This window comes from Myotis nattereri (genome assembly GCF_964212035.1).
Source record: "Myotis nattereri genome assembly, chromosome: 10".
Classification (NCBI taxonomy): domain Eukaryota; kingdom Metazoa; phylum Chordata; class Mammalia; order Chiroptera; family Vespertilionidae; genus Myotis; species Myotis nattereri.
In genome coordinates this window covers 30,083,113-30,220,062 of record NC_138085.1, presented here as the reverse complement: position 1 = coordinate 30,220,062, position 136,950 = coordinate 30,083,113, and the positions used below count along the sequence as shown (strand labels likewise).

Below are 136,950 nucleotides of genomic sequence, written 5' to 3'. Positions count from 1 at the left end.
GGGGCGCCGCCCCGTCACACTCAAGGCAGGGCCGATGGGGAGGTTGCAGCGCCACCCCGTCATGCACAGAGCAGGGCCGATCAGGGGGTTGGGGCGCTGCCCCCTGTCACACACAGAGCAAGGCCGATCAGGGGGTTGGGGCACTCCGCCATCTCACTCAGGGCAGGGCCGATGGGGAGGATGCGGCTCCACCCTGTCACATACAGAGCAGGGCCCATGGGGGGGTTGGGGAGCTCCCCCCTATCAAGCACAGAGCAGGACTGATCAGGGGGTTGGGGAGCCTTCCCCTGTCACGAACAGAGCAGGGCAGATAGGGAGGTTGTGGCCCTGCCCCGTCACACACAGAGCCGCAGGGCGATCAGGGGGTTTGGGTGCTGCCCCTGTCATGCTGCTCCAGGGGCCAGGAGGCCTCATGGCTCTGCTGATCCCAGTGCTGGGAGGCCTCGCGGCTCCGCTTGACACCGGGGCAGTGAGACCTCGCTGCTCAGCTGATCCCGGTGCTGGGAGGCCTCCTGGCTCGCTTGACACAGGGGCAGTGAGGCCTCGCTGCTCCATTGATCCCGGTGCTGGGAGGCCTCGCGGCTCCACTTGACCCCAGGGCAGTGAGGCCTCGCAGCTCCGCTGATCCCGGTGCTGGGAGGCATATTACCCTTTTACTATATAGGATAGAGGCCTGGTGCACAGGTGGGGGCCAGATGGTTTGCCCTGAATGGTGTCCTGGATCAGGGTGGGGGTCCCGCTTGGGTGCCTGGCCAGCCTGGATGAGGGGGTGATGGCTATTTGCAGCTGGTCACACCCCCTTCAGGGTGGGGGTCCCCAATGGGATGTTTGGCCAGACTGGGTGAGGGGCTGAGGGCCGTTTTCAGGCTGGCAGGTAACTGAAGCTCCCAACCCCTCCTTTTTCACTTTTTTCTTTTTTTTATTCTGGGATTTATTTACCTTCTATGGCTGTCACTGGAACTGAGAGCCAGCTTTAGTTCTGAGGCTCAGCTCCAGCTCTGAGGCCTCGGCTGCTGAAAGCAGGTATCTGGGTTTGTTTGGGTTCTATCATCGAAACTCTGTTGCAACTCCAGCTTGGCCGGCTGGCTGAAAGCATGGGGTTTGTTTAGCGTCTATAATTGCAACATAGTTGCTTAGAGTGCAAGCTCAGAGCCCAGCAGCGGCAGGCGGGGAACCTTGGCTTCCTCCTTCACTGGAGCAAGCAAGCCTCCTGTTCGCTTCAGCTGCCTGGCTTCCGGCCACCATCTTGGTTGGCAGTTAATTTGCATATTGCCCTGATTAGCCAATGGGAAGCATGTCGGAGGTACAGTTAATTACCATGTTTGTCTATTATTAGATAGGATTCTTTCTTCTCATCTCCTTTCCTTCCTCTCCCTCTCCTTCTTAAGCACCTTCTGTGTGTCAGGCACTCAGCAACAAAGATTGAGCAAAACTGACCAACTTCTAATTGTCATGGGGTTTACACACGTAATTGGAATTGAGACATTCACTAAATAATCACCAAATCTGTAATTTCAAACAGCACTTAGTGCCACATAGGCAAACAGAATCCTGTGAGAAACCTGTGTTTGTATAGACTTCATCCAGGAAATGGCAGCTGAGTTGGGGTAGTGTGGACGAAAGGGGCCACATGCTAACTTGACCAGCTCAGGGAAGGCCTGCATGGTGGTCTTGCAAACTCAGAGACCTAAAGTAACCACTAAGGATGGTCTAAAATTAAACTTTAACTAAGAGCAGTTATGGTGAGTAGTTACGTCCTAGGCCGGTATCCTCACTGACAAGGTCAACCTTTACCTTAACTGAGCCTCTCTGTCTTTTTGTATCTATGAAAACATATCCTTGAAATGTCTGGGTAACTTGTAACTTCCCTTTTTCCAGACCTCTTAGGGCACAACCCAATGTGCCTAGGCGCCAGGACAGATACCAGAAATTCCTTCATTGTTATTGTTATACTAATGGTTGGCTGTTAACTATCCTGCACCCACTTAAGTATGTGTCTATTTTACTTTTTAATCCAATCCCAGGGTCCTCCCCCACACCCCGCCCTGTTTTGTCTCCCCCCCTCACCTCTTTGCCCCCCCCCTCCCCCGCCGCCCCTGCCTCTCTAATCTATCAGCAATGGATTTCATGTAACCCACCTACATCCCCTCCTTTGACTGCAATGTATAAAAATAGATGAAAAACCGCCATTCTCTGGAGCATTATCCCAATCTGTTGAGATACTGCTTCCCAGCAATTGTGGACAGGTTGGCTCAAGTAAACTCACAAAAATTCTTTATAGGTTTGAATTTTTTTACGTTAATAGTAGGAAGGATGAGGAGGAGTTAGCTAGGCATGTTCTCCCTTTTAGAGCTCCAAGTGGGCAGAGACCAGGACTGTCATAGCACTCTTAGGGGCAAAAATAGAATATTGGGACTAGCTATGGTTATGGGAAATATTAATCATGCTCTGTTAACCATGATTGCCTTGTGTTGGTTAAAGAAAGGACATTCTGACCTGGCTGAGAGTCGTATGCCCCTGGGACCTGGGAGTCAACTTTGGACCTGGGAGTCAACCTTGTAATGTGGTCCATTCTCAAGGAAAGATTAACAACCTTCTGCCCAAACAATGGAGTCCCACCCTAGCCTCCTACTTCCCCATGCCTGTAATCCATATTTCCCCCATGTAATCTTTGTCTTACCCTATATAAGCAGCTGGCTTATGGGAGGGGCTGTAGAGCAGATTTTTGTGGGTGACCTGCTGCTCTCCCATAGTGCCGACAGTATTGGAATAAACGCTCATATAAGATTCAACCCTGTCTCTGCTTAATTGGCTCAAGTAGTGACAGGCAGTCCAGACCCATTGATTACCCAGTTACAGCACCAGTCCCTGGGTCTGCCTGACAGGAGATACTCATAAATATTTGTGAAAAGGAACAATGTGAAAAATATAAAATCTGTTTTGATACTAATCAATTAATGCATTTGACTGGTACTAATTAAAAGAAATCCAAAGACAGAGAAACAGTGATCAGACTGTCAAACCTCAGAGGGAAAGTAGGGGAGGGTGGGGGTACAGGGAAGAGATCAACCAAAGGACTTGTATGCATGCATATAAGGCAAACCAATGGACATGGACAACAGGGGGATGAGAACATGAGTGTGTGTGTGTGGGGGGGGAGGTTGGGAGTTAATGGGGGGATGAGGACACATTTGTAATACCTTAACTAGTAAAGAAATTAAAAAAAAAAAAAAGAAATCCAAAGTACAAGACAGGACACAATGGCACAAGATGAGGATGAAGAAATAGCAGCTAACGCATATTCAGGCCTTTCCGGGTATTGCAGAGATTTTAGTCTTTATCCTAACAGCAATTGGAAGCAACTGAAGGGTTATTTAGCACAACTAACATTTAAAAAATACCTATTATGTGTTAGATACTATACTAAAGATTATACTTGCATGATTTTATCTACTTGAAGCAATCATGTTATTATCCCAACTTTACAGACTGAGGACACTGAGGTATAGAAATAAGTGGCAGGGGCTGAACTCCAAAACCCCTACTCTTAACCAGGATATATTACACGTTATGAGCAAGAAAGAGTAGGTAGGCAAGTATGAACAGCTGATTCTAATCTCCTTGGCAGGAACAGCCCCACTGTGGAGTTGGTAGCATAGAGGTATCAGGGTTTAATGAGCTAATCATTGAATGTAACTAATCCCTTTTGTTCTGACTCCATATTAATCAAATAATCTTGTAATTATATTCTGGCTTCCCATATAGATTTTTCTTCTGGGAGGTAATGCACTGACCAGCCTACACATGCGATGTGCTCCAGTTGGCAATTTTATTCCTCATTGTAAGTTAATAAATGGGCATTCTGCTTTTTAAAAAAAATGGTGAAATACACTAAACAAAAAAAAAGAAATGTCTTAAAAATTATTTTTCCGTGAAGCTAGTTTGAAACATAAAAACCAACAGATGAAATAACATACACAGTCTCTCTTTTCTATTGCCTGCTTGGCGTGAGCACGGATGCGGCCGTGAGCTCCAGGGATGCGCCCTCGCTTGGCCTTTGTCAAAGCTCAGAGGCGCAGCCCAGATGTTCCCATTGTTTCCCAATCGGCAAACTCTTCCCCCCGCGCGCGGCGGGGAGGGCTGCTCCGCACAATCGACCGGATTCTCCGAGGAGCGGCGGCTGGAGGCTGCTCCCGCGGGTCTCCTTCGCGTCCCCGGGGTAATGCCCCCCCCCTTCCCCCGTCCTCGGGGCCGGCGGGCGCCCGGGGACACCAGGAAACCCGAGGTGAATGCACTCGCCTCGGGGCCACCACGACGGCAGCCCCGGCCGCGGCCCCAGGCGACGGGGCGCCCGCCCTCCTTCCCCCTTTGCGGGCTCCTTCCTAACGGGGACTCGGCTCCCGACGCCTCGTGGGCTCAAGCTCTGCTCTTTTTTCTTCTCTCCCTAAAATTCCTTTAATGAGCAAAACTGGGACAATCGCAGGCGGGCGTTTTTAAAGTGAAAGCTTCCCGGAACGGACCCCTCTCACCTCGTCAAGGGGGCTGCTTAGTCAATCACACACAAAGGCTTTCCCCCAAGAAAAATGCCAGCAGTCCCGGGAACAGAATACCGACAGGGCCCTCTCGGCAGCGACCCCACCTCCCCTCCAGGAAAAAAACAAAAAGACGTAGGAAAAGGCAGCCGGTGCGAGGTCAGCCGCGCGAGGGGCCTCGTTTCTCGGAGGGAGAAGAAGCCGGAACTGAGGGGTCCCCAAAGGGAAGGAAGGGCCTCTCTCAGGAACCTGCGCGCGGGGCGCGGGAGGAGGGCTGCCGTCGTTAACACATTACGAGGACAGAACTTTCACTATTCTCCTTTTCCGCCATTTTCACCTCGGAGGCTTTCACCAAGAAAGCACAGACAGGAATACATCGTTCTCGCAAGAAAACAAACAAAAAAACTAGCAAACCGGGCGTCCCCCTCAGGCTGGCCGGCCGGCCGGCCGCGGCACGCCAGGCGGGGTGAGGAAGGCGGTGCGGAGACGCCGCGGGCCGCCAAGATGGCCACCGTCGCGGGGCCGGGGGCCGCACACGCGGCCTGCCACCCGGGCATCCGGACGCGGGGCGGCCGGGGACCCACGGGCCAGGGCCAGGGGACAAAACCTCCACGATTCCCACCGCCACCGCTGGGGGACGCGACTCCGCGGACCGAAAGCCCGGCCAACGGTCGGCAGGGAGGTGCCATGTCGGCGCGCAGGGGAGCGGCCCCACACATTCCGGGTCCCCTTTCCTCCCACATCGCACAGGAAGGGCACGACGACCCCGCACACTCGGGCTCCCGCTTACGCCTCGTCACGAGTGCTTCCTGCGGCTAGTGCTCGCCGGGGGGGAGCCTCACAGGGCGGTTCAGCCCGAGCGGCCCGCGCGCGCCGCCCCCCGCGCGAGTGGTGCAAAGGCGCGCGACGCCGAGGGGCGGGGCCGAGCCGGGCGCGCGCGCGGGGGCTCGGGTATATAAGCTTTGGGCCGCGCCGCCCGCCACCCAGTTCGCTCCGCACCGCCGGTCCGCGCCCAGTGGAACTCTGCCTTCTGCTTGCGCACTTCGCGGTCGTCGCCGCACCGCTCCTCTCTCGCCTTCCTCAGCGTCGCGGTCACTCACCACCACCACCACCATGAACGGGCAGCTCAACGGCTTCCACGATGCGTTCATCGAGGAGGGCACCTTCCTCTTCACCTCCGAGTCTGTGGGCGAAGGACACTCCGGTGAGGCGACCGGGCCTGGCGCGGAGGGAGGGCGGGTCGTGGGGCCGGGCCGGGCCGGACCCGCAGACAGCGGCTCCGCTCCCACACTGGTTGCCCTCGCTCGCCGGGCGGTGAAAAGAGCGGCGGCTGCGCGCCTTCCTCGTGGCGCCGCCGGTGCCCAGCGCGTGTACGCCGCTTCCCCCCCCCCCCCCCCCGCCCCACTGCTCCCTTCCTCCCTCCCTCCCACCCGGGCGCGCGCTCCGGCTTGGAGAAGACTCCAGAAAACGAGAGGGCGGGGGGGCCGTGGCCGTGGCCGCTCGTGCTCTACCCGGCGAGGGCACTATTTCCTCCTATTCGCCATCCCGATAGCGCACAGTGGGCGTCCCGCCCGGAGCGCGCGCGCGCCCGCCCGGCCCTCGGGAGCGCGCGCCCCGCATTGCAGCCGCGACCACGTGTCCGCCGCGTGTGGCATCTGGGACGGGGGAGCGGCCGGGCGGCCTGGGCGCCTGCCCCTAGGGACGCTTTCTCTCCGGTGAATTCCTGGCCTGGGGTCGCTGCTCACGGAGAAGGCGGACTTGCCCTTAGGCAGCATGTGGTCTCCCCTTCGAGGCAACCGTCTCCAAGTAAAGACGGCGCGCGCTGAAGGTTCGCCTTATTTGGGCCCGTCTGAGAAGGAGGGGAAGCACAAATGAAGCGCAAGCTGCCATTGCGTTGTCAAGTACCTGGGGTGCCGACCGTTAGCAGGGCTTTCCTTAAGGCTTCCTTCCCTGGGCTTTGTCCGCTGGTCCGCCATTACGGGGATCAGTCTACAGGTGAGCCAGGGAGGCTGTTTCCAGGTTCTTGCCATCAGTACCCAGAAACATCACCTGGAAACCATTATTGTTTTGCTGGACGACTTCTGCCCTTAGGTCGACCACCATGGCTAGTTCTCTAGTGTGATGGTTTCAGGGTCCATTTCTGTCCTGCCTTTAAGTTCCACAAGCACCACCTGGTAGAGAGAGGACAGAACCCAAGGTCCTGAAGAGTGAAGGTCAGGTGGCTTAATCATTTCAGTCACAAGCTTTTCCAAGTTTGCAGATGAAGCCGTGAGCTTTTGGCTTGACTGGCGTGTACATTTTGCATTGTTACAGAAAATTCAGGGAAGTGGCATGGGGGTATTCTGTACCCCCCTCTCCCGGTTTTTAGTATAGAGGAGAAAATCAACAAGGACTCAGAATACACATTTGGGCATTTCCCAGTCTGTTCAGCTCTTGTTCCTGGACCACTCATAATAATATGAAATACTTTGCCATTGTATTCCCTTTGTTCCTTGCTTTCATTGTTTAACTCTTTAGTTGACATTATTTCTCATTGCCCTAACTGGTGTTCCTCAGGATCAGAGAAAAATTGATAAACAGTTCACCTTTTCTGGTTGGTTGGATTTACAATGCAAACTTTACATTTTGGGAATAAAATGATAAGTATTGTTTGAAAAATGAAAATCAGCATTCCAAAGCTCTTTCCTACATTTGCCTGTGGATTTGAAGATAAATGACTTTATTAATGCTTTCACTTGATTAATCTCAATAATGTGGCTATTCTATTTAACAGTGGAATTTATTTTGCTTGGGAACTTAATTTCTCAAAATGTCTGAGTGTACTGGAGAGACAGGACTGACATCGGGTATAAAGTACATATGCAGTAATGAGTTTAAACGTATTAAAACAGGCTGGATATTCTGCTGGCTTATCTGAATTGGTGAGCTTGTGGTACAGCTATATTAAGACCATGGTGTCAGGTTTTCAAGTAACATGTAACATTACATCCAGCATTTATTCTTCAGGCCAATGGCTTCTGGTAAAACAGTGCTGTAATTATACAGCAGTTAAGATCTCCATATTTGGAATGCTACTGAATTGGATACTTGAAAATGTTTAAATTGATAAGTCTTATGTAGGTTCCTACCACAATTATAAGGAAGCTCTAGCAGAGGTCTTTACAGCTGTGGGTGGGTTATAAGGAAGGGGGCATGACATATATTAACAGTAAAAGAAATTGAGCTAGGATCTTTTTTTTCCAGATAAGATTTGTGACCAGATCAGTGATGCTGTCCTTGATGCTCACCTCCTGCAGGATCCTGATGCCAAAGTGGCTTGTGGTAGGTTCACCGTATTGCTTCCTACCAACTGATGAGAGGTAGCAATATGACAATGACTTTATAAAAGTGATGTTTGAGTGTAAACCTCTCTTTTATTAGAAACTGTTGCTAAAACTGGAATGATCCTTCTTGCTGGGGAAATCACATCCAGAGCTGCTATTGACTACCAGAAGGTGGTTCGTGAAACCATTAAACACATTGGATATGATGATTCTTCCAAAGGTATGTTTTAATGAGTTGGCTTTTCTAAGCTCATTTTTCCAAATATTCCTACAGCCAAGTGGCAGATGTATATTATTCAGGGGTCAACTGTGTTGCTATGGGCTTTTTTTTTTTTTTTTTTTTTAAATAAGGTCTGCTTTTGTTACAGGGTTTGACTACAAGACTTGTAATGTGCTAGTGGCCTTGGAGCAACAGTCACCAGATATTGCTCAAGGTGTTCACCTTGACCGGAATGAGGAAGACATTGGTGCAGGAGATCAGGTATTGAGATAGACATTATTTGCATCTCTTCTAGCATTAAATTCTGAGGCTTGGATTGATGACATTGGTGACTTTACTTTTTTAGGGTTTGATGTTTGGCTATGCCACTGATGAAACTGAGGAATGCATGCCTTTAACCATAGTCTTAGCGCACAAGCTCAATGCCAAACTGGCTGAACTGCGCCGTAATGGCACTTTACCTTGGTTACGCCCAGATTCTAAGACTCAAGTAAGTGATGACACATGCATATTACACTGGCCCAGAATATTAGTGATGTTTGATTAAAGCTGACTAATTTAAAAAAGAATAGCATTTGTCTTTTGTAACTTAGGGTAGAGAACCAAAAACAAAACTATTGTTTAGTAGACTGATAATCTGATGACCTGTGTTGCCTTCAAGGTGACTGTGCAGTATATGCAGGATCGAGGTGCTGTGATTCCCATCAGAGTCCATACAATCGTTATATCTGTTCAACATGATGAAGAAGTTTGTCTTGATGAGATGAGGGATGCCCTGAAGGAGAAAGTCATCAAAGCCGTTGTACCTGCAAAATACCTTGATGAGGATACAATCTATCATCTGCAGCCAAGTGGCAGATTTGTTATTGGTGGGCCTCAGGTAAGGCATTAATGTCAATCCAGTTTATTTCTTTGTGATGGTTACTTGTAAAAATTTGGCTACTACCACCTTATTTCTAGGTTTTTTGAGTCCTATATGTGAGTCTTCTGAGGATATTTGTTGAGTGATACAGAATATGCATTTAACAAAGTTCATCTAGGACCACTTACTGGAAAGGGGAAGGTATAAAGTGACTTAAATCTTTTGTAATTTCAGGGTGATGCTGGTTTGACTGGTCGGAAAATCATTGTGGATACTTATGGTGGTTGGGGAGCTCATGGAGGAGGTGCCTTTTCAGGAAAGGATTATACCAAGGTGGACCGTTCTGCGGCTTATGCTGCTCGTTGGGTGGCAAAATCCCTTGTTAAAGAAGGTCTATGCAGAAGGGTTCTTGTGCAGGTATATACTCTTTTTTTATACAATGAGTGATTAAAAGGCATGCTAGCGGGAGGGCGTCCTCAGTAGTTATCTACTTCTTTTATACAAGTGTGTGAGTCTTCTGATGACTGTTATATTTGAATCCTTTTAGGTCTCTTATGCTATTGGAGTTTCTCACCCATTGTCTATCTCCATTTTCCATTATGGCACTTCTCAGAAGAGTGAGAGAGAGCTATTAGAGATTGTGAAGAAGAATTTTGACCTCCGCCCTGGGGTCATTGTCAGGTAAAGATGGTAAAGCCTATTGCTAGTGAAAAATATTAAGGGTGTGGGTGTGTGTATATTAGAGATATATTTTAATCTGAGATGGTGAAGAAAGACTACTCAGGCAGGGGAATATTTTAATTCCTAGAATATGTTGGTGTTATCTTTTAAGTTGCCTTCAGGAAAGGCTTATATTAAAAAAATCCAAAAGTATAGTGCTCCATGGTTTAACCACCCTAGAGAATCCTCCATACTTGGTACTGGGCTTTGTGCTCATCTTAACCTAAGAATGTTTACTTCAAAGAAATGAGTACAGATGAATGGGATACTCAAGGTTATTGATATAATAACCATGGTAGGGGGTGGGCATGGGACTTTGGTAAGTATTCCATGATCTCAGGTGAGCTTTTTTGATAACTTGGAATTTCTCAGAATAACGACAAGTTTTCATATTTGTTGAGCCAGGGACCGAAAAACAAGAACTTTAGTTACTAATAAGGACTGTGCAAGGAGTTTGGACACCAGGGAAGTAACAAACACTTTTGCCACAAACTTTTTTCCTAGCATACACCAGAGAACTGAACTCATTTGCCAGGAGTCTTGAAAATGAGTCTTGCTGATTATTTTGCTTACTTTTAATTAATTGCTACATATTAAGTTACGGACTTGTATATTCCAGGGATCTGGATCTGAAGAAGCCAATTTATCAGAGGACTGCAGCCTATGGCCACTTTGGTAGGGACAGCTTCCCATGGGAAGTGCCCAGAAAGCTTAAATATTAAAAGTGTTAGCCTTTTTTCCCCAGACTTGTTGGCGTAGGCTACAGAGAAGCCTTCAAGCTCTGAGGGAAAGGGCCCTTCTTCCTAAAATTTCCTGTCCTCTTTCAGCTCCTGATCAGTTGCAGTCACTCTAGTCAATGACATGAATTTTAGCTTGTGTGGGGGACTGTAAGTTCGCTTGCTATTCTGTCCCTAGGTTTTTTTTGTTCACCATTATAATGAATTTAGTGAGCATAGGTGATCCATGTAACTGCCTAGAAACAAACCAACAACACTGTAGTAAATAATGCTTTGAAATTGAACCTTTGTGCCCTATCATCCAACCCCCTAAAATTCTAATTGCATTGACTTTCTCACCAAATGCTGAAAATGTCCTTGTAATGTGCACGTAAAGTACTAGTAGTTCCATTATAGCTTCTGTCTGGCAATGCCACAGCCCTGTCAGCATGAATTTGTAATGTCTCCAGCTCTATTATGGATGTGAAGCTTTTCCTTATCCTCCCTATAACATGATCCATTTCTAATTATGTAGCTTTTTGTCAGGGAGTGTTCCCTATTCAATCATTCTTGCATGTAACGCAAGTTCCAGATGGAGCTCTAGCCTGACGGAAAAAAAAAAAAAAAGGCAGTTACCATTAAACCATCTCCCTGGTGCTTATGCTCTTAATTGCCATCTCTTAAACAGCACCAAATCAAATCTCTCCACTTACTCAGCTGTCTTGGAGGACGTACGTAATAAGGTTTTATTTAGTAAACCAATCTTATGCATGGTTTCAGCACTAGCCAAACCACCAACTCCTAGCTCTAGAAAAACAGGCACTTGGCACCCTTGTGATATCATACAGAGAAGTCATAGGGCAGTACCTGAGGGTCTGTAGGTTGCACACTTTGGTACCAGATAACTTTTTTTTTTTTCTTTATAAGAAAGACTAAGTACTCCACACTGCACAATAATTCCTCCCAAGGTTTTAACTTTGTTTTGTTTTCAAAACCAGGTCCAATGAGCTTTCTGAACAGCTGGTGTAGCTACAGAGAAACCAGCTTCCTTCAGAGAGCAGTGCTTTTGGCGGGGAGGAGGAAAATCCCTTCATACTTGAACATTTTCTAATTGCTTATTTATTGTATTCTGGGGTATGGCGTAAGTACAGAGAAGCCATCACCTCAGATGGCAGCTTTTAAAAGATTTTTTTTTTTCCTCAACACCATGATTCCTTTAATATGTTTCCAGCATTCCCAGGTAGGCCAAGGTGTCCTACAGAAAAACCTTGGGTTAGACCTACAGGGGTTCTGGCTGGTGTTAACAAGGGAGGGCAGAGCTGGTGCGGCTGGCCATGGAGAAAGCTGACTTGGCTGGTGTGGTACAGAGAAGCCAGCTTGTTTACATGCTTATTCCATGACTGCTTGCCCTAAGCAGAAAGTGCCTTTCAGGATCTATTTTTGGAGGTTTATTACGTATGTCTGGTTCTCAATTCCAACAGTTTAATGAAGATCTAAATAAAATGCTAGGTTCTACCTTAACTGTGTCCATCATTTTTTTAAGTGTTTGGTATGAATGTGATCTGAGAACATACTCTGACCTTGATTAACTAATTCTATCCATTGTTCAGGGCAATCATCTCAACCCTGACTGCAGGCATTTAATGTTTATAAACCCTACCTATCCCTAGCACTAAGGAAATTCAAGGTTAGGTTTTTAAAACACTGCCTTTAGCCAATGACATGTGTCTCATTACAGCAGCCATTGCTACACTGCCAGTGTTTTGCATTATCTAAGATTGAGGGCATAAAACTTAATATAAAACAGTCTCCATAATAGTTTTTTTTTTTTCATAAATGCAAAAAGTCTCATCAGATCCCTATCAGCACAAACAGGTGTGCTAACGGGTCTTTAAAAGTGAAGTGGCCTATTGTAGACTTGGAAAGTGAGGGGATACCTGTATTAAGGGGGTAATGTTCAGTCTTGAAAATCTAAATCCATTTTCCAATAGGTGTTGGAGGCTGCAAGTTGAAGTTTCTAAACAGGAAACTGAAAAGCTCCATATTTTGGAACACTTAGATCAGTGGTCGGCAAACCACGGCTCGCGAGCCACATGTGGCTCTTTGGCCCCTTGAGTGTGGCTTTTCCACAAAATACCACGTGCGACACGCACGTACAGTGCACTTGAAACTTTGTGGCCCATGGGCAGAAGTCAGTTTTCAGAAAGGAGATAGATGAAACAAGTGTACAAGACAAGTGTGGATGGGAGAGTTGGAAGGGGTCGACCTCAGCGAACGTACCTCAATCAGATTGAGGACGTTTTTAGCAAAGGCCAGCTTAGGAGTACCCTAATTAAGTTAATAACAATATACCTACCTATATAGTTTAAGTTTAAAAAATTTGGCGCTCAAGAAATTTCAATTGTACTGTTGATATTTGGCTCTGTTGACTAATGAGTTTGCCAACCACTGGCTTAGCTAATGCACTGCTGCCTGAAGACCAGTAACTATGTGGGCCAAATAAGGATCTGAGGATGAGTGGACCCCTGCAGGCTGGAGGGACAGCACCAGAGAAGTAACTGCCTTAGATTGTTTGCTAGGAAGATGCCAAAGGAAAGGTGCTTCTCCTGCTTTGGGGGAAAAGAATTTTAAAGATAGGAAGGCAGAGCAGCATGAGCCCAGGGAGAAGAGTAGGAGCAAAGGCATGCAACAGGGTGGGTGAGAAAGTATGAAATGAAGAGAATGTCAAACAGTTCATTTGCCTTTCTATAAAGTTTCAAAAGGGGTGACATGGATCAGACAGGAGATCCAAATGCTGGTCATAGAATACTAAAATGCCTCTGGCTAAAAGGACATTGACAACCCATTCCCAAAACAGCCACAGTTGCATAGGTCCTGATTCCTAAAATCTGAATAACCCAAATTTATTCCATTGAACAATGTTTACCAGTGTTAAGATGACCACCCTTGCCCTGACTGGTTTGGCTCAGTGGATAGAGTGTTAGCCTGTGGGCTGAAGGGTCCCAGGTTCAATTCCGGTCAAGGGCAAGTACCTTGGTTGCGGGCACATCCCCAGGAGTGGGTGTGCAGGAGGCAGCTGATCAATGTTTCGCTCATGGATGTTTCTAACTCTGTTCCTCTCCCTTCCTGTCTAAAAAATTTTTAAAAAAAGATGACCACCCTTTCCCTCTGTCCCATCCTCCCAGCACTTTCACTGGGAAAACAGTCACAGAGGTGGTACACTAAGTTTGGGAATAGCAGCACCCTTGTGAGTGTCCCCTCGCAAAGTGAAGGAGAAAGAGCTGCTATTCTTAGCAAAGGGGAGAAGGTGAACAGAAGACAGAACCTACTGGCAAAGGACACAGTGCTGAGGTACATTGTGTCACTTGTGCAGTTCCCCCACACCATTCTTGCTCCATACCTGTGGTGCCCTGGCTGGTGTTGCTCAATGGCTAGTGCGTTGGCCCACGCACACCAAAGGGTCAAGACTGATTCCCAGGAACGTACCTGGCTGGGTTGCAGGTTTGATAGGGAGGCAACCAATTATTTGTTTCTCCCCTCCCTCCCACTCTTTAGACCCACGGTCACCAACTGGTGGTCCGTGAGGTCCAAAAGGTTGGTGACCGCTGCTCTAGACATCAATTCTAAGGAGGCAACCAATCATTTCTCTTGTTTCCCCTCTCACTCCCACTCTAAATTTGGGTGAGGATTTAAAAACAAAACAAAAAAAAAACCTGTGGCACAGCCATTGCATATAATGCCTTGTATGAATCAAAGGGACTTACTGCCAGGCCCCACTTGGCCCAACCTGTACGTCTTCATGGTAGCCCTGCTCTGATCTCCCTATAGCAAAGGAGATGAAATTAATAGGTTTAAGAAATAAGAGGTAGAACTGATAGCACTTGAAATTATAAGAAATGTGAGGAAAAGACAAGACTGATGACTCAAAGGTGAAAAAAATATAGTTGCCAAAGGCTAAATGACCGTTCGATCATCTGACTGGCCAGTAGGTATGATGTGCACAGACCACCAGGGAGCAGATGCTCAATGCAGGAGCTGCCAAGCTTCGGTGACTTGGCAGCAGCGGTTCTCGAGTGATGCACCCCAGAACCAGAGAGGAGGGAGCCCAGTTTCTCCTAGGGCCACACGATTCCACCTTTGGCAGTGGGTTATGTTGTTGCTGGGCACTGTCAGCCCCAAATCTGGTTTACTGCCAAGCTGCGGTGACTGCAGACACCCTTCAAGCCGTGGTGCTGCCCCAGGTGCGGCAGGCCGGGGAAAGACAGAGAGGTTGGCTCCAGGGCGTGTCCGGCCCATCTCACCAGTCCTTCCCGCCAGCCACCTTCTAATCAATTTCCTTTCAATGTGCACAAATCTGCCACTAGCTCACTAATAAAGGAAAAGCAGGTCTTGAGTTGGAAATGAAGCTAAGTTCTGTTCAGGACCGGGTTTGAAAGCTCTGGGATATCCAGGTGGAGACAGGTATATATAGGTCTAGGGCACAGGAAAGAAATCTACGCATAACATCACCAGAAACCATAGAATAGACATAATCATCCTAAGTGTGTACAGTGAAAAAAATGCCTGGGAAAGAACCCTGAGCCCACTGTCCAGGGGGGTTAGGAGGGGTGGGGCATGGGAAGAGAACCATAAAAACAGATGCAATCTTTTATCAAAGCACTGGGACTGCCAGTCTGTTACCAGACCATGAGCTCTTTTCTTTTTTTAAAACTGCATTCTCACTTCCTAGCCCAGTGCCAGTCCCTTGAATATTCATGGGCCTGAGGAGTTTCCTTGATCCCCTTGTATACCCAAACCTACAGTCCCTTATCCCTCGCCCAGTTTGGTTAATACTTACTTTACATTACCTTCTCACTAAGTGCTAGAATAATGCTAACTATTAAGCTTGTTTTTAGAAAAATACTAATGGAACCATCTCAACTTCCTTATTAGTTTAACTTGCTGCTATCCTAACTACTCTCATAACTGCTAGTGAGAAACTTACAGGCTACATAGATACAAGAAACTAAGAAGGAACCAGAATTGTAGTGAAGAGAAAATTTGTGCATTCAGAACCTGATCACCATCCTAATCATACTTATAATTAAGAAGACAAGTTTTAAGTTACATTATTTCAGAATTATTGTGATTCTCAAAATTACAAGAGACAGGGTAAAGGACCTTAAGTCAGACATGAGGTTCAAACCATCAATCCATCCCTTACTTATTAGGTTTACATCTTTGAGCAAATTATAGTACCTCTCAGTGTCATTTTCTCCAACTGTAAAATAAGACTACTGACCATTAAGGACTAAATGGCATGTAGGCACTGTGTGAAGCATTGTGCATGTGGCAAGCACTTGAGAATACTTAGCTACTATTTTCATCATGGTACATAAAATCTCTTTCCCCAAGGAGCCAGTCACGTTAAACCTAACTTTCCCCTTTATTGTAGGACCTTTTCACATTGCTTTTAACCCCCTCCTGGCCTTTAAACCTTAGACGGATAAATCTCATCCTTGCTTTACTTTCTTGGCTCCTTCCTCTAAGATACCATCTCTGAATTTAAAGGAGCTATAGACAAGGAAGAAAAATGTAAATGTCTGTAAACGTTTTTTTCAAATCTCCACTGCATAGGTAATGGTCCTGTGCCTGGCTGCTCCCACGTCTGTATTCAATATCTGGCCCCCTTCAGAACTCTGAGTGGATATGCTCAGAATTTGGTTCAGGAGGATTAGAATTCGAAGAATCTGTGTTTGAAGGATTCAACTCTCCAAGTGGCTCAAAGGGTCGCAAGTTTGCATAAGTCACCTCTTGGGCCAGTTGCTCCAGGGAAGGGCGACCTAATGCCAGATTTCGAAGTGAGATACAAGTCATCAGGAAGCTGAAAAAGAGGAAAAAGGCCACCCAGTCCAAACTCCTGTTTCAACATAGGAATTCCTACCAAAGCCCTTATGGGACACCTGGCCCTACCTTCTCTCACACAGGCACAAATGAGAATTGCCTTGCAGGGGCCCCCATATCCCAGCTGGAGGCACCCCACTCTTTATACAGTCTGGTAGAATTCTAGGGTGGGGCAGGAATAACCCATGGGGAGGCTGGAGGTAAACTGAGGCAGAGCAAGACAGTAAGCTGTCAGACACACATTTACTCTTCCATTAAATCAGGGAGATGAGAAGGGAGGTAAAAAGCTATTTAGCCCTAGATGTCCTTTCTCTCATCAGAGAAGTTACCCAACTTGCAAATATCTGATGGCAACGACAAGTATTGTGGGTAAAACTTACCTGCGGCGAAAAACATAGAGCTTTCGCAGCAAGAAGCGGAAGAATCGTTCATGGAAAGGGGAGTTTCGCCGGCGTTCAATCTCCTGGAGCCTTTGCTGGCGTTTAAGAAAGGTCTGAACCAGAGGTGTTGGCTCAGGACCTCCTTTTACTTCCCCTTCTAGCAGAGGTTGCAGCTCGGGGGGTAGAGGCCCTGTTTCTGCTCAAAGTCAGCAAAAAGAGGAATCACTGAGAGAGCATTCTCTCTCTCCTACAACTTCCCTTTCACCAGCTAGAGGCTTCAAGTTCAATTTTTAATGGCTAGATCCTCATTCACAACCCTAACTTCTTGTACTCGGGGGTTACCTCAGCCCAAATCTTTATTTACTCACCACTTCCATTCTCCACCTTCTCTTTCAATTCTTGCAGATATGCCAGGTCTTGCTCCAGTGCAACTTCCGTAGTGTTGACATAGATGTACATGTAGCAGGAAGGACTGGGTGACACTGTGTACACCTTATGGTACTCGCCAGCAGGCAACTGAGCAGGGGATAGAAATGAATATATTTCACTCTTTGAACTTTCCCTAGTCAGCCTACAGGCTCCTAACACCACCTGCTCCCCACCCAACGGGCATCTTTCTTCTTACTGTGTTTTGGAGTCCAAAGGAACTGACCTCTAGAACCTGGATGAGGCTATTCACAGCCCCAGGAATCTGTACTTTTTGAGCCCCCACAACACTATTGTTTTGGTAAAACATTTTGAGTCTATAATGAATTAACTCCATCTATCTAAACTTTTCTGCTATTGTTAATTCCAGCAAGATACCTGCATTTTTTCTCCCTCCTGAAGAGTCTGGTTCTTCTGTTCTGCCACCAGCTCCACAATCACTTCCCCCTGCAGCAGCTGGATGCTAGTGTTGCCCAGGTCTTCATTCACAAAATTCTCTAGGTGCAGCCCTGACAGGGACAACCAAGTTCTCCAATGCCCACCATGAGTGAACTCACTTCCAGCAAGAACAGACACCACACTTCACCACTACCATCCCTCAGATTTCAAAAACATTCCTCCCACTAGGAGTACCCCTCCCCTCTCCACCACATGCAAGGTCCCTGACCAAAGAAGCAAGGAGGAAAGACAGCAGAGCCTCTCCTAGCTTTCCTCCATACCAGGGAAATCTGCAATGAAGACCACCATCGTGTAGTTGTCCAAGCTGCTCTTGATTTCCTGTAGCTTGGCCCTCCAGGGAGACAGGTCCATCAACAGTGGCTGCAGCCAAGGTGTCGGCTGGAAGGGGGACCAGGCAGCCTGCACGATGTCCACATGAGGGTCAAAAAGCCTTAGGAAAGAAAACCATGTTTTAAGAAGGCCACAGCCGCCTACCCATCAGAATTTCCAGCTCTGTTCCTCTCATCACCATTCCCAGAGAGAGGGAACAGGGTTTCCAGATAGAAAACCGCCTATGTCAGCATGTCATGACCGGTCTGAGGCAGAGAGAGAGGGGAAAGAGATTCTGGAGCACTGGGAAGAATGATTGTTAGTGGCCATCTGAGAATGGTGTTAACGTTCTAGCAGGACAAGTCACATTACCTCTTCTTCTGGGTGATGGGGCCCCCTGCTGGAAGCAATCAGCTATGCCCACAACCAGGTCTACAGGGACATGCACCAGAGGACAGACAGCCTTTCAAGCAAGACAACACGGGAGCATGGGCTATTCATTTTGGCCACAGGAGCTGGACTTCCTTTTTCCCCCTTCCCTGCTCCCCTTGCCCACCTCTGCTGGAAGCGGTCATTGATGGACACCCAAATATCAAAGTAGATCTGGGGCTCAGTAACATTGTACTTGGGAAGCAGGCGGCTCAGGCAAGTGGCATATTGCTTCAGCATGTCTGCATGATCCTTCCATCGCCGGCTCTGTGTGAATACCTGTCCCAAACCCCCATATTAGTCCCACCTCATCGTACTACCTCCTGGATGAGTCATGCACTGCCAACGGGACAAAGAGATCTGGTTGTTTTGACCAGGAAAAAAAACCTGACCTTGTTTTTGGGGAAAAGTTTTTCATTGCTGAGCTAGTGGTTTTACTTACCTTTCTTACATCTAACCTCAGTGTAAGGAGGTGAATGACACTGCCCTATTTCAACCCACATAAAAGAAGGTTGAACCTGGCTCCTGAGAAAGGGGAGTGACCCAAATTTGTTTTATTTCACAATTGTGTTTAGGACCAAACCAGACCCCAAAGCCCAAGGACGCTCTGAAGAACAGTACATTGCCAGCATCAGAAATCTCACCCCAGGGTTAAGGTAGCCCAGCTCGCCAGTGCGGCCATCACGGTAGGTGATCTTCACGTGCTGGTGGGAGCGGGAGTGCACCATCATGTCCCAGGAATAGCCATAGAGCCCATTTGTCCAATTGTTATAGCCCTGAGAAGGCAGGGCAGAGGCAATCAGCTTAACGGTTCTTAGGCTAATCCCATCCTCTATCAAGAAAGGGCTACACAACCAGCCCATTCTTTCCCTATGGCTGTCACTCTGCCACTTTCCACGCTAACCCCAGCCTACACATACCTGGGTGAGGAAATGGGAATAGGGCAGGAAGAGCTGCTCCAGGAGGTAGATCAGGGTGAAGGCAGCGCCTAGCTGATGGCGCAGCCCTGGCTTCTGGCTGCCTTTGGCCCGGTTCCTCTTATACATGCAGGAAGCACTGGGCTGAGGGGCAGCCTTGAGGGGTAGCAGTTCTTGCAGCCTTTTGGGGCAGTGAGATACCAGCTTCCGAGGCCACTCAGGGGAGCAGAAGAGAGGGCTGCTGGCCAGCATGACATAGGGGAACATACCTAGAAAAGCAAGGAGAAAATAAGCATTTCAGGAGTTTGGTTTGGGGAAATGTGGGTAATCCCCTTGACCCCTTTCCCTTAAGAAACCTCTCCCAAGTATCCTACCTATGATGAAAGAAGTTCTTAACTAAAGGATACGTACTTCCCAGAGATTCCTTACTATACAGCATATTAGCTGAGCCGAGAGGTCCCAATTCTCTCTTCCCAATTTATTTCCATGCCACAGTGACTGCATCAGGCTCACTGTGGCTGCTATTCCCATCATCATCTCTTAGTCCCGAACAGCACCTCTGGCAAGTCCCTCCCTGTGATTCCCGATGTCCCATCAGACGACGGGTACTAACCAATGCTGAAAAGCTGGGAATTCATGCAGTGGAAGTAGGACACAAAGAGGAGGCCCACGGATCTTGAGGCATCGAAGAAGAGCAGGAAACCAGCTGAGAGGTCAAGCAGCAGTCCGCCCCAGTGCACCACCAGAAGGCTAGTCATCTCTTCAGACAACACGAGTCTGTGGACACCAGGGACAGGGTCAGGCACCCGCCCACTGGGGAGCCTGTGCCACTGGCTGGCACAGCACACTCACAGCAAATGCACCTCTGCTACCCTGTCCTTGCCAAAGGAGCCACCCCAGCGGGTGGGTAGAACTCTGCACAAAGATATCCCAGAAGTTTTCTAACCCTTATACATTTCCACACACATTAGGTGTCCAGCTGTTTTCCACATACCCTCTGTCAGAAGCAAGGGCAAATCTGATTGAGAAGTGTGGCTCCTGGTGCAGGGAGACTCCTCATAGAGGTTACAAATTCCAAGAAATTTTAAAAGGTGAATGCTAGTCCTAGCCAGTTTTCTCAGTGGTTAGAACGTTGGCCTTCGAACTGAAAGGTCCCGGGTTCGATTCCAGTCCAGGGCACATGCCTGGGTTGTGGGCTTGATCCCCAGTGGGGGGCTTGCAGGAGGCAGCCGATCCATGATTCTCTCTCATCATGGATGTTTCTATCTCTCTCTCCCTCTTCCTTCCCCTCTGAAATCAATAAAAAAATATATATTTTTTAAAAAGGTGAATGTTTGACCTATATGAATCTGAAGTCAAACTACAGCAGTGGTTCGCAACCTTCCTAATGCCGCGACCCTTTAATACAGTTCCTCATGTTGTGGTGACCCCCAACCATAAAATTATTTTCGTTGCTACTTCATCACTGTAATTTTGCTACTGTTATGAATCGTAATGTAAATATCTGATATGCAGTATATATTTTCATTGTTACAAATTGAACATAATTAAAGCATAATGATTAATCACAAAAACAATATGTAATTATATGTTTTCCAACGGTCTTAGGCGACCCCTGTGAAAGGGTCGTTTGACCCCCGAAGGGTCGCGACCCACAGGTTGAGAACCGCTGAACTACAGGAACGGAGAAATACCAGGGAAGAGGAAAAAGGGCAAAGTAAAAAAAGAGAGAAGAACTGGGAGGGAGAGAGAAGTCAGAGAGGCGAACTTCTGCTTTGAGAAGAGCTGGTAGCACTGGTTCTGTCAGGCAGGGACACTGTCCATCTTCTCAGTACACTGGCTGAGGAGTCCTGGAGAGGCTGGGGTGGCAACCAACGCATTCACCAAGTCACCTAGTTCTAGCTCTTTCCTCTCCTTCCTTCCTTTTTTTTTTTTTTAAATGTTTGTATTTATCTCAGAAAGAGAGGAAGGGAGAGGAAGAGAGAGACAGAAACATCGATGGGATTGAATCATCAATAGGCTGCCTCCTGCACAATCCTTACTGGGGATCAAGCCTGCAACCTGGGCATGGGCTCTGACCAGGAATTGAACCAGAGATCTCTTGGTGTATAGGTTGATGCTTAACCACTGAGCCACACCGGCCAGGCTTTCCCCTTCTTTTTAAATTTATTTCCCTCCATTGCCACCCACAGTGTAAGTTTCACAGGGGGAGCCTTCTGCTGAATAGGGAGATGAGTGGACAGAGGAAAGTATGTTGCAAACTCAGGCAAAGTAGGAACAGCAGCCATGACTGCAGACAGGACAGCGGTGAGTCACCCGCTCTGTCCCTGTGCCTCAGTGAGGCCTCTGCCCCGACTGCCACTCACTTGAAGGGACTGAAGAGCCAGTGCCGGGACAGGTTCTCCATGGAATAGCCTTCCACCCAGTCTGCATCCAGCTTTTTCACACCCGCGATGAAGTACACAATGAAAATCTGCAAACACAAAATGCAAAACAAATGTTTAAAGAAAAAAAAAGAGTACTGGAGACCATTATGCTAAGTGAAATAAGCCAGTCAGAGAAAGATAAATATCACATGATCTCACTCATTTGTGGAATATAATGAACAGCATAAACTGATGAACAAAAATAGAACCAGAGACACAGAAGCATCAAATGGACTGTCCAACCTATGAGGGAAGGCGGGGGGTAAAGGGGTAAGAGATCAACCAAAGGACTTGCACGCATGCATATGAGCATAGCCAATGGACCCAGACAGTAGCGGGGTGAGGGCATGTGCTGGGGGGTGGGAGTGGCCAGGGAGAGGTCAATGGGGGAAAAAGGAGACTCATATAATACTTTAAACAACAAAGAATTTAAATTTAAAAAAAGAAAGAAAAGAGTAAGTTTTCATCTCAGTTCAGGGACCAAGGAAGATTAGTTCCATTCTTCTATTCACTCATTTCAGATATTCACTCATCCAACAAGTATCTATTGACATCCTACCAACATCAGGCACAGTATAAGGCACCAAGGAGAGTCATAAAGCATAGATATTATTCTCTCTCATGAGGATTCTGGCAGGGACAAAGCCCTATTCTTTCATGACAAGGTGAGATAGCCGGGAGATTAGGGTTTTGAAAACAGCAGAAAAGCCAGCCTAGCCTTCCAGTAAAAGGGAAGAAAGAGAAGATCTAGGGAGGCAGAGTGGAGTGCAGTCTGCCATGGGATGGCCATGCTGACAATGACTGTCAGAGAACACCTTTCCTAAGACCTTGTACCTGGCCACGCAGCACGGCATAGTTCCAAAGCGGCACGTGGGCATTCCGCTTCCGGGAACTCAGCAGGCCATCCACAGACCTACACCGGGTAAGGTAAGGATTGAGGAGAGCGTCTTAGTCCAGCCACATTTCCACCTTCCTTTTTAAATGTGATAATCTATCTCAGGACAGTTCCCATACTCTCTCTGGTCCTCTGGACTATTTGGAGGCCCTTTAGAATTACATGAGGAAACGGGAACAGTGATTATTTTAACTCATAACGGACATTTTACTAGTGAGTTATAACAATAAAAAGTTCAGTGTTTACCATTTGTTACTTAGCAAATTAGTTAGTCCTAATGGAAAAAGTCAGGAAAAAGACTACAATGCTAGAATATGACTGAATGTAGTAAAGAATGAGTTTAAGGGATTGTTTAAAAAGCTTGAGGTTTATATAAATATACATAAAAAATTTTTTTCAATATCCAAAACAAGGCCCTGGCCGGCCTGGCTCAGTGGATGGAGCGTCAGCCTGCGGACTGAAGGCTCTCAGGTTCGATTCCGGCCAAGGGCACAAGCCTGGGTTGCGGACTCAGTCCCCAGTGGGGGGTATGCAGGAGGCAGCCGATGGGTGATTCTCTCTCACCATTGATGTTTCTCTCTCTCCTCCCTTCCTCTCTGAAATCAATAAAGAAATATATTTTTAAAAAAATATCCAAAACAAACTGACGCTTGTAGACCTGGATACCAGGATCTCGTGCCAGAGAGTCCCTGCTAACAGCCTACCTTGGGAGAGCACTGATAAACGCGGGCTCTAGGACTAATGTGCGCTGGGGAGGCAGGAGCAAAGCAGATTTTCAAGAAGACAATGAACGAGCCGAGAAGCTGGGGAAGGGCAGCTGGCACCGTGGTCAAGAGCACTGGAGTCTACAGCTAAGGAGACCTCCCTTCTCACTTGTGCCTCCTGCCGCTCTGCGCCCTCAGCCAAACCCTTCCTTCCTACGCTTTCGTGTCTTCATCTGTGAAGTGGGGAAAGCACTATAGACCTCATGGGGTGACACTAAGGAAAAAGTAACGTGTTTAGCATGGTATCTGGAAATCCATCAGTAAGTAAGCAGTATGTATTTTTAAAAAAAAAAAATTTTTTTTCAGGAGTATTCTGCCAAAACTGTCTCCTAATTCTATATGATCACAGCTGGCCATTCTGAATGAATCTGATGGTTTACAAAAGGAGTATTTGTGCCGAAACCGGTTTGGCTCAGTGGATAGAGCGTCGGCCTGTGGACTGAAAGGTCCCAGGTTCGATTCTGGTCAAGGGCATGTACCTGGGTTGCGGGCACATCCCCAGTGGGGAGTGTGCAGGAGGCAGCTGATCGATGTTTCTCTCATCGATGTTTCTAACTCTCTATCTCTCTCCCTTCCTCTCTGTAAAAAATCAATAAAATATATTTTTAAAAAAAAGAGTATTTGTGTGTGTGTATTAACCAATGGAACTTAATGACTGATAAATCACTAATTCAGTGCTTGAGATTTTTTACTTATACCCATCTTACTGAGATCTCATATTTGCTTTTCACTTAATAATGGGAAAAATCCTTAAAGGTCGTCTGCCCTGCCATCTGGTTTCCAGATCCCTTCTCCACCTCCCCTGAAAGATGGTCACCTAAGCCAGAGACGGGGGAGGTTACCTCCTCCCAGGACCGCGCTGCTGAGCAGCCCTGGTGGGCCCTCTCCTTCTGACATGACTGCCTCACAGCAACTTCTACTCTGTGCTCTAACCCTGCACCTCTGGGCTCACACAGAGAAAGTCCGCTCCCTCTTCCACATGACCACCCTTGAAGTATCTGAAAACAGCTATGTCTGGCTTTAGTCTTCGCTTCTTCTCTCTAAGAAGATTACAGGAAGTGCACAGATCAAGGCACCTGGGGAGATACGGAAAGAGTGAAGGGGTGGGAATGGAGCCATTTTGCTTTTTGTCATCCCAAGTGCCACAACCTCGCTGACTCTTCCCCCTCCCAAATCCATCCCAATTAAAGTGTGACCTTTGCAAAGCATTGCTGAAATTATTCTTGCTGGGGCAAATTCTAGGACCTCAAGGGGCCCCTATCTCTGGTAAACATCCTGACCCAGTTGACCCCTCCCCTCTTTTTCCCTCGATTCATACCAGTAGCGGTTTGCATCCACGAATGTCAGCTGAAAAGCTAACAAACCATACAGATAGGAGTGGTTGTTCCATGACGTCTTGTCCAGGAGAAACACATACCAGTACGGCAGCAGGAATAACACACAGCTTATCCGGTAGCACAGGCCCAGCATCATGCCCAGTGCCCCTGGGATTTGTGGGGGAGAGAATTAAGAGGTCAAAGATCACCACAGGCCCAGCTCCCCTGGGACAGGCTGTGGGTGGGATTAAGAAAAGTCATCAGACATTTTATAATCAGGTACACCTAAATCAAAATTAAATGTTATTTTAATATTTTCAAAAAGAGCTCTGGTGTCACAGCTCAGATGACACACAGGTCAGGAAGATGAAATTATGAGTCATGACAGAAGTGAAATAAGGAACCCAAGACCTTTCTCATGCTTTGTATGTCTCTGTTTTAGATAGGCCAATCAATATTCCCAGCTTCCCTCACCCAGAAACATGACGGTATAGACAAGATACATCCAGTCAAGTGGCAGTGGCTGCAGGACATCCAGCAAGGGGAAGCGGCACACCTCCAGCCCATCCAGGTATCTTCGGTCCAGGGAGCTGAGCCCCCGCTCCTGGGGAATGTCCAGCACCATCAACAGCCCTGAGAAGGCAGTGGGAGAGGGGGCCATTAGACCTCAGCAAAGGAAGCAGCAGAATACATTTGAATACAGTTGGTTGAATCTAGCTCCAAGGTGAGAATTCTCTCCTAACCAGGCTTTACCATTCATTCATTCACCCAACAAACATTACCGAGTGCATCCTACGTGGTAGGCACTATGCCAGTTGTGTGATCAGCTACTGTACCTCACTAAGCCAATTCCCCATTTGTAAAAGGGGGCTCATAATATTTTACAGGGTTACAGAGAGGATTCAATGAGAGAAACATACAAAATGCTACAAAAAGCTGTTCAGGTGTTGATAGTTAATATTTACAAAGGTCTGTCACATTAGGCCCGTGGTCGGCAAACTGCGGCTCGCAAGCTACATGCGGCTCTTTGGCCCCTTGAGTGTGGCTCTTCCACAAAATACCACGTGTGGGCGTGCACGTACAGTGCCATTGAAGCTTCGTGGCCCATGCGCAGAAGTCGGTATTTTGTGGAAGAGCCGGTATTTTGTGGAAGAGCCACATTCAAGGGGCCAAAGAGCCGCATGTGGCTCACGAGCCACGGTTTGCCAAGGTGCAGTTTGCCAACCACTGCATTAGGCTACAGAAAGTGCTCAAGGATGGTGCTTGCCCCTCAACTTTTCCACTTCCTGGTATACCCAGAAAACAGCAGTGTTTGGCTAACACACTGGGGTAAACAGAAGGGGCTACTCAGATCAGGAAGCAGCTCCCAGGAAGGCAGTGTTTCGCAACCTCAGGACCATTGACATTTGGGGCTGGTTAATTATTTGCTGGGAGGGACTATCCTGTGCATCATAGGTCCAATTAGCAGCATCTCTGGCTCCTATGTAGATGCTAGGAGCCACCTATCCCTCCCCGCCCCCACATATGGCAAATAAAAATGTTCCCGGACATTGCCAAGTGTCCCCTCTCCCCCAACAAAAATGCCCTCAGTTGAGAACCACTGGGCTAACGGGATTAATATCTCAGCATATCATAACCCATTCCAAGCGGAAGCTCTGGATTAGGGAGTTACAGCCAACATGTCTGCTATTTCTCTAAAGCAGCAGTTCTCAACCTGTGGGTCGCGACCCCTTTGGGGGTCGAACGACCCTTTCACAGGGGTCGCCTAAGACCATCGGAAAACACATATATAATTACATATTGTTTTTGTGATTAATCATTATGCTTTAATTATGTTCAATTTGTAACAATGAAAATACATCCTGCATATCAGATATTTACATTACGATTCATAACAGTAGCAAAATTACAGTTATGAAGTAGCAACGAAAATAATTTTATGGTTGGGGTTCACCACAACATGAGGAACTGTATTAAAGGGTCGCGGCATTAGGAAGGTTGAGAACCACTGCTCTAAAGTCTAGTCCTTAGTGTAATTACTGAACAACTTCATGACATAAGGAAAATTAATCCCTGTTCCTCTGCCTCCATATTTCCTATAGCCTCAGATCAAAGCATTTCTGGCCTCTAACGCTAATCAGAGGAGACAAAGCTGGGTTTGATCCTAAACTCCACAAATAACCTCTTCCAGGACACTGATATCTTCCACTGTGAGAAAAAGGGAGGAAAGTCCACTAAGTGAGTAACCAAGAAATAGACAGGGTTGGGAGGCAGTGATACTTCCGAAGTTTATAAGCCTCTGATGCAGGCATTCAGGTATCCAGGAGGCATCTCTATGGAGCAAGAGAAAAGCAAAGGCTAATGATGGGAGCAGACTATAACCCCAGTTTCCAAGTTCCTAAAGCAGGCACTTGACGTTTTCTAGATGTCCATCTCGCATCACCTTCACATTGTCACTCTCCCGCCCCAACCACACGGGCCCCTCCCAGCAACTGGACTTACCGAAGAGAAAACGGAAGACAGCCAGGCTTGCAGGATCCATTGGCCGATTCAGCAGGGTCACCAGCCTCCCCCAGCTGGAGACATCTGCCCACTCAAAACCCAAGAGTTTCCCCATGCGGCTGGCCCGGCCGGGGCCCGTGGTCTGTGCAGCCTTGTCTTTCTGTACTTTATCTGTAACCAATAAATGGAGGAAGGAGTGTGCACGTGCGGGGTGGAGGTGCTTTAAAATCGGCTCCTTCCCAAATCACAGCCCCCACAACCCGAGGGCTTCTGCCTCCTTGGGTTCTCCCGCTGATCTCTACCTGGAACACCCTGCAGGGCAGCCCCTCCTCCAGGACGCGCCAAAGCCCCAGACCTCTCAGGCTCCAGCCCCCTAAGGGCTAATCGCATGTCACCGTTACCCCAAACTCCAGGCTGCAACCTCTCTCTATAAGCCCCTTCCCCAGGACCCACAGGGCAGTCCTCCGGTCCCCGCCACTGCGAGACCAGCGCCCCTCTCTCCCTCCGCCGCAGGGTGGGGCTCTGAGCCTACCTGCGCCGGGCGGGGCCCGCGAGGACAGGGCAGACATCGCCATAGTTCTACGGTCGGTCACGCACAGCAGCCAGCCGCGAGCGAGGGGCCGCTCCCCTAAGCCCCGCCTCCCCGACACGTCAGCAGGGAGCAGCCGGCCGTAAAGCGCCGGCACTGTCGTGAAGGGCCGTAGCGGCGGATCCTGGCTCCCTGCTTGGCGGCAGAAGGCAAAGCGAGGGACCTTTGGGGCGGAGCGAGGAGGGGCGGGCCCGAAAGGGTGTGGGCGGGCCTCGTCTCCCCTGGTGACGGAGGATGCTCCCGGACACCCCTGGGACATCCCGGGCCCTTCCGGGGCCCTTCTGTACTTGCAATCCTAGGAAGACTCCGTGTTCCCTCACCTTCCCTGGGTCCTCCCCCGCTCTCCTTGGGCCTCTCCAGGCGTCAGTGTCCCCGCAGTGCTCCCTGATGTGAACATGTCGGACTCTTCCCTAGAAAGGTTGGCTGCTGCGTTGAGGACGCACCTGGAAGGGGCTGCCCAGCCCCGAGAGAGTATGCGAGTTCCTTTATTCTACCAGAGGCTTGAATGCTGCAGGGGAAACCGGGACAACATAGCTGAACAACATAGCTGACGAGAGGATGCAGAATAGGGGTAGTGAGTAGACCGTGGTCCATCAGGGAAGTTTTTTTTTTCCTTTTTAATCCTCATCCGAGGATGTCCCCCCCCCCCCCCATTGATTTTTAGAGAGAGGGAAAGACAGAGAAATACAGATGTGAGAGACATCAATTGGCTGCCTCCTGCAAGTGCCCCGACCAGGGCTCGGGCCAGGGAGGAGTCCTTGACGGGAATCAAACCCGGAACCCTTTGGTCCGCAGGCCGGTGCTCTATGCACTGAGCCAAACCGGCGAGGGCGGCAGGGAAGGTTTTTAGAGAGACCAGTCAACACTGTAGTGTCTTAACTCTCTGCCCTGGGCTTGGGCAGCAGTTCTCACATTTTTTGGTCTCAGGACCCACCCCTTTGCACTGCTACCTATCATGAGAATCTTAAAGAACTGTTATTTTTAAAAAATATATTTTATTGATTTTTTACAGAGAGGAAGGGAGAGGGATAGAGAGTTAGAAACATCGACCAGCTGCCTCCTGCACACCCCCTACTGGGGATGTGCCCACAACCAAGGTACATGCCCCTGACCGAATCGAACCTGGGACCCTTCAGTCCTCAGGCTGACGCTCTATCCACTGAGCCAAACCAGTTAGGGCAAGAACTGTTATTTATGTGGGTTATATTTTTCCATATTGAGGAATGTTTGTATTAATTCATTAAAAATAGAATAAACTCACTAAGTATTTTATAACTAGCATTTTTGTTAATAACGGTACATTATCACAAAAATTGCATGAAGAGTACTTCAGAATTCAGACTGGTGCAGCCATTATGGAAAACAGTATGGAATTTCCTCCAAAAATTAAAATGGAACTCTCATTTGACGCAATGATACCACTTCTAGGAACATATCCTAAGAAACCTGAAACACCAATCAGAAAGAATATATACACCCCTATGTTCATCGCAGCACAACTTACAATAGCTAAGATTTGGAAACAGCCTAAGTGCCCATCAGCAGATGGGTGGATTAGAAAACAGTGCTACATCTACACAATGGAATACTACACAGCTGTAAAAAAGAAAACTCACCCAGCTGGTTTGGCTCAGTGGAGAGAGTGTCAGCCTGCAGACAGAAGGGTCCCAGGTTCAAATCCGGTGAATGGCACATGCCTGGGTTTCAGGTTTGATCCCCAGTAGGGGGTGTGCAGAAGGCAGCTGATCAATTATTCTCTCTCATCATTGACGTTTCTATCTCTTGCTCCCTCTCCCTTCCTCTCTGAAATTAATTTTTAAAAAAAATTTTTTTAAAGAACTCTTTAAAAAAAAGAGTTATTTTTTGCAACAGCATGTATGGACCCAGAGAGAATTATGCTAAGCGAAATAAGCCAGTTAGAGAAAGATATGTATCACATGATCTCACTGATGTGTGGAACAAAATAAATCAATAAACAAAAATAGATCCAGAGACATAGAAGCATGGAACAGGCTATCGAACCTCGGAGGGAAGGCAGGGGAGGGTGGGTGGGAAGAGGCCAACCAAAGAACTTGTATGCATAACCAGCAGACACAGACAATAGGGTGGTGAAGGCCTGGGGTGGGGAGCAGGAGTGGGCTGGAAGAGGTCAATGGAGCTAAAGGGGGGACTTATGTTATACTTTCAACAATAAATATTTTTTTTAAAGAGTACTTCATATTGTCTTACTGTAAGGTCTTAATTGAAGACAGCTGGATTCTCATATCTGCTTCTGCAGTACATCTGTTGTGAAATGGTATTGGTAGATATAAGTATAGAAGGGAAATCTGGCTTCACAGATAGCTGGACTAGGGAGAAGCATATTTTTAATATTTTTTAATGGATTTCAGGGAGGAAAAGTGAGAGAGATAGAAACATCAATGATGAGAGTGAATCATTGATCGGCTGCCTCCATGCCTGCAAACCTGAGCATGTACCCTGACCAGGAATTGAACCATGACCTCCTGGTTCATGGGACGATGTTCAACCACTGAGCCATGCTGGCCAGGCAAAGAGAAAAGCATTTTAATGGCCTTTTAGATAAATGTGGATATCCTTCTTTGACACATCTTGCTTGTGGTAGTTTTTAAAGATTACTCAGATGTGAAAAATGAAACCATATCAATGAACATTATGCTCTTAACAGTGGTCGGCAAACCGCGGCTCACAAGCCACATGCAGCTCTTTGGCCCCTTGAGTGTGGCTCTTCCACAAAATACCACATGCTGACGCGCACGTACAGTGCGACTGAAACTTCGTGGCCCATGTGCAGAAGTCGGTTTTCGGCCTGGGCGAGTCTATTTTGAAGAAGTGGCGTTAGAAGAAGTGGGGGGTCTCGGTGGGTCGGTCGGGGGACGGGAGACGCAGCACAGGCTGGCCGTGGATACGCAGCGATTCATGCACGAGTTGAGTGTGGATGGGAGAGTTGGGACCTCAGCGAACGTACCTCAATTAGATTGAGGACCTTTTGAGCAAAGGCCAGCTTTGGAGTACCCTAATTAAGTTAATAGCAATGTACCTACCTATATAGTTTAAGTTTAAAAAATTTGGCTCTCAAAAGAAATTTGAAACGTTGTACTGTTGATATTTGGCTCTGTTGACTAATGAGTTTGCCGACCACTGCCCTATAACATTAAAATCATTGGTATATCTTGCACTTTAAATATATATATTGAGTAAGGGAGAGAGAGAAATAGAAGCATTAATGATGAGAATCATTGATCAGCTGCCTCCTGCACGCCCCACACTGGGGATCAAGCCTGCAACCTGGGCATGTGCCCCAACCAAAATTGAACCATGACCTCCTGGTTCATATGTCGATGCTGAACCACTGAGCCACATCAGCCGGGCCTAACTTGCACTTTAAATAGACATTTCACTCAAGGATGATATTGTAAAATCATGCCTGAGTAAAACATTGGAAAACAAAGTCATTCGGCAAGCACTGTTTCCTTGAGTTATGCAGCTTTTCCAAAAGCAGCGTCTCTTAAATGTTGGGAAGCTGCCCAGCTCACAGTGGCAGATACAAGTTCTAATTTTCAAGATAAGAATTTTAATTTTCACTTGAAAGTTTTCATTTTATCAAAGGCAACAAATACTGTCGAGTGTTTTCCTTGAAAGAACAGGCTCAATCCTTTCATTTTGGGGAAAATATCAGCCAAATGTGCCAGTTTGAATAACCATAGTTTGTTTGATGTCCTTTCAAATAAAATGGGATTCAACATATTGTTAACAACAAGGGGGTAGGTGCTAGGATGGTTGACATCCAAAACACGGACAACAAGAAATGCTGCGCGAGGATGTGAAGCAACAGGAACTCTCCTTCACTTCTGGTGGGAATGCGAAATGATACAGCCATTTTGGAAGACAATTTGGCAGTTTCTGACAAAGCTAAGCACACTCTTTGCATATGATCCAGCAATTGTGCTTCTTGATATTTACCCAAATGAGTTGAAAATGTCTGCTACACAAAACTTGCACACACATGTATAGCAGCATTATTCGTAATTGCCTAAACTTATAAGCAACCAAGACATCCTTCAATAGATGAGCAGATATACAAACTGTGACACGTTCCTACAATGGAATATGGAGCAATAAAATGAAATGAATTTGTTAGGAACATAGGTGACCCCGTCTTAAAACTAATCCGCCATCTTGACAACTGGGTGAACCCGAACCCATGACTCTCTCCCCTTCCCCTGAGTGAGTTCTGAAATACAGAACTCTGGACTGATCACAGTACTCCCATTCATTCTCTCTCAGGGTGAGGTGCCCCGGATGTTTCTGTTACCTCACCCTGGCACCCAAGCCTCCTAGCTCCTGATCCCTTTGATCATCACACATTCTCACAGCTTTTAAAATCTGGGGGTGGAAGGTTCGGGGATCCATTCCTCTTATTGATGCTGTTTTCTGTATGTAAGTTCCCTAACAAACTCTCTATACCAGTGGTTCTCAACCTTCTGGCCCTTTAAATACAGTCATGTTGTGACCCAACCATAAAATTATTTTCGTTGCTACTTCATAACTGTAATGTTGCTATGGTTATGAATCATAATGTAAATATCTGATATGCAGGATGGTCTTAGGCGACCCCTGTGAAAGGGTCGTTCGACTGCCAAAGGGGTCACGACCCACAGGTTGAGAACTGCTGCAAACCAACAAGCTGGACTTGTCTGCCTCTTTTTTTTTTTTTTTTTGGCTTATCGGCTCCTTCGTTTTTGGGGGGCTGCTTTGCATACACAGCCCTTTCACAAAACAGAGCTGTCAAGCTATGAAAAGACATGGAGGAAACTTAATTGCTAAGTGAAGGAAATCAATATGAAAAGACTACATACTGTATGATCCAAAGTCTGTGCAATCCTGGAAAAGGCGTAAGTATGGACATAGTAAAAAGATCAGTGGTTGCCAAGGATTGAGGAGAGGGAGGGAGGCTGAATAGGTAGAGCACAGGGGATTTTTAGAAAAGTGAAACTATTCTGTATGATAATGTAATGTGTCATGGTACTTATATGCATTATACATTTGTCAAAACTCGTAGAATGGCCCTAGCTGCTTTGGCTCAATGGATAAAGCATCAGCCTGTGGACTGAAGGGTCCCAGGTTTGATTCCGGCCAAGGGCACATGCCTGGGTTTTGGGCTCAATCCCCAGTAGGGAGCGTGCAGGAGGCAGCCGATCAATGGTTCTCTCTCATCATTGATGTTTCTATCTCTCTCTCCTCCCTTCCTCTCTGAAACCAATAAAGAAATTTATTTTTAAAAAACCTCATAGAATGTACAACACAAAGAGTCAACCTGAATATAAACTATGGACTTTGTTAATATATCAGTATTAGCTCATCAATTGTAAAAAAAGTAAGATGTTAATAGGAACTGGGAGAGTGTGGCTCTAGCAGGTTTGGCTCAGTGGATACAGCATCGGCCTGCAAACTGAAGGGTCCTGGGTTTGATTCTGGCCAAGGGCACATGCCTGGATTGTGGGCTCGATCCCCAGCGGGGGGCATGCAGGAGGCAGCGGATCAATGATTCTCTCTCATCTTTAATGTTTCTATCTCTCTCTCTCTCTCTCCCTCTCCCTGCCTCTCTGAAACCAAAAAATATATATTTAGAAAAAAAAAGAAGAAAGAATAAATCCTTGAGATATTACAGGGCCCATTGGAATGACTCCATAAATTGAAATTTTTTATTAGCCAAATTAAAAGGGAATGGAAACAGGTGAGATAAATTTTATCAATATTTTTTATTTAACTTAATATATCCAAAACATTAATCGACATGTCATCAATATACAAAATTACTAATGGGATACTTATGTTCTTTTTTCATAATAAGTCTTTGAAAACCAGCATGCATTTTACTTTTACATCACATCTACATTCATACTAGCCACACTTCAAGTGCTCCACAGCCACATGTGGCCAGTGGCTACTGGATTAGACAGTGCAAGTGAAGATCAAGATTCTGACCCACCTCCACTTGGCCACCTTGTAGCCTTTCTATGAATGGGGCAAGGAGTCGGGCAGCCAAATTCTCTGTGAAAGCAGGCTGGCATTGCTCATCAAAATGCAGATCTACAAAATATAACAATCATGTTTTTTTTGTGTTTTTTTAAAAATATATTTTATTGATTTTTCACAGAGAGGAAGGGAGAGATATAGAGAAAGCTAGAAACATCGATGAGAGAGAAACACCGATCAGCTGCCTCTTGCACATCCCCCACCGGGGATGTGCCCACAACCCAGGTACATGCCCTTGACCGGAATCGAACCCGGGACCTCTCAGTCCGCAGGCCGACGCTCTATCCACTGAGCCAAACCGGCTTCGGCAACAATCATTTTTTAAAAAATATATTTTATTGATTTTTTACAGAGAGGAAGGGAGAGGGCTAGAGAGTTAGAAACATAGATGAGCAAGAAACATCAATCATCTGCCTCCTGCACACCCCCTACTGAGGATGTGCCCGCAACCAAGGTACATTCCCTTGATCAGAATCGAACCTGGGACCCTTCAGTCGGCAGGCTGACGCTCTATCCACTGAGCCAAACTGGTTAGGGCAAAATATAATAATCTTATCTATCTGGGGATAAGATTTTAGTATAAATTAGAATAAAGAGTTTCAAGATGCTACAGGGGCCCAAAATTTATTCGACCCTTTAAAAATTATTTGCTAGGGCAGCTGACATTTCCCCCTTGAAACTGTTACTTCTTCTGGGATGCGACAGGAATGCTTCTCTCCTGCATGTCCCTGTTATTCTTCTCCCTTCTTGATAAACACCACCCAGGAAAAGTGGATTTTCTTTGGCCTGGAGCCAGGTTGATGGAGAAATTCTTTGCCCCAGGCCCCCTCTATGGTCCATACGGCAGTTCTCTCCCCTTCACTGATTGGGCTCACCAACCCCGTGGTGGTGCCCCTGAGGGGAAAGGCAAGATTATGGAACTCTGAAAGGAAAGGAGGGTTGGTGTGCCATCATTTCCTGATTCATACGGACAGTTTTTGCTCCAGGCGCTGTGCTGGGCACAATGAAGGTGCTCTCGTACTCCTCACCAGCTCGGCTTTGAAGCGGTTCACTCAGGGTCACCGAGTAACCCAGAGCTTCCGGATACCTGAGCCAGGATCTCGGATCTCGGCATTCCAGACTTTGGGGGATTAGTGCTCCTGCCCATCTACAGACAGGAGCGCAAGGGTTGTCCAGCAAGAAATGGTCATCTCTAAAGATAAAAAAATAAACAAAAAACATTTTTAAAAGAAAAATAAAAAATAAAAAAATGTTCATATCTGCTTTCTGCTTTCATGTGAACCAGGCCTGGCAGGGGGCTTACTGTCCCATCCCAGTTTTATTTCAATCTCTACAAACTGGAGTCAGATATTTGGACATAGATAGAAGCCGGCTGCCCTCTCTGTATCAGCCGTACAGCTTTAGGAAACCTGGGCGGGCTGCTTCCTCTTTCTTTTCTGATTCCTGACAAGTTAGAAGACTCTGGGTGCCGGGGAGTCTTGTTGCTTTAAGCCTGAGCCTGGGTTTGGGAGGAGACTGGGAGGGCAGAGGAGGGTGCCCGCCTACCTGGAGGAACCTGCGTGAGGTGTGGCTGGAGCTGCTCGGGCTGTCAGGTGGGGAGGGGGGGGAGGCGGGCTGAAACTTGGAGCAGGAAGTGAACTCAGGGCCGCCCTCGGAGGAGACAGACTAGGCGAGTTCTGCTGCTGACTGGCCTGAGCTGCTGAGACATGGTGAGTGAGCTGGGAACTAGGAAGGGGGTGATTTAAAGACAAGCCAGAGGGGCCTGGGCATCAGGAAAGCTGAGAAGGTGGCAAGTTAGAGGGCTGGGCCAGCGCTGACAACTAACTGCAAATAGCTCTGAGCTGCCGAAGTCGGTGTTCCTGCCCCTTTACTCCCCTCCTCCCCCCGACCTCAGTGCCCGGCTGGGCCTAGAGCAGGGCCTCGGTGGGAGTGAGGAATGCGAATTCCAGGCAAGGAGTTGCCTGAAGGGCCCTTCATCTCCTCCCCCAGTTCCCGCCACCCTCCCACCCCGCCCCAGCAGGTGATGTGACATTCCTGGGCAGCGCTGCTGTTTCCCAGTGTACATTCCAGCTCAGCTCCCCCCTCTGCCTTTCACTTTATCCTATTGAGAAACCCAAAGAATTTGTCTCTCTGAGTCCAAGGAGTTGGCCCCCTCTTTATAAACATAAGGAAGAACTAAGAGTTCGTAAAAGAACCAGAAGTTGGTTCTCTGAGATAATCTACTGTGGATCCACACCCTGCCCTGTTTTTGGAGATCCAGTGGGTCTGGGGAGGGAGGAGCTTAATAACGTTTTCTCTTCCTTGTTCAAAAACCTTATCGTGAAGCCTGGGGGTGAGGCATTAAGCAGGGAGGACTTGCCCTCCATTTCCCCCAGTGCCCAGGCTGCTGTTTTTACTTAATATCAACTTAACTGGTGATTGTTTGGTTCCTGTACAAGCATGTCAAACTCAAAGGCTAACAGGGGCCAAATAAACGAGGCATGTGGCCCGCCGGCCACGAGTTTGACATGCTTGCACATGGCGTTAAATGGGGGATCGGGGAGAAGCAGAAGTTGTGGCCCAACGGCTTGCTGTCATGGGCCTTGTGAGGAACTTGGAGCCTGGCTGCTGGCGTTCTGGGTCACAGCAGTTGGGCTGCCCAGGAGGCGGGTGCCAGATCAGCTCTCCAGCTGCCCCCGTGGAGAGAGGGAGGGTTGTGCCAGGTGAGGGTGTTCTACTGGCCAGCGCAGACATTTTTTATTGTTGTTGTTAATCCTCACCAGACGATATGTTTTTTTCCATTGATTTTTAGAGAGAATGGAAGGGAGGGGCAGAGACACAGAGAGAAACATCCATGTGAGAGATACGTCGATTGGTTGCCTCCCACACGCTCCCTGATGGGGCCAGGGGATTGAGCCTGCAACTAAGGTGCATGCCCTTTACTAGAATTGAACCTGGGACCCTTCAGTCCTTGGGCCGATGCTCTAGCCCAGCCGTGGGCAAACTACGGCCTGCGCATTTGAAATGAATAAAACTAAAAAAAAAAAAAGACCGTACCCTTTTATGTAATGATGTTTACTTTGAATTCATATTAGTTCACACAAACACTCCATCCATGCTTTTGTTCTGGCCCTCCGGTCCAGTTTAAGAACCCATTGTGGCCCTCGAGTCAGAAAGTGTGCCCACCCCTGCTCTAACCACTGAACACTAGTTAGGGCCAGCACAGACGTTTTTAATGAGGACACTGTAGGACCTGGGAATTGGTAAATGGTGGGGTTTTGCATTTTGCAATGCCAGCTCAGCTGTCTTCTCTGACCTTCTTTGAGGAGCAAGGGAGTAGTAGAGAGGGATTCAGTGGTGTGCTTCTTTTCATTGGCAGAGGCCCTGAGAACCTGAAAACATTCTGTTTGTAAACAATTCAAGCATGGCCAAAAGCTAAAGTCCACCTTAGACATTCCCCTCCTCTGGCCTCCATGCTGCAGCTCAGTTCCTCTGCCACTTGGCGTAATTAACCCCTGCGTTGCTGCCTAGGAGGAGGCCAGTGGAGGTGAAGGAAATGACCGAGTGCGGAACCTGCAGAGTGAGGTGGAGGGAGTCAAGAATATTATGACCCAGAATGTGGAGCGGATCCTGGCCCGAGGAGAAAACCTGGACCATCTTCGCAACAAGACAGAGGATCTGGAAGCCACAGTGAGATGGGGAGCCCACTGGGGACAAGAGGAAGAGAGGGAGGGAGGATCTTTGGGAATTTGGGGGTTGGTGGTGTTGGGAGCAAAATGAACAGGAGGGAAGTCTGCCTCTTCACCTGTTTTGGGAATTGATGTTAGCCGAGTCCTCGCTTCTGATCCCGTTCTACTCCACCGATTGGTACGGGCCCAGGGAATAGGTCCAATGACCGGGGTTGGCGGGTGGGGGCTGACCCACGGAGGCGTTTTCTAAGAACCTAGGCACTCTTGGGCTTCTCTTCTGCGAAGTTGATTTTCCTTTTGAAAGCTGCCCTTGGCAGTCATTTGAACCTGACCTCCCCAGGGCAAAATATTGGCTTTGGAAAATCCTCTTAAGGTCCTTTGGCCTTCTCCGGGAGTTATTAGGCAGGGGGTGGAAACTGCTAGAGTCTTGCTGAGTCAGCTTTAAAAAGAAGCTGGGAAGAGCGGTGACGTTCTTTGATGGGGTCCTGCGTGAGCTGAAGGCTAGAATAACATCTCCCACACATCTGCTTGACCTCATTCTCCGTCTCCAGCCAGGTGCTCAGGAAGGGAGTTCCTCTACAGTTCAGCAAAGGCTGGAGCCTAAGTTCCTTGTCCAAGGGGACACACTGGCTGGGGCTTTCTGCGTCCTCTGTGTAATCTTGGGCACAGCTCTGTTGTCTCCTTGGGACTTAGTGCTTCTTTCCACAGCCTCACCTGGGGAGCATGAAACTTAGTTACTGCAACCCCAGTGTGGAGAGAAAGCACGTTCCCTCACTTCCAACCACCATATCCCCCTGGCCCCTCGCCTCCAACTTCAGCAGTCCCCAGGAGGCAAGGAATCATGGAACCTGACTCTGTTCTTCTTGGCCCCAGTATCTACCCTCCTAAGGGGTAGATTGCCCTGCCAGGGTCACACCCCTGGGTGTGAGCATGTGTGAAAGTCCCCACAATGTGCATGACAGTGCAGGGGTAAGAAGAGAAGGGGGTAGGCAGGTGGCCAGGGGGAGTCCAAGATTTCTAAATTCAAACTTGGCCCACCAGAGGGTTATGAAGGTATGTTTGTCAAGGTAGGAGGACAGGGCATTTTCTATTTAGCCGTCTGTTACTTCAGCTTATCACTTACATATGTAGGTGTATGGCGTGGGGGCCTGCATTTGTACTGTTGTTCCAGTGGGAGGAGGAACTGACTCACTCTACCTTACCCCCTACAGTCTGAGCACTTCAAGACGACATCGCAGAAGGTGGCTCGGAAGTTCTGGTGGAAGAACGTGAAGATGATTGTCCTCATCTGTGTGATTGTTTTTATCATCATCCTCTTCATTGTGCTCTTTGCCTCTGGTGTCATTCCCTCTTAGGATGACACCGCCCTGCCCTCCTCTTCGAGACATCCCTCCATGGTGGGCGTCAAGAAGGGCCCCCTCTCCCGTCCTTCTCCACGGGGAATGCTGCTCAGCCCTCTGCCCCTCACTCTGAGGCCCTCTGCTACACTGTCTGCCCCAGGAAGTACCTTGATCCCCTGGAAGGAGAGAGCTGGACTGTGGCCACATTCCCCAGGTCCTCAGGGGAGAGCCCAGCATGAGGCTGGGACACTGATGGTGGCTGGTAGGCAATAAAGACCCTTCAGGATCCCTACGTTTGTGAGGTGCTTTCTCCTCTTGCATTCGGCCTTTGGCCCTTTTCTCCCTGAGCACGCCCTGGATTCTCCCGTTTTTGGCCTGAGTTGTTGGAGGGGTGGAGAGTGCATGTTTGGAGAAGAGAGTTGAAGCCTCCCTGTTTTTCTTTATTCCCCCTTCTTCCGTTCATTGTCACAGGTCTCAAGAACAAAACTTTCCTGGGAGCCTTGGCACACATGGAAATTTCAAAACCTTCACAGCGGTGTAGGGTGGTGGGCCAGACTGCTAAGTGTCCCTCTTGGGCCTTGCCACGTCGCTGGATTACTGTTCTGCTGGAAGCATTAACCGCGACATGAGGCCTCCCTGGGCCGAGCACCCAGGAACCTGGTTAAGGGCCATCTGCCTCTCCCATCATTGCCATTTCTGTTCTGTGGCCCTGTTGTAGTCTAGAGCAGGGTTGAGAGGAACTGGACTGCTTTTCCTTCTCTTGTGGTTTTGCAGATTCTATTTGTCTTTTGTCTGCTCTTGTCCTTCTGGGACTGAGCAGGGACTCCGGGTCTCAGCTGACCTAAGGGGGTGAGCATCTCTCCCCCAGGTCCCGTGGCTGAGCACAGTCAGTGTCACAGGACGGGGCCTATGGCCCTCCTTCCCCTCCATGTACAATGGGACTCTGTCTTTGAGCCTCCCTCCTCCCCACCAGGTTCCATCGTCATTGTCACTCTTTCCTCTTCCCAGTGCCCAGTCTGCCTTGGTTTGGGGGAAGAGTTCTTGCTCTCTGTCCCTATTGCCCTCATAGGCTTTCCAAAATGGAAGCTAACCTGTTTTGGGGAGGGAGGAGGAAAGCACAGAACAGACTCATTGGTAATCTTTGCCACAACCATGTCCATCCTCTGTCTCCTCAGGCCCTTCCTAAGTCTCCAGGGACAAGGAACTTGGCTGAAACCTCTTCCTTGGGACCCAGACTGTCCAGGATGAGGGTCAGGTCTGTGCTCACAGGGGCTCAACCCCAGGGAGGGAGCCCTCAACCCCTTCCTCAAGAGGGGCCACATTTAATATGTTGAGGGTGGCATGGGCTGGGTGAAAAGGTGGCTGTTGACTTCTTTGCAGCCATGAGGAGAGCGCACAGATGGGGCGATTCACCTTCAGGAGGGCGCTGGAGGGGCGGTAAGCCACTAGCCTCGCACAGCCTCTGGGGAGCAGGATCACATCAGGGCAGGGCTGCACTTGCCCTCCCGGGGAAATACAGAAAAGCTAGAGCTGCACCTTCTCCACGATCGTCTGTTTTCTTTTTCAATTGAGGTGAAATTCTCATAACGTACAACTGAGCATTTTAAAATGTACAGTAGTGCATGCACAATGCTTCCTGTGAATAAACTTTCTTTAGTTTTGAAACTTTGGGCGCTGGCCAGGTAGCTCAGTTGTCCTCATATGCCAGGGTTGCGGGGGTTCGATCCCAGTCAGAGCAAATGAATGCATAACCAACTAATGAATGCATAAACAAGTGGAACAACAAATCGATGTCTCTCTCTGTCTTTCAAATCAACCAGTCAGTAAACATATTTTAAAAACTACAAAACTTTTTTTTTGGGGGGGGTCCTGTTTATGGTTATGGGTGAGATGCACGCACCACGGTGGTGAAGACCCTCCAGACACCTAGCATAGTGCCTGACAATGGTGCTCCCACAGTCCCCCCTAGAATGACTGCATCATGCCACCCCAGGTAAGCCCCGTCTACCTGGTCTTGGAGGCAGTCCCAGAGATGCCTCCCAGAGCCGGCTCCAGGGCCGAGGTGTGGCCAGCGTGCAGACCTGGTGCCCGGCTGCTCGAACGTAGCCCCAGTGCAGGAGGCTGGGGAGTCCTCCGAAGCTGGGTCCGCTGGCCCAGGAGGAGGCGCCCTCTGGACCGGGTCGCCGCAGCCTTCTGCTTTCGGTTTAATTTGAACTTGGTCTCGGTTGTGGGGGAAGGCGCCCCCCCTCCGCCCCGCCCTGCCCCGCCCCTCTGCTTCCTCCCGAGCTCTGGCACGGGGGCCGCTGTGGGCAGAGGAGCAAGAGCGAGCCCAGCAGCGGCAGCAGCGATGGTGAGGGGCCACGCGGGTAGGGTGGGCCGGGCGAGGGGCAGAGGACGCGCACAGCGGGTGTGACAGTTGTCCGAGGGTGGGGCGTCCTCCGTGACTGCAGTCCCCCGCGCGAGGCTACCGCTGCTGGGGCCGGGCTGGGTCAGCCCCTGCGCTGACCTTGAGCCAGGGAGTTTCGGAAAGGGTGGCCCGAGCCCCATCCCGGCTGCCCCGCGCGGAGTGAGCGGGACTTGCCTCCACTTTCCGAGCCAAGTGATTACACCAGCATCGGCTTCAGGGTCAGGCTGAGAGCCTGGTGGTGGCCACTTCCCGGCTCTGTGACCCGGGGCAAGTCACTTAACCGCCCTGAGCCTCCTTTTCCGCCCCGGAGAAGCGGGTCAGCGATACCTGCCCTGCTGGGTCGGTCCATGGGTCGGTCCGTGGGAGGTTAAAGGAGATAGAATGGCAGAGACCTACCTGCCTGGCACTCCTCCTGAGAAGTGGTAGGTAATGTGATCACCGCCTCAGCCCCCCCTGGGGCCGTGAGGAGGCAAGCCCCGCAGGGGAAGTAGGCACCTGAGCAGATGGGGTGGCAGGTTTTTGGGGGTGAAAGAGGAAGGAAGTTGTTTAAAAGTTCCACTGAAGTTATCAGAGTGTGGCAGAGGCCTAACTCCCTCCTCACCCCTATCTGGGGACACATTCCTGAGTTGAGTCATCGCCACTCCGCCACCCTGGCTCCAGATTCTGGGCTCTGCCCTCACTTGCCATCTCCAAGGCAAAGGTGTCAGGAACAGGTGGTGGCAGTTGCTGTCCTCCCCTCCCCGTGGGAAGATGGGCCCAGCGGGAAGCAGGCTTGGTGCTTTAAGGTGCTGCTGTAGAGAGGCTGGCGGAGGTGGGATGGAAGGGCCGCTAGCGGTTGCCATGCCAGCATGGCCTCATCTCCGGGGAACTGGAGGCAGGAAGAGGAAGCTGGGCAGGAAGGTAGTGCTGAGCTGTAAGGCCGTGCCAGGAAACTGAGGGAGGCTCTTGAGAATGGGACAGAGTCCAGAGCCCACTTCCCAGTGTGCAGGGCAAGGGATCACGCGGGGAGAGGGGTTAGCCTTTGGGGAGAAGAACGAACTCCTGAAATGAAAGCTGAGGGCAGGGTAATTTATTGGGGGAAACTGGGAAACTCTGGGACTCTCACAGGTTCATTTGAGGCAAATGGTAGATCAGAGCTTGGGAAGAATAAATTGATCTCCCCCCTCCCCCCTTTCTCCTATCCCCATTCCTCTGTTCTTTCGCTCTTGCCCCTTTCTCTGCCCACAGCTCGATCCCTTCCTTTTTCCCAGCCCCCTTCCCTACCTGGTCCTTCTTCCTTTCCCTTCCCTTCTCTAATCCATTCAATCAAATATTTCTTGTGTTTCCTTTGTGCTGGATGGACATGATGATGGATATCAGGGGTGGAGCAGGAACAGTGATAGGAAAGATGGAAATTGAATGGATGATGACTTGAATTCATTCATCTTTTAGATGGTCCTCTCTCATGTACTGTCCAAAGCATGTGGGTTTGGCCTTCTTCATATGCATACAAGTTGAGTTGGCAGCATCCAAAGGCCTGGTGAGGCGTTAGCCAGTCAGCTGAAGCCTTTGGCCTCCCCTTGCCTGCATTCGGGTTAGCACAAGCATTCAGAATGTGGTCCTTGGAGTCTATGTTGGTTCAACTCTCAGGTCGTTTCCTCACTGGCTCTGTGACCTTGCCCAGGTGCTTTAACCCCTCGGAGCCTCAGTTTCTTATAAAACTGGGATAATAGTACTGTCCTCAATGGATTATTGTGAGGATTAAATGAGATAAAGTGAACTGACAGCTAGCATGGTGCTTGGCTTAGAGTGGTGTCCATTGAATGGTGGCTGTTATTACTGTCAAGAGGTAAAACTTCAATAGCCTGTAGTGCCTGATGGGAATAAACTAGATGCAGGTTCTCAAAGGCCCATGTAAAGTTCTTAATTGTTAGAAACAATTAAGGGCACACGTTTACCATAAAGAAGAGCTGGCTTGGATGGCAAAGATTTTATTGAGCCCCAGTATTGTGTAGTGCTTGGGATCTGACTATTAAAAAAAACAAAAACAAAAAAAGCTAGGGAGCCCTAACAGGTTTGGCTCAGTGGATAGAGCGTCGGTCTGTGGACTGAGGGGTCCCAGGTTCGATTCCAGTCAAGGGCATGCACCTTGGTTGCGGGCACATCCCCAGGAGGGGGTGTGCAGGAGGCAGCTGATCGATGTTTCTCTCTCATCGATATTTCAAACTCTCTATCCCTCTCCCTTCCTCTCTGTAAAAAAAATCAATAAAATATATTAAAAAATAAAAAGCTAGGGAAAGTTGAGCTAAATCAGTAAGAATAGCTATTACTTATCGAGCATCTAGGGTGTGTCAGGTATTGTGCTAAGGACGCTATTTATAATATGTCACATGTCTTAGCTAACATCATGGTAGATATTATTATTGTCATCACTTTGTAGATGAGGAAGTGGAAGGTCAGAAAGGTCATGTCCTTGGTCATGAGGAGAGATACGAGGGTGAGAGAGATTTTGAGAGCTTTGTTTTCAGAAGAACCAAAGGCAGTTGGCCTGGAAAAATCTGATGGGACACCTGAGTGTCAAAGGAGGGCTATTCTGTACAGAGGATAACTGTCTGTCAATCACATTTCCTGGAGAACTCCCACCCTCTGTCTGCCAACTATACTGCTGCTCCCTCTCCCCCTGCTCACAACCTCAAGCTCTTCAGGCCCCTGAAAGGACTTGGAAGTGCCTTCCCCCCTACCCCCCCTCTCCCGCCCCGTACCCCCATCCTCTACATTCTCTGCCTCCCTCCCCACCCCCTCGCCCCCAGTGGACATCTCACACACTTACTGATGGCACTTCTCTTCTCACCCTGTCTGGCTGGCCTCTCTGTTTTAAGTTCTCTCACTTCCAAACATGCCAGCCTACCACCAACAGATAGATTATCCTGAAGCGCCTCTGCGGTGTCGCCCTTGGCTCAGAGACCTGTACCATCCCTCCCGCCAAGTGAGCTTCCTCTTCTTTCCTAAAATTTATTTTATTATTATTATTTTTATTGACTTGAGAGAGCGATTGATTTGTTGTTCCACTTACTTATGCATTCATTTGGTTGATTCCTGTATGTGCCCAAACCTGCAACTTGGGCCTATCGGGACAACGCTCTAACCAACCGAGCTGCCCAGCCAGGGCCTGCGCGTCCTCTTCTTGACTTTTCTCTGGCCCACCCTGCCCCTCCACCCTTACCCTTTGCCTAGCCCTCAAGAATGCCCCAGCTCCACCCCAGTCTTCCAGGGCTCACCCCACCCACTCTATGAAGGTTCTCAGGAATCACTGCTCTGTGGGCAGCTCTAATACTCCCTATTTCCATCTCCCAGTGTAACTCTACTCTTTTCTAATTGTGTCCTATATGGCTCTTTCCTCAGCCTTTAGGGATCTTCTTAAGAACAGGCACAATTCATTCAGAAAATATTTCCCAAATGGCTTCTGCGTGCCTGGCACTAGGCTGCATTCAATGTGGCAGCAGGCAGCTTGGCCTTGATCTCTGGTCGCTACCTCCTTCCACATCCTGTAGTTCTTTAGTTGAGTGGGGCCAGGGAGGGCCAGAGACTTGAGTCTGAGGCTGCTGTGTTCCTTGGAGCGAATGTGTTCCTTTAGGCCTGGAACCATCTGGGGTCCAGACAGGCCTGGTGCCTCGTGGGGGAAGGAGGCTGCAGATTGCAGTGGGAGGTACAGCCGGCTCTCTTAGAGAATGTGACCCAATGTCACCCCATGGAGGAGAAAAACAACAGCTGTAGTCTTCGGAGTAGAAAAAATAAATATCCAACGTCCCACCAACCTCTAGCAGTGATTCTCATTTTCAAATCTTTGTCCATTCCCAAGTTTTTGCCTCAGACGATTTGAATGTGAGGATGCCTTGTACTGTTTGAACGCGAGAGACTCCACGTAATGGAACCTTGTTGAATAATCTAGTCATCATAATAGTGGTCATGATGTGGTAGAGAGGGGTATGGTTTCCCTGTTCTCTTTGTGATTCCTCCTTGCTCCTCAGCACTGCTCCCCTGGCCGGTGAGCATACCCGTCTACCATGGTTTGCCTCTTGAAGCAAATATTTCTTTTCTAGCTCATGAGCAAATATTGACCTACTTTGGTTTACCCCTCGAAACTCCTGCTGGGCTAGATAAACACACGGGGGTAACAGCTCTTGAAAATAAGAGTTGCTTTTGGACAGGCTATAATGCAAATGACTCACTCACCGAGTCCTCGCAATGGCCAGCACTGTGCTGGTCTCCCGGGGCCCTGATTCCAGGCAGACAAAAGAAGGGCACCGGGCCCTGCCCTCCCTCTGGGAGCTTGTGGCCCAGTTGGGGAGGTAGACTCATGAGCTGGGGCTGCCTGGAGGTTGTGTGCAAGGATCCTGAATGAAGATTCTTGCCTGAGTAGGAGGTGGCCCTCTGTAACCACCAGATACCTTCCCTTTCTGTGGTTTTAAGTGGAATTCAGTCAAGTGCCAAAGTGTCTACTGTAGACAATGGACAATATGGTATGGCAGGAAAGGGAGCTTGGCCCATGTTCTGTGGAGAGGAGAGAAGAGGGATGGGCTGTGGGGAACTAGAATGGGAGGAGGGAATTGCTGTGGTTTGTTAATCCTCTCATATTCATCTCCCTGATCTGTGTCTCAACCTGCTCCTGGACCTCCAGCTGTCCAACCAGGACCTCCTGCCCTGGGTCTCTCTCAGTTGCATGTGTCCAAAGCCTAGTTCTTTTCTTGTGTGTGACCCATGCTTTTTTCCCTCTCACCCGTCCTCCCAACCTCCCCCAAATTGGACCCTGCACCTCCCTTCCCAGTCCTCTAAAATGAGCTGGGTACTTTTGTTGGGTAAGATCCGAGCCTGGTCAGAACTGGCCTGACCACTCAGAGGCCCAAGGAGGGAGAGCGGATCTCAGTGTGTGTCTTTGTGTGTGCCTGTGGCTTAGGCAGAAGCTATGACGTGTGATGGTCCAGAAGTACTTTTTTAGCTCTGGGGGTGGATCTTTCTAGCTGGACTCTAGCCAAGTAGCTTGGTTTCCTCTTCTTTGCTGGGGGAAGCCAGCGGGCCAGTGTGCCATCCTAGAACCATCGGCTAGAGGCCACCCTAGAGCAGGTGAGAAAAGTATCTGCTTTGTGGAAGGGTGGGGTTCTGGGAAGGTCCCATCCTGGGGCACCTTAGAGGAAGCTGGCTATCCTAGGACCTGCTTTGATGGGCAAGAGGAGGGGCCTGTGAGACCAAGGTGAGCCATACACACCCAGGAGGTTGGCCCTTTACTCCACACATATATCCTCACATGAAAGATGCTGTTTCCCCTGCCATACATCACACACACACACACACACACACACACACACACACACCACACACTGACCGAGGAGACCTCTAGATTTCAGTACCAGGTGAGGGCCGGCTGGGGGCTTCATTCAGCCCTGACCTTGGGCTTTGTGTCCAGGCAGGGAAAGATTTGGAGCAGTGCCAGCGCCAGGCGGACGAGGTGACGGAAATCATGCTCAACAACTTTGACAAGGTCCTGGAGCGTGATGGGAAACTCTCGGAGCTGGAGCAGCGTTCCGACCAACTCCTGAACATGGTGTGAGGCCTGGGGAAACAGGGAGGCGGGAGGGAGAGGCTGGCAGGAGCCCTGATAGGGAGCGCATAGGCTGTGCTCAGTGCCTCCAGGCCCTTGGTGGGACCTGAGGGCCAGTGTGGGGCCTGTGGGTTTCTTGACGCCCCCTAGCCTAGATATGCAATGGGTAGTAGGCCTTGGTTTGAAGCTGTGGAGCTTCCTAAAGGTTGAAAATTGGCATGGTTAACTGGAGGTTAGCCCAAAGGGCTGCAAGTTAAGGCTACACCAGTGTCTGAGTCTAGGAGTCAGGCTGGGAGGGTTCCAGGGCAGGCTGTGGGGGAGAGGGAACATGCAGATGGGAAGGATGCAGGAGGAGACGACACCTTGCTGGGGCGGGATTGGGAGGAGCTGGCTTCAGGGCTCTAGGGAACCACTAACTCCTATCCTATGTCTGGGGACATCTACAGAGCTCAGCTTTCAGCAAGACAACCAAGACCCTGGCCCAGAAGAAGCGCTGGGAGAACATCCGTTGGCGTATCTACTTGGGGCTGGTGGTGGGCGGTGGCCTGCTCATCATCCTGATTGTGTTGCTGGTCATCTTTCTCCCACAGAGAAGTGAGGGCAGCAGTGGCCCACAGGCCCAGGACTCAGGTGCTGCCTCGGGGCCTGGGGACTGACCCAGTTGGGCCTGGAGGAGAGGCCGAATGGCCACACTGGCTGATTCTGGTCTCCAAAGAACTTTGGCATTTGCTCCTATCTGAGCCACCCCAGTGAGCGCCTGAGGGCAGCCCCAAAGTGTGCACCTCTGCATCTCCTGTCACGCCACTGGCTGGCCCTTGAGGGCAGCCTGCTGCACTGGCCATGCCAGGCCAGCCCCCCTTGGAGCTCAGTAAACACTGCTGCTTGGTTAAAAAGTGCTGTTTGGTTAACAGCTGGGGTGTGTGTGTGTGTGTGTGTGTGTGTGTGTGTCTTTGAAGGTCTCCAGGTTGTTCATTCTGCTCTGCTTCCACCCCTTGGGCTGCTTAGAAAGGCTACCACCCCAATGACTCCCTCCTTGGGAAGTGGCCCCTTCCTCTCACTTCCCTACTTGGTCCAGCCCTACACAGACATATCCTTCTGGAGTGCAGGTGTAAAGGCATAACAGCCCCGAAACCAGACCCTTCAACTGGTGTCCTCTGAGCCTCTTTCCCTGAGAACGAAATCTGTTATGATTCTGATGTCTTGGGGATGCTGAGAGGACCAATGGGACTCCAGATGGGATGCCAAAGAGGGAAACACTTCAGAGATTTAATATCACAAAGTGAGAGGCTAGACTTGTTGCCCTCTGAACACTTCCCCCTTCCTAATTTCTCCGCCCATGGTTTCCCTCAAGCTTTGCATCAGGTCACAGATGAGGCAGGTGGCAGTGAAAACGGGAAGGGTGTCTGTGGTGTTGTGATGCAGTCACAAAGGATGACCTGAAGTTTGCCCTGTAGGAGAGAATTTGGGCTTTTTAAAGCTCCAGGGCTACACGGGGCCAAGTAGGCAGTGCCTTCAGGGCCACAGGAAAGATCATTGGGTAAAGGCCATGGAAGAAGGAAGGAAGGCCCTGCCAAGACCAGAGTAACCCAAGCTGGGGCGGCCTTAACTGCATTTCAAACTCAAGTGTGGGAAGGAAGGGGAATTCAGGGTCAAGTGAGTAACAGAAGCAGTTCCTAGTTAAGTAGAGAGAGGGCTACTGGAAGAGAAATAAGAACAAACCTGAGAGTTGTGTGGACCCCTCACCAGAACTCATTACTTCTGAGGTAGGACAGCAAGCTGGGAAAATTCCTTGGCAAGTGGAATGGGGAAATTGAGACAGAGCTGAACCAGCTGGCCAAGCATTTCCCGGCAAGTTACAGAAGGTCACTAGAGCAGAAAGTCCCGGGTGCCTAGCAATGAGCAAAATTGCTGCCAGACCTCAAAACCAGGGTGGCTTTTCCTCCTCTGGCATATCAATGGCCGATATCTGTGCAGTTTAGACCTCCCTGACTTTTCCTCCTAGAGCAGTGGTTCTCAACCTTGGCTGCACATTAGAATCACCTGGGAATCTTTTTAAAATCCTGATTTCTGGGCCTCATCCTCAGGAAATTCTGTTTCTTTGTTACTAATGTTGTGGCCCCACCCCATAACAAAGAAACAGAATTTCCGGAGGATGAGGCCCAGAAATCAGGATTTTAAAGATTCCCAGGTGATTCTAATGTGCAGCCAAGGTTGAGAACCACTGTCCTAGAGGTAACACCTAGGCCTCAGTTGTATTTCAGTTCCAGGCTTAGGAAAAACAGCAAAACCAGATGGGTGACACCAGGACCAGCTTCCATTACTAATGATCCTCTGCCCTGGCACCGATCAATCAGTGGACACCACAACCCTGAAAGGATACACCTGGAAAAGCTGAGGAATATTCTATTGAGATCCTTCCCTAAGACTTCCCCCACACTCCCAGCCTTTAAAACCCTCAAAACTTAGGACCCCAGTGCACACTCTCCCTTCCAGGAATATGTCTGGGCCTTTCCTTCCCCCTCTTCTTTCCCCTGAGGCATGATCTCCTAAACTCTAAGGAATCCCGTGAGAATTGTAACCAGGGGAGCATTGAGCAGGGGCAGCTCGTCCAAGGCTAACGCCCTGCCCTGAACCTCTCCCCAAGGCCCCCTTTTCTCTGACTCCAGTGAGCTGACAGCAGCCTCACGTTGGCTCACTTCTTTCTAGAGAGCAGAAGCAGCCGGCTGAGGCTCTCTCCTATGGCTTCTTCCATCCTAAACCCTTCCTTGTTTCACTTCCCCCAGCTTTAATAAACATATCCTCAAAAGCACCTGGACTTGTGTTGTGAAATCTTGCCTACACGGAGTCAAGAACCTACACACTACAGCCCGTCCAGCAGACCAGCTCGGGCCAGGTACCTGTCTGGTAACACTCCCCGTGAGCTCATTACCATCTTGCTTGCCCTGGGAAAGATGGAGGATAGCACTTGGCCTTCACTTAGAGGCCACGTGAACTTGGGCAAGTCACTTCCTTGGCTTGGGTTTTATGTGTGTAAAAGGGATAATGATATTTATCTCCCATATCCATCAATGTAAGGGTTCCAGGTGGCAAATAAATGGTAACTTGTCCATCAAATCATTTAGTGCTGTGGTGCTCAACCCTGCCTCACGTTAGAATCACTTGTGGAACTTATAAAAATACCACACCCAGGCCTAGATCAGTTAAATCAGAATCTTTGAGGGTTAAGTCTAAAAAAAAAAATTTTTTCCCCCCCTGAAGCTGCAACCCCTCTCCAGGAGACTAATGGGTATTCAGGGATACAATCTATTAAATTTGATCAAATAATCAAATCCTTATCACCTCCCTTGGGAAACTGACCTTTAGATCATTTCCCAACCGACATTCCCTTTTGCTTAGACCACATCCCGTTTGCTGAGATCAGCAACTTTCTCCTCTGGACTTGCCCAGGATTCGCAATTCCCTGCTGAAAAAGCCCGCCTAGAGTCTGACTTCTCCTCTCTGGGTGCTGGCACCATTTGGGCGCTCAGCCCATCTGGTTTTCTGATGACCTGATACATTTATAATTCTTCACCACTTTCGGCCTCCTGAGTACCTCCTTCGGCGACCTTAATACAAACTACTTATTTTATTCAAGCCACTAACTCTACAGGAGCAAGGGGAGAAGTTGAGCAATGGGCTGAAGGTCACGCTGATAACCAGGAGCAGGTAAGGCCACAGGTTCCCCATCAGGGATACTCCCTTTCTTGGTTGGAAATGAGCACAAAGGTGTTTTTTGTTGTTGTTGTTGTTTGTTTTGTTTGAGGGGGGTAGATAGGGGAGGATTCAAGAGCCAACTCCTGAACCAACTAGAGCTCAGGGGGTGCATTAGTGCCCGGTGGGCCCGGGGCAGGGCAGCGGGAAGCGCCGACTCCTTCTCCCCCTGGACTGTGAAGACTGCGCCCCGGGACCTTCAGCATCTGCATCGCCGAGACCCTCTGATCCGCGGCGCCGACCGAGGACACCCTGCCTCCCAGGCACCCACCCGGCTTCTCACGGGCGCCCAACCGTCACTCCCCGTACCTGTCTAACCTGGGCTCGGATCCCAAAATGTTTTCTGATCCGCCCCGGTCCCTGCCATTGGCTTTAGCCTTTGGTCACCTGACTCACTCGAGCCAATGAGAGGCGAGAGAGCGAATACTTCCGCTTTCCGTGCAGGTGAGGACCGGCGGTGTCCGCCTTTCGCGTGCTGTGATTGGCCACTTTCTCTCGCCTCGCTAGCTTATTGGCCGGAGCCGCGAAGCCGCAGTCCGTGGGGTCGGAGGGCTGCTGTGTCAGAGATGGCGTCCTACTTCGATGAACACGACTGCGAGCCATCGGCCTCCGAGCGGGAGGCCCGAACCAACATCCTGCTGGCGATCGCGAGGTGGGTGCGCGGGGCGGGCGGCGGGGCCGGGCGCGGGTGTCCGGGCCGGGGCTGGCTGGAGAAGGCGGGCGACCTGGGGCGGCAGAGCCGGGGGAGGGCGGAGGAGTGAGTCCGGAGGCTCGACTCGAGGGGAAGTCGGTGCTTGGGGTGGGCCCTGGGCCTCCCGGTAGGGGGTTTCGGGAAGACGAGCTGGTGGACTCGGGGGAGTCGGGCGGGAGGGAGCGGGGCGGGGAGGTGGAGAGGGCGCCGCGGGGGCGTGGCAGGGCGACCAGCTCGCCGCGCTGCCGCTGGAGTCCGGCTTCCCAAGTCATTCCTGCGGGGCCCGAGCAGCCTCTCGGCGCCCGTGGCCTCCTGCGTGCCGTGGGAGTAAGCAGCCTGCGTGGTTGGGGCCGTGACAGCAGCTGTCAATCACTTCTCGCTCTGCCCTTAACGGGGTGGGCAAACTTTTTGACTGGAGGGCCACAATGGGTTCTTAAACTGGACCGGAGGGCCGGAACAAAAGCATGGATGGAGTGTCTGTGTGAACTAATATAAATTCAAAGTAAACACCATTACATAAAAGGGTACGGTCTTTTTTTTTCAATAGTTTTATTCATTTCAAACGGGCGGGATCCGGCCCGCGGGCCGTAGTTTGCCCACGGCTGCACGGTAACCTGTTGGGCACTGCGCACGGGGGTGGCTGTTCCCGGCTGGAGAGGGTCTTGCTTGACCGGTGGACGCCGGGGCGAGGTGCGGAGGCGAAGAGAAAGGGTGGTTTTCTGACCTCGCGTCCTTCGGCTCAGGTCGCTTTTCATCAGTGTGGACTTTGAAGACTTGGGGCTGGGAGTAGATTGGGACCACCACCTGCCTCCACCTGCTGCCAAGACTGCGGTTGAGAGCCTCCCCAGGACTGTCATGAGGGGCTGTCGGTCTGGTGAGAACACTGATTCTTTCTGCTCTTTGAGGCCGGTCTGCCCGACCTCACCCCCCATTGCCCCCCCACCCCCCAAGCCAGACTGTGGATTGGCCCCTCGGTTTTTCAGGCCAGGTTGGGGCAGGTGACCTGTAGGAGTGGGAGCCGGGAGGTGGGGCTGGGGCAGCTCTCCTGATGAGCACTCCCTCCCGAAGAGCTCAAGTGCCCCGTGTGCCTTTTGGAATTCGAGGAGGAGGAGACTGCCATTGAGATGCCTTGCCATCACTTCTTCCATTCCGACTGCATTCTGCCCTGGCTAAGCAAGGTACTGCTCACCCTGCCCAGTTCTCCAGCCCCTTTATTTTTATGAACTGTTGGGGGAATCAGAGAAGGAAGAGGGGTCAGGGTGAGAATTGGGAGCAGGGGATGGAGATTAGCTTATAACAGCGGATCTCAACCTGTGGGTCGCAACCCCTTTGGCAGTTGAACGACCCTTTCACAGGGGCCGCCTAAGACATCCTGCATAGCAGATATTTACATTACGATTCATAACAGCAACATTACAGTCATGAAGTAGCAACGAAAATAATTTTATGGTTGGGTCACAACATGAGGAACTGTATTTAAAGGGCCAGAAGGTTGAGGACCACTGGCTTATAAAGACCAGACCTGGGCTAGAACACTGCTGTTTTTTCCCCAGACAAATTCCTGCCCCCTCTGCCGACATGAACTGCCCACCGATGATGATACTTATGAAGAACACAAACGGGATAAGGTAGGAGCTGGTGGTAAGTGGAGGGGGTGGCTCCCTCTGGCTGTCCTCCATGCTCTCATCTCCTAACTCGGCAAAGCTGGGTAGGCCGTGGCTGCGTTCCCAGTAACGTTGGTGCGGAGCCCCAGATGCCCGGGGCCTGCACAGTGTGAGCCAGTCCCAGGAGAGCTGGCCCATCCGTTCGCCCACCGGCCTTCAGATGCGGCCCCTGCCTCTCCTTCAGGCTCGCAAGGAGCAGGAGAAACACCGACTGGAGAACCTGCATGGAGCCATGTACACATGAGGCAGCTGGGGCCACGCACTGGCCCTGCACAACGTCTTCCTCTTCGACCTCAAATCCTCATTAAAGATTTCTTTACCCACCTTGTGGCTGCATTGCTTAGGGCCCGACTGCTGCTGGGGAAGGGGGCCTGGGCTGCAGAAGGCACCAGGCTGCATACCTTTCCCTTGCTAAAAGCCTGCTGGCCTGAGGGCAGTGAAGCCCCGGCCAAGAACCTGGCCACTGGGTCTATGTGTTTGTAGCTGGAAAGCAGAATATGTCACCATCTGGCACCCAGTAGATATTTAAAGATGCGCTCCTTTCCCCCTGTAATTTTCAGTCAACCTTGAAATTCCAGGCGCTTTCTTTTGGTTCCTAACATTTTAAAGCCGTTCTTTACATGCTCCCCATCCCCATCCCCTAAGGAATTAAATTTCAAACCAGACTCTGAGTGGGGGAAGGAAGTAGGAAATGATCAGGTCGGTCAGTTCTTTAGCCCAAAAAGGGCTTCAAGCCCTCAAGGGATGTTGGGCTAGTACCCGGCATCCTTTGTTGGAGTCAGCCCTGCTCTCAGAGCACTGGGCACTCAGGACTCTCTGCAGGGGCATTCTTTGCCGAGGGAAAGCTGTCCTGAACCAGGCCCTCTGACTCTCCAGAACAGACTACAAACATGCAAATTAGAATTCTTTTAATAGATATATAAAAAAAAGTACTAAAATACCCACATGGTTCTCCTGTGTACTTGCCCTAAAGAATATAAGGGGCAGAGTGAAGAATCCCAGTGCAGTCCAGTGGGCCCAAAAGTGGGCCTTCCCACAGACTAAGGTGTGCTCACCCTCCCCTGCCCCCCCCCACCCCCCATCACTATCCCTCTTGCTGTTCCCAGCCCCCAGTTCCTGCAGCAGGAAACCCCAGTGGTCTGGCCTCGGCACTGGGTATAAAGGCACCTGAAGGGGTGGCTGGGTGACTGAGGATGTGTGACCTTTAACCATAAAGACAATACTAGAGTGGGGAGCGGGTCATGAGCAGCTCAGGCAGCTGCCAGGGCCCACTCCTGTATGGCACAGGTGGATGTGGGATGGCCACTCCAGGAGTGAGGAAGCCTATATCCCAACAGAATACTTTCTCAAAATTGTTTTTGGTATAAAATGAATGCAGAGAAGACATGGGGTGGGGAGTAGTGGAGGCTGGGCCAGCCACCCTCCCCAGCCCTCAGATCATGGCGATGCTCTCAGGGGCACAGTTGAGGTGAGTGGAGGTGCTACTGCTCCCGGAGGACTTGCAGGCCCGGCCAGCAGGCTGCAGCGCAGCCACCAGTGTCTCTGAGGAGACTGCCCCAAACTCATAGCAGAAGGTGCCGTAGAAAATGAGGATGTCGATGACAAACACCCACTCGCACAGGGCTGCTCCGTGCTGCAGCTGAGAGCTCTCGTGGATGAAGAAGACGCCGCCTGGAATGGGGCTAAGGAAATGTTCAGTAGGACCCGTGGGGACTGGAGACATACCTGCCTTCCTGGATATATAACTAGGTGGGGGCAAAGGGCGGGGCCTGAACTCCCAGGAGAGGGAGCAGAGACCACCCTGGATGGTGGTATCTGGAAGGTGTGCCGGTCTCCCTCACCTTGGGTGAGAGAAGGGCTGGGCTAGAGGACTTCCTGGCTGCCCTGTCCTGGAAGGATACTGAGGACCAGGACGACAAAGGCGATGGCGGCCAGCACGATCCGCAGGTAGGCCATAGCCAGGTCCTGGGGGGCGGTGGCTCCATGGTAGGAGAGGACACAGTGCAGGCAGACAAACAGCAGCCCGGCAGGGAAGGCCACACCAGCTCCGATGTAATGTAGAGACTTGGCATGATCCACCTGGGCCCAGAGCGAGGTGCTGGTCAGTGAAGCAGCCCTGCTCCCCCACCCCTTCACCTCTTCTCTGTCCCTCTTCTTCCCTCTTTCCCTCCCAGGCCCTCCTCCCCCACCCCCAACCTGGAGGGGCTGCCCCTGCAGCTGGGGTCAGCCCTCAGGAGACGGGACCCCCCCAGACAGCCATGCCCTTTTAGGGGACGTTCAAGAGGTGTGTGTGGGGGTATACCTGAAAGTTTCCAACCACCACGAGGCCTGCAGCATTGGTGCAGCCTGTGATGAGTGTTGTGGTGTTAATCCAGGAATGCCGACTCTGCTCCAGGAGCTGCCCGTAGAGCAGGAGGCAGAGCAGGGCCACTGGGGAAGAGGATGGGTGGAGCCAGCATTAGCGCCTTCCTCTGGCCCAGCCCGTCCAGGAGCCCGCTAGCTCTCACCCCTCCAGACACTGAGGGCCAGAAGGGAATAGATGGGCAGGTGGTGAACTGGGTTTCCTCAGGCTCCAGCCAGCAGGGTGGCTGTGTGGGAGTCAGCCTGTAGTCTTTAAGGAGCAGGGAGAGAAGAGGTCCCTTTTGCTTTAGCCCTTGGTTGGGTGGGCTGCGTTGAGAGCAAGGGGTTTCTGGGGGGAAGGGTATGTGGGGTGGGCTGGACTGGGCTGGCTGGGGGCTAAGGGCACAACTCACCCATGAAAGCACCCACGTTGCCAATGAGGCTGAAGAGGCAACTCTCTGGGGGATATGTGCCGCACTTGCTGAGGGGAGGGGGCAAGGACAAAGTGAGAGGGGCAGGAGCACCAGAGGGCCCCCATTCTGGCCCACTTGCCTTCTCTTGCTTCATCTGTGCCCAATTTAAGCCACCGAGAAGGACCAGTGTCTTTCACAAACAAATGGTCCTTATTGGTACCCCCTCCCCTACAAAAAAAAGCAGAGCTCATGTGTGTGACAAGTTAGGGAGTACCCAGAATTGCTTAGCAAACCCCAAGACTCCTTGGACTCCCTGAGACTGTCAAAGCCTGTAGCTGGTTTGGCTTTCTTTGAGCCAGAGCGTGGGCCAGGCACTCAGAGGGCATGAGCTTAAACCCAGGTATCTCGCCTGGCTGGTGTGGTTCAGTGGTTGAGTGTCGACCTATGAGCCAGGAGGTCGAGGTTCAATTCCAGTTGGAGCATATGCCCAGTTGTGGGCTCAATCCCCAGTGTGGGGTGTGCAGGAGGCAGCCAATGATTCTCATCATTGATGTTTCTATCCTTTCCTCTCTGAATTCAATAAAAATACATAAAAAATTTTAAAATATCCAGGCAGCTCCACTAACTAGCTGTGTGACCTGAATGGACGACATACTCAGTTTCATTTCCCATAAAATAGAACAATAGCTGCCCCAATGCTGGGAGGATCAGACGTCATGCATGTAACATGTTCCGCACAGTGCCTGACACACAGTCATTGGAAAGCAGTACTGTTACTAAGGGCTCTTAATATAATTATTATTCCTGTGAACCCCTTTGGGACCGGCCTTTGCTTGAAGGGCTTGGGTCTCGCTGATCTGCCCAGTGTCCAGGCCTTACCTGATGAGGGGGACATCGTCCAGGGTGCAGCAGCTTTTGGGACCCCCTTGCTCAGTAGGGTCAGGAGAGCAGGACTCGTTGTAGGACCTGGAGGCAGGACAGAGTAGATTGGGGGAACCCTTTGTCAGGCCGCTCAGAGACCACCCTCCCGGACCGCCCTTATCAGGGGCAGGAGAGCCCACTTCCCAGGGCCTGCCTGAGACAGAAGCCAAGGGGCAAAGGGATGGTGGAAAGCAGTGGGCACGAAGCCATGCCTGGGGGGCAGGCGCGCCAATGTCAGAGAAGAGCAGTGACCCAGGGTCTCCGTCTGGCTCGCAGCAGCCCCGGCCCAAGAGGGAAGAGAGATGAAGGGAGCTTTAGAGTGAAGCTGTCTGCAGAGTACGCCATACCAGTTCTCCACAGGGCACACGTGGCGGTTCATCACGGCCATGGCATACCTGTGGGAACAGAACCGTCACCCCATGACCCCAGCCCAGCCTTCCCCCACCGACTATTCTCTTCTCCCTGGATTCTGGCCCCGTTCATAGTCATTGCCCCTGCTAGGGACTCAAGTTGGGATGGCCCTGATGCCACACCAGAACCCACAGCAACGGCCACAAACTGGAGGACCTCTGGAAGTTGCCCTGGCTAAAAGTATGTCTGTCAGGGCCACCTTGCTGGACAGCAGTGGTGCCAGCCTGTCCCAAGGGACTTGTCCAGGCATCAGGCCAGGGTTTGGAGACAGCCACAGTGACCGTGGGTATCGCCCTGGGGCCTGCAACAGGACAAGGGGCTTTGTGTGTGCTATCAAGCTCCTGTTGGGTCCTGGCTGGGCCCTGTCCCTCTTCAGCCTGGGCCCATTTTGTCCCCGTTCCCCGTCCCCCCCCCCCCCCCCCCTTCTACTCACACAGTCCATAGGCCAGTGATGGAGAATGCTGATAAGCTGACGGGAAGGAGGATCCAGGCGGTCATGAGGGAGGGGAGCCAGGGTGGTAGTGGTGTGGGAGGGATGACAAGAGGTAGGTGGGGAAGAGGGGGCAGGCCCAGCTACCTTAAGATACTTCGCCAAAACCATCAACTGCCCCGGCCTGGTGGAGAGAGATGGGTCAAAGTCCAGGGTCCAGTGAGTGGTGAAAGCCGTGGGGGTAAGGGGGGGGGGTGTGGGTGGGAAAAGGAAGGTAGTCATCACCTGATTCGGAGCTCCCGCCAGGACTCGGAGTGCCCACCCTGAGCTCAGCCCACGCCAGAACGTGGCCACCCTCTGACAGCCACCGGGGGCCCCCGCGTCCCACCCCAAAGTCACCGGTACTCGGGGGCTGAGGTGGCGCCGTAACATCTGGACAGGGAGTCACCCGCCCTCGCCTGAAGGAGCGGGGCTGGCAGCCAAGCAGCAGTGAGGACGGTCAAGGGGCCAAGCCCCAGGCAAGCCCGGTGTGGGTCCAGGCCCCGTAGAAGGGCGGCCACATGCCGGCAACCCGCGACCACTGCGCCCCGCAGAAGCGCGCGCTCGTGCGGGAAGCCCAGCCCGGCCCCCGCCCGCGTGGGCGCCCGGAACCCGCGGCAGGCAAGTCCCCGGACCCGGGGCACGAGCCTTCTCTGGTGATCCCTGGAGGGTCCTGGGAAGTAGGGGCCAGTACGCACCTCCCCGGAGAGCCCTGCGGCCGCGGCGCACCGTCCAGCCCGCGTGGCGCCGTCCCCGGCTGCGGCCCTCGGAGCGTCCCCGTAGGTTTAAAGGGCCGGCGGCCACGCCCTCGCCCTCGGCCGCGCCCTCGCCCTAGGCCACGCCGCGGCGCCCGCCGGGACCTGGAGTCCGCGTCGCTAGTGTCCTGGGGCCCGCGCTCCGCCCAGGACTACAACTCCCGAGGCCCCGCGCCCAGTCCCGGTGGAAAGGGGGTGGCGCCCCAGCTTCGGGGAACCTGGGCGTGAGGATCGTGGCGTGGGACTCAGCGGCCCCTCTGTCTCCGAGATGCGGGAAGGCTAGTCCTGTTGCCCGGGTTCCTGCGGTGGAAGCTTAGGGAGGCGGGACGCTGGGGGCTGCACCACCTTCCGGCTGCACTTGTGATCGTCCCGGTGCACGTGGCTGAGGAAGCCTGCTCCGCCGCAGGGCACATTCCGCTGCTGGTGAGAGTTCGGGTTATCTCTGCAGCTGGCGCCGGGCGCCTGCTCTGGCCAGGCGAGGCGGTCTGCAGAGAAGCCTTAGCCTGCCTTACAGTCAAGCGCCCTGGATTTGGCTTCTGCTTTTCTCGACTCCGCAAACTCTGGAGGATGCTATTCGCACCCGATGCGTTTTCAAGGGAACAAGCACACAGAATATTACTGTCCAGAAGTCAGTATCTAAAACATGTTACCTAACTGCTCAACACTTAACCAGTGGATTATCCAGTCTAAGTAGACGCACATGGCCAGGTGTTGGCAGGTAACAGGAAGGTGGGCGACCCAGAGCAAGTTGGGAAAAGGAAGAAGAATTCTGTGGGAATAAATTACCCTTCAGCTTCATCAAAACGTCGAGGCCAAGAGTGCCCTCTTGGCTCCTTTCCTAATTAAACAGGCAGAATACTTCCTTGCACATGCCAGAAGGGTGCCTGGCGCTCTAAAAGGAAGCCCAGCATCTGCTGAGGGCCCTTGTGAGACAACACCGGGGCCAACAGATCATTTACCGGAAGGGAGCATGGGCCCAGGCTGCCAGGAGGCCGTTTTAGGGAAAGGTTAAATGGCTGGTACTGTTAGGGAAATGGAGCAGATAAGCCAGACATGGCACTGACAAAGGAGGAACCCCTTTGGACTCAGTGACAGTTAAAAATGGAGAGGGAGGGGGAAAAATTAGTGAAAAAGGAAACCTGCTGGAGAGCCCTTTGCCGAGTTCCATCAGGAAAAGCAGTTAAAGCAGCCATGGGCAAACTAGGCCCGCGGGCCGGATCCGGCCTGTTTGAAATGAATAAAACTAAAAAAAAAAAAAAAAAAAAAAACCGTACCGTTTTATGTAATGATGTTTACTTTGAATTTATATTAGTTCACACAAACACTCCATCCATGCTTTTGTTCCAGCCCTCCGGTCCAGTTTAAGAACCCATTGTGGCCCTCGAGTCAAAAAGTTTGCCCACCCCTGAGTTAAAGGATGGCGGTACAGAGCCATTACTGTACAAGAACACCAGGCTGAATGGACCAGTGGGGTGTAAGATTTAGGGCACCTTCTGCTGGCCATGCTCTGTGCCCCAGGAAGAAGGGGGGCCTCTTTCTAATTCACAGAGACACCATCTTCTGACTCAGGTGTGTTTCCATTGGCGCAGGCCCCTTTTTCTCATCTGCCCAATGGTGTCGTGAGCCCTCAGCATTTCCTACCATTAGTAGCTTTGCCAATCATAACCAACACTGTTATCTTATTGATCTGGGTTTGTGTTCCTGTCCAACCTTTATCCCAGAAGACCTGAGAGAGCTGGCTATTCAAGTTCTGAACTGGCTGTTTTAACATAAATCGGGTAGACAAGTGCTCCAGAGCTGTGAGGAGGAAGATTTGGCTTAACATGACAGTATGAGTAAGGAGTTACCCCGATAGAGCTCCCTGTGACAGAATGGGTAGTTGGTAGGGGAGAGTTAGATAAGAAGTAGGACCCGAAGTCTTTAAAAGTCCCTCCAGCTTTAAAGCTACGGGAGTTACACTTCTACCAGGACAGTTCTTAAAATAGGCTAAGCAAGAGATGAGATTTCAAGTGCTGATTCTGTGGTGCTGAATGCTAGGAGCAGGCATTCATCTTCACCTCCCTACATACACAGGTGATTTCACAACTCTTGGCAAAAACAGTGCTTGTAAAAATAATGTTTATTGGTTAAAAAAATTACAGTCTTTGAAAAGTACCTTCCCTCCAGGATTTTTCAAATAATTTGCATACTTTTTATTCATCTACATAGCAGAAACACTGAAATGAGAAAACAGAAGACTATATGGCTTTTTATACATTTAACATCATAGCGAAATCAGTTCAACCAGTCTGTCATTCTGGTGGCTCTGAAAAGGCAAGAGGAGCCATTCACTCAGGTTTTCACTTCTAGCTTCACTCCAATCACTGGGGAAATTCGGGCTGGGTGCCTGCGGCTCCTTGGCCATCAAATTCCTCAGGGACAGGAATACAAAGAGGGAGCTTAAAATGTTTTGAATAACTTTCAACATTCTATGGTGATTCTCCCAAAGGCTCAGAGGTAGGAAAATAATGTCTTTATTCCTCTTTCTATAGTAAAGGCTTCATTTATATTTGTGAATCAGCTGGGAATCCACTACCCCAAAGGATTTCTTCCAGCTCTCCCAGCTAACATCTAGTTGGGCGTGCCCCGTAGGGTAGACCATGGAGATGGAATCTCTCTTTCAGAGGCTCTTCCATAGAGAGCATTTGTTATTGCCCATGCTGCTCGGTCCTCCTAATGTCTGGCCTGGCTCCAGACTCCCACTCTCTCACTCAATACAAAAAGCTTTACATTCTTTTCTTGCGTTATGTTCACCAAAGGCTTCCATGTTTGCCAACTGGCTGGAACTCAAGCTTTAGTGTTGTTGGGTTTTTTTTTTTTTTTTTTTTTTGCACAGCCCAAGCCCCATGCAAACCCCAGCTTCCTTCTATTTGTAACATTACCCACTTTGGCCCAGGAAACACAAAACCTTAAAATCCAAGGCTTAACTCTCAGTAAGTGAAGGAACACTTAGTTTTGGAGGGACATGAGATATGCTATCAGGCTACCAGACTTTTTTCAGACAGCCAAGGAGGTATCTAGTCAAGTGAGTGTTGAATCTGAAGCGGCCAGCTGGGAAGCTCCAGCTCGTCCAACACTGTTGCCACTGCGTTAACAGCACGGGACAGTCCCCTTCGGGACTTATCTAGAGCCTGTGGGAAATGCTCTCAACACTGTCCTTGAAGGCAAAGCACCGATTTTTGAAAACAGCTGCCAGAGGTCTGGAGGTAAGTCTGGTGAATAAACTGGTTAATACCATCTTAGATTCCAGATGACGGGTGGCAAAATAAGCAACGAGCCTGTGCTAGAAAGCTGCTGAGGGCCATCACCAGAGAAGCATTTCAGGCACACCTAGAGCAATGCAGCCTCAGCCCCAGCAGTTCTGTTCTGCAGGACAACCTCTCATTTAAGCACCAGGCTTAGTGCTTTATATAGTCAGACTGCATAAATTAAGAATTCGATCTTTCTTGAGTGGAAAATATTTTATATGCACTTGATATGCAAAGTGCAAGAAAAATTCTACACGCAAAGAGCTCTCATTAATTTCTTACCTGAGTGTGTGAGATTACATGACAAACATAGAAAGACAACAGGTACACACTTCCCTTCTCACAAAACAGGAAGGGAGGCTAAAATCTCCGCTTCTGGTCTTGTTTCTAAATTTTGTAATAAATCCAGGAAGCAGGCCACCCAGCGGAGAGAAGATGGCCCCCAAAGTATTTCCAGACTGGGCAGTCTAAGAGTTCCAGTGAAATCCTGTGTCCAAGTCGGATCAGTTGACGAGTTGGAAAACTAAAATGACTGGTCCTCTGAGCGGCAGGGAAGCTGGGATGATGGCACAGCCCCCTTGACCCAGGCTCTGGAGGGTAGTTAACATTATGTTAAAAGGCACTTTGACTCCAGCTGAATATATAGAGGGCAAACTTTCCCCTTTAAGAGTAGAACTGAGCCCAGGACCGGCACGTTTAAGGCCTTTAACCTTGGGCGAGCTCTGTGGGTCAGGAGCACTCTGGTCCCTTCACAGCCAGGCCCTTCTAACGAATCCACCTCATGGACATTCCTGGCACAGTCAGCTCTGGCCACCTGCATCTTCGTAAGTACTTTAAGAGTGCCCTCAGGTGTCCTTTAAGAGGAACGTTGCTGAGATGGACCAGCCAGACTGACCTGGAGACCCTGATGTGGAGAAACCCCTGGGGCAGGTGGACTTTGGTTTCAAGAAGTCTCAGTGCTCATGGGTTCACATCAACCCTAAATTTCAAATTACTAAAAAGGCTCCAATGTACTGGAAAACTGCAGCGTGGGTTTCTCAGATCTTTCGCCTAACCCTGCATTAGGAAAAATGTTCACTTAAGTGAAAGCACTGATACTCCTGGGATTTTTATTATAAGGATCTGTTGGGAGATTATATACTCTTAGGGAGGCAGGAAAGGAGAAAGGATGGGGCAGGGGAAGAGCAGATGAGAGGTTCATTTCCTCTGAGACATTGTTTGGACCTCCCCCTGCCCCCCGACCCCCACCCCTTTTGCAACTAGGGTTCTAAATAGGCAATTATTGCTGTTGAATTGCTCTTTGTATCTATGTTCCATACTGTTAAATCACATTTGGAGAGGCAGTTTTAAGCATGTTTTGATAATTCCCCTTTAAGGGATGAGGTTGAAAGCTAGAACTCTAGCTTAGTCCTAACCAAGGCAGGTTTTGCTGCAAGAAATCCTTGCAATTTAGTTTTGGCATCACCTTCTTAGGTCTCCTTATCTAGATAGTGTAAAGCAGTGGGGCATGACAGAAACTTGAAAAAGCCATGGCAGGGGAGGGAGACATGCTTGGGAGTTGGCCTCAAAAATGAACATCTCTCACTGTGTTGGTGTAGGGATTACTGGGCGAGTGTGTCAGAAAGGTAGCGGCCCCCTCACCCCGCCACGACCCCAAACCTCCAAAGTCCTGAGCAGCCGGAGGTGCAGTCACATTGGGAGGTGGGGAGTGGGGCGGAACTGATGGACTGGGAGACAAAAAGATGAAGGAAAGGAAAGAACAAAGAAACAGCTGGAAAAAAAAAAAGACCTAAGAAAACATGAACACGAGCAGAAGCACGGTGGGAAGGAACCCTAAAATAACGTGGCTCACGGAGCTGGGTGGAGCAGCAGTGGCCAGCTATCCCAGGGCATATGAACTCGGTGAGAAAGCAGCATGTTGGCATAAGGCTCATAAACCTTGGCTCTCCCCGGCGCCTCTGCTTCTAGAACACCAAGCTAGCCAAACAAAATTCTCAAAAATTCCCAATCAGGCCGGTCAATGGGCCAACATACAAGGAAGGTGGTCAGGCAATGTCCCTGCAGCACCCTTTTCTAGCAGCTCTGGGGTGTGTTTGTGTGTCAAGATCAGCCCAGACTGGTCCTGGCACCCCCAAACTAGGGAGCTCCCTGGGCAGCGACCCCAGCCTGGAGGGAATGCTTTCGGCCCCGTCAGTCTTGGCTCTGGCGCTTTGCAATCTCCTCCTTGATGCGCAACTTGAGGGCCTCTTGCATGGGTGGATCCAGAGGCGTGTGTGCCGACACCTCCTCGCTCACCCTTCCTGGGTCATCGTCCTACGTGGAGGAAGAGTCAGGAAGCTCAGGGTCTGGCCTCTTCCGGAAAGGCCACCTGCCCTGTCCCTAGACTGTGCTCTCAAAGAACTCCGTTTGACTCACACGTGCCAGTGCCTGCCATTTCCCAGGTATCCCCTGTGACAGTGACTCTCCACGGAGGGCCATGAGCCCGCCCTGTGGCCCGCTGAGGATCACTGTGTGTGTGGCAGGAGCTGTGCTCAGAAGCCTTGCCCGGCGGCTTGTGCCCCCATGCGGCGCAGACACTCCCTTCTGACCCTGATGGAAACAGTGGCTCGGGGGCTGGCAGTGGTTTCTACCAGTTCCTGGGCACCGTCAGGCTGCAGCTGTCTCCGCCAGGCGTACCTGATACACGATAACAGATGTGACCTCGCCGCCGTCCGCCTCATATTCTAGGCAGAAGAGCTGACGGCCAGAAGGCTCTGGCTCGGAGCCGCCGCTACTGCTGCTTTCCCGGGACTCCTCACAGTCTGGGTTGCTTGGGTGGGCAGAGCCATCTGGAAGGATGAACCAGAGTGAGAGGGGAGAGGGGAAGGCCGCGGGGGCCCCGACCACAGAGAAAAGCCCCCGTCTTTCTGCAAGCGTGCTCGTATGTGAAATGCATGCGTGCATTGGCATGCGTGCATGTGACACGCGTGCCCGGCCGTTTCATGGACCCCCGCATTCCTGGCCTGGGGCCAGCACCGTCCTGCACACCGTATGCGTTTGTGTCTGAGTAGGGTTGGGAGGTATAGGAGGCACGGACAGAGCTCGGCCTGGGCTGCCATTTACGAGCTTTCAGCTTCTGGGCCTCTCTGGGCCTGCTTTTCTGACTGTGAAACGGAAATAGGAGCTCCTACCTTGTGGGGGTCCTAGGATAACTGTGTGACAATGCACGGAAGACCTCACAACGCCTTAATGCCCAGCAAATCTGGCGCCGTGTGTGGGCTATTGCGATGCCGCCTAGATCTCAGGGAACCTGGGGAAGCGCCTTTGGCTGGGTTTGGGCTTCAGGCCACCATTCTGTCCCGGTCGCCCGCGGCGGGCTGAGCCTGTCCCCGGTGAGGCAGTGGGGAGGCGGGCAGACAGTGCGGTGGGCACACTGGCGACAGCTTCCCGCTGGCTCCCCGCTAGGCCCCGCAACGCTGAGGCGTAACGGGGGCCGTGCACCCTCCCTGTTCTCCAGGAAGCAGCACTGCGCGGAGTCTGGGGAGCGCCGAGGCGGAGGTTCCGGGAGGGGCCGCGATGAGCCGAGCCTTGGGAAAGGGGTGGTGTGTGTTTTTCCGGAGAGAAGGGGGCGCGTCGAGGCAGAGGGCCCGGAGCCGAGGAGCGCGCGGGCGCGGCGGGCGGCCTCACCTCGGCGTCGCGGCAGGTACACCTGCAGGTCGGGCTTGCGGGGCCGCGCGGGCGCGGGCGTGTGCCGCCTCCTCGCCTTCTCCTTGGCCGCCTGCTTCACCTTCTTGTCGTAGTCATCCCTGAGGGGAGCCGAGCGGGAGTCAGGGGCGGCCGGGCCGGGCGGGGCTGGGGGAAGGGCGGCGGGGGGGACGGTACCGGGCGAGCTGATTCCGGCGGATGTGGTGCACGAAGCCGTGGCTCATGTCCAGCCGCCCGCCGGGCTTGCAGCAGAGACGCGGCCCGGGGTCCGGCGCCGCTTCCATCGGGAGCCCTGGGCGCGGGGCCGCCGCCGCCGCCGCCGCACCGGCCGCCTTCCGCCCCGAGAGCTCAGCACCGCCCCGCGCTCGCCTTCCGGCCTCGCACGCAGCGCTTCCGCTCCGAAAGGGCCGCCGGGCCCCGCGCCCCGCGCCCCGCGCGCGGAGTTCCTAGCGCGGATGGGCGGCGGGTCGAGCGGAGCTTTTCTTTGTGACACCACGTGGAGGGACAGGGTTTGGGGCTGCCGGCCGCTACGTCGGACAATTCGGCTCCTGTGACGCCGCTCGGGTTCGGCGTGGAACTGTGCACCTCGCCACCTGCTGCGTGACCTCGGCGGACTACTGAACCCCGCCGTGCCTCAGTTTCCCCATTTGTACTTGGGGACCGGAGAGCACCCACCTCCAGAAAGCCTGTGCGGGGGCGAGTGCTCCGGCAGGACTCGCAGCGGCGCCCCGGCCGCAGTCCCAGCTCTGCCGTCGGCCAGCCTGGCGCCCACCGGCTGGATGTCTTAGCTGCCCCGCGGGAGGACCCAGGGGTATTCGGGGGTCTGAGGGTGTGCCATTTGGAAGTTCTTAAAACACACACACACCTAGGGATTCGTGATTAGGGAGGGGGCACACCGTGCTGCACCCACACAGCGGTACGTCTCTGAGCAACCCAATGGGGCGCACGGTTGACACCGCGAGGATGAACTTAAAAATAAACCCGGCGGAGGGAAACGGGCAGCGGCCAAAAGGACCTGCCCTGGGCGTCCCTGTCTCCGGAACAAGACGCCAACTAACCTGTAAAACAAAGGGGACACTTTTGGGGCTGGTGGGTAGGTGCATTATCTTGGTCGTGGGGATGGTTTTGATAGGAAACTCAAGACGTTAAAACTTTTTAGTGTTAGGCCGATAGTTAATGGGCTCGGACATGAATGCACGTAGAAAGCTATGGTTGCAGGGACTGGAATGTGTGACCTGCGCGGCCTTCAGGAGACCCGCAGCCATTCGTTGTGCCCGGGAGGCCTGCGAGCGACCTAGACGGTATCGGAGCCCTGGTGCTCCAGGGAGAGGGCGCCTGCCGCCCGCATGCAGATGAAGGGGTGCCCGGCAGATGAAGGGATGATCGGCAGATGAAGGGATGATGGACAGATGAAGGGACATCAACCGGCAGATGAAGGGATGCCTGGAAAATCACAGGCTGCAGCTTTTATCTGATTAACCTTTTCCCCTGAATTCCAAACCCCTTACTTACTTTCTCCTGAATTCCAAACCCTTTACCTACACTTTCCTGCTCCTTGTAAAAAGCGTGGCTTGAAAGGAGATGTTAGATGGTCCCGATTGCTGGCCGCCAGAACAAAGGTCCATGGAGATCGAAGCCTTGTCTCTGCTTGTTGGTGCTGGTGGGGGCGGGCGGCGCACACGCCAACCTCCCGCTTTCAGGGTCCGAGTGGGTCCACCCACCCGGCAGTCTTGAGACAAGCGCACACTTTAAACGGGCGGTTTACTGTATGTCAAAGCCCCTCAGTAAATCTGCACAAAGAAAGTAGCCGCAGCTTTATTGGTGCCACGGTACGTCCCCTCTGTCCCACGCGTGCACTTCCGTGCGCTGCAAGAATAACCCTCTACATGGGGAATTAGTTAGGGACTCGGGGCTGCTGCCGGTAGGGCATGTTTTGGGGATGTCATCTGGTTCTCCAGTGCAGGGGCGCCGAGACTGCGGAGCTGACCCCCTAATTTTGGTTTTGGTGCACAGTGCATCTTTTTTTTTGTTTTTTAATCTTCATCCAAGGACCATTGAATTTTTTTTTTTTTTTTTTTTTTTTTTTTTTTTTTAGGGAGAGTGAAAGAGAGAGATAAAGACAGAGAAAAACATCGAAGTGAGAAAGACATCCATTGGCTTCCTCCTGCAAGACCAACCAGGGCCCAGACCGGGGAGGAGCCTGCAACCGAGGTACATGTCCCTGATCGGACTCGAACCTGGGACCCTGGGTCCGCGGCCGACGCTCTATCCACTGAACCAAACTGGTAGGGCCAATGTATCTCGAAGAAATCTGGGACCCAGTGATGGCTTTTTAAAATATATATATATATATTTTATTGATTTTTTACAGAGAGGAAGGGACAGGGATAGAGAGAAACATGGATGAGTGAGAAACATAGATCAGCTGCCTCCTGCACATTCCTACTGGGAATGTGCCCTTGATCAGAATCGAACCTGGGACCCTTCAGTCCGCAGGCCGACACTCTGGGGTGTGCAAACTTTTTGACTGGAGGGCCACAGTGGGTTCTTAAACTGGACCGGAGGGCCGGAACAAAAGCATGGATGGAGTGTTTGTGTGAACTAATATAAATTCAAAGTAAACATCATTACATAAAAGGGTACGGTCTTTTTTTTTTTTTTTTAGTTTTATTCATTTCAAACGGGCCGTAGTTTGCCCACGGCTGCTTCGCTTAGCCAAACCGGTTAGGGCACGGCTTTTTTTTTTTTTTTTACCCAGAAATTCTACAGCCAGTAAAATGTTGCAGTCCCTTTAAGCTGGGAATTTCGGGCAAGGTGACAGGAGGCCTGCCGCTCGTTCTCAGCTGCGCGCGCAGCCGCAGAGAGGCCGCAGAGAGGCCGCTGGAGGCGCGGTGCTTCCTGGTTTCTGTGGTATGATTTGTCCCCATCGGCGACTCGTAGACCCCTGGACACAGCGCGGCTCCTGATTGGCTGCCTCCCGCGCGCTCCGGAGTCCGCGGCCCCCGCGCAGGGCGACTTTGCCGGTAGTGGCGATGTCCGGCCGGTCCAAGCGGGAGTCTCGTGGTTCCACCCGCGGGAAGCGGGAGTCCGAGTCTCGGGCCAGCTCGGGTCGCGTCAAGCGGGAGCGAGATCGGGAGCGGGAGCCCGAGGCGCCGATCGCCCGCGGCAGCCCGGTGCGCGTGAAGCGGGAGGTCGAGTCGGCGAGCGCGCGCGAGGCCCCGGCCCCCGTGGTGCCCGCCGTGCGGGTGAAGCGGGAGCGCGAGGCGGACGAAGACTCCGAGCCTGAGCGGGAGGTGCGAGGTGCGCGGGGCCGGGCCGGGCTCGGGCTCCACTCCCGCGTTCTCCTCTTCCCTTTCCAGCCTTCGTCCCCGGGGCTGGGGTGGGGGGAGTCCCCCTTCACCGGTGTCCGCGGCACGGCTCTCGCCTGTCTTAGGAGGGATAGTCGCCTGAATGGGAACCACAGCCATACGGTTTCTGAGCAACAGCAGTAACAGTGGCAGCTTTACTTAGCGAGTGCCCAGCACGGGCTAGGCGTTGTTACTTATTTTACAGGAGCCGCCGTCAGTGTTTACAAACATCTGAGAATCCAGTCTTGCTGTAATTGCTGGAATCAGACTATTCAGAGTTGAAAGCCTGGAGCTGGGCACTTGCGCCTGTCATCCCGGCCGGGAGACCTGGATTCTCATCCTGACTCTGAGTCACTGTGGTTTGGGAAAGTGGGGTTCGCGTTTTTGAGAGAGAGAGAGAGAGAGAGAGAGAGAGGGAGAAAGAAACAGAGAGAAACAGAAACAGTGATGTGAGGGAGAAACAGTGATCGATCAGTCAAACCTGCACCCTAGGTTATGTGCCCTGATGGGAATCGAGCCCGCAACCTTTAGGTGTCCCAGAGGACACCCCAACCAGCCCAGCCACCCTCCAGGGCTGATGTATGCTCTTTTTTATTAAAAATTTTTTTTTTATTTTACTGATTTTTTACAGAGAGGAAGGGAGAGGGATAGAGAGTTTGAAACATCGATGAGCTGCCTCCTGCACACCTCCTACTGGGGATGTGCCCGCAACCAAGGTACATGCCCCTGACCGGAATCGAACCCGGGACCCTTCAGTCCGCAGGCCGACGCTCTATCCACCGAGCCAAACCGGTTACGGCTCTGTCTCATTGTTGATGTTTCTAGCTCCCCCTCTCTCTGGAGTCAGTAAACAGAATATTTAAAAAATTATGAAGAGTGTGAGATCTTACACTGTTTGCAAGCTACCAAGTCCGCCTGTGGCCGTTTCATGGCTGCTGAAGGAAGACGCGGGACAGTTGGGCCTCAGACGATGTATTATTCCGTTGGTCACAGTAGGCAGAGTGTGGCCTTGGTGTCATTTCCCCGTCACTTCTCACAGCGCGACGCGAAGGGAACCCCGTGGGCCCCGCAGCAGAGGAGCTCCGAGTCCAGGGAGCCTGCGTCTTCATGAGGGGCTGTGAGACTGCCTTCCCCTCCTCTGCCTCCAAGGCTATTCGCTATGCAAACATCTCTGACCAGATAGTCTGGAGCTGTTGGTGCCTCTGGTCACAGTATGTGCAGAAATACGAGGCGACCCTAACACTGTTCAGCTTAAGAAGTGGGACACAACCAGCATCGTTGGCGGTCCCCCAGGCTCCTGCTCAGTTGTCTGCCTTCTTTGCTTCAGTATTCACTTGTGAATATTTTCTGGTCCCTTCTGCCTTACTAGTTATACTTTTACCTCATATATGTACCCCCAAGTAATACTGTGTCTTATTTGTATTTGATATAAATGGAGTCACACTCTATGTAGTCTTCTGATTTGCCCTTTTTTTTTTTTTATTAGCTATCTAGATAGATATTCATGGCTACAGAGTGTTCTATTAATGACGTACCAAAATATATTTCTCCATTTTATTTGTGGTGGATATTTCGGTTGTTTCCAGTTTGGGCACTTTCAAATATTGCTGCTATAAATATCTTTTAGTAAAGTACTGGTACATGTGTGCAGAAATTCTCTATGGCACATAAATAGGAGGGAGATTGCTGGGTCAAAGGGTCTGCATATTTTCAGCTTTGATCTTGCTGAACTATTTTCTAATAGGTTGTAACAGGTCTCACTCCCAGCAACACGTGAGCATGCTCATTGCTTCACATAGTCGCCAACATTTGGAATTTTCTGGTTTTATTTATTTATTTATATTTTTAAAATATATTTTATTGATTTTTTACAGAGAGGAAGGGAGAGAGATAGAGAGTTAGAAATATCGATGACAGAGAAACATCGATCAGCTGCCTCCTGCACATCTCCTACTGGGGATATGCCCGCAACCCAGGTACATGCTCTTGACCGGAATCGAACCTGGGACCTTTCAGTCCGCAGGCTGACGCTCTATCCACTGAGCCAAACTGGTTTCGGCTGGTTTTATTTTTTCCTCTGGTAGGTGTGAAGTGGGGTATCATGTACAAGGATATTTGCATTTTCTTGATTATTGATGAGGTGGTATATCTTTTCATATGTTTGTGGGCTGTATTTCTTATTTTCTATTGGGTCATCTGTTTTTTTTTGTTTTTTTAAAATATATTTTATTGATTTTTTTTTACAGAGGAAGGGAGAGGGATAGAGAGTTAGAAATATCGATGAGAGAGAAACATCAATCAGCTGCCTCCTGCACATCCCCAGTAGGGGATGTGCCCGCAACCAAGGTACATGCCCTTGACCGGAATCGAACCTGGGACCCTTGAGTCCGCAGGCTGAGGCTCTATCCACTGAGCCAAACCAGTTAGGGCAGTCATCTGTTTTTTTATTGCTTCACAAGATTTAAAAAAATATGTTTTGTTTTTATTTCAGAGAGAGGGAGAAGGAGAGAGAGAGAGAGAGAGAGAGAGAGAAAGAATCATTGATCGGCTGCCTCCTGCACACCCCCTACTGGGGATGGAGCCTGCAACCGGGCATGTGCCCTGGCTGGGAATCGAACCCTGACCCCTTGGTTCATCGGTCAACACTCAATCGCTGAGCCACACTGGCCGGTCCAGATTTCTTTATGTAATCTGCAAACAAATCATTTGTTGGTTATGTCTGTTTCAAATATATTCTCTCAGTTTGTGGCTTATTCCATTAGTGGGCTTTTTTGTGTGTTGCCAGGCCACATGTATAGGAACTCACCCCATCAGCTTTTCCCATTTGTTTGTTTGTTTTCCTGGCATTTGACAGGTTTCCAATTCTCACACCCTATGATGATTTTCCTTTCAGCAAAGAATGGCCGAGTGGATTCTGAGGACCGGAGGAGCCGCCACTGCCCATATCTGGATACCATTAACAGGTTAGCAGGACAGCAATGCCATGAACAGCAAGAGAAAAATGCAGTTTATGCAGGAAGTTCTTTGGAATGCACGTTGACCAACACATTCAAACATTTTATCCCTTTTAAAGCTTTCTGCCCAGAAAATTGTGCTGCTTGCCATGTTTACTAATGTTTGCTCTTCAATTTAAAGTATCAGAGGGCATTTTGTTTTAGGGTGGGCAGCTCATTTTGAATTTGTGTGATGAAATAATGGGATCCGCAGTGTCAGTGACAGGAGCAAACAAATATTTTTGAGCGCCACTGTGTGCTGGGCACTACTCTGGGTGCCCGTGGCTTACATGTGGCTGTTGGACCGTCCCCTGCAGGGTGCTGGGTGACGTTGTGGGACACGGAGCCAGTGCTGCTTCACTTGGGTGCTGTCCTAGACCTCCACCCTGTTCATTGCTTGTGTTTGTTTTGGTTCTCTTAGGAGCGTGCTGGACTTCGACTTTGAGAAACTGTGTTCCATCTCCCTCTCGCATATCAATGCCTATGCCTGTCTGGTGTGTGGCAAGTACTTTCAGGGTAAGTAAATGTTTGTATTATAAACTTGCTCAGTTTGCAGCTCTCGCTGCAGGTCTGCTCCAGAGAGATGTTTTTTAAAAGAAACTAAGCTGCGGTTAGGTTTCATAATCCTTCTCTTTGTTCCCAGGAAATTGGAATACTCAGATAATCAATAGAAGGTTCTCTGATTGGTTAGAACCCAAATCCATGTGAAAGAGGGAAAGAGCTAGTCATGTGAAAGCCTGTGTAGGAGATTTCAGAGTCTCTGGAGTTTTGAATCTCTGTTGTTTGCTATACTTACGTCTTTTTCTGAGAATCCTTTGGCTCTAAGGACTTTTTCATTCTGTTCTTTCCTGGAAATTCGTTATTTCAGTTCATTCAGAACAAACAAATGCTATGTACATAGTATAGTGGATGATGCAAAAGAAATATAAATAACATTCTTTGCTCTTATAAGGATCTTACAGTCAAGGTTAACACACAAAACAATTAGCAAACTCTATAAGACTGTAAAGATTACTGCTAAACTGTGGCACTGAATATAAATAAGGACAACAGGCGTTGAAGTATACAGAGATCATTATTAGCTGGAGTATTTGTGTTGAGTTCATGAAGGAGGTGGAGGTGGGACTTGAACTGGTAGGACCTAAAGGTTTGAATGAGGTAAGGGAGAGATATTCTAGAAAGGAGTGCCAACAACGAAGAAAGGTATTTTAGGTGCAGGATTGTCCTGACTATGGGCAAAGGGACAGTCAGCCTTGAGTGATGATGGACTGTCACAGGATATGTATATGTGCATATCTATGTATGTACATGCATATATTATATGTCAATATATACATACATATTCCCAACTTAAAAATAATTTATTTCCTAATTTTTAAAAATACAAAATTAACTCATATGTATGTATATACACATGCACACACATGTATATTTCTTTTTTTTTAAAAAAAATATTGATTTCAGAGAGGAAGGGAGAGAGACAGAAACATAAATGATGAGAATCATTGATTGGCTGCCTACTTCATGCCCCCTACTGGGGATTGAGCCTTCAACCTGGGCATGTGCCCTTGACTGGAATTGAACTGGGACCCTTCAGTCCGCAGTCCAACGCTCTATCCACTGAGCCAAACCGGCTAGGGCCACACATGCATATTTCATATTCATACATATGAAATTAATTTCCCCAACCAATGTCTTATGCCGTCTAGGAAATAAAGTAACTGTTGTGCTTTTCTTGCTAACTTTTGTGATGAGAGAAGTTCATGTGGGAGTTTCGTTTCATAGATGGCATAGTACTTTGCTTTGCTAATATTAACATGTTCCAGTACAAAACAATGAAAGGAAAATCAAACTTGATCTGTGCTATGCCCTTTTCTCTACAGCCTTTTGTCTTTCCTTACAGGCCGGGGTTTGAAGTCTCATGCCTACATCCACAGTGTCCAGTTCAGCCACCATGTCTTCCTCAACCTCCATACCCTCAAGTTTTACTGCCTTCCAGACAACTATGAGATCATCGATTCCTCCCTGGAGGATATCACGGTGTGTGTCCCAGAGGGCTGGTTTGGAACCAGTTCTCCTGAGAGCCATCCCGGGGATCCTGGGATCTGCCCCGCCCCCCCCCGGAAGAGTCTCAGCCCCTTGGCCTTGAAGAGGTTTCTTTCCCCCCAGAGGTTTCTTTCCCTTTGGGGGGAACCAGGGAAACCAAGTAAGGAGGTCAGGATCCGTAATTATGGCCTATGGGCTGCAACCTCGCCATCATTCTGCTTTCACTGTTGAGGGTTGGGACTGAAAAAATATGGCTACTTACTAATTGGGGTGAAAGCGTTTTTATGAAATGTTATCTTTTCACACTTTGAGTAAGGCTGTGAATTGGGCCTGGCATAGGACAGTGCATACCAAGCTGCATTCCCGTCCTAGCTACTTTGACGTGATGTGGCCAGGGTGGCCACCCTGCCCCATCTCTGGGCTCGTGTTTGTGGCCTGTGCCAAGAGTCACTGTAGCTAAGCAGAAAGTGTGGGAAGTCCTCTTGGGCTTTGTTTAATGTTGGACTGTTGATGATTATTTTTTTAAGGAAAGCTGGGTGTTCTGAGTGTTTGAAATGCTGCTGATGCTACCTTTATGCCCATATTTGAAGTTACAGTGGTATGGACAGTATTTCCAGAGGGAGAAACAAGTAAAGTCAAGGTTTCAGAGGGAGTTAGTGGTGACCGCTGTCCATCCTGGGACATGGCACGTGCAGCTCTGGGACTGGGGAGGGTCTGCTCCTGCCCCTGCAGCCCCAGGGGTCAGAGGTCTCGGTCTCACAGGCTGGGGTGGAGGTGCTCCTGCTCTGCTCAGGGCCCATGTGCTGGCGCTGCTGCCTGCAGAGACTCGAGGGTCCTGCAGCTTCTGGTAGTGATTGGTCATGGGGTTGGCTGGACCTGTGTTGGAGGAAAAACCTGAGATTCAGTAGTTTTGGGTTAAACATAGAGAGCCCCTTCTAGATTAGCAATGGGGAGAGGCCTACCCCATGTTACCGTGGTCTTTATGCCTATTGTTGGGAGCTCTTTGGGTGTGTGATGAGACGTTCATGACCAAAGGGCTTCTTGTTTTTGGCAGCGATTGCTGTTCGAATTATATCTTGTGAACTCTGTAGGCAGCTCTAAAACAACTTACAAGTTTCTTTTGCTTTGCAGTATGTGTTGAAGCCCACTTTCACAAAGCAGCAGATTGCAAACTTGGACAAGCAAGCCAAATTGTCCCGGGCTTATGATGGTACCACTTACCTGCCAGGTATTGTGGGCCTGAATAATATAAAGGCTAACGACTATGCCAACGCTGTCCTTCAGGTAGGATCAAGAAGGGTATAGTGAGGGAGAGGCGTGGCGAGGGAACACTGTGGAGGTCAGCCAAGAAATGACTGCCTCTGACAAAATGCAGTCACCTGGTCCCCAGACCCCAAGTCTTACTGAGGACTCTATTTGAATATTTGCTCTCAGATGATGAGGCCTTTTCTGGCCTCTGCAGCGGCCAGGGAATCAGAGAGAGAATTTGTGTGTGGCCTGGCAATACAGGTCAGGGGCAATGCCCAGTAGGAAACACACATGCTAGGTGATGCATTTTTTAAAATACATTTTTATTAATTTTTAGAAAGAGAGGAAGGCGGGGAGAGAGAGACAGACAAACATCTATATGAGAGCGAAACATCGATTGGCTGCCTCCTTGCCTCCTGCATCCCTTCTGTCTGGGATTGAACCCATAACCTGGGGATACGCTCTGTCAGGGAATTAAACTGCAACCTTTTGTTGCATGGGATAATGCCCAACCAATGGAGCTACACTGCGCCTGGCTGTGATACTTTTTTCGTTTTTTTAAAAAAATATATTTTATTGATTTTTTTACAGAGGTAGGGAGAAGGATAGAGAGTTAGAAATATCGATGACAGAGAAACATCGATCAGCTGCCTCCTGCACACCCCCTACTGAGGATGTGCCCGCAACCAAGGTACATGCCCTTGACCAGAATCGAACCTGGGACCTTTCAGTCCACAGGCTGACGCTCTATCCACTGAGCCAAACCGGTTACGGCTTTTTTCGTTTTTTTAAGAGAAAGTTGGGAAGGTGGGGAGTGGGGGAGAGAGATCGGCTGCTTCCTGTACATGCCCTGACCAGGGATCAAACTCCCAACCCATATACGTGCCCTTGACCAGGAATCAAACCTGATCAAACCTGTGACCCTTCAGTGCATGGGCCAATGCTCTAGCCACAGAGCCACACTGGCCAGGGCTTGAATACCTTTTTAAAAAAACTCATGTATCATATTCATGTCAACAGAGTGTCTGCAGAATTGGGCTTTACGTGAAACTCAGTATGAAAGCTGTTGCTGTAACATGAACTCTCAATGTGAGCATTTACTTCTGACTCTTTAAGGCTGTCGCAGGCACAGCTCTATTAGAAGAACTTGAGTTGGAAGAGCTTGGCTCCCAGGGGCCTTGCAAAGGGGCTTTGGATTAATCAGGATGTTTGACTTCCAGGCTCTGTCTAATGTTCCTCCTCTTCGGAACTACTTCCTGGAAGAAGACAATTATAAGAACATCAAGCGTCCTCCAGGGGATATCATGTTCTTGCTGGTCCAGCGTTTTGGAGAGCTGATGAGAAAGCTCTGGAACCCTCGAAATTTCAAGGCACACGTCTCTCCCCACGAGATGCTTCAGGCTGTTGTCCTTTGCAGCAAGAAGACGTTCCAGATCACCAAGCAAGGTAAGGAGCAACGCATTTCTATTTTTTGATTTTAGGACAACAAATCTTGTTTGATGAACAAACTTCCACTTTGCATTGAACCTTATAGTAGCTAGAGTGAGTGCCCAGTGGATAGCGTGGTTAGGTTCTGCACTCCTTTTTCATCAGCCTGCTCTGATCAGATAGATGCCCAAGAGATCTCAGGTGGCTAGAAAACCCGTCTAACTTGATAAATTAACATGTATGGCTCAGGTGAAGCCAGGAAGCTGGGAAAAGACACCAACCCTTATTAAGCACCTGCCACCTTTGCTGCTCATTTTGTCATGTTGCGGAATAGAATGTTCTGATGAGCTATTTTACTGTTTTCATCCTCCAGTTAGTATTGCCACGTGAGTAAAGTGGACACTTTGTAGCTCCTCGTACCTGGTCTCATGTAGTGTCCTCTAGCATCCATGTCAGCTTATACACCTTTCATTCATGGTGCTAGTAGGTTTTAGAGCTGCAGGGATAAGAAATAATTTTTCTCTTCCAGGAACTCCCATTATAGGGGGAAGATAGTTATGTAAAAAGGTGATTATAGGGTGTTAAGTGCTCCGATAGAGGAAGTAAAGTATGCTCTGTGGGAGGGAGCGTGGGACAAGGATCCCATTGGAACATGTGGGAGGTGGGTTGGGCATCAGAGTGAGGAAGAGACAGCTGAGTTTTAGGTAGAGGAGGAGACAGGTCAGGGACATTCCAGGAAGAGAGGACACTGCGAACAGATGCATGGAGATGCCTGGCCCAGACAGAAGACTGCAATTAGCTGGACTCTTGTATTTCAAGGGAGAATGATGAGAGCTGAGTGGAGGTTGAGAGGGAGGGACTAGATTGTGATTGTTCAGTTTATATGTCTCTATAAGAAGCTTGGATTATATCCTGACAATAACAGGGAGTCAGTGAAGGCTTTTAAGCAACGATATGACATCAGATACACGTTAAAAAGATTATTCTGGCTGAGGAGTGACTGAGAGGCGACGTTCAATAATAGCTTTTAATGAGATACAGGTTTGGAGTAGAGGTGATAATTGCAGGTCCTGGTTGGATCAGAGAGCCACGGGAGAGTCAAGATCAGAAGACTAAGAATTTGCCCTTGAGCATTTAATGGCCAGACAGAGGAGGGTGCCCAGGGCATGGGATGGCGTAGCCCAAGAGGAAGGAGGAAACCAGGAATGGGGTCAGGCCAACCAGTGGGTGGGTTAGGTTATCACACTGCCTCCCAGCTTCAATGTGTCCCTCCCTCTTTTCCAGGGGATGGAGTAGACTTTTTGTCCTGGTTTCTGAATGCTCTGCACTCAGCTCTGGGGGGCACAAAGAAGAAAAAGAAAAGTAAGTCATGTCACTTGTGAAAGGGAGCTCTGTTTTGTTTGCTTCCTTTTAAGAACTTTGCAACTTCCCATCCGTTTCTAATGAACCCTTTAATCTTTCTGTGCTGGCGGGTATCTGTGAACACATGAATTTTGTTCTTGAATAGGCTCCTCTCTATATTTTTCTTTATTAGAATATGGTTATAGCCACTAGAATTTTTAATATGTGGAAATGGATGTAATTATGCTCTAGAAATCCCAGCCCTGAGGGGCTGGGCAGTGTTGTAGGCTACTAAAGTTAACGTGAGGAGGACTCCGTGGGTGGACTGCCTGGCTTGTAAGTTGACTGGTAATGCACACTGGAAGCTATTCCTTGCCCTGAGCCTGTACTTGGAGAAAGGAGGCCGGCCTCCATACAGACTCTCAGACCTGTGCTCCTTCGCATCCATGTTGGCTTTGCAATGTTAGACACTTTTTATGAATGCCAGTTAGCTCAGAGAGTGCTGAGCTAATTAGCTCAGAGTGCTGAGTAATTTTGGAGTCCTCATGCAGTTTCTTCCTGTCTTCTTCCTGTGCTCTGGTGGTGCTGGTGTTTCTTGTTGTGGGGTTGTGGCCTGGTGTTCCTTCTACTAGATGGCCCTGCGCTGCCACCAAGTGTCCTTAGCCTGTGCACACCATCTGAGTTGTCTGACTTGTGTCCTTGAGGATTGTAGAACCATGTTGTGCTTTTTTTGGGGTTCTGTTTTCAATTTTTTTATTAATCCTCACTTGTTCTCCATCGACTTTTTAGAGAGAGTGGAAGGGAGGGGGAGAAACAAAGAGAGATACACATCAGTTGGTTGCCTCCTGCACATGCCCCAATTTGGGGCCGGGGACGAACCTGCAACTGAGGTACATGCCCTTGACTGGACTCATACCTGAGACCCTTCAGTCCACAGGCTGACACTCTAACCACAGAGCAAAACAGTCTGCTCCATTCTTTAGTTTGTCATTTTCCTTTGATGTCTGATGCATGGTAATCACTGCCTCCCTTTGCAGGCAGCATGTGGTCATGGGAAGTTCCTTGGATGTGCAGTTGACCCTTGAGCAACATGGGGGTTAGGGGTACCAACCCCCAGTGCAGTAGAAAATCTGTATATAACATTGACTCCCAAAACACTTAATTAGTAATTGCCTGCTGTTGACTGGAAACATTACCAATGACATAAAAAGTCAGAACATGTTTTGTATGTTATAAGTATTATATTCTGTTTTCTTACAATAAAGTAAGCTAGAGAAAAGAAAGTGTTATTTAGAAAATCAAAAGGAAGAGAAAACACATTTGTAGTGTTGTACGTATTTAATGAAAAACATTTGCCCATTTATTGTAAAACAAGGGTCAGCTGTATCTTGTTTTGCTTGTGAAATTTTTTGTGACTCGTAAATCTCCACGCTCTGTAAATTACTCATTCATTTCAAATGCACTTAATTTTTCTCTTATGGGCCAGGCCCGGTGCTAGAGGGTCAAAGGCATTTTTGTGGAGAAGACAGATATAAAATTATTTACACAAATAATACCATTGTTGGCTTACATTGCAAAGATACGTCTATGTTTAGTGACAGCTTTGGATCTTATGCTTGGAAGGTGTTCTAAATCAGAAATTCAGAAGTTAGGACTATATTTTGGAAATGTTTGCCAACCTGACAGAGTTTGCGTTTTGATTTCTGTTTGTGCAGCTATTGTGACTGATGTGTTCCAGGGGTCCATGAGGATCTTCACTAAAAAACTTCCTCATCCTGATCTGGTGAGTGGGTTGAACCTGAGTCTCAGACTGATTGTGTTGCCTGAGGGGATATAGGGTTGACAGAGATGCTCAGAGAACAGTGTGGCCTCTTGCCCCAGGAGGAGGTTCTACAGTACACCTGCCAAGTGGTGGTCTGCCCATGAGCGAGCTGAGGTTTGGGAGTTAGTGGCTGGATAGGGCCTGTTGGTTTAAGTGGTCTGGCCATTGGGTGGTGCTGGCGTGTTTTTTTCAGAAGTTCAGGTAAGCTTTTTAGATCATTTAAAAGCTTTAAAAATAGCCTAGTATTAAAGTGAACTCTCTGAAGATGGAAGCCCGTCCGTTCTTGCATTCATCCATTCAGGTGGTGAAACTGCCCAGTCTGATGACTTCATCCTATATAGTAAAAGGGTAATGTGCAAATTGACCGGACAGCAGAACGACCAGTTGCTATGATGCGCACTGACCACCAGGGGGCAGACGCTCAATGCAGGAGCTGCCCCCTTGTGCCCCCCGGGCTTATGGCTGGCGAATGCAGCGGTCCACCACCAGGGTAGTACTAAGGATGTCCAACTGACAGCTTAGGCCCGCTCCCCAAGGGCTCCTGGACTGTGAAAGGGCACAGGCGGGGCTGAGGGCACCACCCCCCACTCAGTGCCCCCAGTGCATGAATGTCGTGCACTGGGCCTCTAGTTTCAATATACAGTGGGGCCTTGACTTACGAGTTTAATTCATTCCGAGACCGAGCTTGTTAAGGAGCTTGTTAACTCAAATTACTCTATCAACTCAATGCAAAAAATCGGCCGAGAGACAGCTGGTATCTCAAAAAACTCGTTAGTAGGGACACTCTTAAGTCAAGACCCCACTGTTAAAGAAGCACAATGTAAATGTAACAAAACCTTGTTTCTTCTATCTGTAGTGGTCTCAAGCTGCTCACACTCCTTCCCTCTCCCCCTTCCCCCCATTCATTTTCAGCCAGCAGAAGAAAAAGAACAGCTGCTTCATAATGATGAGTACCAGGAGACGATGGTGGAGTCCACCTTTATGTACCTCACTCTGGACCTTCCCACCGCACCCCTCTACAAGGACGAGAAGGAGCAGCTTATCATCCCCCAGGTGCCGCTCTTCAACATCCTGGCCAAGTTCAATGGCATCACTGAGAAGGTATTCCATTTGCACACCAGCCCTGCTAATACCCCTTCCTCTCTCTTGACTTTCTAAAAAAATGTTTTTTGATTTTTAGATGGAGAGAGGGAGAGAAGGGAGAAACATTGATTAGTTGCTTCCTGCACACCCCCCACTGGGGACCGAGCCCGAAACTGGGGCACGTGCCCTAGCCAGGAATCAAACTGGGGACCTCTTGGTCCATAGGATGATGCTCAACCACTGAGCCACACCGACTGGGCTCTCTTGACTTTTTATTTATTTATTTATTTATTATTTTTATTTTTTTAATATATTTTATTGATTTTTTACAGAGAGGAAGGGAGAGATAGAGAGTTAGAAACATTGATGAGAGAGAGAAACATTGATCAGCTGCCTCCTGCACATCTCCTACTGGGGATGGGCCTGCAACCAAGGCACATGCCCTTGACCGGAATCGAACCTGGGACCTTTCAGTCTGCAGGCTGACGCTCTATCCACTGAGCCAAACCGGTTTCGGCTCTCTTGACTTTTTAATTTTCTTTTTATACTTGGAAATTACCACACATATGTAATGTAATTATTATAAAGTGTGTTGTCCTAGGTGAGCCTCCCAGACCCCAGACCCCGTGCTGCTTCTAGCTAATCACCCCCTAACTCTTGAGTTTAGTACCCTCTCTTGTATTTCTCAAATGTCCCTTAAACCTTCTGCCTCTGGTTAGTATGGAGGAAGGAGGGGTATGTAGGACAGTAGAATCTCATAAAGGTAGGAAAAATTTCCATCTATTAAAAAATATAACAGTATTAAAGTGGGAAAAAACAACTAAAATATAAATAAACAATTTTTACTGTATCAAGTTAAAAGTTTCTTTTTATCTGCTGAGTTGTTGCTTGGTATGATTTCAGTCTTCTTGAATTTATTAAGCTTGTTTTGTGGCCTAATGTGATCTGTCCTGGAAAATGTTCCATGTGCACTTGGAAAAAAAGTCTTTGGGTGAAATATTCTATAAACGTATATTAAGTTGAACGGGTCTAATGTTACTTACATTTAAGGCCATTATTCCCATATTAATTTTCTATCTGGATGATCTATTCATTGATGTGAGTTGGCTATTAAAATCCCCTATTATTGCATTACTGTGGATTTCTCCCTTTATGTTCATTAATAATTGCTTTATATATAAATTACATATATATATATATATACACACACACACACACACGCTATATATATACATATATATATGCTGCTATGTTGGGTGTGTAGATATTTACAATTGTTATATCCTCTTCTTGGATTGACCCCTTTATACTTATGTAATGTCCTTTTTTTGTCTTTTTTACATTTTTTGTTTTAAAGTTCATTTTGTCTGATATGAGTATTGCTATCCCAGCTTTCTTTTCATTTCTATTTGCATGGAATATCTTTTTCTACCCCTTTACTTTCAGTCTCTATGTTTCTTTCTGTTTGAAGTGACTTTCTTGTAAGCAGCATATAGATGGTCATGTTTTTTTTTTGTTTGTTTGTTTTTAAAAAAAATATATATATATATTTAAATACATTTTATTGATTTTTTACAGAGAGGAAGGGAGAGAGATAGAGAGTTAGAAACATCGATGAGAGAGAAACATCGATCAGCTGCCTCCTGCACATCTCCCACTGGGGATGTGCCCACAACCCAGGTACATGCCCTTGACCGGAATCGAACCCGGGACCTTTCAGTCCGCAGGCCGACGCTCTATCCACTGAGCCAAATCGGTTTCGGCAAAATATATTTTATTTATTTTTTGACACAGAGGAAGGGAGAGGGATAGAGAGCTAGAAACATCAATGAGAAAGAAATACCGATCAGCTGCCCTCTGCACGCCCCCTACTGGGGACGTGCCCGCAACCAAGGCACATGCCCTTGACCAGGATCGAACCCGGGACCCTTCAGTCCACAGGTTGACATTCTATCCACTGGGCCAAACAGGTCAGGGCGATGGTCGTGTTTTTTAATCTATTTGGCCACCACCTATCTTTTCATTGGAACATTTAGCTCATTTACATTTAAAGTAATTATTGATAATTATATACTTACTGTCATTTTGTTTATTGTTTTGGTTGTTCTTATAGTTCCCCTCTTCTATGAATCTCTCCTATTAATCTCTTCTCTTATGGCTTGCTGGTTTTCTTTAGTGTTTTGTTTGGGTTCCTTTCTCTTTATTCTTTGTATATCTTTTGTACGTTTTAGATTTGTGGTTACCATGAGGTTTGTGTATATAATTTTATATCTTAGCAGTCTATTTTAAGCTGATAGGCATTTAAGTTTGAATATATTCTTTAGGTACTACATTTTTATACACACACACCCATGCTTTGTTATTAATGTCATGTTTTAGATCTTTTTTTTTTTTTTTTTTTTTTTAAATATATTTTATTGATTTTTCACAGAGAGGAAGGGAGAGAGATAGAGAGTTAGAAACATCGACGAGAGAGAAACATCGATCAGCTGCCTCCTGCACATCTCCCACTGGGGATGTGCCCGGAACCCAGGTACATGCCCTTGACCGGAATCGAACCTGGGACCCTTCAGTCCGCAGGCCAATGCTCTATCCACTGAGCCAAACCGGTTTCAGCGATCTTTTTGTATTATATCTTCTAACTACTTCTTATAGTTTGAATTTGGTATTTTTTTCTTTTGACCTTTGTAGTAGCTTTCACTGTATTTATTAAATGTTTGGCTTTACCTGTGAGTTTTTTTCCTTTCTCATGTTATTTCTTGTTATGGTCTTTCTTTAGCTTTTCTTGTAAAACTGGTTTAATGGTGATAAATTCTTTTAGTTTTTGCTTGTCTGGGAAACTCTCTCTCCTTAATTTTAAATGATAACGTTGTTGGGTAAATTATCTAGGTTGTAGGTTCCTTTCCTTTTAGGACTTCAAGGAAGTCTGCCACTTATTTCTTTCCTATCAAGTTGCTGCTGAGAAATTAGCTGATGGCCTTATGGGGTTTCCTTGCATGTAATTCTTTGTTTTTCCCTTGCTTTCTTCAAGATTGTCTTTTCATCTTTAACTTTTGCCATTTTATTTATTTATTTTATTTTTATTTATTTTTTTAATATATTTTATTGATTCTTTACAGAGAGAAGGGAGAGAGATAGAGAGTTAGAAACATCGATGAGAGAGAAACATCGATCAGCTGCCTCCTGCACATCCCCCACTGGGGAAGTGCCCGCAACCCAGGTACATGCCCTTGACCGGAATCGAACCCGGGACCCCTCAGTCCGCAGGCCAACGCTCTATCCACTGAGCCAAACCGGTTTTGGCAACTTTTGCCATTTTAAATACAATGTCTTGGTGCGAGTCTCTTTGGATTCATCTTATTTGGAGCTTTCTGTGCTTCCTGGACCTGGATGTCTGTTTCCATTTCCAGGTTAGGAAAGTTTTCAGCCATTATTTCTAAAGTTTCATTTCTTTCATTCTTCTCTTTCTGGGATCCCTATAATGCTAATGTTTGAGTACTTGATGTCAGCCCAGAGGTCTTAAATTAGCCTCATTTTTAAAAATTCTTTTTTTATTTTTTGATGTTCTGTTTGGTTGATTTCCATTAGTCTGACTTCCAGGTTGCTGCTCTTCATATTAGCTAATTTGCTGTTGATTCCTTCTGATACGCTTTTTATTTTCATTGCACTTGTATTCTTTAGGTCTGCTTGGTTCTTTTTTGTTGTTGTTAATCCTCACCTGAGGATATTTTTCCATTGATTTTTAGGGAGAGCGGAAGTGAGAGGGAAAGACAGAAACATCGATGCGAGAGAAACACCGATGTGAGAGAAATACATTGATTGGTTGCCTCCTACATGAACCCTGACCGGGGCCTGGGCCAGGGAGGAGCCTGCAACCAAACTACGTGCCCTTGACCGGAATTGAACCTGGAACCCTTTGGTTCGCAGGCTTTATCCACTGAGCAACACTGGCTAGGGCTGGTTGGTTCTTTTTTTTTTTTTTTTTTTTTAATATATTTTATTGATTTTTTACAGAGAGGAAGGGAGAGAGATAGAGAGCTAGAAACATCGAAGAGAGAGAAACATCGATCAGTGCCTTCTGCACATCTCCTACTGGGGATGTGCCCGCAACCGAGGTACATGCCCTTGACCGGAATCGAACCTGGGACCCTTCAGTCCGCAGGCCGACGCTCTATCCACTGAGCCAAACCGGTTTTGGCTGGTTCTTTATTATACTTTATAACTCTTTGTTGAAATTCTCCCTAAATTCGTCTATTCCACTCTCAACTTCGGTGAGCATCCTTATGACCATTTCTTCGAATTATTTTTCAGGCAAATTACTTATTTCTGTTTTCTTAGGGTTTTTTTTCTGGAGATTTTTATTCCTTCATTTAAGAGATATTCTTATTTTTATTTTGTTTGACTTTGTATGTTTGTTTATTTGAATTAGACAAAATAGCTATCTTTTCCAGTCTTGAAAAGGTGGCCTTGTGTAGCAGTGGCCTCTGTGTAGGCCAAGCGTGCGGTGTTTTTGGCAGGCTGTTTAGGAGCCAGGCAGGTGCCTACGGTGTCTGGGGCACTGGCCTGCTGACTGGAAAGCTCTGGTGGGAAGGCCAGGTGTGTGTGGTGATGCCTGTCGATCCTCTTTGCTCCCTTTGTTCAGGGTCGAAATGAGCTTAGGATGCATCCAGGAATGCGCTGTGGTGACCCAGCAGGGAGGCCAGAGTGCCTGGGTAGAGCTCTGCCCGCCCCGTCGAGGTGGAGGGGCTGTAAACTGTTCACCAGCTCCTCCCGCCCTGGAGAATTCACAGTCCCCAGAGCTCCCAGCCTTCTGTACGCAGTCTCTTACTGGTTGTACAGAAAACAGTCCTGTGGAGAAGCGGGGCAGGGCAGGTGCTTACAGCGCCGGGGGCACAGCCTGCTGGGCTGGAGCAGCTCCTGGAAGGGTGACCAGGGGGAGTGGTGACACCCTGATGTTCCTGCTTGCTCCCTGTGGAGGCAGAAGGCTGGGCGATGTCCTTGGGAACACTCTGCAGGTCCTTGCAGGTAGGCGGAAGCACCTGAACAGAGCTCTCTCCCAACCGACGGAAGTGTGCTCACCAGCTCCTCCAGCGGGAGCCTTTCCGCGGCCCTGAGGGCTCCTGTGGTTGCCCGGCCTCCTCTATTAGGTCTCTTCTTTCTCCTTTTTGTTGCTCAGAAGCTGTTCATTCAGCGCTCAGTTGTCTCACAGGAGTAGTTGCTCTCAGTACACATTTGAGTTTGTTCATGGGAAGGGGTTTGTTCAGCATGTTCCTGCTCAGCTGCCATCTTGGAGCTCCCACCGCTGCATGTGTTTTGGGCACACATCGGAACTTCCTTCAGCAGCAGTAGCTGGAGGCAGAATGAGAAATGCTGACTTCCTGTCTCTCCTGGGAAGACAGTCCTCTGGGAGCCCAGGGGAGGGAGCCCTGTGTTGCCGGCTGTACCAGTCTGGAGGGGATTTTCCATCTCACTGAGTTTGGAGGGAGAGGAAGGGACAGGTCTTGGCTCAAATACCACCAACTCTCATTTTTCTTACTGGACTAGATTATCTTTTAGTAAGATTTAAAAAAATTTTTTTTTGATCGTAACTGAAGGATATTTTTTCCACTGATTTTAGAGAGAGTGGAAGAGAGGCGGGAGGAGGAGAGAGAGACAGAAACATCGATGTGAGAGAGCCACATCAATTGGTTGCCTCCCACATATGTCCCAACCTGCAACCCAGGTACATGCCCTTGACCGGAATTGAACCTGAGACCCTTGTTGTTGTTGTTAGTCCTCACCCCAGGATATTTTTTCCATTAATTTTTAGAGAGTGGAAGGGACGGAGGGTAGGGTAAACGAGAGAGAAACATCAATGTAAGAGACACACATTGATTGGTTGCCTCCCACAAAAGCCCCGACTGGCACCAGGGATTGAACTTGCAACTCAGGTATGTGCCCTTAACTGGGAATTGAACCCATGACCCTTCAGTGTGTGGGCTGATGCTCTAACCATTGAGAACACTGGCCAGGGCCAGACTTTGGATTTAACCGACAAAATTTCCGGTCCATATGTCATATGTGAAAATTAATACTCTTTTAATTTTAAAATGCTTTTTTTTTTTTTTTTTTAAAATTTTTTCCAAAGTGTTCTGGGGAAACACTTTTTTTTTTTTTTTTTAATATATTTTTATTGATTTTTTACAGAGAGGAAGGGAGAGGGATAGAGAGTCAGAAACATCGATGAGAGAGAAACATCGACCAGCTGCCTCCTGCACACCTCCCACTGGGGATGTGCCCGCAACCAAGGTACATGCCCCTGACCGGAATCGAACCTGGGACCCTTCAGTCCGCAGGCTGACGCTCTGTCCACCGAGCCAAACCGGTTTTGGCTTAAAATGCTTTTAACCAAGATTTGTTTATAGTTAAATTAACAGCTTATTTTTTGTTATTTATTCACTGTTATTTTTAACAAATTTTAGCAAATAGGCCATATGTTGGAAAATGCACTAGAATTCCATCAACATAAATCTATATTACATATCTATCTACAGCTATAGTCTACATATTTAAATCCAGTCCACTTCATAAACTATGTTCGGCATGTGATCACATCAGATCATGAGTCACAGTTGGTTCTGTTGTCGCCTGGGTGACTTTCTGCAGCAGTTTTAACACATGTTGGCTGATGTTCCCATGTGCACTAAGCCACGCCCCAGCCGAATGCATTTGTTTACTCGCGGTGACTGGTGAATGCATGCATTTACTAGACCTATTCAGAATAAATTTAAAATTACAATAATAAAAAATAAATAAAATTACAGTAATATATAGAAAACTTCTGTGAAATTAAACTTTTCATATATACTTAATTTTAATTACACAAATATGTCTACATAAGTAAAAACAGGTAAATTAACTAATTTTTCAATTTTTTAACATGCATTGGAAAAACCTACTTTATTACATAACGTACTTTCAGCTTTAACAGACACCTTTTTGGAATTAGTCTGTTATATTGAGCTTTTACTGCATGTGTATCTTAAAATTTTTTGAAAGCCAAACTGGCCAGGGCAATCCTAATTTTAAATTAAAATATTTTTCTGGGAAACTTGGGGTCCCTGAAGGGATCTGTTGTTACTCCCAGAAATCACCCACTCCAGAGAGCGATTTCTCATTGGTGTTTCCTCTTTGGTTACGATTAGTTCTTCACTCCTATCTCTTAGTTTTTACTGTGCTAAGTTGTGTTGTGTTGAGGAGAAATACATTTATGTGCACTAGCTTTTAAGCATCTTGGGCTGAGTAGGTTGTCCTGGGTCCTCCACCATTCAGTCTCCTGAACATGCTGAGTGAGTCCTCAGTAAATGTTACCTGACAGATTGCACTCGACCCACGAGTCTTTGAGGAGGAAGGAACATGGCAGTGTGTTGGCACCTCTGCTGGAACACCCTCAGTGATGAGGGTTTCTCACTGCTTCATAGTGCCTGTTCATTGGGTGCATGCATCCGAAGGCCAGGAAGTTCTTCCTTATTTTGAACTAAGTAGACTTTTATGGTTTTAATTCTGCAGCTTTTAACATAGCCTCTTTTTCACTTGACATTTTTGTTTTCCTTGTAGAAACGGACGCCCACAGTTGAGGGAATTTAGTCTGCTTTAGCCAAAGTCTTCTTCCTAAGCCTTATACATGATTTCTGGGATCAGGTGTCTTGTGAATTCTAAGTATAAGGCAATTATATGAAAAACTCAAACCAAAGCAAACCTCGTGCCCCTGCTCCGGTACTCGAGCACTAATTCGATAGTTTTCTTTCTGTCTCTAGGAATATAAGACTTACAAGGAGAACTTTCTGAAGCGCTTCCAGCTCACCAAGCTGCCTCCGTATCTAATCTTTTGCATTAAGAGATTCACTAAGAACAATTTCTTTGTGGAGAAGAACCCAACTATTGTCAACTTCCCTATTACGTGAGTATTACCCTGCTTCAGTTCCTCTTAGGGGGAGTGAGCCTGAATTTCTTTTCATATTTTTGTACCATTATTAATTTTGAAATGTTTAGTTGGAAATTGCAAGGAACAGAGCCTACCTATACTATGTAAGTTAAGAGTTTTTATTTGAAGACTATACTGGTAAATACTTCAAGGGCCTCAAGAATAGATGTTTATCTGGAAGCAATCCCCCTTTTACCTTCTTTCCTGTTGTTTGCTGGGAATTTCATTGTGAAAAATAGTTGATAAAAGTAGAGTAGGACAGCCCTAGCCAGTTTGGCTCAGTGGATAGAGCATTGGCCTTTGGACTGAAGGGTCCTGGGTTCGATTCTGGTCAAGGGCACATGCCTGGGTTGTAAGCTCGATCCCCAGTGGGGGACGTGCGGAGGCAGCTGATCAATGATTCTCTCTCATCATTGATGTTTCAATCTCTGTCTCCCTCTCCCTTCCTCTCTCTGAAATCAATAAAACTATATTTAAAAAAAAGTAGAGTAGGACAGGTAGGATCCTGCCTGGCTTTGCAGATGCTCCGGAGCAGTTAGATGCATCTGTTTGCTGGTCATCACTTCTTGCCACTGCAGTTGGGCGTGGACAGTGGGATGACTCCAGGTTGGTACTCACAGTCTAAAGTTCAAAGTTCAAAGTTCTGTCTAGAAGTGACCACTAGATGTAACACTGTTAGCAGGTCTTGCGAATCCTTTCAGGTTCACATTATTGCGTTTCGTGTTGTGAATGCTAGCACATCAGACAGTTCTGCAAAGATTGGAAATATGATATAACTAGAGGCCTGGTGCACGAAACCCGTGCACTGGCGAGGATGTCCCTCAGCCCCTGCACCCTCTCCAGTCTGGGACCCCTTGGGGGATGTCCAACTGCTGATTTAGGCCCGATCCCTGTGGGGACTGCTGGCTCCCAACAGCTCACCTGCCTGCCTGCCTGATTGCCCCTAACCGCTTCTGCCTGCCAGCCTGATCTCCCCCTAACCACTCCCCTGCCAGACTGATCGACACCTAACTGGCCCCTGCCAGCCTGGTCGCCCCCAACTGCCCTCCCCTGCTGGCTTGGTTGCCCCCAACTGCCCTCCCCTGCCAGCCTGGTCACCCCCAACTGCCCTCCCCTCCTTGTCCAGTCCCCCCCAACTACCCTCCTCTGCCAGCCCAGTCATCCCTAACTACCTTCCCCTGCCAACCTGGTTGCCCCTAACTGCCCTCCCCTGCTGGCCATCTTGTGGCTGTGGGCACCTACATCTTTGAGGGCAGGGCAGTCAATTAGCATACTCCCTCCTTATTGGCTGTGGGCGCCAGCCATCTTTGAGGGCGGGGCAGTCAATTAACATATTCCCTCTTATTGGCTGCAAGCACCACCATCTTTGAGGGTTGGGCAGTCAGCATATTCCCTCTTTATTGGCTGTGGGTGCCACCATCTTTGTGATGGAGTGAGGGTCAATTAGCATATTATCTCTTTATTAGGTAGGGTTTCTGTTATTCTACCTTGTATTATTTAAATTTATATAAATATTTGTAGGCTAAAAAGGATATATTTTTTCTAAAATTATATAGTTAACATATTCTCTTAAAATTCACATTAACTGTCAATCTATTTTCCTAATTAACTATTTGAAAGTTCTTAATAACTGTGTCAATACAGTTTCACTGCAAAAGGAGGGATAAGAATAAAGCTGACTTCAAAAGCAGGAAAGAGGGCAAGTAGCTCTCGCAGGTCCTGCTTCTTCTCTTGTGTCTGGTTCCAGGAGACAGCAGGGTGGCAAGCCCTCCGAGGGCTCCTACCAGATCTAGCTCAGGTCTGATTGGCTCCAGGCCTAGTTTGAAAACCTTGAATAAATTTTCTCTTTTGCACTTAAGCTACCTCAGGTTGCTTTCTGTTATTTGTAACTATTTCTCTTGCTTGGCCCGTGGTCGGCAAGCTCTGGCTTGCGAGCCACATGCAGCTCTTTGGCCCCTTGAGTGTGGCTCTTCCACAGAATACCACGTGCGGGCGCACACGTACAGTGCAATTGAAGCTTCGTGGCCCATGCGCAGAAGTCGGTATTTTGTGGAAGAACCACACTCAAGGGGCCAAAGAGCCACATGTGGCTCGCGAGCTGCAGTTTGCCAAGCCGCAGTTTGCGGACCACTACTCTTGGCTAAAAGAAAGAAAATCAAATAAAGAAGCAAGGTCTGGCCTGGCCTGTGTGGCTCAGTGGTTGAGCATCGCGCTGTGAACCAGGAGGTCATGGTTTGATTCGTGGTCAGGCCACATGCCTGGGTTGCAGGCTCGATCCCCAAAAGCGGGTGTACAGGACGCGGCCAATCAGTGATTCTCTCTCATCATTGATGTTTCTATCTGTTTCTCCCTCTCCCTGCCTCTCTGAACTCAATAAAAAAAAAAAGAAAAACATTTAAAAAAAGCAAGGTTCCAGAAAATCAAAGAAAAAAATAAGTCAATGCGTGGTTTGCCTTATTGAAGTTGTTAACCATGATTGTGCGCAGCCGCCACCCACACAATCCCGTGGTTGGATCTCCCACAGCCTGAGCCAAGCCGAGTGCTGTGTGAACACCGCAGCTGCAGCTGATGGCCAGGCCAGACAGAGGCTGAGGCGGCCGGGTCTGTCATCTCAGTCCTCACCGTCTCAGAGATGGTGACGCATTCTCATCGTAGAAGAGCCTTACGTTATGTAACCTGCTTAGGCTCACACATAGTTCAAAAGTGGCAGAGCCCCGATTCTAGTTCAGGTCTGATGGACTCCAGGCCCACACTGTACTGTTGACTGCTAGAGAGGCTTGTAAAATCTGCTTTTCCCATAGAGCCAGTCTTTCTAGTTCGACTCATTTTAATGGCAGATTATGTGAATTTCCACAAACCTGGACTTCTTTGGGTCTGCAAGCCTCCCTAGAACCGAGGTCCTAAGATAGGCTACAGTAGCTTTGTGGGTCATTTGTGTAGGACAGTTTCTCTAACCTGGTAGCCTGTGTCTGATGTTCTGGCTTTATTTTCACCGTTACCAGGAATGTGGATCTGAGAGAGTACCTGTCTGAGGAGGTGCAGGCCGTGCACAAGAACACCACCTATGACCTGATCGCCAACATCGTGCACGACGGCAAGCCCTCCGAGGGCTCCTACCGGATCCACGTGCTTCATCACGTGAGTGGCGCTGACTTCTCGTGCACAGAGGGGCACACAGCTGGTGTTCCTTTGGCGTCTCAGAGGGCAGCTCCCTTCCGTTTGCCCTTTCTTCACCCTGACCTTGGGATTCTGCAAGTAACAAAGATGTCCGTGATGAGTTTGAGGCAGTGGTTCTCAATTTTGGCTGCACATTGGACTCATCTGGGGAGATTTTAAAATCCTGATATGTGGGTACCACCTCAGGCCAATTACATGAGAACCATGTAACGTAGGCCTGTTGGTTTTCAACTGTGGTAGAAGCCAGGGATGCTGCTCAGTATCCTACAGGCAACCCCCACAGCAAGGAATTATCTGCCTAAAATGCCAGTCAGGGTTAAGAGGCTGCATTGGAGTATCGGGAGGTGGGAAGCAGGCATCACGATGTTTTAAAATTCCCCAGGAGATCCCACGGGCAGCCAGCTCTGAGAATCCCTGTCCGAGGCTGCTGCCTCACCACTGAACGTGGAGTCCTTGGACCAGCAACATTCACGTCGTGAGAGTGTCGTTAGAAATGCAGAACCTCAGGCCCTACCCGAACCCTCTGAGTCAGAAGCTGCATTTCAACAAGGACATCTGATTGATACAGAGTTAAATTTTATGAGCTACTTGTCTAGAAGTTTCCCTTTCAGCCAAAAAATTTTGTGAATTTGGCTCAAGCTGAAAATGGATGAAACATGTACTTAAGATGTATTTGGCCTCGCACAGATTATTCGCTCAGGTTGTTCTCACTTGGCTAGTTTTCTGGGACTGTTCTGTTTACCAGGAGCCTGGGAAGTTCACCAAGTGCTCAGTGCATGTTCCTCTGGTTTATGTCTTTAAAGCGCATCTCCAAGACAGGTGTTAACACCACTGCTTTACAGCGAGGAGACCTGCCGTCAGAGTTGCAGTAATTCATGTACTGAAGTCAGTAGAATTAGGATTTAAACCCAGATATTCTCAACCAGGCCTCAAACCGGGAACAGGGACTTGATTATGGGATCCTCAGCTTTTGTTTAGGTTTCCTGTATTCTGAACTATTGGACTCTCTGGAATATCTATACTCTATAGTGTCTCTTCGGCATTTCTTAGAAGTTTGGATGGATGAGGCAGGTGACCTTCCAGAAGGGCCTCCTTCCCCTTGCTTATGGAAGCATGAAGTGAGGTAGGTTATCTGTATTTGCAGCACTAGTTTTATTGAGCAAAAGGAGTGAGTTAGGATGAATAGTGTCCACCAAGGACACTTTTTCTTGACTGTCAGTGTGTTCTATGGGGTCGGACGGGACTGTCCATTGTTAGGTTTTTCCAATAGTTAACACTGTATGTACCTCCTAAGTGACTGTATCCAGTCTGTCATTTTTGGGCAGCAAAGAGATGTCTTAGGTGAGGAGTAGAGGACTTTTCCCCCTTCTCTTTATTATTCACCTAAATTCTTCTTAAAAGGTATAAGGTGTTTGGACTGTATTATACTTAAAAGAATCTTCCTGAATTTGGCAGGAATTGCATTTGCCAAAATCAGTACCCAAAAAGCTCTTTAAATCGAATGATGCCTAGTAGAGGTCATGCACCCTTTTACTTAGGATAACTCCTGCTGGGTGATGGTCTCCTGGCTATTCTGATTCCTCTGACTGTGGTCCCTTTCTTACCTAGCATGTCAAACTCACGGCCAGCGGGCTGCGTGTTTGACATGGTTGGCTGTACACCCTTTTGGTTTCAGTGAGCAGACTAACCCAGCCCTTCATACTCTTTGCAGGGGACGGGAAAATGGTATGAATTACAAGACCTCCAGGTAACTGACATTCTCCCCCAGATGATCACACTGTCGGAGGCATACATTCAGGTGCGTTGGCCGCAGACTTGACCAGTGCCAGATAGATGGGGTGTGGGGTCAGTGAGGAACGATGGGCATGAATTCAGGCAGGAAGTAGGATTGGGTTGGAGCCTCGGTTAGGCTGGGCGCCTGTTGGGATGCACTGAGGAGTGAGATTATGTGGCCGTGACAGTCTAGGAGTCTAGGAGATCTCCAGGGAAGAACAGCAGGCAGGGAAGTACGGAACACTTAGGAGTGAGCAAGGAGGTTACGTTTATGGCCAGGTTAGTCTTGCACAGGTGTGGGATCTGATTTCCAGGAGGAAGGGCCTGGAATCGTCAGGGCACCAGGTAGGAGTCGGCTCTGAAGCGTCCCCAGTTCTCTAGGCAAAGTTAACCCTCTTCTCGACCCCACAGCACTCTCCCTTCTTTATTGGAGCACCAACCGTGTTAGTCCACCTGCTCTGTTGGGTTGAGAGCTGGCGGAGCCGACTGTCTCTGCCTTCTCCTTGTAACTGCCCTAGTACCTGATGAAGAAGGAAGACTGAGACAAAGGGAAGGCTACAGCTTTATCAAAAAGGGCAGACCCTTCTCATTCTAGAATGAGCTCCTAGAAACTTTGTCTAAGGTTATAGGCTTGACTATGAGTTCTTTTTCAGAAGGGGGTTTGGAATGGGAAGTAAGAAGGAGAGGGGGATGAAGGGAATTTTCTGGAAATTAGTTTCAGGGGACTTAAATGTGTAAGTTGAGCCCCAGGCTACCTATTGCGTAGGTTAGAGTAGGTATTTTGTGACTATTTGTAGATTGAATACCAGCTCCTCAATATCTATTGAATTCATTTCTTACAGATTTGGAAGAGGCGTGATGATGAGACCAACCAGCAGGGGGCTTAAAGGAGAAGCCAGCCAGGGCTTTGCTTCCAGGGGCTTTGCTGAATATGTAAATACGTAAACGACTACAGTGTGACTGAACATCCCTGGGCCAGCCTAGTTTTTATGGGTGTTGGTTCACACCAGAGCATCAAAGGGCCCACCTGCCTGGGTTGACTTTGATCAATTTATTGTAGATGATGTTCTTTCTCCTTCCTGTCTAGCTCCCCTCTAGCTTCAGCAGACCAGGACTCCTTCACAGATTATGTAATTTATTTCTGAGTAGCTACGAGTATCTGGAGGACAAGATCATTTTTTCTAAGCCTCAAAGCTTCAGAATTCTAGGAATAAGAGCATGAAGCCAGTAGCATCCTTTTTTCTTCTTGAATTTTTTTAGAATGAATTAAATATTTTCCTGTTTGTAAACCAGCCTCTTGTTTTATATCCTTCCCTTAGGCCGTTGTGTTGTTGTTTTTTTTAACCCTCACAAACTGTCTATCCTATAGTCTATCATCTGGTGGACACCACGCTTGTGTCTTCCTGTCACCTTGTGGGTGGTGTGTCAGTGAGGATTGCGTTTGTCTCTGAGTAACAAAATATCTGACCAAAAGCGATCGATTATCATTGTACTTAACGAGAAGTCCGGAGGTGAGCGGTTTCAGCCTGTGGTGCAGGGCTGTGAGGGAAGAGGGACGGGAGGACGGTCGGAAGAGCAGCTGGCTGCAGTGCAATTCTGAGTCTCAGCCAGGCCAGTGGGAGCCAGAGAAAGCTCGCCTGTCAAAAGAATCACGCAGAAACGGCTTTCATCCAGCCCAGACATTGATGAGCAGTCTGGAGAAGTGCGAGCTTGGCTGAGCACTGCAGGTCTGAGGGGGTGGGAGCTGAAGCTACAGTGCTGATGGCAGTCAGTCCACTACAGCAAGGTCTCTGCCCCCTTTACTTCCGGGACACAGTACTGTCCTTGCTTCCCTCTGCCTCCGACAGCTTCAACATTTCCTTTGCAGGCCCATCGTCCTCCATCCAGCTATTAAAAGTTGGGATTCCAAGCCCTGGCCCACATGGCTCAGCTGGTTGGGCGTCATCTGTTCACTGAAAGGTGGCCAGTTCAGTTCCTGGTCAGGGCACATGCCCGGGTTGCGGGCTCGATCCCCGGTAGGCATGTAGGAGGCAGCCAATTGAACCTTTCTTCCTCTCTCAAAAAAAAAAAATTTTTAATGGATTCCTCAAGTTAGGTAGGCCCTCCTTCTCACTGTTTACTTTTTCTGTGGGCCACTTCAACTGTGCCTATGGCTTCATTTGTCACGTTAAGGGCTGTGGCTCCCGTCTTAATCCCAGACTTGTCGAAATTCTTGAATTTAGAGCCTATTGCCTACTTGACATATTTTGGGTGTCTTAAAGTCAACTCAAACTCAGTGTTCAGATCTGAGCTTGTGAGTTTTCGCCTCATACTTGGCCCTTTTCCAGTGGTTTCCATGTAGGTGAAGGGTTCCATTCATCCAGTTATGTAAGCTAAAATGATCCACCCTCAGTTCCCTTGGCTAATCCATTACCAAGTCCTATCGATTTTACTTTGTGTTTCTTGAGTTCCATTTCCATTCTCTGCCAATGTCTAGTCTAAGCTAGTGCTGGCATAGTCCAGGGCTAATCAGGAGAGAAAAACTATATAATAATTTGATCAGGGGGAATAGAAGTTCAAGGATTGTCAGCTATAATGGGATTGCAATACATGCACATGCTGCTTTCAGGTGCGCACACCGAAGCCCTTTCCTCCTCGAGTGTCTCCAGTCTCCTCCCTGACAAAACTTCAGTGTCAGCTGAAGGGAAAATCTAAAGGGCCCAAATCCACCTTCACAAAGCAGCCAAAAAGGGTGGATTTGGCGCTGAGAGGCAGTAAATCGATACTTGGCACAGTCCACCTCTGATGCCCTCTTACACACATTGAATGCCATACAAAGACAACAACAAACCCCCAGTATTTCTGCCTAACAAGCAGCTACCCTTCTTACAAGTGAGCAAGTTTCAGACTTCTCCAAAATGCGATGCACAGTCCCAGGAGTCATGTATTTGTTGATGGCTATATTGGTTATTCCTCAGATCCAGTCCGTCCCACTGAATATTCTATTACCTAGAGACTGAGTTGTAAAGTTAACTTCCAACAGATTTTATAAAAAATGGGAAGAAGAGAATCAATGGTTAGCATATACAAATTACCACGTATGTATAACAAGCACAGAGAAAATAAGCAAAGTGATGTAGAGTCCTCATTTTTGGTCACAATGCTGGTAATGCTGTCACCGACCTGTCCTTTCACTACTCCTCCCATGTTTACTCTGCTCTAAGCCTGAGCCTCACCTCCGGGCTTTTTACTTGCAGAGCGATCCAAATCTTAAGTCCCTACGGGCCTGACTCCTTAATCATCCTGCCTTTGCCCTGTAGTTTTTCCATTGACCCAGTGGTTCTCAACCTTCCTAATGCTGCGACCCTTTAGTACAGTTCCTCATGTTGTGGTGACCCCCAATTTCATTGTTACAAATTGAACACAATTGAAGCATAGTGATTAATCACAAAAATATGTAACTATATATGTGTTTTCTGATGGTCTTAGGTGACCCCTGTGAAGGGGTCGCGACCCACAGGTTGAGAACTGTTAACCTTTTCTGTTGGACATAGACCATGTTGCCTATATTGTGTGGGAGGAAACCCATTTCCCCTTGGAAATCAGGAGCAGTCATTCTGAGGATAGATTACACCCCCTCGTGCCCCCAGCGTTGTTTCAGTAGCATAAGGAGCCCAAACGTCCAGTTGGTAGTCTCATCTAATGGAACCATTGTTGTGTCCTCTGATGGAAACATTCTTCCCTTGGGAACTAAGACCTCTAAACTGGCAGAGCTTAAAATTGCTGGAACAGGAAACAAAAATTTGCAAGTTGCCTTGGCTGATGTGGCTCAGTTGGTTGGGCGTCGTCCCATGCACCAAAAGGCTGCCAGTTCTATTTCCTGTCAGGGCACATGCTCAGGTCACAGGCTAGATCCCCAGTAGGGTGCATGCAGGATCAATGTTTCACTCTCATATTCATGTCTCTCTCCCTCTCCCTCTCTTTCTAAAATAAAAAAAAAAAAAAAAAAGAAATAATGATAGCCCAGCCTGCATGGCTCAGTGGTTGAGCATCGTCCTAGGAGCCAGGAGGTTATGGTTTGATTCCTGGCCAGGACACATGCCTGGGTTCCTGGCTCAATCCCTAGTAGGGGGCGTGCAGGAAGCATCAATCTATGATTCTCATCATTGATATTTCTATCTCTCTTCCTTCCTCTCTGAAATCAATAAAAATACATTTTAAAAATATAAAAAAATATATAAGTACATTTGCAAGGTTATTAGGTACTAGAGGCCCAGTACATGAAATTTGTGCACGGGGGCGGGGGGGAACGGACCCTCAGCCTGGCCTGCACCCTCTTCAATCCAGGACCCCTTGGGGGACATCCCTCTCGCAATCCGGGACTGCTGGCTTCTAACTGCTCACCTGCCTGCCTGTCTGATTGCCCCTAACCACTCTGCCTGCCTGCCTGATTGCCCCAAACTGCTCTCCCCTGCCAGCCTGATTGTCCCTAACCACCCCTAACCGCCTCTGCCTCAGCCCCCACCACCATAGCTTTGTCTGGAAGGACATCCGGAAGATTCCAGTCTAATTAGCATATTACCCTTTATTAGTATAGATAATTGAGTAGCCACTTCAACATCCACCCATTTTCTTGACCCATGTATTTTGGCTGTGGGTGAGAGAGCACTAGAGAATGGTCTCCGAGTCAAAGCAGAAGCTGTGTCTTGTAAAACGAGCACCAAATGGTATGGTAGCTGAGTTTTCAGAAAGTCATTCCACCATGCAGTTAGGCTAGCTGCTTCCAGGTGGTGGTGTATGTATATATTCTATGAAATATCTGTGTTCCATCTGAATGTCCACCCACAGGCACCCGCTGCAGAGAAGACTCTTCATAATTAGGTGTATACTCCAGAGACATGCTCTGTGGGTGTCAGCCAGCAGCCTCTTTCTTCAGCCACCCCCGGGGCTTGCTCAGTGAGCTCATGAGCCATGGTGGCCGGGCCAGAGGCTCTGCATGGGCTTCCCTTTCCCCTGACCTGAGCAGTATACACTCATTCAAGGAGTCCATCTAGACTGCAGCGGTTCTCAACCTGTGGGTCGCGACCCCTGAAAATACATCCTGCATATCAGATATTTACATTACGATTCATAACAGTAGCAAGATTACAGTTATGAAGTAGCAACGAAAATAATTTTATGGTTGGGGGTCACCACAACATGAACTGTATTAAAGGGTTGCGGCATTAGGAAGGTTGAGAACCACTGATTCTAGAGACTCTTTTTTCTAGTCCTACGATAGATCCTGTTCCTTCTGAATCCCTGACCATCAGCCAAACCATTGGCAAGTGCCCATGAATTAGCCTAGGTCTGTACTTCAGGCCATCTTATACTCCAAATATAGTGAACAACCAATATACTGCCTGAGTTATGCCCAGTAGATGGCTTTCCTTCACCACTGTCCTTCAGTGTCTCCCTGAGTGGGGATGAAGGGCTGCAGCTGTCCCCTTGCAGGTTGCACTCCGTATTGTACAGATCCATCCATAAAGCTGGCCTAAGGTTTGTCTTCCTTGGTCAACTAATGTTAAAGGGCCCCCCAGGAGGCAAGGCAACAGGAGCTGGTATCAAAGAATGTGAGCCACCTGCTCAAGTATCTTGCTTGTGCCTTTGGACCTTCCTGAGCTTGGTCTTCTGTGCTGGTCCTACTTGATAGATTGCAGCTGCACATGCCCAACATGATGACTAGAGTCAGACAATGGCCAGTTCATGAGGGGAGGCTCAGGCTGCATGGTCCCCTGATGTCCCGCGGTTAGGTGTGCAGCCTGTAACATGGCCCAGTAGCTAGCCAGAAACTTTCTCCGAAGGAGAATGAGTATCTGTAGAAGGGGGCCTAGGCTTGCTGCAAGATCCCGGAGTTCTGCACTGGGATTCTCCTTTTGGTCCTATCGCCAGAGGCGCCATACAGCATTCCTGTGTGCCATGGACACGTCACAGTATCACAGGATCTCCTGGAGTATAAGGCCTAAGCCACCCACTGTGCAGCCGAACTTGCTGTGGAACATTCGCTTGTCCTGGTCTCCCCTTGAAACTAGCAGCCTTGCAGCTATGAGTCTGTAGTTGGGTCAGAGTAGCACGCTCAAACGTGGTGTATGTTGTCTCCAAAAGCCAAAAAAGCCTAGTAAACATTGTGCCTTTTTATATTTTTGGACCTGCCTGAGCAGGCGGGGCAGGTGGAAGGTGGTGGTGGGGGATGGTGGGTCCTGTAACTTGTCTTGCACTGTGGAGGGATGTTATGATACATTCTAGACCAGCGGTTCTCAACCTGTGAGACCCCTTTTGGGGGGTCGAACAACCCTTTCACAGGGGTCGCCTAAGACCATTGGAAAACACATATATAATTACATATTGTTTTTGTGATTAATCACTATGCTTTAATTATGTTCAATTTGTAAAATGAAAATACATCCTGCATATCAGATATTTACCTTACGATTCATAACAGTAGCAAAATTACAGTTGTGAAGTAGCAACGAAAATAATTGTATGGTTGGGGGTCACCACAACATGAGGAACTGTATTAAAGGGTTGCGGCATTAGGAAGGCTGAGAACCACTGCTCTAGACCATTGATCCCCAGGAACTTCTCTGAATTGTTTTGGGATTAAATCCTACCCTCTTTTTTTTTTTTTTTTTAAATATATATATTTTATTGATTTTTTACAGAGAGGAAGGGAGAGGGATAGAGAGTTAGAAACATCGATGAGCGAGAAACATCGACCAGCTGCCTCCTGCATGCCCCCCACTGGGGATGTGCCCGAAGCCAAGGTACATGCCCTTGATGGGAATCAGACCTGGGACCCTTGAGTCCGCAGGCCGACGCTCTATCCACTGAGCCAAACTGGTTAGGGCAAATCCTACCCTCTTGTTTGCTTATGTCTTACTAAGGTATCTAAAGTACCTGGTACTCCCTGCTCATCAGATCCAATCATCATAATGTCACCAGTGTAGTAGACTAGTGTGACATTTTGTGGGTCATCAAGACGATCAAGAGGTCCGTGGCCTGTGTTATGGTAGAGAACGGGAGAATTGACATTGTCCTGCCGCAACACTATGAAGGAATACTGCTGGCCCTGCCAGGTAGAGACAAACTACCCCTGGTGATGTTTATAAATTGTCAGGGAAAGAAGGCTTTCGCTGCATGCCACGTGCCAGGCCTCTGAGGTAAAGGCCCCGCAGCTCGGGCAACGGCATCTGATTGAGTTATGGTTGTCTGAAGTCCTTCTCCAAAATCCACGTGACTTCTGCACAGGCCCTCTGCCGCTGTCATTCTAGTCTAAGCGGCTGCCAGTTTCCATTTGCAGTGGTTTCCTAACAGGTATCCCCACACTCCCTGTCCCCTCCCTCCAGTTCATTCACACTTTAGCCAGAGTAATCTTTTAAAACACAAATCTAACCAAGACACTCTCCACTCCGCGATCTCCCGCTGAAGACACTACTTTGGCTCATAGGATAAAGACTGGAACCCTTAGACTCTCCAGCCTCACCTCCCGGGAGTTTCTCCGCGTCCTCCACCCCAGGCTCACTGATCTAGTTGCTCAGATGTTCGCAGGACGCAGGCCTTTATGCTTCTGCTGCCTCTGCTAGGGATGCTCTCTCCCTTTTAACTCCTGCTCTTTCACCTCTCTGACCTCGCATGTCTGCTCAGTACCATGTGTATTTCTAATTGATGGTACTTACCACACTGAAGTATTCTGTTTTTCTTTTTATGTGATTCTATGATTAATGACTGTCTCCCTAATTAGACTCTCAGTTCCAAAAGGACAGACTGGAACTTTCTTTTATGCCCAGCCCTAGGGAAATGCGTGGCACCTGGGGTCAATTCCGAACGCTCGTTAAGCAAATGGTGTCATGCTAAGCCTGTGTTCTCTGTCTCCTTCTTTTGCACAAACGATTTTGTCTCTTTACACTCTCCCTGGGTGTTGCAGAGCTCAGAGCTGACGATCACATCTTGTATGCAGTAGCTTGAGGTCCTCTGTGGATGACATGTGGCTTGCTTCCACCACTGCTGTGGGAGCCAGAGGCCTGGCTCGCATGTCCTCACAGCTGTGATCCCAGCATCTGCTTTCTCTTGGAGACCTCAGGCTCTGGCCAGTCTGAACCACAGATGAGAAGGAAGTGAGAGCCCTGCTTTCTTAGTCGGAAGTCACAAAGCAAAAGGTACATATGTGGAAAACATATCCTAAATTTAAAAGACACATGAGAGGGGAAATTTGCAACCTATAGGACATTAAATGAGTGGATACACTCAGTAAAGTTTTACTGGTAAAACAATGAAAACACTCCAATGGAAAATCGGGCAAGACACCCACATATGCATTTCATAAAAGACGAAACATAAATGGCCAAAAAATGTAAAAAATGCTTACTTAGTAAACAAAGAAATGAAAATTAGAACAACCAGAGGGTTCATGTTTATAGTTTAGACTAGCAAAGATTTGAAAGGCTGCTAAAACTCAGGTTGGTGAGAATAGAAAAGAGACCCTTCTTACTGCTGGTGCACACAGAGGGGCAGTTTGGTAATATAGCCCATATGGAAAGTAAAGATGTGCATAGTTTTTGTCCCCAGATTTCACGTGTTGGAATTGATCAGATATTGGTAATTGATAAGAGTTGTTTAAAAATGAAAGTTTGTATCAAGAAAAAAAAAGTTTGTATCATGAACCAATTAGCAATGATTATGGATATCTATATTGACCTGGAAAAGTTATTTTTATTATTATTTTTAAATAAAATAAGCTTTTTTTAAAATCCTCACCCGAGGATATGTTTATTGATTTTAGAGACAGAGAAAGTTGGGGGGGGGGGGGAGAGAGAGAGAGAGAAAGGTGAAAGAGAAACATTGATTGGTTGCCTCCCCTACATGCCTCAACTGGGGATTGAATCTGTAACCTAGGTATGTGCTCTGACCAGGAATAGAACTCACAACCTTTTGGTGTATGGGATGACATTCCAACCAACTGAGCCACCAAGCCAGGGCTGGACAGGTTATTTTTATTTATTACTATTATTATTATTATGTGTTAATCCTCACCTGAGGATATTTTTTTCATTGCTTTTCAGAGACAGTAGAAAGTGGGGGGAGGGGGGAGGAGAGAGAGAGAGAGAGAGAGAGAGAGAGAGAGAGAGAGAGAGAAACACATTGATGTGAGAGAGACACATTGATTGGATGCCTCTTGCATGCGTACCAACTGGGGGCAGGGAGCAAATCGCAACCCTGGTATGACCCATTGACTAGGAGTCGAACCTGTGACTTTTCCATGCGCAGGCTGACGTTCTAACCACTGAAGAACACTGGCCAGGGCTGGACAGGTTATTTTTAAATGAACAGAGCCATTTATAAAGCAGCATACATAGGATGTTCCCATTTAAAAAAAAATCCGTTTATCTATTTTTGTGTATGTGCAGAGAAAAGTTTGGAATGATCTACAATGTTACCATGATTGTGTTGTGGATTTTAAACCCCAGTCATTAACCAGGGGACATAAACACCACTGTCTTTATTTCTCTGCAACTGAACTAGTTAATTTTGGCTCCTAAGTGCCCAAGCTTCCTATTTCCATTTGAAAATAACTCAGTCGCTTATTGTTTAACTAGAGGTCCAATGCACGAAATTCATGGATGAGTAGGGTCTCTAGGCCTGGCCGGTGATCAGGGCCAATCTGCGGGGAGACCGGTGGGGTGATCAGGGGCTCCCGCTGGCACCTACCTTGGCTGGCCTGGGGCCTGCGGGCTTGGGGCAGCTCCTGTGTTGAGCATCTGCCCCCTGGTGGTCAGTGCACGTCATAGCAACCAGTTGTTCCACCTGTCATTCTGCCATTTGGTCGATTTGCGTATTAGGCTTTTATCACATAGGATGTTCAGCCCCTACTGAACCTCCTTCCCTGTCCTGTGAATGATGTACAGATTGCCCTGCCGTGAGGAGAGGTGCCGTGACACGCCTGGTCTGTGGGTCTCCATCCAGTTATCACTCATCTGGCCCTATCTCCACCTTCTTGTGCCCACATTGGCTTCACATGTCTGACTTCTGCTGCTCTCAAGGTCTGTGAATTGTCAGTGCCTTGGTCCCAGTCACGGGTCCTTGTGGGCCCACCACTTTGTTCAGAGCCGATTCTGACGTCTCTTGGGCCTGGGTGTGGCTGCGTTCTTCGGTCACTCAGGGGTACCCTCGGAGGCAGTCCTCAGGTTTGTCTCCAGGCCCCTCCTAAGGCCGTCTCTTCACTCTTTCTCCTGTGTTGGAGCCAGGCTTCTCCAAGGAACTGCGTTCTCTCGCACCGCACCCCGAAAGTGAAAGGGCCCCTCTGCTCCTGGCCCTACCTCCTCCCGGGCCTTCTGCCCGGCCTTGCTGGCTGGGTGCTCATCTATGAACGCCCCCCTCCTTCAGGGTTGGGTTCATCTTCCCAACCAAGCTTTTAAAACCGTCTCCAGCTCTCTTCCGTAAGGGACCTTGGTCTTGCCATTGACAGAGTGGCTTTCAAGACAACAGTGTGCTATCGATTTACAAAAGTCTACTTAAAAGGTTAAGTGCAGAGGCGGAGCATGTCTGTGTCCAGAAGGCCCCCCTCGGTGATTGCCTAGTGGAGGGGTGTGGGGATGTGTTGACAAGCACACATCCTGCTCTAGTGCACTCCTGGGACGGGGGATTGTGGGTGAGTCCTGCTCGTGTTTAGTCTGCGGTTTCTGAATTTTCTATGACTAACATGTATTTCTTTTATAATAGGAAATGCAATGACAAAAATTCTTTTGCAAATAAAAGGACATTTCCAGGCATTTGGGTCTTCAGTGCTAAAGGTCTACTTATTTGTTTTACTTTTTTAAAAAAAAATATTTTTATTTATTTCAGAGAGGAAGGGAGAGGGAGAGATAGAAACATTAACTATGAGAGAGAGTCATTGATTGGCTGCCTCCAGCAACCCCGTACTGGGGATCAAGCCCGCAACCCGGGCATGTGCCCTTGACTGGAATTGAACCCAAGACCCTGCAGTCTGCAGGCCAATGCTCTATCCACTGAGCCAAACCAGCCAGGGCTACTTATTTGTTTTTCTGTATATTTCGAATTTTTGGTGCCCTAAGACCTCACCTCACCACAGTGAGTGGACTCTGGGAGCGGGGAGGTCAGAGGGGGGCCGGGCTGGAAGTAGTGATAAGGGGGGCTCTGAGAGTGATATGGCGTCTGCTTCATCAAGGAGGGGAGTGAGGCGGGCCCCCATTCAGCTACCTTCACGGTGAGGCTGTGGCTTCCGCGGCATCTTAGAGGACAGTGTCTTTTTCTTTTTAGCACAAGGAGAAAGGGCGCTATTAGCATTGTTACAGGCGTTGCATTACACAGGAACCGATCCTTAGCAAGCACAACACCATCTGAGCTTGGATGGGCTAAATCATAGCAGAAATCAAATCAACGTGGAATTTCAAATACCAGTTGCCAGTCCACCTTACAAAAAGATAAAAAAGAAAGCCCCTTTTACATCTTAAGCAGCAGCACAGCTCAGATGTGAAGGCTTGCCCAGTCACCTCCCTACCATGCTTGAGTCCTGGACCATGCCCGAGAGGACCCGATTTAAAAAAAAAAGCTTGAAGACTTCATGTCTATCTGTTATGGCACTTTATGTTTCCATTTTTATTCTTCTGAATTTTGTGAAAGGGTTAGCAAAATAATTGTAAAGCTAGTGTCGTGCATACGTAGAGATGGAGGGAGGCGGGGCCCAGCTGCTATCCCACTGTCCTCTGGAGCTGGGGAAGGGCCGTGCAGCTGGGGCTGGCGCAGTCACCTGGGCCCAGCCCTGCGGGATCCATGGGACCTGGGCTGGCTCGGTGGCGTGGGAGGGCTGGTCTGGACTGGACTGGAGCCCCTCATCCTCCGAAGACGCGCCGTGGCCGTGCCTCCCACCCAGAGAGGATGGGCCAGACCGACACAGGACTGAGGGTACAAGCTGCAGGCTTGTGGGCCACCAGCTTAAAGTCCTTTTGAGGAAAGGAGGTGGGCGTGGGAGTGAAGGCTTCTCTTGGGGGGGGGGCAGGGGGGAGCCTGAGGAGGAGCCGTGTCACGTGGGGGGGGTCCTGGGGTCCTGGAGACACCTGATGGCCCCCCTTGCGGAGGAGAATGAGGGTCAGCGAGGGGCAGCGTCTCCTTGCTGGGGGCCTGCGGCCGGCTGATGGTAGAGTTGGGAGCAGAGCTGAGGCCTCCTGTCCCAACCCACGGCTCTTCCTGTTTCAAAGGGGTGGTTGGCCCAGCTCTTCCTGGTGCGGGGAGACCTGGGAGCTGGGAAAGGCGTGGCCCTCGTTGGTCCGGGTCCGTTGCTGTCACTCACCTCGTCCCTGTGGGGCAGGTCTGGTCGGGGCAGACATCTCCTCCCCGTGTTCTCCCACCGCCTCCCACAGGGGCTTTGGTTCGAGAAGGTGTCAGGAGTGGGGCTTCCCCCTCAGATGGAAGAGGTGGACCCGGGGAGTGAGCTCCAGGAGGGCCAGGGGCTCCCTGCTTTGCATACAAGTCTGCCCCCCGAAAGGGGCCTGGCTCCAGGACACAGGGCATTTTCAGAAAGTGAGTGAAGGTATGAATAAGTGACCACTGTCAGGGGCTGGCCCTGAGCAGAATTGTAAAGACCAAGTTTGCTCTCAGGGGACTTCAAGTCACTGTTGTGTCCGTCCCTCTGAGGGTCGCTTTCCTGCCCGGGGCCCCTGTTCACAGAGGGGCATGTGACCACCCGTCCATCCTAAGCGGGTGCCACCTCTGACTTAGAGGATGACAGTCAGAGAGGGCGAAAGGAGCCTCGGGAGGGAGGGCCCGTGACGGTCGGCTTCCTGCCAACATGTGTGGGCAGCCAAGTCTGACTTCCCCTCAGTGTCAGGAGAGGTCGGCCTTGGTCTGAATGCACCAAACACCGAGGACCAGGGAGCCCAGGCTGAGCTGTGGGGGGCTCCCCGGGAGCCTTGCAAGAGCTGTGGCCTGTGAGGAGGGGGGCTGGGGAGCAGAGCCCCACCTGGTGGGTGCAGGACCCATCCCCCTCCCTCCCCGAGTTGAGGCCTGGACTCACCCGCACAGCTTTGCGTTCTCGTCAGAAGAGGGGATCCTGGATACACTGGAGCGGACTGAGCGTGGCCGCACACACCCCCAGGGCCTGCGCAGGGACAGCTCTGGGTCTCAGGCCTTGCACCCCATCCCCTATCCCCAGCTCTGAGGGGGCCCGAGGCTCCTTCCGCAGCGGTGGCTCTCACTCCACCTGCCCCCGGGGGTGCTCTTCGTGTGATCTCTCAGGCCACTTCTGAGCCACGGGGGGGGGGGGGGGGCGGGGGCTTGAGGGTTTAGAGCCAGAGGAAGTGGGATGATGCTTGTCCCGGGACACTTCCACCCCCACCAAGCATGCACGGCTCCATGAACAAACACCCCATCCCCTAATGCACGTCAAATCACACTCCTACTCCTTTAAGCTGCCCCTCCCTTCTCAGACTCCTCCTTTTTTCATTCTTTCGTGGCTCTTCCTTGAACCCTCTGAGCCTGCCTTTTCTATATTAAAAGGGGAAGGGGGTGGCTGCTCTGGACCCAGGGTGTGGGGTCTCTGAGGATCGTGGGCCAGAGCCGGTGGGGGCTCTGGGGGCGGAGGAAAGCCCTAGGGCCACCTGGGAGGGGAGGGCCCACCTGGCAGGTGGTGCGGGCATCCCAGCCCCTGGACATCAGGCTCTGCAGCTGTACCGAGTGCTGCTCCACAAACTGCTCACACTGAGGAAGGAGAAAGACACGGTGTGGGTGGGTGGGCCCAGGCCCCGCGGGTGCTCCCGCCTTGCCGGCCTGGCCTCTCCATTTCGCTGGGTCACTCCAGGCTCCCTCTGACCCCGCCCGCGTAGGTCCAGGCATCAGACCCTCACGCAGCTGGCAGGGGCTGGAATGTAGGTTTCCATGGGGGAAACCCAGGCAGAGGGTCAGAATCCTAGCCACCACAATCCCCTCCCCTAAAATTTTAGTTCTCGAGGAACTCTTCCAGCTCATCTGGTCCTAGAGATGCCATGTGGCACGCAGTGGGGGCCCTGAAAGTTACCGACCAGGAGAGCACGGGCAGAGCTGCCTCCTGGGACCGAGCTTACTTAGGAAGGGAGTTTACTGTCCTTTCTTCTTTTTTAAATTTTTTATCCTCACCTAAGGGTATTTTTCCCATTGATTTTTAGAGAGAGTGGAAGGGAGGGAGGAAGGAAGGGGGAGAGAGAGAGAATCATTGATGTGAGAGAGACACATTGATTGGGTGCCTCCCGCACAAGCCTTGACCAGGGCCTGGGATGGAACCTGCAACCCAGGTACCTGCCCTTGACCAAGAATTGAACCTGTGACCCTTCAGTCCGAGGGCCAATGCTCTACCCACTGAGAAAACCGACCAGGGTGGGATGTCTCCTTTTGTAGGTGGATTTGTCCCCAGGGAGTCACACCGGGAGGGGGCTGGGGCTGGGACAGGCGGGTGGTGGCGAGAAGGCCAGGCCCCCTCCTGCTCCAGCTGGCCCTGGCGTTACTCATCTCCTGAAGGAAAACCGGCCTCACACTTGGTCCACGGGAGGCCTGCTGGTCCTCCGGGCCACGCCCTTTGTCGGAGGCCATTCCCGACCACAGCAGGCTTTGCCCATTACAGCCCCATCATTGTTCAGCCCACATCCCGTCCTGCCTGAGCTCCTCGCCCGCAGGGGTCTGGCCTGCTCTGTGCATCTCTTGCTGGGAAGCCTTTGCTGGCTGAACCCTCTCCCTGGGGCAGGCCCTGGGCCCTGTCCCCATTGCCTGCCCCGCAAGGGCCCCTGTCCCCATTGCCTGCCCCGCACCTTCTGCCGGTCCAGCCAGAAGCGGAGGCAGGCCTGGTGCATTGCCTGAGGCACGGCCTGCTCACTGCTATTCCCTGCCCGGGAGGTCACGAACTCGCAGAAGCGGCACTTGGGGTCTTGTTGTAGCCATTCTCCCGGCAGGAACCCCAGGGGCGTGAGACCTGGACAGGAAACAGTCAAAGGCGCCCCGCAGAAGTGTTCAGTTCCTGTCCTCTCTGGGGCAGTGCAGGGGGGCCAGAGAGGGAGAGGGAGGGGTCATGCAGGGCTGGAGGAGGGGGGATGAGAGTGGGCAGTGGCAGGGCTGGGGGAGGGGAATGAGAGTGGGCAGTGGCAGGGCTGGGGGAGGGGGATGAGAGTGGGCAGTGGCAGGGCTGGGGGAGGGGGATGAGAGTGGGCAGTGGCAGGGCTGGGGGAGGGGGATGAGAGTGGGCAGTGGCAGGGCTGGGGGAGGGGGATGAGAGTGGGCAGTGGCAGGGCTGGGGGAGGGGGATGAGAGTGGGCAGTGGCAGGGCTGGGGGAGGGGGATGAGAGTGGGCAGTGGCAGGGCTGGGGGAGGGGGATGAGAGTGGGCAGTGGCAGGGCTGGGGCAGCAGGCTCACCTGGGCCAGCGCCATCCTCGTTGGAGCACCGGAGGGCAAGGCCGCAGACCACCTGGGGCAGCACGCGGCCCAGCAACACGTCCAACAGGATGACAGTGTAGCGCTCGGCCAGGCACTGGCAGATGCCGCCCGCCACCAGGGGTACCACGTGGCACACCTGGGCCACAGCTGGTGCCAGTACACCCTGGGGTGGGGCCGAGAGAGGGTGGGATGGAACCTTCTCTTGCAAGATCTACTCCATGAGGGGACCAGCTGGGCACCTTGTTGACATTCCCTTGTTCCCTTTGGAGAACTATTATGCTGTTTACAGATTAGGACGCTGGGCATCGCAGCGTCCAGGGGACTTGCCCAGAGGCAGTGGGTGAACACAGGGACAGGGCTGTGGACCCAGCTCTGACTAACGACTGAAATTGCTGAAAGGGTCACAGCCAGCCCCGAGGTCACACGGCAGCTGGAGGGGAGGTGGACCACACCTGTGCCTTCCCCCTCCGGACCCACAGGATGGAGTAGTCTGTGGCTCCTGGAGCCAGGATGTCCCAGGTTGCAGGAGCCCCGAGGAAAGCCAGGAGTTCCCCACCGATCCCAATTTCAAACACAAGGTCTGAGCCAAAGGGCCGTGTGGAGGCGGCAAGAACGCTGGCTTGTGCCTCACCCCTTCATTCCCTCAACCAGGGCATGTCAACTTTACAAGGATCCGCACGCCACAAGTTGGTCTTGGCCCTGCTCCTGCTGCAGCCCCTGCTGGGAGTGGGCACAGGGAAGTGTATGGGTGTCATACCTTCCAAATGCGTACATGCCACCAAATGCACCCACCTGCTCGCATGGGATCCCACACTTGGCCTCCCGATGATCCCGTTCTGTCAAAGGCCGGCCCATCCACTTGTGCACTAGGCTGCACCCTCCCCCCTTCGCAAGGGCCTTGCCCTGCACCCTGCTCTCTCCTTCCTCGTGGCTTCTCCTCGCCCTGCACCCTGCTCTCTCCTTCCTCGTGGCTTCTCCTCGCCCTGCACCCTGCTCTCTCCTTCCTCATGGCTTCTCCTCGCCCTGCACCCTGCTCTCTCCTTCCTCGTGGCTTCTCCTCGCCCTGCACCCTGCTCTCTCCTTCCTCGTGGCTTCTCCTCGCCCTGCACCCTGCTCTCTCCTTCCTCGTGGCTTCTCCTCGCCCTGCACCCTGCTCTCTCCTTCCTCGTGGCTTCTCCTCGCCCTGCACCCTGCTCTCTCCTTCCTCATGGCTTCTCCCACCTGCCCACTGATGGGTCTCCTTGGCATGTGAGCATGCCAGCATAGCCTGCGGCGTTAGAAAGCCTCACCCGTCTCTGCTCTCCTTCCCAGAGGGACGCCTTGAAGAGTTGTCCCTACTGGCTGCTCCACGTCTTTCCCTCCATCTCCCGGAGCCCTCTCCACTGGGCTTCTATCCCCACCGCTCCTCCAAAACAGCTCTCAAGGGCACAGCAACTGCTGTTGCCAATGCCCTGGCCATGTCTTGTCTTGCTCTCCCAGCAGCTTTCAGCCCAGGTGACCACTCCCTCCTTCTCCAGATGCCTTCTTCTTTTGGCTTCCATGACATCATGTCATGGTCCCCCTCCCCCCCTTCACTGACAGTCCCTCCTCAGGCTCTTTTGCTGGCATTTGCCTTGGCTTGACTGAGACTCCTCCTCCACTCTGTCCCTGGAAGATCCCCCTCATTCCCTTGGATGTGACTCTTGTCCATAGTCAGCGGCCCTCAGCTTGATGTCTCTGACCCGACCCTTTGCCTAGGGCAGTGATGGCAAACCTTTTGAGCTCGGAGTGTCAGCATTTTGAAAAACCCTAACTTAACTCTGGTGCCGTGTCACATATAGAAATCTTTTGATCTTTGCAACCATAGTAAAACAAAGACTTATATTTTTGATATTTATTTTATATATTTAAATGCCATTTAACAAAGAAAAATCAACCAAAAAAATGAGTTCGTGTGTCACCTCTGACACACGTGTCATAGGTTCGCCATCACTGGCCTAGGGCTTGGGTACTCGGCTGCTTGCTTGAAATACCCTCTTGCTGCCACACAGGCATCTCGAACTTAACAGGGGCAGAAAAGAACTTACTTTTCTGCCCAAGTTTTTTCTCAAGTTTAGGCCATCTCAGCTGGTGGCCTAAGACCTGGTCGCTCAAGCCGAAGTCCACAGAGTCATCCCTCATTGATTCCTCTTCTGTCCTCACTCCCCAAGTCTCATTCATCACCAAGTCCCGCTGAGCCGACCTCCCAAACATATCCTCGGTCTACCCTCTTAGTTCCATCTTCTCTCATTTCCGTTTCTGCAGTAATCTAATTACAGTGGGGCCTTGACTTACGAGTGTCCCGACTAACGAGTTTTTTGAGATACCAGCTGTCTCTCGGCCGATTTTTTGCATTGAGTTGACAGAGTAATTGGAGTTAACGAGCTCTGTCTCGGAACGAATTAAACTCGTAAGTCAAGGCCCCACTGTATTTTCTTTGCTTTAGTCCTTGCCTCTCATCTGCCCAACGCCTTCTTCAAGGAGCAGGAGAGTGGTCTTTCTAGAGTATAAATCAGGTCATAGCATCCCCAGCTTGAAGCCCCTCACCAACTGTAAACTGCATGCAGAGTGAAACCCAGTGTTTCTTAACTTGGCTTAGACCTTCCCACGTGGCCTGGCTGTGCCTACCCTCCTGCTCCCTTCTCCGACCACCTCCCCCGCCTGCCCACTGGAGCCACGCTGGCTCCCCTCAAGCTTGCCAAGCCCGTTCTTGAGTGAGGCCCTTTGTCCTCAAGGCCTTGTTGAGCTCTCGGTCTCAGCTTAATGGCCACCTCTTCAGAGACTCCCTGATCAGCCAGCCTAACCCTCATCCTCCCATCACTGCCCGTCACCTCCCTCTTTAAATATTTTTTTGGCTGGACTGGTCAATCTGAGCTGCCCTTCACTTGACCCTGGTGACCCACCCACCCCGCAGACCACCCACAGCCACAGCAGCCCAGCTGGTGGCCAGCAGACATGGGTTTCCCAAAGGGGTCTCCTAGGCTCTAGTGTCCTGCAGCTGTGAGAGGTCACCTGGCCCTGATTGTGGGTCTCTAAGAGGGCGGCCTGGCGCTCAGTGTAAATAGCAATAAGGAAAGCCGAGTGTGGAGGTGGCCCGGGAGTGACTTTCTACAGGCTCTTTCCCGGATGGACCCGCTGCCACAGCTCCCAGCTCTGAGGACTGGGGAGGGTGGCAGCGGACAGCAGTGGGCCCAGCCCCTCCTGGAAGGTCCTACCACCGCTGCTAACACAGGCGGGGGGCTCTTGGCTCCAGCAGGTGCTTCCTCAGCCCGGAGCCTTGGTCCCAGAGTCCCCTGCTCAGAGTCTGACCCTTGCCACCTCCTCGCTCACCAGCCTGCATCTGAAACGTGCAAGCTGCCCCAACGCTTGCCCGGACCCCTGCCCCCAGTTGCCCATCCTGTATGAAACCTTGGAGTGGAAATGCCGAAATGCGAGCAGCCTGTTTGGGATTCGGGTAAGGCTTTGTGGAGAGCAGTGGGGGAATGTAGCTTGGGGTCTGCTCAGGGGCTTACCCAACGAGTGGAGAACTGCTCACCTCAGCTGTTTAATTCTCTGCTCTGAGCCTATCACTTTCTGAAAAAAATCTCTCCACCACAATGCAGACTCGGCAAAGCAGGGACCTTGTCTGCCGTGAGCCCTCAGCCACCTGGGAAGGGCGGAGGGGGCAGAGTTTCTCCCTACTTGAGCCCCATCTCAGGGCAGGACAGCATGGGGCAGTGGTCACTCCAGGTCTGAAAGATTCCCAGTTGGCACAGGCAGGGAGGGGGAGCACCTATGGAAGCTCTCCTTTTGAAACACGAAAGCACCTGTTCACAGAGACCTCGGGGTCTCTTCCCGGCAGGTGCTCATCCCTTTCTGTGCTCTGACACCTGCCCAGTGCCGGCCTGGCACAGAGGCGGGCCAACATTAGTTAAGTGAGCTCAGGGCCTGGTGCCTCCTGGGCCTGAGCCTGAGCTCCAGGGTCCCTGCGGTGGGGGCAGTGCATAAAGGCTCTCCTCCCAGCTTACAGTCCGGCCACTGAGGGAGGTGTGAGGAGGGTGTGAGGAGGCAGAGAAGGTGGGGCTGTGCGGGCCTCACCTTGGGAACCACGGCTTGTACTCGCTTGATCAAAGTCCTGCAGAGCCAGCAGATGGGGAGGGGGATGGGGAACTTCTGCTCAGCGAGATCCTAGCGGAGAGAATGGCGTGGAAGTTGGGCTGGGCACCGGGTTGGGCATCGGAGAAGGCATCCTTCAGGCATCCTCTTTTTCTACCCCCCCTGCCTCAGGCCCTGCCTAGAGCTGCTCATTTCCCTTCCGGTTCTGCCCCCAACCCAGGGCCCAAGGGCTCATAGGGCTCGCTGTGTCCTAGCTCTCTGGATGGCCACCAGTGCGGGGCCTTCCTCACCTGCGTCTGAGGCAGTGCCTGGAGGGCCCCAGACAGCGCGGGAAGGACCAGCTCGGACAGCAGAGGGTCCAGCAGAGGGTCCAGCAGCTCTGGCTCCCGCCCTGGCTCTGGACGCCCAGGTCTGCACAAGCCCAAGTGCTTGCAGATGGCACTGGGGTTCTAGGGAACAATGGAGGGGGAGGGATTAAGGTGGAGGAGGGAACCCATTCCTGCCAGGCTGGCTCTAGCCTCAGGGACTAGGGCCACTGCCTTTGGGCCTGGAACGGGGGAGGGGGAGCAGGCTGGCTGGGGTTAGGGTTAGAGCTCTGTGGTGGTGGTTGGGGGGCGACATAAGGTGGAGATGGGGCCATGTGGGAACTTCGGGGCAGGTGCCTGGAAATGTGTGTGAATGAGTGTGAGCATGTATGTATGTGAGAATGAATGAGTATATGTCTGTGTGTGAGTGTGTGTATGTGTGAGTGTGGGCTTTGTGTGAGATTGAGTGTGTATGTGAGTGTGTGACCGGGCCTGTGTTTGTGTGAGGGCATAAGGGTATGTGAGGTTGTTTGTTAATGTGTGAACCCACTGTGTACAGCTGAGCAGATGGGACAGTGAGCTGGGCACCTGGCTGAGGGGCATTGTTTTTCCTGGGCCAGGTGGGCAGGGTCTGTGTATGTGGTGTGTGTGTGTGTGGTGGGTGTGGTGGGTGGGGTGCTGTGTGGGCATCGCTGGGCAGGTGGGCAGGGTCTGTGTGTGTGGTGGGTGTGGTGTGTGTGGTGAGTGGGGTGTTGTGTGGGCATCCCTGGACTAGGTGGGCAGGGTCTGTGTGTGTGGTGTGTGTGGTGGGTGGGGTGCTGTGTGTGGCGGGTAGGCAGTGTCTGTGTGTGTAGTGTGTGTGGCGGGTGGGGTGCTGTGTGGGCATCCCTGGACTAGGTGGGCAGGGTCTGTGTGTGTGGTGTGTGTGGCGGGTGGGGTGCTGTGTGGGCATCCCTGGACTAGGTGGGCAGGGTCTGTGTGTGTGGTGTGTGTGGCGGGTGGGGTGCTGTGTGGGCATCGCTGGGCGGCGGGCGGCGGGTGGGCAGCCCTCACGATCTGGCTCTGGAAGTAGTCGAGGATCAGCGGGAAGTAGGCGTCGAGCACTTGGCGGCACTTGGGCACCAGCAGCTTCAGGGGCAGGACGTCGCACTCCTGCTCCAGGAACTTCCGCATCGCGTCCTGGGAGGCAGGCGGGAGCCACAGGGATGGAGAGGGGACAGTCAGCCGGCCCCCCGCGGTCAGCCTCTGCACACAGGGCACCACTGGCAGACTGGCCACCCTTTCCTCAGGGCACTGGCGTTCGAGAGGGCCGAGGGGTTAAGTAGCTGGGCCCCTTGCCCCTCCGGAACAACCATCTCTAGCTGAGCTCGCTCCCAGAGCCCTCTCCTGGCCAGCAGGTGCCCGGATCCCCAGGCAACCGCAGGGCTCACCCTCGGCCTGGAAATGGGCCCTTTAAGAGGCGAACCTCTTCTTCCTGCTCTGTCCCCACCTGTTGGCCCCCAACTTTCATCCAGGGTCTGGGCCTTGTCACCTGGAAAATGTCCTCCTTGGTCATCTTGATGAGGATGAGGACGATGTCACTGCATTCCTGGCACAGGTCATCCTGGGGACGGGGACCCCAAGGTGGGGACATGAGTGAGGGGCATGCCCCCAGCTCAACTAGGTGAGGCTCTCTCAGGCAGAGGATGACCGGCAACTACCCACCATCGCATCCCACCCCATTCATCCACCCCATCCCATCCCATCCCACCCACCCCCTAGGGGGCTCCAATCTCCCAAACTTATCCAGAGTCTACCCAGCACCCTCTCTCCAGACTGTTAGCCCCGTGCACCCTTGGGTGGTACTCACGGCCTCCGCATGTCCCCAGACCTCCTGCAGGCAGTGCCCCAGTGCTCGGCACTGCAATGCTTGCTCCAGGCTTTGGCACCAAAACTCGGGGCCCTGGGCACAGGCCAGGGAGGAGGTGGTCCCTACAGCTTCTGTTTGGGGCCAGAGCAACCTTGGGATCCAAGCCACACCTGGCACCCTAACCTCGCCAACCTCCAAGCCCAGCTTTATTGGTAACGCGTGGCCGTTAGACACGCGGGAGTCAGACAGCTCTGCGTTCCACCAGCCTAGAGCCCAGCAGATGTGACGTTGGACAGGCCTCTCTGAGCCTCAGCTTCCCCATCTTTACAATGAGGATAACACCCAGACTAAGGAAACACCTGGTCCTGGGGAGGGAGAGCAGAGAGAGAAGCTGGGAGACTCACCAGCACCTGGGCCCCGGAGTGTGGGCAGCAGCAGCAGCCACAGCAGCAGGCGAGACTTGGCCATGGCACCTCCACAGCCTGGATGCTCTGCCTGAGGTGGGGCCTTATAGCTGCGGGCGGGTATGTGGGGCCAGGGCCGTGTGGAGCAGGGGTGACCTCAATGTTTGCCTTTGTCCTGGAGAGCCCTTCAGGTGCTTTGATCCCACCTTTTCCCAGCAGCGACACTCCTGCCTGCCCCCCTCCCCGTTTCTTCCCTCTCTCCCCCTCCCCCGCCTCCACCTGCTGCCTGTTCCTGCTGCCTTTGCCTCCTGCTCTCACTCCCATGGGCCTGGACACCTGGCTACCTCCAACCAGGGGGCTCTTGAGCCTCCACATCTGGCCCCATCTCGCTGAGCTACGGGAGAGAAACTGAGGCCAGGCCAGGGCCGCCAGAGTGACCCCTCCCGTCTCTACCCCAGGCCTCTTGGGCTCCCTCTGCTCTTGAGCAATGCTCTTCAGAGCTTCCTGCCTGGTTCTTGACCCAGGGCAAGCACCGGAGGGGCAAGCCGGACCCCCCCACCGCCCTGACCTCTCCCCCAGGAAACTCCTGTTTCTGTGACACATGGCTGGCTTTAGTCAGAAGTGTTTACATGAAACAGAGAGGAAACGGAGGGCCAGAGTCTGAGACAAGGATGTAGGACTGATTCCCCGAGTGGCTGTGGGACAGACCTGTCCAGGGGATGTGCTGTGTCCTCCAGGGCGGGGCTGGGGCATAGCTGGTGGTTCAGGAGCAAGAAACTGGTCTCTGCAGCTGCAGAGCGCTCAGGCCAGGCCCCACTGGGCAGGGCACACTCAGGGAGAAGCACACCATGTGACCTGGGGCCGACGCTACTGCCGGCGGAGGGAGGACAGCACCCGCTCATGGCCACCGCTGGGTGAGCAGGCGATCTGAGGCTGAGGAGCCCTCTGGACTCTGGGCGGTGCTCTAACACTCACGATGTGGTCGGGCTGGAATTAGCACCAGGATGAAAATAGTTGGACACAGGGTGGCCAAACGACACCCTCCAGGTCATACAGGGATTCGGGTTGACCTCAAGCCCGTGTCAGCATGACAACCGCGGTTGCCACCATGAGAGTTGACCAAGGGTGTGTGTCACTGCGTGACCAAAGATTGGGAACCCTGGGAGGTGCACACAGGCTCGGGAAGGCGGGACTGAAATGTGCTTGTAGTTTAGTGTTAAACAAATTGTGTCCGGTGTGGATGCAGTCAGGCCTGGCTGAGCAGGAGAGCGGGGACTGGTGCTGGCTGCCTGCGGGGCTGTGTTGGTCAGGGGCGTCTAGCTGCTGTAACAAAGAGCCCTGGAGCCCACTGGCTTCCCACAGTACATACTTCCTACCTACGTCGCAGCGCAGAGCAGCTGGGCCTCTGTGGGAGGCTCTGGTCCCCAGTCATCCAGGGTTCTAGGAAAGGGGCGAGTAGAGAGAGCTGTCCCAATAACACCTTTGTGAGAGGCTAGGACTCAAGGACGTCCTGGGTACCATAGCCAAGAGAAACCGAAAAAGGCATTTCTTTCACTATTGACGACAGGATGTGCCCAGAGACTGCCAGAAATACTTGGGAGTGAAGGAGACTTTTAAGGGATGAAATTCTTGCAATAGCCGGAAGGGAGAGGTCTGGAAGGTGAAGTTAGTACTCTGGCATTGACTCCCATTTTAAGCCTGTGTTATGATAACCTAATTTATTCATTTTTTATTCATACATTCAATTAAAAATATATAATCAACACCTGGCCGGTGTGGGTCAGTGGTTGAGTGTGTTGACCCAGGATCCAAGAGGTCACCAGTTTGATTCCCGGGCAGGGCACATGCCTGGGTTGCTGGCTCGATCCCCAACAGAGGGTGTGCAGGAGGCAGCTGATCGATGATGTTTCTCTCTCATTGATGTTTCTATTTATCTAGCTCTCTCCCTTCTTCTCTCTCTAAAACTCAACTAAAACATATAGAAATGAAGAAAAACAATGTGTCAGGCGCTATTCGAGGCACTGGAGATGCAAGACTGAACAAACTGATGACATTCTTCCTGTTCCTCCTCCTGGTGCTGTTTAGGGAGGCAGGTGTCTCTCTAATTGAACTTTGGGCCCCGGGGGCAGGGATCTCACCTAATTCAGATCTATTGGTCTCACAGGACCCTTGAGGGGCTTTGTCCATAGTGGGTGCTTTGTCCATAGTGTGCGTGCAAGCACACTTCCTGAACCAGGTGGTCTCGATGGATTAATCCTGCTCAGGATATAACAGGTCAACATGGGAACATCTTCCAAATGGCACTTCGTGTTTATCCAGTAACAAGCACTATTGAGGCAAAGGATGAGCTAAAATTAACTTGCAGGCTTCCCTAAAGCTAGCAAGAAAAAGCCCGGCTTTGGGGAACATTTTTGCTAATTTTATGTTAATTTATTTCTAATTGCAAAAATACTTGTATCGGGTATTTTAATGTTACAAGTAAGAGAGAACTTGACTCAAACTGACTTACATGTAAAGGAAATTTTTGGTTCATGGAATTAAAAAGTCCAGAAATAGATCAAGTAGTTGGATGCAAAGCTTGGTCCATAGGCTCACATCAGGTCACTTTCTCTGTGTGCCTGTTCTCCAATTCCCGGTGTGTCTTCTCCCAGCTCCTGGTGCTCCCCTCTCGGAGTGAAATGGGGGTGGCTGTTCCAGATGTCACTGCTTTCCCCCCACTGTCCAGGCAGAGAGTGGGGACCTCTGGTAGCTCTGATGACAGAGGAAACCTTTCTTCCCTGAAACCCCTGCAAACATCACACATTTCATTGGCTCAAAATGGGGTACACACCCATCCCTGAACCCATCTCTCTGCTGGGGCAGTGGGACGCACTGATTGGCTGACAATAGACAGGGTTCATCCCTGCAGATGGCTGAAATGAGGGAGGGGCAGTGCCTTCAAAGTCTTGGTACCCACATAGAAGGAAGGGAGTGGGTACTGGAAAGAGACATTGATAACTGTCGTTGTAAGAAATCCAGCCCAGCTGGTATGGCTCAGTGGTTGAGCTTAACCTATGAACTAGGAGGTCACGGTTCGATTCCCAGTCAGGGCACATGCCTGAGTTACAGGCTCAATTCCCAGTGGGGAGCATACAGGAAGCAGCCAATCAATGATTCTCTCTCATCATTGATGTTCCTATCTCTTTCTCCCTCTCCCTTCCTATCTGAAATCAATAAAAAATATATTAAAAAAAAAGAAAAGTGCCGAAACCGGTTTGGCTCAGTGGATAGAGCGTCGGCCTGCGGACTGAAGGGTCCCGGGTTCAATTCCGGTCAAGGGCATGTACCTGGGTTGCGGGCATATCCCCAGTAGGAGATGTGCAGGAGGCAGCTGATCGATGTTTCTCTCTCATCGATGTTTCTAACTCTCTATCTCTCTCCCTTCCTCTCTGTGAAAAATCAATAAAATATATTTAAAAAAAAAAAGAAAAAAAAGAAAGAAATCCATGCACAAAAGTGGGCAATGGAGAAAGGGAAAGTTGCCTGTAATCCTAATTTCAGAAAGGGACTCTGGTGACTTTTGGCTGCATTCTCTTCCAGATTTTCCCATGCATATTTCAACACATATGTTACATGCATGTACATTTATTTGTGTAGGAGGCTGAATGCAGCCCCCCCCCCCCATATGTCCCACTCTAAACCCAGAATTGTGGAGTATGCTAAACTCTCACTCCTGTAATTAGGTGATTTATATATTTACTAGAGGCCCGATGCACGAATTTGTGCATGGATGGGGTCCCTCAGCCTGGCAGGTGATCGGGCGATCAGGGTGGCCAGCTGGGGGGAGGGAGGGACCACTGGAGGTTGGCTATGGGAGTGCACCTACCACCAGGGGGCAGCTCCTGTATTGAGCGTCTGCCCTCTGGTGGTCAGTGCACATCATGCGACTGGTCGTTTGGTCATTCAGTCATTTGGTCGCTTAGGTTTTTATATATATAGATATGGTACAGTTGATGTTAAGATAGAGAAAGGGTATCCATTTGGGCCTAATGTAATAATATGAATATTAAGAACAGAGAACTCCAAACTGGTAGCAAAAGGGGAAGTCAGAGGGATTCAAAGTGCCATCGCTGGCTTTGAATATGGAGGTGGCCAGGAGCCAAGGAATGCAGGCAGCCTCTAGGAGCTGAGGGTGACTCTGGTGGACAGGCTGCAAGGAAAGAGAGTCGTTACTGCTATAATTGCATAGAATGGAATTGCGCCAACACCCAGGATGAGCTTGGAAGTGGATTCTTCTTAGGGCTCCAGATAGGAGCCCAGGCTGGCCCACCCAGACTTCAGACCTACAGAACTGTGAGATATTAAATGGTATTGTTTTAAGCCTCTGAGCCTTTTGTGATCTGTTATGCAGCAATAGAAACCTAATAAAATGTGTCATCCTTATTTGATTAAGAGGGATTATCTTATGCCTAATGTTCTGCAACTTAGCTCCCTCCCCACTTAGTTTATCTTGAACATCTTTTTAAGTTAGAACATATAACTTTAACTCCTTTTTATGCCTACATAATGTTTCATTTTCTGAGCTACACCATAATTTACTTACCCATTCCCCTGCTGGTGGATTATTATCAGTTGTTCAGGACTAGGAATGAGACCTCCAAGAATACCTTCCTATGTACGTCTGTGGACTTCCCTCAGGACTGAGAGCCGCTGAAAGGGCTGGAATAACTAAATTCTGGAACACCCTGGCGGCTCTTAAAGACACCTGCTGACCTTCCCTGCCATGAAGGAGAGGCTGCTTTTCTCATCCCTGAAATTGTGAATCGTTGTTTTCTTCCAACTGTAAAATGCATGTAACAAATTTGCTACAGTAACCATTTTTAAAGTAGTTTTATTAATTAATTTATAATTATTTTTTAAGAGAGAGGAAGGGCGAGGGAGAGAGAGAGAGAGAAACACCCATGGAAAACATGGATCAGCTGCCTCCTGGACCCCATCCACCAGGAAGCTCAGTCTTGAGAAACACCGACCCCCAAACCCAAACCTCAGTGGCTTAGGACCACAGATGTTTGTTTCCTGCCCAAGCTCATGTGCAGGGCGTGGGGCCATGGGCCCTGCTCATCACAGCCTCCTGGGTGCGGAGACACACAGACACCGCCTTGAGCGTGGCCGCTTACCGGGCCAGGGGAAAAGAGAATCCCCAATGTCGCATCCCGGCTGGCAACTGCTCCAGCCGGAGGCCACCCACCTCCCCTCTGCTGGGGATTGAGCCTGCAGCCCAGGCACGTGCCCTGACCAGGAATCCAACCAGCCACCTTTCAGTTCAGAGGGTGATGACCAACGGACTGAGCCACCCCGGCCAGGGCTATGGTGAGTGTGCAGTTCAGTGGTTTAAGCACAATCACATTGTTGTGCATCCATCACCATTCTTGATTTCTAGGCCATGTTCATCTTCCCAAACTGAAACTCGTTATACCTTCAACAACACGTCCTGCCTCTATGATTTTGGCTACTACTCTAGGTGCTTCACGTGCGTGGGGTCACCCAGCACTTGCCGTTTTGTCACTGGCTTATTTCACTGAGCATCCTATCCTCAAGGTTCATCCATATTGTAACATGTGTCAGGATTTCCTTCCTTTTTGAGGCTGAATAATATTCTACCGTGTGTGTGTGTGTGTGTGTGTGTGTGTGTGTGTGTGATTTTGTTTACGGAATTGTGGACCTTTTAAATGTCCCTAAAATTACACCTGTAGGTTGTGGCTGCCATTGGTTGGGAGGGGATTTGCGTCCATTGTCAGTTCATGCTCTTTCCTGCTTTCGTGGCCCAGCCCCCAGTTGTCTGGGCTTTAGGAGGAAGGGGTCCAGGGAGGCCTCCCACAGGCTCTGGGTCTCCCTTCCTCAGGAAGAGGCTCTTCGGGCCTCTCCTCTCCTGACCAGGCAGGAAGACACGTCAGGTAGAGTCCCAAGGGGGACCAGTGGCTATGCCAGGAACCTGTGCAAAATATTGAGGGAAAATGTGGAGCCTGAGGAAGGCATCCTGAGGAAGGAGGGGCTGAGAGGGAGCTGAGCCTCAGGCAGGGCGAGGAAGAGAGAGGCAGGGAGCCTGCTGATGGGGCTGCCTGGGACAGGGGATGCAGGGGCGGGATGGGAGTGGGGGGAATGGCCGCTGCAGGGGAGGGAGGAGAAGTCGATTCTTACCAGAAGGGTGCCGGCTGCCGTTCCTACAGGAACAGGTGGCTTTCCTGGGGACTGGTCAGGTCACGGTACCTGATGGAGCCCTGGCTGTGGCCAGAGCTGCGCTGGGCATGGTGGTGGGTGAACCAAGGGCACAGCCCTGCTCTCAGGAAGCCCTGCTGTCTTTCTGAGAACACAGGACAGACACCCCATCCACCAGGAAGCTCAGTCTTGAGAAACACCGACCCCCAAACCCAAACCTCAGTGGCTTAGGACCACAGATGTTTGTTTCCTGCCCAAGCTCATGTGCAGGGCGGGGGGCCATGGGCCCTGCTCATCACAGCCTCCTGGGTGCGGAGACACACAGACACCGCCTTGAGCGTGGCCGCTCACCGGGCCAGGGGAAAAGAGAATCCCCAATGTCGCATCCTGGCTGGCAACTGCTCCAGCCGGAGGCGACCCACCTCCCTTCTGCTCAGATGCATCTCCCAGGACAGGCAGGGCCCCACCCTATTGCATGCTGCTCGGCGAGGACGTGCGATTCCGCCTCTGACCAGCAGTTGGCGCCCGGGAGCGACGCACAGAAGCCGTGAGGAGCCCTCGGACCCCGCACCTCCTTTCTCGGTGGCTTTACTGCGCTGAGCATGAGCCCCTGGGGGTTCCGTCTCTCGGCACCCCAGGCCCACAAGGCGCTCCTTCTTGGCAGGCCGGTTAAACAAGCCCAACCTCCTGTGATTTCTTGCAGCACCAACCCCCCGGGCTTCACGGCATCGTAACTCCCCTTCTTACTACTCCACTCATCTGTGTGACTGCCTCCCACTGGGACGGGGCTCCATGAGGACAGGCCCGGGTTTGTGTTACTCGCCTTCCGGTCCTCAGTGCCCGTCTGAGTACTTGGCACGGAGTAGGCAGTCGATCTCTATTTGCTGAGTAAATGGATGTGGTCCCAGGCTGGGTTCCAGGGCAGGGTGTGCCCTGCTGGCTGGTTTGTAGGAGGGGGAGGGGGGGGCGGGGGGGAGGTGTAGGGGTAGGGTTGGGGGGGGGGCTCCCCAGCAGACGATCTGAGCAATTCTTGGGAGAGTCCTCCTCCTCGGGGAAGAAGAAACCAGCTCAGAGCCTGAGCCTGCAGCAGAGCCCTAGCGTTTTGGGCTGCCCCAAGTGCGGGTCAGATCTAAAAACAGCCAGGTGTACCCGCCCCAGGAGGTCACGGTTTGATTCCCGGTCAGGGCACATCCCCGGGCTGGGGGCTCAATCCCCAGAGTGGAGCATGTAGGAGGCAGCGGATCAATGATTCTCTCTCATCATTGATGTTTCTTATATCTCTCTCTCCCTCTTCCTTCCTCTCTGAAATCAATAAAAAATATTTAAAAAACAAAACAAAAGAAAACAAAAACATCCAGGTGTGTCCCCAGCTCAGACCCCAGGGAGCTCTGACCCAGTCCCAGCGACAGATGTCTGTGCGTAAACACTTACAGAGAGGCTTTGGCCGAAGCGCTGGGACATGTCGGTTCCCATGGCCGACATGTGAGAAGCCAGAGTGGCATGCGGGCTTCTTCTCGTTTCAGGACAGAACCCTCAGCTTTGGGGTCTCCAGGTGCCAGGGGACACAGCCAGTCAGGGAGGGCCACAGGCAGCAAGACCTGGTGGCAGTGCAGAGGGGGCAGTGCCCATCACCACGCCTGACTCATGGGTAAACGAGTCGCAGTCATAGTTGAGGAGCAGTGAGGAAGAGGTATGAAGTCCTGCGGTGGCCCTGGTAAGAGACAATAAAATGTGATTAAACACCGCTATCCTGAATTGGTATTCCTGGGGAAACTTGAGTTAGCAACGAAAAAATGGAAATACAGGGAAAAGACTGGCAGTTGGCATGCCGAGTGGTTGAAAATGGCTATTTCTTGGTAGAATTATGTGTGATCATTACAAACTGTCTCTGTACTTTAAAAAAAAAGCGGGGGGTGGGGGCCTGAAAAGCAATGAAACCAAAGACAGGAAAACTTCCCTCCCTCCTCAAATATACTAGCAAACAAGATGCTTTCAGAAAACAATTCAAGTCCTAGCCAGTTTGCTCAGTGGTTAGAGTGTCAGCCTGCGGACTGAAGGGTCGCAGGTTTGATTCCGGTCTAGAATATGTACCTTGGTTGCAGGCTCAATCCCTGGCCCTGGGTCGGGGTGCGTGAGGGAGGCAACCAATGGGTGTGTCTCTCTCACATCGAAGTTTCTCTCTTTATCACATGCCCTCCCTTCCACTCTTTCTAAAAATCAGTAGAAAAAATATCCTTGGGTGAGGATTAACAAAAAAAAAAAGAAAGAAAGAAAGAAAGAAAACAGTTTGAATTAGTATAGATTCAGCCCTATTTTGGTTGTGTGGCAAGGCAGGGCTGGTCTGAATCAACAGTACTACAGGAGAAGCAGGAATCCCCAAACATGGAGGCTCGGGCTGGGAAATAAGATTCTGGAAGGGTGAGAGCAGTGGTCCCAGCCTTGTTACAGGAGGTGGCACTGGATGTGGCAGGGCTCCGGCACCAGGACACCCAGCAGCAGAAGCCAACATCCAAGTGAGGCCTCAGGGGTCATCCGGATGGAGCTGGTAGGTGTGAGCTGGGGAAGGGGGGAGAGGTGGAGGTGAAGGCTCAGAGGGGCCTGTAGGAACCCTGCTTTGGAAGCTTCCAGATCCTAGGTCTTGTCAACCCTAGAAGCCAGAGATGGAAGTTACCATGACTTTGGAGCTTCTCAAGAGAGGGAAGAGCCCTGGCCAGTGTGGCTCAGTTAGTTGGAGTGTTGTCCTGTACACCAAAAGGTCATGGGTTCGATTCCCAGTCAGGGCACATATCCAGGTTGTGGGTTCAATCCCTGGTTGGGGTTTGTACGAGAAACAGCCAATTGATGTTTCTCTCTCACATCGACATTTCTCTCTCTCTCCCTCTCTCTTCCTCTCTCTAAAATCAATGAAAACATATCTATATATAAAGAGGAGACAATATAGGGGTGGTGCAAGGATGGGAGAATTATGAAAAGTTATTCGAGGAAGAGCAAAAGATGGACATGAAGGAGAAAAGGTGATGCAAGAGAATTAACTTCATGTAACAAGAGAGCAGAGGCCTGGGCGAGGGCTGGGCCCTCTTGGGGCCTGGAAACCAGAGAAACGGGGCCTGGGCAGAGGTTTGCTAACCCCTGAGAAACTGCTGACCTCCCTGTGTCGCACTCTGAAGTGTGACTCAGCTGGTTGGCCTGTGGTGAGGAGCGCAGCCGCAGCTCTGATCAACAAGGGAGGTTCGAGAGTCAGCCCTCACCATCGATGGCTTTAGTTGGCCACAGTGGTGCCTCGGGAGCTTTTGTCCAAGACACGAAACAGGTGTGCTTGTCGTTTCTCAACCACCGGTCAAGCTCCCAGGGCCCTCAGGCTGACGAAGCACCAGATGGGCCCGTAGAGTCAGCTGATGCAGGAACATTCTGTAACATCTGTTTGAGAAGGTATCCAGGGAGGTGCGTCCAAAATAGTGAGAGGAAACTAGACCATGTGAGGCTCCTCCTAATCATCCATCCATTTATTCCATCCATCATGTGATTTCCTTCCCTCATTTCTTCCTTGCAGTTCAATTCCATCCTATCCACCCATCTGCCCATCCATCCATCCATCCATCCATCCATTCATCCATCCATCCACCCAAAAGGACACAAGGGGACAGGCATGCTCACTTTCCTGACTGCTGTAACGGTTTCACAGTTGTATACATGTGTCAAAACCCATTAAGTTGTACACTTTAGGTGTATGCAGGTGAGTGTAGTTAATTATATATCAACAAAGTTGGGAAAAAGGAAGGTAATTAGTGAACATCTATCAACAATGTTCCCAAAGAGGTATAAATACTTTTTTGGAATTATTTTTTTAAAAAAATACTATTTAATAAATAATATCATAACCCTAAAAGATATATTATAAAAATGTATAAAATTTAGTATGTGTAGGGAAGCTGTCCTGAGTCATAATTCTGTCCCATTTAAAAATTATGATTCATATTATAGTTGTAAGTTTTTTTTAAAAAATATATTTTATTGATTTTTTACAGAGAGGAAGGGAGAGAGATAGAGTGTTAGAAACATCGATGAGAGAGAAACATCGATCAGCTGCCTCCTGCACATCTCCTACTGGGGATGTGCCCGCAACCCAGGTACATGCCCTTGACCGGAATCGAACCTGGGACCTTTCAGTCCGCAGGCCGACGCACTATCCACTGAGCCAAACCGGTTTCGGCTATAGTTGTAAGTTTTGATTAGTTTTATTGTTCAAACATTAACAAATTATTATAAAATATGTTTTTATTGATTTTAGAAAGAGAGGAAGGGAACCCAGCTGGCGTGGCTCATTGGTTGAGCATCGACCTACAAACCAGGAAGTCATGGTTCAATTCCTGGTCAGGGCACTTGCCCAAATTAAATTGTAGGCTCAATTCCCAGTGTAGGCCGTGCAGGAGGCAGCCAATCAATTATTCTTTCTCATCATTGATGTTTCTCTCTCTCTCTCCCTCCCTCTCCTTTCCTTTCTGAAATCAATAAAAATATATTTAAAAAATAAAAGAAAGAGAGGAAGGGGGGTGGGGTAGAGAAAAATATTGATGTGAGACAGAAACATCAATTAGCTGCCTCCAGCATGTACCCTAGCTGGGGATCAAACCTGCAACCTGGGCATGTGCCCCGACCAGGAATTGAAACCGGCAACCTTTCAGTGCATGGAACTATGCTCAACCAACTGAGCACAGGGCATACGTGTAGTGAAATACATGGTTCTTAGGTGTGTAGTGTGATGAGCCCCTCCCCCGTCCCCATATATTTTTATTGATTTCAGAGAGGAAGGGAGGAGAGAGAGATAGAAACATCAATGATGAGAGAGAATCATTGATTGGCTGTCTCCTGCATGTCCCCTACTGGGGGTTGAGCCTGCAACTTGGGCATGTGCCCTTGACTGGAATCTAACCTGGAATCCTTTAGTCTGCAGGCCAATGCTCTACCCACTGAGTCAAACTGGCTAGGACAATGCGATGAGTTTTTAGATGCATATACCCATGCAATTCACACACCAATCAAGATATAGAACATTTCATCACCTCAGAAGGCCCCTTGGTGCCCTTCCCACATTCTCCTCTCATATCTTACCATTTTTTTCCCCCACCATAGATGCATTTTGCCTATTCTAGAACTTCATGTAAGTGAAATCATATAGAACCTTGTCTTTTGTGTCTGACTTCCTTTTGCTCCGTGTTTGAGATTCATTATTTTGTTACATGTATCAGCAATCATTCCATCTTATTGCCAAGGAGTATTTATTATATACCTTAATTTGTTTATTCATTTACCTGTTGATGGGCATTTGGGTTATTTATAATTTTTGGTTCTAATGAAACATTTTAGCAATAATCTCTTCCTTTGACTTTTTTATTGTAGTACAATATATATAATAAAACTTGCCATCTTGAGCACTTTAAATTCGGTGGCATTCATTACATGTAAAATGTTGTACCACCATTACCAATATCTATTTCCAGAAAAACTGTCATCATCTCAAACAGAAACTCATTCATATCTCCTACCCGCAGTCCCTGGTAACCTCTACTCTGCTTTCTGTTCCTATGAACTTGTCTATTCTAGATAACTGATGTGAGTGGTATCATACAATATTCATTTCACTTAGCATGATGTTTTCAGGTTCATCATGTACATGCCTCAGAACTCGGTCCCTTTTTATGGATTGATAGCATTGCATTGTGGATTTGCACCACATTTTGTTAATCCAGTCACCTGTCGATGGACACCTGACGATGGGTTGTTTACGCCTTTGGCTCTTGTGAACAATGCTGCAATGAACACTGATGTACAAATATCTATCGGAAGGCCTGTGTGTCATTCTTCTGGTATATTTCTAGGAGTGTAATCACAGGGCCGTCTGTCTGTGAATATCCTCATATAGTCTTTGTATGTACATCTGTTTTCATCTAGCGTGAGTCAAAGTTTAGAGGTGGAATGGCTGGGTCAGAGGGCAGAGGTATGCTTACCTCCATGAAAAAGTGTCAACTGAAGTTTCAGTGATCGGGCCGTTTTGCACTCCAACCAACAATGTGTGAAGCGCCGTTGCCCCACACCCTCATCCACACTGGGTGTGGTCTTCCCCACACCAGCCCTTTCTGTGCCGAGTGATTAGTGAGATTTTTAACATCTCACTATCTTGCTCAATAGATATTGTTTATTTTTAAAAATTGAGATGTAATCAACATATAATACTATGTTAGTTTCAGGTCTACAAGGTAAGGATCTGATATTTGTATATATTGTGAAATGTTCACCACTAAGTCTGGTTAGCACTTCTCAGCATACTAGTATGTGGTCACACTTTTTTGTCTTGTGAGGTGAACTTTTCCTCTCTTAGCAATTACCAAGCATACAATACAGTATCATGAACCATAGTTACCATTACATCCTCAGGACTTACTTATTTATAGCTAGAAGTTTGTATGTTTTGACCACCTCCACCCACCACCAGTCTGTTCTCTCTTTCGATGAGTTTGTTTTTTGTGTGTATCTGTTTTCTTTTTAGATTCCACATGTAAGTGAGATCTTGTCTTTTTAATTGTTGTCATTTTGATGCCATTATCTTGTACTTTTAATATAGAATTCCCTCATGACTTATGATATTGAGCACTTTTTCAAGTGTTTATTGGTCATCCTTATCTTCCTTATAGATTAACTGTTCAAATATTGTGCCATTTGAGAAACTGTATTGCTTTATCATTATGGAAGCAGTCGTTGCTACAATAAGGAGCTCATAGATAGACCCACATGTATACGGTCAGTTGATTTCTGACCTAAGTGCCAAAGCAATTCAATGGGAAAAAAAATGTTTTTCCCCACAAATTGATCTGAAACAGTGGAACCTCAGCCCAGTTCATTTGAGATGAATCATAGACCTAAATGTAAAAACTAAAAAAGATAAAACTCCTAGAAGAAAACAAGAGGGCGTCTCCATGACCTCGGAGGAAGCAGAGAGTCCCTGAAGAAGACACAGAAAGCAGTCACTTTCACGCAGGAACTCTGGGCCGGGGCTTGGCTTGCCATGTACCATCCACAGATCCCACCAATAGGAAGACAGTGGGATCTGCTTGGGGGTTCTTCACACACGACCCCTAAGGCCTGGGTAGAGGCTTGTGACTAACTAGGGGAACTGTGCCCTGTATCCTCAACACCCCAAGCAAGGACTTACTGGAATGTTTGATCTGATCTCACCACAAACACCACAACAGAGAGAGACATGAGTCACCTTCCGGGGCCCTTTCCCCTTAATTAATGTGGTCTTCACACACTAGCCCAAGGTCCCCACAAGCTCTCAGAGCAGGCCTCGGTCATGAAGAGGCCTGGGGACAGGAGGGAGATGCTCCTGCCAGAGGGGTAGCAGCTTTGCCCTGGACACTTAGAGACAGGACCCGTGTGGAGTGGGGGAGAGCTCGGGGCCTGGAGTCTAATGGACCTGGGTTCAGATCCTCCCACCATCCTCTCGGAGCTGCGTGTCCTTGGGCCTCTCTGAGCCCTGGTTTCCTTGTACGAGGTGAATCGAGTTTGGCATCAATTGACCATTTGGTCTGAGGGCTGTTCTAGGCATGGTGGGCACCCTGACCGTGGGGCCAGCCTTGCCTTCAAACAGTCCACGTGGAGGTGGAGGCAAATGCAGTACCTCAGACTCAGCTTTGCCCAAACAAGCTCCCTTTCCTACATTTCCTGCTTCGCCACCAGTCCCTCAGCCTCCCAGGCCCCAAACATTGCCAAACTTGTGCTTCTCTCCTCTGTGTCCTGTATCCAATTAGCTACAAAGGCCTATCAACTCTTCCTTTAAAATGCCTTTTAGCAAGCAATCCTCCTGTAGCCGACACTGCTGTTGCCAACCCGATTCCCATTCCTTCTTATTCTTCCTGGCAGGATCCCAGCTTTGCTCAGTGTGGCAGCAAAAGGGACTCCATCCCTGTCCGCTCACAGGAGCTGCGTGGAGGCCCTGCAGGGCTCAGGAAAGGGCCGTGTTCTAGACAAGGAGGCTGCGCTGCAGTGAGGACTCAGCCTGGCTGGGCCTCCTGGGCAGTGGCTGGGTGGGCTCCTTAGCGATGGCCCTGAGTGGCCTGGGTGGGACGTGCTTCAGGGAGGGTCCTGGCAGGTGCCTCTCCCATCTCTGCAGCCGGAGGTGAAAGACCCCAAAGGAGGTGGAAGCTGGGGTCTAGTCTCCCCACCCACTCAGCTCAGAAAGTTCTAGTCTGTGTGTGTGGGGATGATAGGGAGCATGGAACGCCCCCTCGAGGTACCGCTCCTTCCCCCTCTTCTCCCCAAATCGGTGTTTGTGGTAAACCCTGTGTCGTGGGGAGGTGACCTATTAGAGAGGAAGGACCCGGCAAGGTCAGACTGCAGGGCTCCCAGCCTCTATAAGACAGAGCGTGGGAACTTCCTGGGCAGCTCCCCACCATGGCGTCCTGGGTCCTCCTGCTCCTTGCCTCGGCGCTCCTGGGCTCCCCAGGTAAGGACAGCCCCTCAGTGTGGATCCCCACGGCTCCCCGCCCCTCCCCAGCTTTCTTGCCCTCATCACGGAGGCCTTTCCCTCAGAACCAGGTCCAGCCCAGCCTGTCAGTGACCTGGCCGATGGGAGAGGCAGCCCGTGGGAAGGAGTGACTCTGCTGTTTCTTCCCCAGGTCTGGCCTTTTCTGGTGTGACCCCTGAGTGCTCCGACCTGGCGATGGCCCCCCTGGGTGATGGAGAGCAGCTCTTCCCATGCCTGGTCCAGGGGGGCCTCCAGGTACTGGGTTCCTGCTCACCTCCTCAGACACTCCTCTCTCTCCTCCAGGGACAATGCCAGGGGCAAGGGCTGGGGGTCTCTGAGGAGCAGGGAGTGGGAGGGGAGGTTGAGCTGCTTTGGCTCATACCTAGGCTTGGGGGTGCTGGTGCTACATTGGTCTGCTAGGCCCTCCCCAAGAGGGCCCTCTGGGGTCTGACAGGAGAGCAGGAGAGGGGCACATGCAGGCTGGCAGAGATGTTGTCCTGGGGTCTCTCAGGGGGGTGAGCAAGGGCCGGCCAGCTTGGTTCAGGCCCTTAGGACAGAAGGATCATAGATGAACCTGCTGGCCTGGGAGTGTGTGGGAGATGCCTCGAGGGCCTTCCTTTCCTGACAGGGTAACCTGCCGACCACAAGGGAGCGGAAGGGCGTCACCTGTCGGCTGTGCAAGGGGATAATCCAGCAGCTGTTGGACATGGTGGGAGAGCAGCCTGACGAGGTGAGGCTTGCGGGGTCTCGGCTGCTGCTCAGGGATTGGGCGGCCTGGGCCGATCTCCCTGGGTTCCCAGCAGGGATCCTGGGCCCCTCCAGCGTCTGTGGATGGACCTCAGAGAAACCCGGGAAGTCACGACACTCTGGGAGTGTGGACGTGGGAGGAGGAGCGGCCATGGTTCCGGGCAGTTCTCAGGGCAGAGCTTTGGGAGGCGGGTTCCAGGGCCCAAGTCAGCCCTGGTAAATCCCAGATCTGCCACTGGCTGCGTGGGCTGAGGAGTCACGAACCCCAGGCTCTGTGTCCTCATCTGTGGAATGAGATGGACAATCATTCCCACCGGGCAAGTTGCATACGCCCTTACAGGAGCAGAAGGGGGTGGGGGGCTGAGTAAATGCCTAACAGGTGGATGTGTCACAACCAAGAGCCATGGTCTCCCTCTCCCTCCCTCCCTCTCACTCCTCCAACCCGCTGAGCATCTTGGTACTGCCGGGCCCACCCTCAGGCCTGGGTAGCAGATGTGTCTTTCTCCACGGGGATGGCAGAACAAGACACTTTAAAATCAAGGTGCCAAGGCTTCAAGCTCTGATCGCCTCCTGACCTTCCCACACATCCCCTGTAGGTGGAGAACCAGCCAGGCCCTGACCCAGGAGGCCACATGGGCAGAGCCTTTAATGTGGGTCTGGTAGCCATGACACCATTCTCCACTCAAAAGCCAGGGGCAGTGGAACAGGGAATTGCGACCGTGCAGGGCCAATAGCCTTCTCTCAAGAGTCCCTACTGGCCAGGCTTTGGCCAGAGCCTGGGGACTGGGAGTGGGAGCCGGGCCCTGTCTCTCCAGTCCCTGCTCCCATGGCCACCTGGCACCAGCTCCTCCCACCCAGCGCTGCCCAGGGCCCAGAGCTGCCGAGGCCTGCAGGGTGGCAGAGCTGGGCAGAGCTCCTCTGGCTCCCGTGTCCCACCGTGATGCTGCCACTGCAGGACACCATCGCCCAGGCTGCGTCCCGCGTGTGCAGCAAGGTGAACGGGTTCCTGAGAGGCCTCTGCAAGCGCACCATGAGGAAATCTCTTCAGCGCATCTCTGTGGACATCATGGCTGGCAAAGGGGCCCAGGAAGTCTGTGTGGACATCCGCATATGCAAGCCCCAGGCAGGTGAGTGCAGAGGTTACAGCAGGGCCTCCCCCAGCAAGTGTGACATGGGCTAAACCAGCCGTGGGCAAACTACGGCCCGCGGGCTAGATCCGGCCCGTTCGGCTGTTCTATCCGGCCCACGGAGCTGAAAGAGCGGAGGGTTCTCTTGCCCTCCCCTCCGCTCCTTCACCAGCAGCAGTGTTAACATGGCAACGTCGGGACACACGGCCGCAGCTCCTTCTGAGTCCAGTTTAAGCACCCATTGTGGCCCTCGAGTCAAAAAGTTTGCCCACCCCTGGCTAAACACACACACACGCACACACACACACACACACACACACTCACACAGAAACTTCATAAGCAGCTCACGTGTGTCCCTCCATGCTGCCCTGTTTTGACACATTACTCCCCTCACTTCCAACATGGGCAAGTGTGGAGAAGTGGGGCAGGTGGGCGTTAGCTGGAATGTTGGAGAAGCTCTCACCAAGAGCTTTGGGAAATGCTCCTAAGGTCTTGGGGCTTTGCCCCTGCCAATCCTGGCATCAAATCAGGTCTCCATGTCCCCTCAGCTGTGTGACCCTGGGCAAGAACATCACCTCTCTGCGCTCCAGCTTCCTCATCTCTGAAGGCGGGGGCGGGAGGTAATAATCCCTATTTCTGAGGTTGGAATGAGGATGAATGAGATAAAGAGCTTAACCACCAGGAAATGCCCTGGGACTGAGATATTCCAGAGACAGCAGAGCCCCAATCAACTCCAGTCCCCAGCCCAGCCCAGATCTTTGGGGATGGGAGCCGAGGCCACATCCTTCCCCATGACCCTGGGGGCCTGAGAGCTGGGCTGGGGAATCCTGCTGGGCAGGGAGGGCTCCCCGAGTCCCTTTCCCAGCACTTCCCAGGCTCTGCCCAGAGAGAACAGGTGGGGCTGGAGGGGGCCTACGACTGGCCCTGGCAGCTTCTCTAGCCTCAGGGACGCTTTGGGCCCTGATGCTGCAGATACACGGGTCGCCCCTTAGTGTGTGGTGGGTCCCCATCGCTTCCTGTCATTAGATCCTGTGGCTTTTATCTTCAAGGCCCCACAACCTGCACGGTCTCCTACTGGCTTCCAGATTGTGGCTCTGGTGTGCTGAGCAGACAGGTGGCTCTGAGTCCCCGTTTCGCTGTAGACCCCACACACCCACAGCTGTCTCTTCTCTCCATTCTAGGTCTCCTGTTAGCCTCTGGCTCCACCCTGGGGAGGAAGCACAAGAACTCCAGCCCTGGCTCCTGGCCCCTCCTTCCTTCCTAAATCCGGAGTCAGCCTCCAGTTTCTCTCACCTCCCTCCTCCTGCCTCCCACCAGACCCCCGCCCCCCCCCCCCCCCACACACACGCTGCCCTAGAGAATAAAACGTGCAAGCTTTCAGGCAGCTTGTTTCCTTTGGTGTTTTGTGGGGTGGGTGTGGTGGGTGGGATGGGCGGAGGCATGTCAGGGTGACTCATCCATTCATTCAGTAAAGGTGTGAGCTGTGGCCCCCACACTGTTCTACGTGCTGGGGATTAAGTGGTGGACATGGCAACCTTAGCAGCTCTCACACATCTACACTAATAAAAGACAAACATGCAAATTGACTGTACCTTTGCTACGCCTTAAGCCATGCACACCAGCCAATCAGAGTGACTATATGCAAATTAACCCAACCAAGATGGCGGCCAGCAGCCAAGAAGCTGGAGCAAGCAGGAGGCTTGGTTGTCCCAATGATGGAGGAAGCCAAGCTTCCCCACCTGCCACGGAGGCTCTGAGCTCCACTCAAAGCAACAAAGTTTCAATTATAGAAGGTAAATAAACCCCAGAATAAAAAAAGAAAAACGAATAAAAGGAGAGGCTAGGAGCTTCCGTCGCCACAGGGCTTGGCCAGCCTGAAAATGGCCCTCAGCACCTCACCCAGAGTGGCCAGGCACCCCAGTGGACCCCCCACCCTAACGGGGGTGTGGCCAGCCTGAAAACAGCCATCAGCCCCTCACCCAGGCTGGCCAAACCTCCATGGGGTGAGGGTCCCCACTGGGGCAGGGGGCTTGAACAGCCTGCCAAAAGCCATCAGCCCTTCACCCAGACTGGCCAGGCACCCCAGTGGGGACCCCCAACCCTAAAGTGGGTGTGGCCAGCCTGAAAACAGCCATCAGCCCCTCACCCAGGCTGGCCAGGCACCCCAGCGGGACCCTCACCCTGATCCCGGACAACCTCCAGGGCAAACCAGCCTGCCCCCACCTGTGCACCAGGCTTCTATCCTATATAATAAAAGGGTAATATGCAAACTGACCCTAACAGCAGAATGGGAATGACTGGTCACTATCACACACACTGACCACCAGGGGGCAGATGCTCAATGCAGGAGCTGCCCCCTGGTGGTCAGTGTGCTCCCACAGCGGGAGCTCGGCTGAGCCACAAGCCAGGCTGATGGCTGCCAGTACAGCAGTGGTGGCGGGAGCCACTCCTGCCTCCCCAGCAGTGCTAAGGATGTCCGACTGCAGCTTAGGTCTGCTCCCTGTTGGCAAGTGGACATCCCCCGAGGGCTCCCGGGCTTCCAGAGTGATGTCTGATTGCCAGCTTAGGCCCAATCCCTGGGAGCGGGCCTAAGCCAGCAGGTGGTCATCTCCCAAGGGGTCCCAGACTTCGAGAGGGCACAGGCCGGGCTGAGGGAACCCTCACCCCCTGAGTGCAAGAATTTTTGTGCACTGGGCCTCTAGTCAACATATAATACTATGTTAGTTTCATGTGTACACCATAAGGATCTGATATTTGTATATATTGTGAAATGTTCACCACTAAGTCTGGTTAGCATTTATCAGCATACTAGTATGTGGTCACACTTTTTTGTCTTGTGAGGTGAACTTTTCCTCTCTTAGCAATTACCAAACATAGAATACAGTATCATGAACCATAATTACCATTATATCCTCAGGACTTACTTATTTATAACTAGAAGTTTGTATGTTTTGACCACCTCCACCCACCACCAATCTGTTCTCTCTTTCGATGAGTTTGGTTTTTTGTGTGTATCTGTTTTCTTTTTAGATTCCACATGTAAGTGAGATCTTGTCTTTTTAATTGTCATCATTTTGATGCCATTCTCTTGTACTTTTAATATAGAATTCCCTCATGACTTATGATATTGAGCACTTTTTCAAGTGTTTATTGGTCATCCTTATCTTCCTTATAGATTAACTGTTCAAATATTGTGCCATTTGAAAAACTGTATTGCTTTATTATTATGGAAGCAGTCGTTGCTACAATAAGGAGCTCATAGATAGACCCACATGTATATGGTCAGTTGATTTCTGACCTAAGTGCCAAAGCAATTCAATGGGAAAAAAAAATTTCCCCCCCACAAATTGATCTGAATCAGAGGAACCTCAACCCAGCTCATTTGAGATGAATCATAGACCTAAATGTAAAAACTAAAAACGATAAAACACCTAGAAGAAAACAAGAGGGCGTCTCCATGACCTCGGAGGAAGCAGAGAGTCCCTGAAGAAGACACAGAAAGCAGTCACTTTCACGCAGGAACTCTGGGCCGGGGCTTGGCTTGCCATGTACCATCCACAGATCCCACCAATAGGAAGACAGTGGGATCTGCTTGGGGGTTCTTCACACACGACCCCTAAGGCCTGGGTAGAGGCTTGTGACTAACTAGGGGAACTGTGCCCTGTACCCTCAACACCCCAAGCAAGGACTTACTGGAATGTGTGATCTGATCTCACCACAAAATCCACAACAGAGAGAGACATGAGTCACCTTCCGGGGCCCTTTCCCCTTAATTAATGTGGTCTTCACACACTAGCCCAAGGTCCCCACAGCGCTCAGAGCAGGCCTCGGTCATGAAGAGGCCTGGGGACAGGAGGGGGATGCTGTCTGAGCTCCTGCCAGAGGGGTAGCAGCTTTGCCCTGGACACTTAGAGACAGGACCCATGTGGAGTGGGGAGAACTCGGGGCCTGGAGTCTAATGGACCTGGGTTCAGATCCTCCCACCATCCTCTCGGAGCTGCGTGTCCTTGGGCCTCTCTGAGCCCTGGTTTCCTTGTATGAGGTGAATCGAGTTTGGCATCAATTGACCATTTGGTCTGAGGGCTGTTCTAGGCATGGTGGGCACCCTGACCGTGGGGCCAGCCTTGCCTTCAAACAGTCCACGTGGAGGTGGAGGCAAATGCAGTACCTCAGACTCAGCTTTGCCCAAACAAGCCCCCTTTCCTACATTTCCTGCCTCGCCACCAGTCCCTCAGCCTCCCAGGCCCCAAACATTGCCAAACTTGTGCTTCTCTCCTCTGTGTCCTGTATCCAATTAGCTACAAAGGCCTATCAACTCTTCCTTTAAAATGCCTTTTAGCAAGCAATCCTCCTGTAGCCGACACTGCTGTTGCCAACCCGATTCCCATTCCTTCTTATTCTTCCTGGCAGGATCCCAGCTTTGCTCAGTGTGGCAGCAAAAGGGACTCCATCCCTGTCCGCTCACAGGAGCTGCGTGGAGGCCCTGCAGGGCTCAGGAAAGGGCCGTGTTCTAGACAAGGAGGCTGCGCTGCAGTGAGGACTCAGCCTGGCTGGGCCTCCTGGGCAGTGGCTGGGTGGGCTCCTTAGCGATGGCCCTGAGTGGCCTGGGTGGGACGTGCTTCAGGGAGGGTCCTGGCAGGTGCCTCTCCCATCTCTGCAGTTGGAGGTGAAAGACCCCAAGGGGGTGGAAGCTGGGGTCTAATCTCCCCACCCACTCAGCTCAGAAAGTTCTAGTCCAGGGGTGGGCAACCCCTAGCACGCGTGCCAAACATGGCACGCCAGTAACTTTTGCTGGCACGAGAAACCCTCTCTTATAATCTTCCATTTACAATTTTTTTCTTAATACTGACTTTTTTTTTCTTCATATAAATGCAGTGTAGATGCATCTTAGATAAAGAAATAATTTCACATAACAAGTTTATCATAAAGACCATAGACATG

The 136,950-nt window shown here is 50.2% G+C and overlaps 10 protein-coding genes across 33 annotated transcripts; 6 read left to right on the top strand and 4 right to left on the bottom strand.

The window, feature by feature from the left end:
• The first annotated feature begins 5,519 nt into the window (after positions 1 to 5,519).
• Positions 5,520 to 11,892, top strand: MAT2A (methionine adenosyltransferase 2A). Its single transcript, XM_081100900.1, has 10 exons — positions 5,520 to 5,736; positions 7,776 to 7,853; positions 7,953 to 8,075; positions 8,224 to 8,336; positions 8,422 to 8,565; positions 8,737 to 8,955; positions 9,172 to 9,354; positions 9,485 to 9,618; positions 10,277 to 10,332; positions 11,372 to 11,892. The coding sequence occupies exons 1-10, from the start codon at positions 5,646 to 5,648 to the stop codon at positions 11,482 to 11,484; spliced, it is 1,254 nt and encodes a 417-aa protein (XP_080957026.1). The 5' UTR covers positions 5,520 to 5,645; the 3' UTR covers positions 11,485 to 11,892.
• A 4,064-nt stretch (positions 11,893 to 15,956) lies between these two features.
• On the bottom strand, positions 15,957 to 27,721 carry GGCX (gamma-glutamyl carboxylase). Of its 2 annotated transcripts, XM_081100898.1 has the most exons (15): positions 27,612 to 27,721; positions 27,080 to 27,250; positions 25,052 to 25,210; positions 24,580 to 24,745; positions 22,437 to 22,515; positions 21,543 to 21,649; positions 19,790 to 19,953; positions 19,180 to 19,445; positions 18,904 to 19,035; positions 18,387 to 18,538; positions 17,782 to 17,951; positions 17,441 to 17,571; positions 17,005 to 17,152; positions 16,637 to 16,832; positions 15,957 to 16,236 (listed from the first exon to the last, which is right to left on the bottom strand). In XM_081100898.1, exons 1-15 carry the CDS (start codon positions 27,652 to 27,654, stop codon positions 16,044 to 16,046), a joined length of 2,277 nt encoding a protein of 758 aa, XP_080957024.1. In that variant the 5' UTR covers positions 27,655 to 27,721; the 3' UTR covers positions 15,957 to 16,043. The 2 variants fall into 2 exon arrangements, with proteins under 2 accessions (XP_080957024.1, XP_080957025.1); XM_081100899.1 differs by lacking the exon at positions 16,637 to 16,832.
• Positions 27,722 to 35,156: 7,435 nt separating this feature from the next.
• On the top strand, positions 35,157 to 40,569 carry VAMP8 (vesicle associated membrane protein 8). The gene is made up of 3 exons (XM_081101573.1): positions 35,157 to 35,434; positions 37,236 to 37,394; positions 38,605 to 40,569. The coding sequence occupies exons 1-3, from the start codon at positions 35,432 to 35,434 to the stop codon at positions 38,746 to 38,748; spliced, it is 306 nt and encodes a 101-aa protein (XP_080957699.1). The 5' UTR covers positions 35,157 to 35,431; the 3' UTR covers positions 38,749 to 40,569.
• A 470-nt stretch (positions 40,570 to 41,039) lies between these two features.
• On the top strand, positions 41,040 to 49,944 carry VAMP5 (vesicle associated membrane protein 5). The gene is made up of 4 exons (XM_081101144.1): positions 41,040 to 41,083; positions 46,581 to 46,718; positions 47,162 to 48,721; positions 48,904 to 49,944. Exons 1-3 carry the CDS (start codon positions 41,081 to 41,083, stop codon positions 47,369 to 47,371), a joined length of 351 nt encoding a protein of 116 aa, XP_080957270.1. The 5' UTR covers positions 41,040 to 41,080; the 3' UTR covers positions 47,372 to 48,721; positions 48,904 to 49,944.
• RNF181 (ring finger protein 181) lies at positions 49,939 to 53,146 on the top strand. Of its 2 annotated transcripts, XM_081101143.1 has the most exons (6): positions 49,939 to 50,420; positions 50,973 to 51,117; positions 51,900 to 52,030; positions 52,225 to 52,334; positions 52,710 to 52,784; positions 53,005 to 53,146. In XM_081101143.1, the coding sequence occupies exons 2-6, from the start codon at positions 51,032 to 51,034 to the stop codon at positions 53,062 to 53,064; spliced, it is 462 nt and encodes a 153-aa protein (XP_080957269.1). In that variant the 5' UTR covers positions 49,939 to 50,420; positions 50,973 to 51,031; the 3' UTR covers positions 53,065 to 53,146. The 2 variants fall into 2 exon arrangements, with proteins under 2 accessions (XP_080957269.1, XP_080957268.1); XM_081101142.1 differs by lacking the exon at positions 49,939 to 50,420 and having other exon boundaries at positions 50,511 to 51,117.
• A 567-nt stretch (positions 53,147 to 53,713) lies between these two features.
• On the bottom strand, positions 53,714 to 58,135 carry TMEM150A (transmembrane protein 150A). 2 transcript variants are annotated; one of them, XM_081101140.1, is made up of 8 exons: positions 58,073 to 58,135; positions 57,339 to 57,519; positions 56,707 to 56,889; positions 56,453 to 56,539; positions 55,574 to 55,641; positions 55,123 to 55,250; positions 54,722 to 54,899; positions 53,714 to 54,491 (listed from the first exon to the last, which is right to left on the bottom strand). In XM_081101140.1, exons 2-8 carry the CDS (start codon positions 57,401 to 57,403, stop codon positions 54,253 to 54,255), a joined length of 948 nt encoding a protein of 315 aa, XP_080957266.1. In that variant the 5' UTR covers positions 57,404 to 57,519; positions 58,073 to 58,135; the 3' UTR covers positions 53,714 to 54,252. The 2 variants fall into 2 exon arrangements, with proteins under 2 accessions (XP_080957266.1, XP_080957267.1); XM_081101141.1 differs by having other exon boundaries at positions 56,842 to 56,889.
• Positions 58,136 to 60,998: 2,863 nt separating this feature from the next.
• On the bottom strand, positions 60,999 to 65,409 carry LOC308526112 (UPF0561 protein C2orf68 homolog). The gene is made up of 4 exons (XM_081101139.1): positions 65,278 to 65,409; positions 65,083 to 65,201; positions 64,093 to 64,244; positions 60,999 to 63,729 (listed from the first exon to the last, which is right to left on the bottom strand). Exons 1-4 carry the CDS (start codon positions 65,382 to 65,384, stop codon positions 63,607 to 63,609), a joined length of 501 nt encoding a protein of 166 aa, XP_080957265.1. The 5' UTR covers positions 65,385 to 65,409; the 3' UTR covers positions 60,999 to 63,606.
• On the top strand, positions 64,930 to 94,610 carry USP39 (ubiquitin specific peptidase 39). Of its 4 annotated transcripts, none has more exons than XM_081101136.1 (13): positions 64,930 to 65,098; positions 71,341 to 71,410; positions 71,862 to 71,956; positions 73,344 to 73,480; positions 74,618 to 74,770; positions 75,955 to 76,180; positions 77,447 to 77,524; positions 79,219 to 79,286; positions 80,238 to 80,426; positions 88,205 to 88,347; positions 91,374 to 91,509; positions 93,260 to 93,346; positions 94,164 to 94,610. In XM_081101136.1, the coding sequence occupies exons 1-13, from the start codon at positions 64,972 to 64,974 to the stop codon at positions 94,206 to 94,208; spliced, it is 1,554 nt and encodes a 517-aa protein (XP_080957262.1). In that variant the 5' UTR covers positions 64,930 to 64,971; the 3' UTR covers positions 94,209 to 94,610. The 4 variants fall into 4 exon arrangements, with proteins under 4 accessions (XP_080957262.1, XP_080957261.1, XP_080957263.1 ...); XM_081101135.1 differs by lacking the exon at positions 64,930 to 65,098 and adding an exon at positions 68,104 to 68,400; XM_081101137.1 differs by lacking the exons at positions 64,930 to 65,098; positions 74,618 to 74,770 and adding an exon at positions 68,116 to 68,400.
• Positions 94,611 to 104,050: 9,440 nt separating this feature from the next.
• SFTPB (surfactant protein B) lies at positions 104,051 to 115,537 on the bottom strand. Of its 18 annotated transcripts, none has more exons than XM_081100946.1 (11): positions 115,420 to 115,511; positions 115,016 to 115,146; positions 114,698 to 114,769; positions 114,220 to 114,345; positions 113,152 to 113,310; positions 112,844 to 112,933; positions 108,728 to 108,911; positions 108,129 to 108,289; positions 106,969 to 107,049; positions 106,367 to 106,450; positions 104,051 to 104,766 (listed from the first exon to the last, which is right to left on the bottom strand). In XM_081100946.1, exons 1-10 carry the CDS (start codon positions 115,481 to 115,483, stop codon positions 106,388 to 106,390), a joined length of 1,131 nt encoding a protein of 376 aa, XP_080957072.1. In that variant the 5' UTR covers positions 115,484 to 115,511; the 3' UTR covers positions 104,051 to 104,766; positions 106,367 to 106,387. The 18 variants fall into 18 exon arrangements, with proteins under 18 accessions (XP_080957072.1, XP_080957073.1, XP_080957058.1 ...); XM_081100947.1 differs by having other exon boundaries at positions 104,109 to 104,605; XM_081100932.1 differs by having other exon boundaries at positions 104,109 to 105,594; positions 108,728 to 108,842.
• Positions 115,538 to 129,972: 14,435 nt separating this feature from the next.
• Positions 129,973 to 133,588, top strand: LOC308526487 (antimicrobial peptide NK-lysin-like). The gene is made up of 5 exons (XM_081101587.1): positions 129,973 to 130,114; positions 130,287 to 130,390; positions 130,764 to 130,865; positions 131,838 to 132,009; positions 133,191 to 133,588. The coding sequence occupies exons 1-5, from the start codon at positions 130,063 to 130,065 to the stop codon at positions 133,271 to 133,273; spliced, it is 513 nt and encodes a 170-aa protein (XP_080957713.1). The 5' UTR covers positions 129,973 to 130,062; the 3' UTR covers positions 133,274 to 133,588.
• Positions 133,589 to 136,950: the final 3,362 nt, after the last annotated feature.

Coding starts and splice junctions, on each gene's coding strand:
- MAT2A (XM_081100900.1), top strand. CDS start 5,646: ATGAACGGGCAGCTCAACGGCTTCCACGATGCGTTCATCGAGGAGGGC. Junction 8,566..8,736: donor GCCCAGATTCTAAGACTCAA/GTAAGTGATGAC, acceptor GTTGCCTTCAAG/GTGACTGTGCAGTATATGCA. Junction 9,355..9,484: donor GCAGAAGGGTTCTTGTGCAG/GTATATACTCTT, acceptor GAATCCTTTTAG/GTCTCTTATGCTATTGGAGT.
- GGCX (XM_081100898.1), bottom strand. CDS start 27,654: ATGGCGATGTCTGCCCTGTCCTCGCGGGCCCCGCCCGGCGCAG. Junction 19,954..21,542: donor TGGCTCTTCAGTCCCTTCAA/GTGAGTGGCAGT, acceptor TGGTGTCCACAG/ACTCGTGTTGTCTGAAGAGA. Junction 17,572..17,781: donor CTTCATTGCAGATTTCCCTG/GTATGGAGGAAA, acceptor TGTCCCTGTCAG/GGCTGCACCTAGAGAATTTT.
- VAMP8 (XM_081101573.1), top strand. Junction 37,395..38,604: donor CAGAGGATCTGGAAGCCACA/GTGAGATGGGGA, acceptor TACCCCCTACAG/TCTGAGCACTTCAAGACGAC.
- VAMP5 (XM_081101144.1), top strand. Junction 46,719..47,161: donor CCGACCAACTCCTGAACATG/GTGTGAGGCCTG, acceptor GGACATCTACAG/AGCTCAGCTTTCAGCAAGAC.
- RNF181 (XM_081101142.1), top strand. CDS start 50,870: ATGAGAGGCGAGAGAGCGAATACTTCCGCTTTCCGTGCAGGTGAGGAC. Junction 52,031..52,224: donor CATGAGGGGCTGTCGGTCTG/GTGAGAACACTG, acceptor TCCCTCCCGAAG/AGCTCAAGTGCCCCGTGTGC. Junction 52,785..53,004: donor AAGAACACAAACGGGATAAG/GTAGGAGCTGGT, acceptor CCTCTCCTTCAG/GCTCGCAAGGAGCAGGAGAA.
- TMEM150A (XM_081101140.1), bottom strand. CDS start 57,403: ATGACCGCCTGGATCCTCCTTCCCGTCAGCTTATCAGCATTCTCCATC. Junction 56,890..57,338: donor ATCACTGGCCTATGGACTGT/GTGAGTAGAAGG, acceptor CTGTTCCCACAG/GTATGCCATGGCCGTGATGA. Junction 55,251..55,573: donor CAACGTGGGTGCTTTCATGG/GTGAGTTGTGCC, acceptor CCTCTTCCCCAG/TGGCCCTGCTCTGCCTCCTG.
- LOC308526112 (XM_081101139.1), bottom strand. CDS start 65,384: ATGGAAGCGGCGCCGGACCCCGGGCCGCGTCTCTGCTGCAAGCCCGGC. Junction 65,202..65,277: donor CGCCGGAATCAGCTCGCCCG/GTACCGTCCCCC, acceptor GGCTCCCCTCAG/GGATGACTACGACAAGAAGG. Junction 64,245..65,082: donor GTACCTGCCGCGACGCCGAG/GTGAGGCCGCCC, acceptor TCATCCTTCCAG/ATGGCTCTGCCCACCCAAGC.
- USP39 (XM_081101135.1), top strand. CDS start 68,133: ATGTCCGGCCGGTCCAAGCGGGAGTCTCGTGGTTCCACCCGCGGGAAG. Junction 77,525..79,218: donor CACAAAGAAGAAAAAGAAAA/GTAAGTCATGTC, acceptor CTGTTTGTGCAG/CTATTGTGACTGATGTGTTC. Junction 88,348..91,373: donor ATTGTCAACTTCCCTATTAC/GTGAGTATTACC, acceptor CACCGTTACCAG/GAATGTGGATCTGAGAGAGT.
- SFTPB (XM_081100931.1), bottom strand. CDS start 115,483: ATGGCCAAGTCTCGCCTGCTGCTGTGGCTGCTGCTGCTGCCCACACTC. Junction 113,311..114,219: donor ACTACTTCCAGAGCCAGATC/GTGAGGGCTGCC, acceptor ATTGTTCCCTAG/AACCCCAGTGCCATCTGCAA. Junction 107,050..108,128: donor TCTGGCTGGACCGGCAGAAG/GTGCGGGGCAGG, acceptor CTCCTTCCTCAG/TGTGAGCAGTTTGTGGAGCA.
- LOC308526487 (XM_081101587.1), top strand. CDS start 130,063: ATGGCGTCCTGGGTCCTCCTGCTCCTTGCCTCGGCGCTCCTGGGCTCC. Junction 130,391..130,763: donor TGGTCCAGGGGGGCCTCCAG/GTACTGGGTTCC, acceptor CTTTCCTGACAG/GGTAACCTGCCGACCACAAG. Junction 130,866..131,837: donor TGGGAGAGCAGCCTGACGAG/GTGAGGCTTGCG, acceptor CTGCCACTGCAG/GACACCATCGCCCAGGCTGC.